This window comes from Mangifera indica, chromosome 18 (assembly GCF_011075055.1).
Source record: "Mangifera indica cultivar Alphonso chromosome 18, CATAS_Mindica_2.1, whole genome shotgun sequence".
Classification (NCBI taxonomy): Eukaryota; Viridiplantae; Streptophyta; class Magnoliopsida; order Sapindales; family Anacardiaceae; genus Mangifera; species Mangifera indica.
In genome coordinates, this window is record NC_058154.1 from 818465 (window position 1) to 952115 (window position 133651).

Sequence of the window (133651 nt, forward strand, 5' to 3'; positions counted from 1 at the left end):
ATGGTTTTAACTCGCTTTTAAAAATTAGATCGAAATCCATGGTCCGATAATTAAAATAATTTTAAATATTTAATTTAATATTTAAATGATATATTATTATATAATTGAACGTTAATTTATTTTTAATTTAAAATTATTTAATTATATAATAACACATTATCTAAATACTCAATTAGATATTTAAAATTAAATATACATAATTTTATTGTAGCAAAATATATATTACTTTTATGAATAATGTTATACTACTAGTTTTGAGTCTCAATTGGGTAATTTTATTATAATTCAAAAAATACATAATCATATAATAAAATATTATCTAAATATTTAATTAGATATTCAAAAGTTTGGCTAAACATTGTTCTATTATAACATTATAAAACATAATTGAAATTAACAGACAACACCGCCTCACATTATATTAAAAGAAAAGAGATCATACGTATTCAGATAAGAGTAGTACTATATGCAATAACTTTTGTATATAAACAACGATGTATCATCATATGATTGAATAGTTAAAAATTAAAGATAAAATAATATTCAATCATATAGTAAAATATTATTATTTGTACATAAAATTGTGCACATAATCTTTTTCATTAGATAAAGATAGCATGCACTCATACAACATGCTTATATTTAAAGAGAATAATAAAACTATACATATACATTTTTTATATATAATTTATGTACATAAATTATATGTCATTATGTGATTAAATGATTTTAAATTAAAGGTAAAGTAACACTCAATCATATGATAATACATTATCTAAATATTTAAATTATATAAAAAATATATATACGCATAATATTGTGTTAACGAGAAAATGTGTACACAACCTTTAACCCTTAATCCATTTGGTGGATTATATTTTACCTTGATTCGATTGGAATCCTAGTTATATATCATAATTCAATTCGAAAAATTTGTAAATTTTGCCCCAACTAAGCATTACTCTCGTCTGTCGACTGATTAGGGTATTTTTTTTTTCATTGGTGGAAAGCATCGTCTTAGAATCTTATTTGAATCGATTGGTTTGATCGAAAATCAATACCAAACCAGATTTGAATTATAAGTAAAATTTGTTTTATTTATTGGATTAGATTAATTTAATATTGTAACAAGTAAATAACACCAAATTACAATTCAACCGTTGGATAAGTCAAGTTCAACCGTTAAGTTGATATCATATAATTAAAATATATTTTAAAATTTTAATTATGTTATGTTATGGTAATACTGACATTATTGTTTTGATCAACCAATCGAATCAATCAATTTGTAAATTGACTTTGACCAAGTTAATTCCTAATTTAGGTTTAAAAGGGGGAAAGTTAGCTTAAGTTTAATTGCCTTCATAAAAACATTATGTGCATAAATCTTCATGACCCTTCTTTTTTGTTATACGTTCTAATTTTTTAAAAGCGAGGTCTTATTGTATATGGTAAAACTTCTCACTGACTCGATTCACAAAAATAATACTAAGAAGATAACTATTTATCGATAAGTTATTGAATCATTGATCCGATAAGTTTTTCACCCATAAATCAAACCAAAATGTTGATAGTTCAACACTCAAAAAACAAAAAAAACTCTATTAAACAGTTTATCTTCTTCACATCCACAAGATTATTATTGTTTTTGTAAGTACACATAAATAAAACAAAAAAGAACCTGACCGACAAACAAAGCCAAGACAAGGCCGTGTTACACTCCAAAAGGGCAACAAGCTAGCAAGAATTATACAATGCACAAAACCCACAAACAAGGCCTAAGCCAAACCAAAAATAAAGATCAAGAACAAAGAAAAATAAAACAACCAAATATAAAACGAAATAAATAAACAAATTCAGAAAAGGCTAAAACTGTCTTTCAAATGCAAAAGAGAAGACAAAACAGAGGATGCATCACCAAAACATAACAAGTAGAGAAAGCAACACCAATAATAGATAAAGATTATTCTTCTATATTATCTCATGTCTATAATGGAAAAAAATTATCTCTTGTCAAATTGGAATCACACAATCTATATAATTATTTTATTTTTGTACAATTAGAATAAAAAAATTCTTTAAATTCATTGTTTTATAATATAAAAGATTAAACAAAGGTAAGGGGATAAAAAATAATTATTAATATTTTGTCGGGTTTTTATATATAGATCCAAATAAAATGAGAGTAAACAAAGAATCTCGAACAACGGATCAAAACATGTTAAAAATTTCCTTATGTTCTTACATTAACCTGGTCATATTGCAGTATTGTATACTTCTCCTAGTATACATAGACTCTCATTAAAACTATATTATCTCTTGAACTGTTCTTCTCTTGGTGTTCCTCAGTGTTCATTTTTTAGTGTGGGTGGTTAACTGCAATGAACACCACGCGTAACAGATCAAATCCCAGACTGAAAGCTGATTGATTTAATGATTACTAAATTAAATGGCATATGCCAAATTGGGGTATCTTTGAACGGCAGCCTCATTTGCCACACTTCCATTGCCCTTCTCCCTCTGGCAGAGGGAGCTCTATCCACCGTAGCTAGCTCCTGCTAAACTTCTCACCACTTGAGGTTCATATTTCTGGTTTCGTCGCAGAAGAGACCCCACATTATCCTTGGATGAACTGCATGCTGTCAATTTGTCATGTAATATTATATATATTACATTACTGTCAAAACTAGCTAGCTTGTTTTAGCTGTCTTAATCGATTTTCAACAGTTGACCCCTAAGGGCAGGGAAATATTGAAAAGACTTGTTTGTTTAGCTAGAAAGCGAATGCATATAGGCCAAAATATATCAGTACAAAAAAATGTCCCTCCCAGCGGCTGAATATTCCAGGGATATTAAAATTTACCCGTTTGAGTTTAAAGAATGATGTTCCTGCAGGCAAATAATTGAACTTGTAAATGCGAGTAAAGAAGACTACTTCTAATTTTCTTCTTCTGGTTTGCATAAGTGGCCAGTGCACCAGTTGTAGAGAAAGTATGATGAAGAACTGATGCTACTCTCCTCTTCTTTATTCCGGTTCTCCATAGCACATCCTGAAAGTGCAAAATCTTAAAGGGTTCGGAGCACACACTTATTATTATTATTATTAGGGAAACTGAAATTTTTATCATTATTTTATTCCGTCTATACAAAATTGTCACTTATCCTAAAGCTTTCACAAATATATCACAACAATACTCAATTTCTCCAAAATACCCCTCTTCAATCTTTCATGCACAAATTCTCTCTCTTCTTCTCTGCAACTTTTTTCTCTCTTTTTTCTCTTCTTCAAAATGATAAAGGAATCACTCTCTCTTCTGGAAAAAAATGTTGAATTCTTCAGATTAAGAATTCTTCAAAGTAAAGATTTAAAAAAAAAAGAACAATTTACAAAAAAACTCAACTGGAAAAAAATGACCATCAAAAAAGTGTAAGAAGTGACCATCGAAGAAGATCACATTAAGTAGGATTTAACTGGAAAAAAAAATTAGCATTTAAAGATTAAAACTGAAAAAAAAAATTTACGTTTAACCCAAAAAAAAAAAAAAAAAAGCTTGGCATGAAATCTGGAATTAGGCCAAGTTGACGTTAACGCCAAGGTTGGCGTTAAACGCCAACCTGGGTTATACATATAAGGGTTGGCTTATATGTATATAATGTATTTATATTAATATATTAATATATTAATTTTATATATTATAATATTATTATATTATAATAATAAATATTATATTTTATAATAATATAAATAATATATTATTTTATAATTATATTAAAATATATTATATATTATATTATTATAATATTATAATAATATATTATATTATTAATAATTATATAATAAAATATATAAATATTATAATTTAATAAAAAGCCAGGGTTGGCGTTTCTGCCAACCCTGGCAGATATATATATATATATATATATATATTATATAATATATAATTATAATTATATAATATATATAATATATATTAATATTACTAAGGGTTGACGATGCCGCCAACTCTTGGTAATTATATAATATATATAATATATAATATTATATTATTAAGAGTAATACTATGTGTACCCACTTTGGGTACACAAATATATACACATATATGTGTCATCATATGATTGGTTATTGTTTTATTTTAATTCAAAATATATCACATACATATAAATATACATTTGTGTACTTAAAATGGGTATATATAATTTTATTGTATTATTAATATATATAATTATATATTATAATATATTATATTATAATATTATAATATATAATCTTATATCTTAATATTATATTATATTTTTAATTATAATATTTAGGGTTTATAATTAAATGTGAATAAATTCGGTCGATCGAATTTGATCGACCGAATTAGCTTCCGAAATTTTGTCCAGAACCCATGTATAATATTTTAATTAAAAATATAATATAAATAATATATAATATTATAATATAATATATATAATATATTATATATAATATTTTATATTAATATAATGTATATATTATATTAATAATGTAAATAATAATATTATATGTATATTGTCAAGGTTGACGGAAACGCCAACCCTTGGCGTTAACGCGACAACGCCAACCCTGGCAAATAATATATACATATATTATACTATATATATTAATATTAATAATAATATATATAATATAATTATAATATTCTAATTAAAATATAATATAATATATTATATATAATATAATTATAATTATATAATTATATAATATATTACATAATATATAATATTATAATATATAATTATATAATATATTAATACTGAAAATTCTAGGAATTATTAACGGTTGGCGTTAATGTCATCCTTTACACCACTTGCTTTGCTTTATAAAATATTACATTAATGTTAATTTCCCTTATATTACATATATTTATAAAATATAAAATTATATTATAATATAATATATATATTATATAATATATATTATTATAATAATATTATATAATATATTAATATATATTTATTTTATATAATATATAATTATATATTTTTTATTATATATAATATGTAATATATTATAATATATAATTAAATTATATAATTATAAAATATATAATATTATATATTATAAAGGTTGGCGGCACCGCCAACCTTGACGTAATAATTATATATATTTTATATAATATAATATATTTTTTATATATTATATTATATATGTAATATTATATTATAAAATATTATAATTTAATTATATATATTATAATATATTATAATATTATATATTATAATATATTATATATAATATAATAATATATAATATTATATATTATAATATATTAATATTATAATATTATATACATATACGCCAACCCTTATGTACATATATTAAGTGTTGGCATTACACAACAACTTTCACCTCAATCTTTTTTTTTTTTTCAGTTAAATGTCCAGTTTTTTTGTTTCACTTAAATACCAATTTTTTTTCTTTTTCCAGTTAAATACTGTTACATGCTCTCTCCGATTGTCATTTCCTCCAAAGTATATACAGTGGATGTGGTTGAGTTTTTTTGTGAATTGCTCTTTTCTTTTTTTAAATCCTTACTTTGAAAAAATTTTAATCTGAAGAATTCAATATTTCCTTCCTGCTTTTGTTTTTTAAGATGAGGAAGAAGAGAGAGTGATTCCTTTATTACTTTGGAAGAAGAGAAAAAGAGAGAGAATTTGTACATAAAAGATTGAAGAGAAGTATTTTGGGGAAGATAATTACTGTTGTGGTATATTTGTGAAAGCTTTAGGATAAATAATAATTTTGTATAGACGAAATAAAATAGTGGTAAAAATTTCATTATCCCTTATTATTATTGAAAACTCCTGTAATCCGCAAATCTATCACTAACTTCTACGGTTCCCCATTTATATAAACTCTGTTGTTGAGTTTCCATCTTTCAGTCTTCAATAATCTTCCCTTCAATAACCCCTTAGGCTAGCTTGAGTGGTGTTAGCTTGGGATTCAAAAAGGAGGTTTTGGGTACAAAAACTCAGCCGGCCCATATCAAAATTAAACATTTTTAGGATCGGTTATGGCAGCAGTGCGCCAGGCTGAATCGCTATGGCCGGTGCAGTTGGGTTCGGCGTTAAGGACGGCTCTAGCGTGCTCAATTGTGGGCTGCTTGACCCTTTACGGCCCGGAGCATCTCCGGCGAATACCAGCATTTCCAGCCTTTTCTTATGTGACAACAATATTGATTGTGTCAGATGCCACTCTTGGTGACACTCTTAAGGGGTGCTGGAACGCTGTGTTCGCCACCGTGCAAGTTATGATTCTTTCGATTTTATTCTTGCGGCTGATTGGACCTGGCGGGTTCAGCAGTGGACAGGCGGCCGTTGTGGTGGCGGTCACCGCCTTTGTGGTTGCGCTGCCGGAGTCGACTCATTTGATGGCGAAAAGGATTGCGTTCGGGCAGATTGTGATTGTGTGTGTAAGTGCAGTTATTCACGAGGGAGAAAGTGGAGTTGTGATGAACCCAGTTCATGTGGCGTCGAGTACGGCTCTTGGTGCCTTCGCTTCTGTTTTGGCAATGGTGGTTCCTTATCCGCTGCTAGCTTACTATGAGGTAAATCACCACGAATAAAAGCTTCGATGCACTTAACTTTAAAAACTTTAATTCTTAAGATTATCTTAGTTTATTGTATTCAAATAGACAAAATCAGACAAATAACACAACACAAATGATGACTGAGAAGAGAAGTGATAACTTACAGAAATTGAAGGGATTTAAACTAAACAATTGCTATTTTACGTGTAAAATTCTAATATGTATCTTCGTAAAATAATATAATTTTAAATTAAATATAAAATAATATTTTATTTTATAATTATACATAATTTAAATATTTAATTATATATCTAAAACCGTTTATACATACTATTTTTATCCTTTTTTTTGACGTAGGATAAACAAAAAGAAAAAAATTGTTGGTTGGCATCATAATAAAAGGTAATGCAATTTATTAAAAAAAATAATTGTAGTTTATTCGTTAGACTATCTTAAATTTTTAAACAATAAACTATAGAGCTGTGTATTATATATAATTTATATATTTAAATTATATATTATTATATGATTATATATTATTTTATTTTTAATTTAAAATCATATCAATCACATGATAACATATCATCTGTTTACATAAATTGTATATAAAAAATAGGTACTATGTGCACACAATATGATTTTGAGTATCTAATTAGATACTCAAATTTTGTGTTATCATATATTAAATAATTTCAAATTAAAGATAAAAGTTACAGTAATCACATGAGTATACATTAGTTGAATATTCAATTGTGTATTCAAAATTAAGTACACGTTGTATTGCTCATTCTTGAATTCGAATACTGAATCAATAAAACTATATGTAGCTATTTCAAATACACATTTGATGTATGTTATCATATAATTGAGTGATTTTGAATTAAAAATAAAGTAACATTCAATCACATCATGACACACATAAATGTGTATCTATTTATGTATTCAAAATTAGTACGTATAATATTGTTTATAGTGAATTGCATATGGATATTAACAAAGTATTACTTTGCAGGTAAAGAAAATGTGCAGATCATATGCTGAAAATGCTTCAGAGAGGTTGAATCTCTTGGTCAAGGCGTTGTGTGCAAAAGATAACACAACGGCACTCGAGTTCATTTTAGAAGCCAAATCTCTGTTGATACCAGGGGCCAAATTGCTTTCCAGTATCAAACAAAAACAGGTTACTGAAAGTGAACTCTCAATTTGAAGGCACATTCTCTTCAAATTTACATGGTAAAATTTATTAGCTAAAAGATTGTTTACCTTAATTTTCACAGGATGCCATGTTGTGGGAGAGACCTCAAATCAGATTCTCCAAACCCAACCACTTAAACCCAGGAAAGAAATTGCAAGAACTGGAGATACCAATTAGAGGAATGGAACTGGCCCTGAATTCTTGCCGTTGCTTCCCTGTTGGCATGATTGATGAAGAGCTAAGAGATGCTTCAGAGACTTTGAAAGCTCAGATTGGCCTTAAACTAGAACAAGTTAAATGTTATGAGCCCTTCGATGCAACAACAGCTCCGGAGATTAAGAATGAATCTGCAGACAAGTCCCTGTGGACACTTGGAAAAATTTCCTCAACTGAAGATCTTCTGGGGTCCTTCTTCTTTTACTGTATGGAACTCCTGCAAAATGGCTTTCCCAGTTCTGCTGGAAATTCTGAATCAAGTGGTTTGCAAAATCAAGGAAAAAGTATGAATTTACTGGAAAGGAGTCTGTTAATTTTACCAAGTTGTGAGAGCTTCATTTTTGCTGTCAAGTGCTCTGTTTCTCTTGGTCTTGCTGTGCTCTTCGGGTTGATTTACAACAGGGGGAATGGTTATTGGTCAGGATTGACGATTGCAATCAGTTTTGCGAGAAACCGTCAAGCAACATTTACAATTGCCAATGCTCGTGCACAAGGAACTGTGATGGGATCAGTGTATGGAATCTTGTGCTGCTTTATGTTCCAAAAAGTTGAGAATTTAAGGTTCTTGCTCTTGCTGCCATGGATCATTTTCACTAGTTTCCTGAGGCACAGCAGAATGTACGGTGAAGCTGGCAGTATTTCAGCTGTTATAGGAGCTTTACTGATCTTGGGTAGAAAAAATTATGGCAATCCGACTGAGTTTGCGATTACTCGAATCACAGAAGCTGTCATCGGATTGATTTGTTTCATCATGGTTGAGCTTTTGTGTCAGCCCACCAGGGCTGCAACTCTCGTGAGAACTCAACTTGCAGAGAGCTTGGCAGCTCTCGGAGAAGGCATTGAGGAGATCACTCTTTGTCCTGACCCAAAAAGCATTTCAGCTAATTCAAGAGCATTGACAGACAAACAAAGTAAACTGAAATCACATGTTAAGAAACTAGAGAACTTCATTGCAGAAGCAGAGTCAGAGCCTAACTTCTGGTTCTTGCCTTTTAATGCTACTTGCTACCATAAGCTCCTGGGATCTTTATCAACCATGGCAGATTTCTTACTCTTTGTAGCTTACAAAATTGATTCTCTCTTGCAAGCATCAGAGAAGTATGGAGTTGGTTGTGAAGAATTCCATGAACAAATAAATAAAGATCTGGAAATTTTCAAAGAAAAAGTTGGGTATTCAATGAAATGCTTTGAGGAGGTGATCTTGATCAAATCCCTTACGGTTCTTGCAAAGGAGCTGCAAAAGAGAAACATACCTTATGACATCGAACTGGGAAGATTCCCTGATGAAGATATGCATAGGAGTATGAGTCCTAATGAAGAAGATGTCCTGGAGATTTTAAGCTCTTTTATTCAACATTTGAATGAAGTAGCTAACAGAATCAACACTGTTGAAGGAAATGAAAAGCTTAAGAGCCAGATAGTTGTTTCTTTGAGTGGCCTTGGGTTCTGCCTCAGTAGTCTGATGAGGGAAACTACAGTACTGGAGAAAGAACTCAAAGAACTACTCAAATGGGAGAATCCGACTAGGAACATTAATTTGTATGAAATTTCCTGTAAGCTTAATGCTCTGTACAAAAAGTAATCCCAAAACATTGCACCCAAAGAGACAGAAGAGAGATTGTTGAAACCCAATATTTACCATATAAAACAGATGAGGTATAATTTACAATAAAAGCCTAAAGTTAAATATTACCAGAAAATTTCTCTACTCCAATTACAAAAAATTTCAACATTCTCTCTTGATGGGATGTGCAAAACCTGCTAAGTACTAGACTTTTTTAATTCGCATCCAGCAGAGATACTGCCTCAATAGAATTATCCATTTCAATATAAATATTGCAAATGCTAAAGAAAAGGCCATGAGAAAACAGTATACTTGGAGCAAATATAAAAGGTAAATATATATACTATGTCTACAAAATCCAAGCAATAAGATGCATTAAGCTCCAAGCTTGTTCATAATTACAGCAAGTTAAGTCTCTGTCAAACCACCTAGTCTATGAAACTAACATGGCATCTCTGCTGCGAATGGCATCAAAATACTAAATATCCTCAGTTGCCTTCATATTTCGGGTCAGCCATCACATAATGATACGCTATAACCAGTACAAAAATGAAGATGCCAAGAAAGTTTGCAATGAAGCCCAACGCCATATCATCAATCATCTACAAAACAAATTGCTAATAGATTAGTACCAAGGTTCAAAGTACCAAAATCAATCTCTCTAATAGAAACTCCAAGAGTATGTCACCAATAGTATTAAACTATCAGTTCCAGCAATAAAGTCATATTCAAGGTTTAATCAGACTTAAATCTAGATTTGGAAACAAAGCTCGGATGTTGATCAAAATGACAATCAGAGTTCATATTGAAAAATCTAAGGTATGACATAACTGAGAGAACATGGGTTGGGAAAGAAATCAAACTAACAAATGGGTAAATAAAATTTTTTTCCTCTTTATCTAATCAAAATGAAAATATGTACCAACCAATTCAATAAAATCAGCAATGTAAACAAATTAAAGATAACAAGGGAAGCCAAAATCAAACAACTACAAATGAAAAATCAAATTTACATAAAAAAACACAAAACACACACATCCACGGAAACTGCAATCCATTATCAAAATCTCCACAATCAAATAATAATATTATACATCTATTTAATTTCATGTTGCAGAATCATCAATCAATAATTAATAATCAAAAGAGTAAAAATCTCAATTCTCAACACAACAGAATCATCAATAAATTTATATAGACCAAATGTGACATAAAGTTTTAGGTCTCCAACAATTGAAACAGCAAATACCATTTTGGAGAATTTAAATAACAAATCAAAACAAACAGACGCGTAAAGCATTATAACATGAATTACCATTTCAAATTTAAGGGAAAATCGAGTTCATTTGACTATGTGATAGTTAAGTTTAAATCAAAATTCTAAGCTCCAAATTGTTTATCTCGTTCTTGTCTTTTTTAATAGTTCTAGTTTATTGGTTGGATATTGATACACTAATTAGAGTTATCCAAAGCGTAGACGGATTGGTTGATATAAGGAGCCTTTACTAACAAGAGAACAAACAAATTCTAATAATTTATGACAACAAAATGAAGCTCCATCTTCAGGATGAAATCCTCGTCTCAATAGCCAAGGAATTTTCGTAACTTACAAGACAATGAGGTCTATATTCTTCAGAACTAAATCAATTGAAATTGCATATGACTCCGTATCGAAAGGACGAAAGCATTGTGATGGAATAGATTAAATAATTGTAGATGATAGAGAATAAGAAAAGAAAATTAAGGATCTTACTCTGATAAACTATGAGGTCGAAGAAGATCACTAACTCTCTTCGTCAAAGAAAAGGCACTGTGTGATTTGAAAAAGATTTAGGGTTTTTTATATGAAGAAAACTGTTGTCAGGAATTTTTATTTTTAAGCTGACTGCAGTTGCAACTAGAACGCTGTCGTTTTGTTCAGAACAAAAAAAATAAAGATTCGATGTGGCTGCTGGGATTCGAGCCAAGGTCTCTACGGCCACAACGTAGAATTCTTACCACTAAACTACAGCCACCAACTTGTGGAAGTTGTTCTAATTCGGAATTATTTATGTCTCTTTTCTACGATCTTAAATCTGCCATTCACGCAATTGATTGAGGAACCGATAGCCATTGATAGACCGAGATACACAGAATCAAACTTGAAAGCAACTCAACTGCTTTGTATTGTTTAATGGGAGTAGTGCTGTGCTTACAGCCACCGTTACTGTAAGTAAACGTAACTTGAATGGTGGAAAAATCTCAGATTCCAAACAAAAACATATTAAACAAATCCCCAATTTCCTTTTTTACTGTTCTCTTCTTTATCTATTTCCCTAGGGTCAGTTTGTCTTCTCCATAACCAAGAACAAAACAGAAGAAATCTATAATTGTACCAGAAAGAAAAGGAGGGAATAACACGTTGAATAAAAGTAATTAAGCACTTTAGTTTTGATTTCTCTGAATCATTTTCTTCAGATCGAAGTGGGTTTTTCTTAAATTTTTTGAAGTGGTATTTTTTTGGGGTTGGGGAAGAAGAAAAAAAAACCCTAGGGCTTTAATTGGCGATGTCTGCAGGGGTCTGTGGGAAACGGGTGGGGTTCGAAGAAATCTTCGGAGCCTCGTCTCCTACGTCGGCCAAGAGATCCAGGTGTTCTAGTTACGGATCTCCCATCCGATCAGGATCCGAGGACCCAGTTTCGGTCTTGCTTCAAATGTTTCCTAACTTGGATCCTGAGGTTCGTTTTTAATGGTTAATGTTCCCTATTATTTACTGTTTATTAAATTGACTAATTATTTACACAATTCATTTTGACAGGAGAATTTAACGAAAATAATATGATTCATGTAATTTGTATAATTTAGGTAGTTGCATTATAGGCTGTTTGTGTGGATTAAGCATTAAATTAATTGTTAATTGTTCATTCCGTATTTTGCTTAGATGCTGTTGACATAAAATCTTGCTAGTTCTTGCTTTTTCTTGGACATTGTTCCTAACTAATGTAGCTAATTAATGAAATATAGTCCAGTTTTGCTGAATTTTTCCATGTTTTGTGGTTTACTATCTTTAGGTAGTCTATTAGAAAAACAACATAGAACAGAATTTAATGGTCTTGACTTTGGTTTGTGAAATGGGTGAACGTGAATTTAAATTTCGTTGCTTATTATGCTATACAGAGAGTGAGAGTATGGTATAGTAGTATAATACCGCATTGTTGGTCCTTTTAACTTCAAGGGTCTGATGAGTTTCCTTTTTTTTTCAATTTAGGTGGTAAAGTCTGCTCTCAGGGATCAAGACAATAAGATTGAAGATGCAATTGTGAGTTTACGTGCACTTTCTTTTGGTGACATGAGTGAAAGAACTAAAGCACTGGGACTTGATTCAACAACAATTGGGAATTGTTCTGCTCTTCTTTGTGAGAGTAGGGTTACAAGTAAGTTGCTTGTTAATACTCTTGTTTCCCTTGTTGGTGTTTTCTATTAAATGTCTGCTTTATCTTCCTTGGATTTTTTTCTTTTTTTGGCTTGAATCTGCATAATTAGGTAGTCAAATGTCAGAAGATAATGTTGGAAATATAAACACGGTTTGTGATGGTGAAAATATAATGGATGGGCCCAAGTGGGTGGATTTGTTTGTTCATGAGATGATGAATGCAACCGATCTTGATGATGCTAGAGGACGTGCTGCCAGGATTTTGGAGGCTTTTGAGACAAGTATTACTGCCAATTCAAAGATCTCAGAGGAGGTAATCAAGCATTTACGCTTTTTTGTAGTCATTGGCTAAGGTCATTGAAATTAGAATGTTGTATTTTCTGATGCTGATGATTTTGGATATAGCAGCATGAGCATGCATCTCTAAAGGAGCATCTGCAGAGCTTGTTGAACGACAACCAGATTCTAAAGAGAGCTGTTGCCATTCAGCATGAACGCCATTTAGAGCAGGAGGAGAAGGATAAGGAAGTGCAACATTTGAAGCTTGTGATAGGCCAGTACCAACAAGAAGTTCGGAAATTAGAGGTAACCTCACTGACATTTAAAGTTATCCCTTCCTTGCATGCTAAAAGTTATTAGAAGAGATGAGAGAATAGCGTTTCCATGATTTTCTTCTTTGCTTGACCCCAGATGCTTTTGGCAAGGGGATTGACTGGGAAATTTAGAAAATGTGTTAATTTTTATTAGACCATTGCTTTGTATCTTCTTTGTGTTGCATAAAACATGCATCTATGTTCTGCCTTGAATCATGCAATATTCTTTTAGTTGGTAACATATGTGGAGAGGCAGCCATGCATGTGAGCTGATGAATGTTTCAATTTATTGAAAATATTACGGCGAATTTGGTCAGAGGAATTCAGAACAAGACCATATTGATCTGTTTTACTAGTGGATCATGATCTTGTTTGATTGGCAACTTAGAACATGGCAACAATTGTTGCATCGGGAGCTGCATCTTACAATTTTTTTTTTATTTGACTTGAGATTGAGCAATATCCTCAGAAAAATTAGGATCCTGAATAACAAAATATGAATACTTAAACAGTAGTGTGAAGAAATTAGAATGGCTTAATTTCATTATGGATATTATATCAAAGATTCTTTTTTCTCTTGGTTGATTTCCAGAGATGACTTTGTGTCTCCATTGTGCAGATGAACAACTACGCATTAAAGGTCCACCTTCAGAGAGCACAAGAAAGTAGCTCAATTCCTGGGCGTTTTCACCCAGATATATATTAAGTTTATTATGTGAGTCTTCTTCAAGTTTAGTGTTTCCAAATACGTAATTTACTCTCTCTCTCTGTTTCTTACTTCTACATTTTCTTTAAACTAGCAATATTAAGATTTCTACACGGTTGTACTAAAATGATCAGCTATGTGTATGATTCAAGCCAATTACACTTTTGGCAGCTGTTTGTGTGAAATTCCAGCTTCATGTCACCAATAATATTTGATGCATGCCCTTCCTACATTGTGATCACAGAATGACCCAGCCCCCATTTTTGCAGTTTAACCAGAAACATTCTTACTGAAAGTTACTTTGTATCAGAAAGTTAGTAATAAGATCTCATTACTAATTTCAGCACTTTCACCTCTACCATTTGGCATAGCCCTATTCAATAAGTACTTGCAATCTAAAATCTACTCAGCCATGAATCAGTAAGGCGTCGTTTGGAGCCACGGTTTATCAAAAGCAACTTACAACTTAATCGCTTGTCTCTCTATTATAGGGTGCCTCAAAAGTTTGGATTCGAATTATGTTAAGTTCAAACAGTTCAAATTCAATTAGTATAAAAAATTGTTTGACTCGAGTTTGTTAAGTTAAAATCAGAGGCAACTCGGGTTTGATTTAAATGAAAAATTATTCAGTTTGAGTTTAATTTGAGTTCATGGTTCGAATAAATGGGTTAAATATATAGTAAAAATTTGTAATTCTCTGATAAAACGATATATTTTTACCCACCAATAAATAAATTAAACTATAGGTTAAGTGTAAATTGAATCTAACTATTTGTGAAACATAAGTCGAATCAAGTCAAATAATTTCAAATTTAAGTTTAATTTAATTTAAAAAATGAGTGAATTTAAATTAAACAAATTTGAATTGAGCCGAACCAATCCTACCAGCCCTAGACATAACAATATATAGTCTAAAGTTTTTCATTAGATTTTTGAATTTCAATTTTCATTGGCAAAATTAATTTATACATAAAATCAGTTCAAAATTTTTTTAAGCGACACCTCAATTAAACAAAATGAGACGCGTGACTGAATCAGATTTGCGTGTTAAGCGAAGACCATGACGTAATTTCCCGCTTATTTGAATGCATATATAAAAGCCCTAGAATTTCATTTTTCATTTCTTAATTCAAAGGAAAAATTAATAATTTGAACTGATGAGCTCTTCTATCCTTAACAAAATCTTATCGTCACCTACAGCTTCTACACCCGCCTGCAATCGAGCTCGTGACTATAGCAAGAATGACGATGATGATGACTCTTCATCGTATTTTCAAAGAACAGTTAAGTGTTTTCTCTGCTTCATGGCAACAAATTCCTCTCCATAATTTTCTTTCAATTGCTCTAATTTGTTTTTCTTTTGGTGTTTTCCAAAGGTATGCTTGTTTGATTGGTGGTTGATTAAAGCAGAGAAGGACTTTCATGGCAAGAGACTTGCTGTTGCTGGATTCACATCTAGAGAGTAAATTTTCGCGAACTATTTTTTCCCTATTTTACCCCTGCTGGTGTCATTTCTGTGTTTATTTTTTGGTGGACATCGTTTTAATTTTATTTTGTACACTTGGTATTTGAAAAGCAAAACCTGCTGGAGTAATTGAAATAGTAGTTTTATGCTATTATTGTATAATTTTATATTTTCATTTTCTCCGCACCAATTTTATTTTTATTTCTGCCATAGGCTGCAAGCAATGCGTGTATTTACCTCTGCACCCATTGTTAAGAGATTTGATGTTTTCACTCTTGAGACAGCTGACGGAATCTGCATTATCCTTAAAGGTTTCATAAACAAGTCACGCACAATTCAAAATGGATTTTCCTATGAGGTATGTAAATGACATTTTTTCTTTTTTGTGCTTGAGCTATTAGTCAAGATATTACGGTCAATTTAGAAATTTTTTAAATTGGTGTACGGATTTATGTTGCATACCTCATGTTTGTATACTCATTGATTAGAAACAACATATAGTTGCTCATGGTGTCTACTGTGGAAATATCAACATGCATCTGCTAATGAAGAATTCCGTTTTCTGAAATATATAAAATTGAAGCTCATGCTTTACTTGTATATCCAAACAGGTTTTTAGCCATTTTGTGTTTGGCTTTCCTACTAATTGGGAAGCATGTACAGAAAAGTTATTTGGAAAAGAGTTAATGACTGGAACTGGTTCAGCAACATTCTCCAATGTTAACAAATCAGCGGCAGTTTTGGAATGTATGTGTGTAACTTATGAAGTGCAATTTTATTCAGACCATGTCTAGATTCTTGAATGTGGATTTTCTTTTCCATACCTCATTATTCTGAATTTCAGTTATTTATGCTACAATTTTCTGATTTTACATTCTCCTCTGTTTGTTGCAAAGTTGCAGCTGTTGCTGGCTTGGAAAACTCTGTGTCAAATGCAACTCAAGGTAAATACAAGAAGGAAAATGACAGAAGAAATCATAATCTTGAAAATATACGTGATTATACTGAAAGTTCGTTTGAGAGGATCACTACCAATGGCTCAAAAGGTCTTGAGTCAACCAACCTTACCACTGAGTAAAATAACATTGATAATGCAAAGTACTATACCTCTGATAACCTTTCACCTTTGGTTATTTGTGTTACAGAGACTGTTAGTTCACTTGAGGATGATTTAGCGGTGCCAGGAGAACCATCAAACCATCATGTGACAGAATCTTCTGAGAGAGTAGCCAATTCAGAAAGCAATGTAAAATGTAACGAAGGGACAATTAGGGATTCAAGGGTGGAAGAGCCATCAAATTTAGAATGTACGTTTATGAATTCTGCCATGGGAAAGTCTCCAGTACCTAATGATTCTGACAATCTTAATTTGTCCCACTTGGACCCAGTTGTGTCCAGAGGAAATTCAGGTGTGGAGTGGGTGACGATCTCTAGTAGCCTAAAGATAACAGCAATGCAGAAAGAAAATGATCAAAATAAGGATGGGCTGAATTATGGAAAAAAAGATTGCTTTACAGCTTGCTTGTTCCAAGACTCTGAGACTATTTTAACATGTGCTGGTGAAAAATCAAGTGGAGTTGAAAATTTAAATTTGTTGAGTTCTGGTCTTAAAGTTATGCCTAAAAACCTTTTGTTTACATTTCCTATTGATGGAAACCCAAATGTTCCAGAAGTTTTGGGTAATTATATTAATGATGCCACAAGATTTCCTGTTGTAACTTCAGCTATGAATATTAATAGCACTCCATCTCGGGTGGATACAAATGCTATAAAATTTACCCCTAGTAATTTTGGAGGTGGAAAGGGTACAAGTAGCTTGAGAAATCTGGGCAATCAGAAAAGGCACTCTGAGTTTAGTGGTTCTGATAAGGTTAAAAGCAAAGAGTTGATGTCTGAGGTCTCTGAACTTTTAGGAGAAAACTTGAAGAGGTGTTCATCACAGGGAACCATTCATTCTGAAAGGATTATGGGTACACCTGAGGCAGTTAGAAGCCAATCTATTAGAAGAATGATCAGAAATTTGCTTAAAAATTCAAAAGGCAAAGAGAAGGAAGGACAAACAGTTGTCTGTGGGTTGAAAGCTAGAAGAAGGAAGATCAATTCTGTCTCAGTGATCTCTAATCAGAAGAGCAATACCATTCAAAATGACATTTTAGAATGTGATAATTTATTCAATTTGAGTGATGATGAGCTTGAAGATCCAACTGATAATACTTTGGTAAAAGATAACTCAAAGCAGAGACGAGACCGTAGAAAAATATCCCGAACTGGGACACCAAGGAAGAACGCGAAAAACTTTGCCCAGCGTCTCAGTGGGCCTAGTGATGGTGATTGTCAAAGTGACATACAAACTGCAGTTGGTGAGAAAGAAAAAAGTGCTCAACAACTTGGCTCCTCCAGGAAGAAAGCTCACAGGAAAATTAATTTTGATATACATGTAAGTTATTGATCAAGGATCAGAAAGACATTCTGTTTAGCATGTGCATTTAAAGGAATAGCTTGCTTCTCTCTCTATGTTCAATTGAAAATGGCCATCACGATAATTGAACATGAATTTTGGAATGATATAATGATTCTTTGCTTTAAAGATTTGGCCTGATGCTATTTCTTTCGGTGAAGGGCTGTGTAATGACTTATAATTAATTCCATTCAAACTTCTGTTATTGTTAATATTCACTTTACAATGTTGTCAAGGGAAAATAGTTAGTATGTGGATTATGACCATATTGGAAAATTTTGTTGTCTATATTTTCATCTGGATTTAATTTATTTCTTACTGTTCATTCTTTTGTTGGCTTGATCATCATTTGAATGTCATTAGAATCTTTTGATGATCCATGTCATTTACTTTTAATATACATTGGATCATATTAATGTATCTTGCATATAATACGTGTTTGTTGACTCTTACTCTTTTTCTTTTTCCTCTTTTTATTGAAAAAATATTCTATCTACATAGGCAAGTCCTCTTACCCGCGAAAGAAAAGAGAAAATATCTATTATTTCACCAGAATCTTTGAGTCTCAAACGATCCAGATCAGGTATGTTTTCTTTTTAAACTCTGGTATATTCTTAGTTTTGTTCAGTGTTTGACTCTTTATTCAGCTAATAGCTGATACATCCAATATATTATGAAAATTTATTGGCAAAAACAAAAATCTGAAGAGTATACTATGGAAACATTTTCCATAGGTCTCTAAGTTTAGCAGTTCACATAATTTCCTCAATATTTCATCTCTTATAATTGTTTTTGACACAGAACTGCTTTGCTTAGTTTTGTGTTGTACGAATTTATTAGAATGCATTTTTCCCTAATATTTACAGGAAACAATAATGTGGTTATCATTCTTTTGGCATATCTGAAAAATCCTGTTTATTAAATTTTATTGTAACTGAAATATTGTTTCTTTAACTGTTCAACTGTTTTGCAATTTTGCAGGGAGACTGCTTCTGCCTTCCCTAGATTTTTGGCGCAATCAAGTTGCAGTTTATGATGCGGTTTGTGGTTTTTTCTTGGCGTTTTACTGTTTTCAGTCTTAAATTTTAATTCTGTATAGCTCTGATACTCTTACCTTGCTAAAAAGATTTCCATCTTTGAAAATCTCAACATTTTAAGGAAACTTCAACTAATGCATTTACATTGTTGGTATATTCCTTACCTTCCAACATTCTTTTACTTGTTAAAGACTTTTGAAGAGTTATGGTTTTAGTTTGTGGAAGAAAAAATCATGACTAGGCTTCTTAAAATCAAGAGATTAAGAGATTGATCCAAATGAAAACAAGAAAATCTAGGTAGAAGTTTTGTACCGATGCATTTCTGTCAAACCAGAGCAACATTCAGAAGACTTTTACTTGCACATGCATGCACTTGATTTCATAAATCAAGTGCATACTTATATCCATTGTATGTTTAGATGTCAGTGTTTGATATGCTTAATACTGTCTGATCTTTCTAGTTTTCTTCTTTATGTTGGTCATTCCCCCTTATGAGGATATGAATGTACAAAATTTTTCTGTTTTCAGGATCGTAAAATCACTGGAATTCAGGAAGCTGTAGATGATGTTAAACCATCCAAAGGTTTGTCTTACTTTACCCTTTTTAATTGCTTCATTTTGGTAGTTATTTATTTTGAATTATTTGGATTGCATATACAATTGTTAACGTTTTGGTGCCCCGTCACACTAGGGTGGGTAGTAATTTAGTTCAAATTTGCAATTTTTCTTTTCGAAAACAAAGTTATCTAAGTGGCTCTCAGTGTCTGTAGGGAGTAAATCTGAGCCTCGGATCAAACGTAGGCAGTGAACAAAGCGGAGTATCAACGGGAGCTTTTGTGTTAGTAAGAACAACTGTAAGCTCATTTACAATGGCAATGACAGCATATAGTAGTTTGAAATTAGGGTTCTTGTTTGAAGTTAAAGCAGATCAGTGAAAAAGAGCATCACAAATTGGTTCTAGCAGTTGCAACCATGCAGGGGCCTCATAAGCCATCTCCACCACAAATACTTGTAGTCTTTTTTGAAAACTAACATTTCTTGCTCCACTAACAAAAGTAGTTTAAACTTAGAACTACTTTTTTAACAATAAAATTATGGATATACACTTTTAAGTACATAATTTGGTACATAAGTGATATGTCATTAAGTGATTGGTTGATTTTGAATTTATAACAATTATGTACTAAAAAGTGTATATACATAGCATTGTACCATTTTTAAATAGTTGGAAAACGAAAGCCATTCTCAATCTAGGTCTTAGTGATAATCAGCCACACAAGAACTCTTAGTAAAAGGTCAAGTTGGGGGTTCTTCCATTGTATTCCAGAGGCTCTATACAGGATGTAAACGGTGCTGATTACCTACAAGACCAATTTCAAATGGCATAAAATACAAATTGATGTACAATTGAATATGCTTCCATTAACAATGGCATATCTCCCACCTCAAAACTTAATAGCCCTCGTAAATTTCATCAGCACCAAAAATCTGGCTTCCAAGTAAGTAACAAAATCCACAAATAAATGCTCAATGTTTTAAAACGGGATCAAACTGGGCAAATTTGGGGTTAACTTGTTGGTTAAAGATGGGATCAATGTTAGTTAGGCTGACACATCGGGGTTGTGACTAACTATGTTGGTTTACACTTTGAAATACCAAGACTTTTCTTTAAACAGTGTGGGGACATAAAGGTGTTACCGATAGACGGCCTTGGCATCATGGTTTTGAAACCTGGATTGGACATAAACCTAGTGAAAGTGTCGTTTCAAGTTTTACAAGAAACCATAACTGAAATTAGAATTCGTTAGTTCTTAGAATTAAGAGTAATTGAGATCGGTTCTTATCTACAACCAAGCGTAGGTTTTGGTTTTTACATTGAACTTATTTTCTAAATCTTTAGAATTGAATTCTTATTTCTGATGTTCTTTAAAAATGAACAGTAAACACAATCAAGGATCAAGACTCATGCAACAACAAACAAACTCATTGCCTCTCTTCCTTCTCAAATGACTACACGTGCCCAAGGAATACAATGAATGGAAACCTTCATGGTTATTAATTCTTTTAAACTTGAATGTAGTAACAACTTACTGATCTCCCAATTTGATGGTCTAGGATTGGTAAGTAAAACATGTTGGACAGAGCAACGATTTCAAAGCCATTCTCGTAGCAAGATTGGGAATCTTTAATAGAAGACTTCCAACACAACGGTGCGTGCCTCACCGTATGGACCTCCGTCTACTCAATCATTGCCTTGGTAAACTTCTTTTTTTTTTTTTCGTAAGAAATGTGAAGTTGCATACAATAAAGTAAGTTCATGAAATGCATGGTAGATGGTATTGAGGGAAATAGAGGGGACAAAACCAATGATAACTGACCAAATCCTAATAGTTGAGATGGCAATGAAGTATAGATGATGGCAATGTAGTATAGATAATGGCAACAACACAATTGGGTGGAAGGAAATTTGACCAAATCCCAATTAGATGATAAAAATGAATTGATAAAAATAATTGTTCATAAAAACCCTTATAAACAACTAGAGTAGACAAAACCAACAACTAAAACCCAAGAGAACAGATGGAGGTGATTTAGTGATGAAGTAGACTAATTTAGGGGAAGATAACAACAATTAGGAGAAATGAGACAAAGAGAAAGGTTTAAAAGTAAAATGAAGAAGCATTTGCATAAAAAAAAAAATCTAGACTCAAGGAAATAAATGATATTGTTTTGGTTCCTCTAAGTTGAAAATTATAACTTGACCTAAAATCTGTTAATCGTTCTATTTTATTTCTTAGAACCTATCATATATTTTTGATTTGGATAGGAACAGGAACCAATGGCCAAGAACCCTACGGTTCCAATTTCAATTGGGATAAAATCATCCTTCTCAAATTATGATAAAATCATCCTTAAATTTGGTATTTATAATTGAAATGTAGATATACTCCTATTATTCTAAACTACCACAATTTCCATCATATCATTAACTACTGCATTATCTTAAAATTCTCTAAAACTTTACCTCTTACCACTATAAACACAAAATAGTGAGACAAGGGGGAGCATCTAGGAGACATAAACACTTAATAGTTCATTATATTTTTATAGTCTTTTCTGTTTATTTTTTATTGTCATATCATCAAAATAATATCATTACAATAGACATAGATTATTAATGTATCAATCAAATTTTTGATAATAAGAGATTTTGTCCGTATTTGTTAAACGGATAAATCTGTTATATTATGATCGAACTCATAATTATTATATTAAATAAATTAAAGTTTCATAACTGTGATAAAAACTCAAACTCAAACTTTTATCTTAAAAGTTTTAATATTTTATCAATTTTACTAACTCTTCGATCTAAATTTGTTTTCATTCTTACACCCGTATCTTCTTAATTCCATGTAATTTTGATTGGTGCACACTTATACAACAGTAGGATTCTAGTGTGGGTTGCTTCAGGTTCAATACTAGCGAAAAGCTAATGCGGAGCCAAGGTTTAATATTTGCAGTGGGAAACAGAGAGCCAATTAAAACATGCCACGTCACCATCTGATGCAACAAAAGAACCAACCGTATGCCTACTCCGTGATAAGTAAATAACGAGGATAGCTATTATCAGCCGTCAATAACACTCAATCCAACAGTCCACATGTCCTCTCTCATGTTTCAGTTTAAAAAACAGAGGATACGGATCGCCATTTTTAGCCGTAGATAGACACTGAATCTAACGGTCCACATATCCACTTCACCGCTCTCCGTATTTAAAATCCCAATCCCTACATCGTTAGTTCGCAGCTTCGCATACGTTTAGAAAAAAAATTTTATCTCTTTGAAACTTTCTCGAGAAAATGTCTGGTCGTGGAAAGGGAGGCAAGGGATTGGGAAAGGGAGGAGCCAAGAGGCACCGAAAGGTTTTGCGTGATAATATCCAGGCATCACCAAGCCGGCCATTCGCCGATTGGCCAGGAGAGGTGGTGTTAAGAGGATCAGTGGCCTGATCTACGAGGAGACTCGTGGCGTCCTTAAGATTTTCCTGGAAAACGTCATCCGTGACGCCGTTACTTATACTGAGCACGCTAGGCGCAAAACGGTTACAGCTATGGACGTTGTCTACGCTCTCAAGAGGCAGGGCAGGACCCTCTACGGTTTCGGTGGTTGAGCCGGCGGTGTTTGGATTGTTCTAGGGTTTTGTAAATCAGGTGGTGTAGTGGCTTTAATTACGGTTAATTTCGATTTTTGTACTAGGGTTTCCTTTCATCTATGGAAAATGTAACGATTTCTCTTTTCAGACTGAAAATTCTTGTGTTATCCGATAAATTTTCTGTAGTAATATATGAAATTTGTCGGTTGAGTCAAATATTCGAGTAAACCCGTTCCCATAATCTGAAGTCGGAGGGTTCAAATTTGCAGCCATTTCTAATGCTACTCATAACAATTTTGAAATGGGGATTACAATAATTTCATCCTGATGTTTGATTAAAGAATACTTTACCTGATTCCGGATGATCCTTTTGCTTATTCTATTGCCCTTTAACACCATTATCTTTTATTTGTGGCAAATCTTAGGAAGTAAAAACGGAAATTATTTATGCTTTTGTTTTATTTGTGATTTAAATTTGTTATTTTGAATTTAAAAGGTATTAAATAATATTTTCTATATTTTTTATATTAAATATGTTTTTTTTCTCTTTTATGTTTTCTGTTTTTAAGTTTTTAGTTAATTATAATAATTTTATAAATATATAAAATAAACTTTAAATTTTTTAATAATTTTGTGTGATGATTAAATTTTAATTATATATTATATTAAAAAAATAAAAGATAAATGTTAAAATTATTATTAATATTATCATATATTGAAAAATGTATTATTTAATAATGTTTTATATTAAATTTATATATACAAATTTCATATATTTCTTATAATTTATTATATTATATCTGTATAATTTACCTTTTTAGTTTTTTGTTTTGTTTGCATATTTATTAATTAGGCTCTCAATTCAATCATTTTACCGATATACCTGTATTTGTGCTTGATAAAATTGACAATTCTTCATTATCAGATTACATGTGTAATTTGTAATTGATGAATTTCTTTAGAAGGGTAGAATCATGATGAGTAAATCAACATATAGTTTGATTATGGGAACTCTAAACTAGTTGATACACAAGCCCAGGATTTGATGATTGCGCCGAAAAACCTCGGGGCAGACTACCATTACTGTGTTTCTATCTATTTAAGCTAGCTGAGAACTCAGTGAACATTGTGAGCTGTGCTTCTTCTAGTGCTTTCTAAATTCAGTATCAAGAACTCACTGAACCATTGCGTCTGATTGCTTTGCTGCATTATGGTACTTCTGCAAATCAGCATCAAGATCTTCCATAGAAAATGGTGTCTTTTCACTTCGACCTCTTCTCCAGCCACGACCCCTACTTATGCCATGTCTACCACGATGAGACCCTCCCATGGCACCACCTCTTCTTTGGCGGCTGTTACCATATATATATGATGATGAAATAATACATTAATGCCCAGCAAAAGGAAAGAGACATTATAAATTTTAATTTCTACAACAACATTTCAACAAGGGAAAAGAACGAAAGTTTGGAAAGGTAGTTTAAGTTTAAAGGATTAAGTTTACCAAAAGAATAAATCATAGTAAATTTACATTCTGAGTATAATGTAGTAGACCAATAACGCTGGTTAAACAAACAATCTTACACGAGCTTGACAGATCTGAGTACAGAAGTTGGAACCCATTGAAGTATTTATCATGAGTTAATCAAGTAAACATCGACAACTCAAACTATCCTAGATTCTTTATCTCATTACAAATAACAAAAACACCTTTCTTTTAAACCTAAAAAATTCATCTACCTTCCTATATGTTCATTGAATTATAATTGGGATTGTTTTTAGATCCTACAACCAAAAGAATTTGAACACTTTAACCTGTCAATAGCATTTAATTTTAGTGGGATAACCTCTTGGTTGAGTCAATGGCATTTAATTTCGGTGGGAATAACAAAAATTATGCTTAGTGCAATACTCATGGAAAAGTCAGTAACGCGAGCAACGTTATGTGATCAAGTGTGAAGCAACTTAGGAAATTATATACAAACAGAGCAATTTTATAACGTAAATCTCATAGATAGTCTATTCATATGCTTACCTTCTAAAACCACCATTTTGATTGCCATACATGCCATTGTTAGATGGAGGTGCGGCAGCAGAAGCAGCAATATTTCTTCTGACAATCTCAAGTTTCATTGGTTTTCCATCTAATTGGACATTGTTGTATCTCTTGACAGCTGCCAAGGCATCTGCTCGCTGTGAAAAGACAACTTCTGCAGTTCCCTGTGAGAGAATTATTTTTATGAGTACAATAGCAGCACATATGCAATTACGGGACAGAGATAATGCCAAACTTGATGAGCACCTTTGATCTTCCACTTCGGTCAAAATGAACAGTATATCGCTTAAGATCACCAACCTTGGAAAAGAGATCCTGCTCAGAAATAACTTTAAAATTCAGAAATCAGCTTCATACTTTACTGAAAATATGTTGTCGCCATATAAGTAATCATTCACTCCTCTTTATGTGAATAATGTTCATGAATGTAAAGTAATTAATATTAAGAAAACATTTAATAAATAAAAAGCCTTGGGCAGAAAGACAAACTAAACAATGGGAACAAACAATCAAAATAAGCTTGCTATGTTTCCCAACAGACAATATAAAATAATAAAACCTTTTCCATTATCCAATTTTACTTTTCAATTTAACAGAAAATATGAAATTTGCCTCCCTTATGAAGGAATGATATTTGCAAGAAAGTTAGGTAAATTAGAACTTTGAAATCAGGCATAGGAAATTGAGAAAGGAGACAAACTCTCTAACTGATATCATTCTGTGCCTGGAACAAAGGTAAGAAATAATTCCTCTTATTTCATCTAAAAAGTCAATTGTCTAATAATAACACAAATAGGTCACGCTTTCTCTTCTCTGTCTCCAAGACCTCCTTATTGACAAAATGTAATGCATAAATGCTATTCCCACACCAAATACAGAAACCTCAACACTTGAAATTTGGAAAAATCACGGTCAACTTGTCAACCACAAAACGAATCATATGGCAGTTCTATCCTGATTTTTCTTTCTTTATTTTCACATATTTAATATCTTTCACCTGCTTGACAAAGTCCTACTACTATTACTTAGTAAAAAACAGTAAGTGAACTTTAATTATGATCATATTTGTTGAGTGAGAGATTGAATAAGATTTAGTTAAAAGAAAACATCAAAGGGAAAACACATAACATACTAAGTTTCAAGAAAGAGAGATAAAGCAGGGTAAAGGAAAGTGAATAATTCTTAACTCAAAACAAAGTTCATCATCATCCTCCTATTGGAACTTTCAATAAACTTGTTTCTAACCCTAAACAGTTCATTAAAAAAAAAAAATCCTTTACAAAGAAATCAAGTTGAGATCATTTCCTTTTCTTTCTTCGTTCTCATTTTAAATTATACTCCCTATTTTCTTAAAGGACAATTCAATCACAGGTTATCAAATTAAATCAAAAGTTTAATCATATTGAATAAATTATATTATCCACAGGGCATTAATATTTGTAGGAGAACTAGCTATATAATCCAAAGGACTATCATCTAACCAATGGTATAAAAAATCCCCAATTATTGCCATATAGTGGACTCCGTTATACGAACAAAAAAGTAAACTTCATCTCTCCACAAAAAATCTTGTCCAACTGGGATAATGTGATGACAAGGAGTCCCACATTGATAACAAAAAGGGGATCTTGGTCTGTAGAAGCAGAAAATAACACTTTTGTTGTTGACATGTTGTAGCTCCATAACAAAATAATATTGTAATTAAATTATTAAATAACTCAAATAAATGATGTGTGGAATAAGAGAGACAAAGAAAACACATGAATCAGAATTTACAAGGCTTGGCAAACTCAGTCCTAATGTGACAAGATCAATACACTATTATCAACTGAAAGAACAGAAAAGTTTAGGATATCTCAGAAGTTTGCAAAAGTGTATTACCAACTACTGGTGCCAGTGAAATAAAGCATTACAGTTGCTTTATCAATCATACAAGACTACAAAAGTTGCTTCAAAACTTGGATATGTACAAAAGGACGATTATGTGTATTGCAACAGTAGTGTTATTCAACTTGAAGTTTGGTTTCATTTTATGGAGGACAATACAAATAAGATAGTTCTTCCAAAGATTGTGATGGCTGATAATCCAACAAATATGTTGACAAGGTAATCACTATGATACTGTTACACACGATCTAGACTTAATCAATATTCTACCAGTTGGACACCTTCAGATTCAGAGCACTTGTGGGCATTTTGCAGAACTTTTAGTTGGTGTCAAAGAATATTTGAATCTAGAAATAATATTTGGATGCTAATACAGAAAGTGGAGATATTTTTGGTATAGCTCAGTTAGTTTGATTAGTCTTATTACGCTTATCTAAAATGTGATATTAAATATTATGTTTAGGAAGACAATAAATAGTTAACTTTTTTCAAAATTCATTACTTAATAATGATTTAAGGCTTTTGTGGGTCTATAAAGGAAGATCTTCTAGATAGCTTTAGATAGACGTGTCAAGGGGATCCGGTGGCCTGCAACTCAACCCAGACCCTATTCTTTAGGCAAGACCAACAAAATGTCATGAGCCGACAGATGTGAGAGCGACAATGCACCATCACAACGCAACCCACACACACGCAGCAGTGCAGTCAAACATCCAGCCCAGTCTCCAGCAAGGGTGCAACATTAGTTTGGATGTGTCCAACCCACTTTTAGTAGCCAAGCAATGCAGCCAAATCCAAGTATTGCAACAGCCTAAAATTTCAACTCCCATCTAGAATGTGCCAACAACTTTTTTCCTAGAAGAGCTTAAGATAGTTGAGTGTTGGAAAATAATCATAAATAAAGCAACATTTAAGATAAATTTAGCTTTTAGGATCATTCTATAGTACTTTGTCCCTATATAAAGAACCGCTGTACAACTCAGATTATCAAGCAATACAAAAGTATTTTCCAACATATTTATACTCTTTTAGCCTTCTCATTGTTTAGCCTTTAGGTGTCCTTGTTTATGCATTCATCACTTTCATTTTGCCATTATTTTTCAGTTGGTATGGAGCAACATTCAGAACAAGAGGCTGGCTCAGCAAGAGTTCCAGTTAAGTGACACACAAGTGTCTTGTGAAGACAATTGGCTTGTGACAAGTGGTAGCAGTGTCACGTTCACAAAGAGCGAGGTTCTTGTCATCACCAGGTTTCCAAGTGTGATAAGAGCGGATCCAACGAAGCCAAGCTTGTGTTGTGCCACGTTTTCAAAGGGGAAACTGAGTGCGTATTTGTGCTTGTCCAACGGGGTTAGCACGTTCCAATAGAGTCGTATTCTGCCAACAGAGGTTAAATTTGAGGTTTAACTATTGTCTATAGGGGAATGTTAGGAACCAATGAAATCGCTGTGCACAAAGGTTGGGAGCAAGAGCGGAAGGCTTATGAAGGTGGAAAACTGTGCAGGAGAAGTCCAACAACACTATTGCTGACATGAACACAAAGCTCAAAAGGGTGGAGATTGCGATGACTGACAGGATGGACTAGCTCGGAAAGTTGGTTGACCACACGAGGAATCTCGAGAGCAACCAAAGGGAGCTACGGGAGGAGATGTAGGCCTAGCAGCTATTGCTAAACAAGTCCTAGCAGCATCAGTATCAATTGTCGCAATCGACCAAGCGTTTAGTCAAGGGAGCAATATATTGGATGAGAGACGATCAAGTTTGGCTCCCGAATCTATTAAAATTCAAGTATGGCTCCCGAATCTATTAAAATTCAAGTATGCGTGGACGATTGGACAAGAGTTAAATTATGCCAATAAGATATAAAAGTGGACTTCAATGAAGAATCGTTTGATTTAACTATAGATAGTTCGATGACGGGAACCAATAGTCAAAATAGCGAAGATGAATGATAAGGTAAGGGAGTATTATTGGCTATCAGATATGCAAAAATAAAAGAACTACGTAGGTTTTGATTATTCTAAACCCCAAGAAGATACGTAGAAAACTTAATTGAAAAATTAAGTGCAAGCTTTTTTTCTTAATTTTCAATTATTATAATTAATAATTTTAAAAAATAAATCAAGGTTGTGTAATAGAATTGACGATTCAATGTCGGTTTCAAACTGGTGTCATGAATCGGAACCATTGGTTCAATGTCGGTTCCGAACCAGTTACAAACCGTCCTATAACAATTTCGGTTTAAGGTTCTTATATTTTTGAACCGTGAACCGGCGGTTCCGAACCAAAACTGTCAGTTCACGAACCGTGGCCAGGACTATTTTGTGAAAACAATCAACCTATGACAAATTGCAAGTCGTGTCATGTCTACAGGCTATGCCGAGAGCCTTGAGGTAAGGCCAACCAAACATAGCCTGTTAAAAATAATAATAATTAATTAAAAAATATTTTAAATTTTAAAAAATATAATTTGGCAGACTGGCCCACAGATGCATAGCCCAAAGGGCCCATGCCCATGCCACAGGCCTTGACACAACACAATCTATGAGTATAGCAAGTCGCATCGGATTCGGCTTGGCACGGTCCACTGTCATGTTTAGCCTTAAATTCAAACAACACATTGCTTTCACAAATTTTTGGACATCGTAAACTTTACAATTCCCTTAATTAATATTAGAGGACAAATTGCTCAACAGAGGACAAGAACACTTTTGTTAAAACTCAAACATTTTGAACCTTTTTTTTCTTTCAACATCGTCTTGCCATACATACATACATACATACATAAATAAATAAATAAATAAATATATATATATATATATATATATATATATATATATATATATATATATATATATATATATATATATATATATATATATATATATATATATTCGGTATCTTTTGCTTGCCTGATTTATTACATTCAATTACAGTATCTATTATTTGTGGGGTTTTGCAAAACAATACAGAATTATATAGAGGTTCTAAAATTGCCCAGGTATAACTAAGTAGAATGAAGTGGAGAACTTGACTATATGAGTTTCTCATGAAGCCCACGTTCAGGATCTTTTAGAAGCAGAAAGACTTCAAGAGAATAAACTAAATAATAACTCTATCATCACAAATTTCCTTGATGCTAAAAATATATTCATTCGGAGAACTCCTAAATCAAAAATAGTTTGATGCCAAAAAGTTTTTTATTAAATTATAACCAGGAAATTGCTTGAAATAACATATGCCAAACATGATTCAAATATTATGAACAATATATAAATAAAAATCTAACCTTAATGTCTTCATTAGAAACTCCATAATCCAAATTAGAAACATAAATTTTGGTGCCAGTTTCTATCGATGGAGCTCGAGCAGCCCCGGGCAGTGCAGCGCCAGCGAACATGTCGTGTTGCCACGTGAAATCCGGAGCTTGAGCCGCCTATAACAAGAACACGTTTCTTTGGAGTAAATCGACACAGGCACATCCAGAATAAAATTAATTTCACAAACAAGAAACCTTGAATTAGTCCAAGAAAGTAGTTAATGGGGAACTAATTGATGAAGATAAAGAGCAAACAGAGAAAGAAAATCTAGAATCAAGGAGAAGAGGAAATAGAATAGATAGGGAGAGATTTGGGAGGGAAAAAAATTCAATCAATTGTGCTTCTCTGTTTCTCTCCCTATCTATTCTACTTCCTCTCCTTCTCCTTGATTCTAGACTTTCTTTCTCTGTTTGCTCTTTATCTTCATCTTCTTCTTTAATCAGTTCAGTCCACATCAGTAGTGACCTTGGAATACGGCGTCGTTCGATTGGTGCCACGCTTGAAGAAGCGACGTGCCGGGCCTAGGCCAGAGCCGCGGCCGCCTCTGCCCCGGGAATTGGGACCGCCGGACTTTTTGTTAGACTTGATAATATCGTCGAGAGACATATCCAAGGCACTCGTCATCTTCGAATATACGCAAACTGAGATTAACTTTGAACGGTTGAAGGCGTTTAGTTAGGGCTAAGAGCTGCAGGGTTTTGAGCAATTAAGCTAGGGTTTTGCTGAACAGGAATAGGAAGAAAAAGATGACGTGCACTATTTTTTTTTTTTAATGTTATAAAGGATAAATAATAATATTATCAATTAAAAATTTTGAAAAACAAATCATAAATAAATACAATAATTTAACCATTTTAAAATTTTAAAAACTTATAATTTAACCTATATGACAAATCTAGTCTAATCTATAGATTGAAATCTCATATCCATAATTAATTCAGTTGTTTTCATTATCTATTATAATTCAACGAAAAAATTGTAGTTACCAATATCGAATACGTTATTTATGTTTGTCATTTCTCATAGTTTATACTTGTCATAAATGCTAGGGTGATTTGCAAGGTTTTTACGAGAGCGGCTTCTGAGATTGGGAATGCTAGGTGACTTTGTTATATACATGATGATCTCGAAAAAATTTAAAGACGAGTGAATCAACAATATAGAAACAGATAACTTAATTTGCAGATTTTTTCGAACCCTAATTACATGAAAGTCATCCATTATCGAACCAAATCTAAATACAAAATAAAATAGTTGCATACAACATTGTAAACAATGAAGCCTAAACCCATTTTCCAACTATACGTAATAGAAAATTACTCCAAACCCTAATAGATATATTGAGTCACTTCAACCGAAATATCCTAAACATATTTTACAGATTACAATATTTTCATTCTTAAACTTTTAAAATCCTTATATTATTTTTGGTTTTATCAACATTTTAAGCAAAAACAAGTTATTTGGATTTTGAGTAGCATAGTCATAATATACCTTCATCCATCGGTCCAAAGATTTTCATAGTGGATCAACTTGTGCGACACCCTGATATTAATATAGAGCAAGACACCCTAGATGTCATCATTCATTGGCTAGAGGTTCACTATTTTCATCATGTCATGTATTCACAAAAGAAGCATTTCTAGCTCCTAATGAGTTTGTGAAAGAATAGTCTCGTCCTCTTTTCATTGCTGATTATGAACAACACCTTTAGCTGGGCTTTGCATTATTCCCTTTCTTTAAAGTGCCTCCCTCCTAAAGACCTTGTCTTGATGTTGTGGAATCAAATCTAACACTTCATTGACAAACACTATGAAATTATCAAATGTTTCATTGTCAACTTCAACTCAGTATGTGTAAAACATGACTTTGATAATTATTGGCATTTGAATTTCACATTCCTATTGTGGATTTCCAACCACGATTGGGCCCCCTGCCTTCCACCCAGAAACCCAATTCATCAAAAAGCCAATAAAAAAATCACATATAAATTTGTGCCATTGAATCCTTTATTCTGGGCCGGTTGAATAAAAAACATAACTCACGCCATCATCAATTGAAAAGCTGGGGAAGGTGATTAATGTGAGGCTTCCACAACTAGATTTAATATTTCTTCAGGAAAGTAGTAGTAGTAGTTGTTCATGTCTGACGATGACAGATGTCTCAATTTCATATTTGGGAAATTGAAAAATGGAAAACGAAAACACTCGGCCCTTCAGACTTCTTCTCCTGTGTCAAAAGTTTTGATTTAGTTGATCTTACTGTTGATTGTTTGTTGATGTTTGGACTCACGGGCTCCTTGCATTTTCGCTCTTTTTTTCAGTGGCAGATAAAAGATGGCATTGACTTCTTTCTTCTAATGGCTACCCGATTTCACTTCTCCATGATTCTGGCTTTCGCTGTAGTGAAACCCACAAAATTGACTGTATATTCAAATAAGACTTTAGGAAATTTGAACTACGAAAGTGGTATTATGCAGCACAGAAATAGCGATGGCTTTGCATATATTACTTTAGAGGAGCTTCAGTAAGGTTCTCGTGATATTTATTTATTGAATAAGAAATTGAGGGAGACATGCTGTTGAATTTGCATTCCAAAATGCTGTTGAATTTGTATCACACAATGATGACTTCTTGATCTCTCGAGCTCATGATTCGGTTTGAATTTTCAATATAATTTTAAATTTTTTACAAGCATCTTTATATGTACGTGTATGTGTGTGTGTGATTAATGTCTATGGGACATCGCTGGGCATTTTGGTTAATTTTTTGATGATTTTCATTTAAAAAACCCATTAAAACCGCCGAAGAAGAAAGTGGTGGGAAGGCCAACCGATAGCCTTCTTAGAATGGTATTTAGATTTAAAAAAATCAAACCTTAAAAAAAAATTACAAGTTTTCAAATTTTTGAATAAGAAAAATTGTTAGTTTTTTAAATTAAGAGAAAAAATGAAATATAATTTTATTTATTTTAATATTAATAGTAAAATGATAATTTTACTTTTATAACTAATTAAAAATTTTAACAGAAATTAAATAATGAATTATTATTTGGAAATTGACTAAAACTTGGGTAGGAGTAATTCCTTCCGCTTCCCTCTCTCTCTATAAAGTTATGAGATTAAATGTAACAAGTTAAATATAAGGAGGTTTTAATTAATTTTCTAAGTTGAATCAGAGATAGTTAAATTTATCTTGAGCTTGAGTTGCAGCTCACTAATTTAGCAAACTCAAGCTCAAACTCCTCTTGAAGTAATAGAGTGAAGCTTAAGCTAGACAACTAGTTAGGGCTAAATTCGAATCGGGCTAAGCTTGAACTCATTCGATCTCAATTTGTATATAATAGAATTCGAGTTTGAATTTGGGCTCATTCTCGAACTCGACTCAAGTTTGGCTCGACTCATTTCAAGCTTGAACTTTTAACTAACTCGTTATTAAAACAACGTCATTTTAATATATACTGACCAAAACGATATCATTTTGTATCAAAAATTTTAACTTGTAAACTTAATAAGCAAACTCGAGCTTGAGCTTTTTTAAGGTTGGCTCTTTTGAACCAAACTCAAGCTCAAACGAGTTTAGTTTGAATTCAACCGTACAACTAGCCAACATTTAACTTGGTTCATTTTAGCTCAATTACACTGTTATATGCATTTATTAAGTAATAATTTAAGTACTAATGATAACGTTCTTCCTTTCGGGAAGGGAGGATTAGGAAAATCTTATTGATTGCAGCTTTCTCCTAATATGTTCTTATGTAATTAAGTATTACTTTATAATTAAATTCAAAATCATATTGTACCATCTCGATACTCAAACAAGTATATATAATTTTATTAAAACGAATATTTTATACTCAACTTTAGATAGGAATTTAAAATTTTTTATTGTGTATTTTTTAATGTTAATATTGTTCAAAACTCTTAGGTTGTGTTTGGTTCAAGGAACAGATAGATTACTTTGGTAATTTATCTTTTTATTACTCACACAGGGCGTTTGGTTGAGGTTTTATGAAAATTGATATTATAATCTATCTTTTATTACTTATATTATATTATTTGGTTTATAAATAATAAAAATTTAAGTAATATTTTATTACCAATGGTGATGTGATAAGTAATATAAAGGTAATCTGATTATCACCTCGCCATCAAATATTAAAAGATTAAGTAATTTTGATTTTATGATAAGGCCAAAGGACTATTTCCCACTCAAGGTATACTGCAATCTCAAGTAAAATAATTTACTAGTATTCTTTTATTACATTTAACCAAACACAATAATTATTTATATCTACAAACTTTTATCAAACATAGTAATCATTTATATTATACACAGTAATCTTTAAGTAATATATCTTCAAGATAATTTTTCTATTTTGGTAATAAAATATTACCCAAACTAAACACACCCTAAAAGATTCACATGATAATATTTATTTTATTATAATTTTATCTTTACTTATTAACTTTTTATAAAAAAAAAAAAAACTTTATTTTCAATTAATATAATAAGTAACATAAAAAATATTTTAAAATAATTATATTCAAAATCATTTAAGTAAAATAATATTTTAATATTTTTTACTATATTTAATCAGACACAATAATTATTTATACATATCATTTTTTATCAAATATAGTAATAATTTATATTAAATAATCTTTTAACTAATATATTTTTTATAATAAAATATTATACAAGCTAAATGCACACTTCAAAATTTTTGTTATTAATTACCTAAAATGCTTGGAGTAATAATTTTGAATAAAATTTAAAATAGCCAGCCAACTATCATGCGCAAAGGTGTGTGTTGGCTCGGTCTGAAGCATGAAATATTAGCACATTCTAAGTAGACACTACCCGCTATTGTAGTGCATTGTGTCACGCTCGTGGGTTGACCCAATCCGACATAATACTATATATAATATTATTTAAAAAATAAATAAAATTATAATTATAATATAAAAATTTTATTAAAATTAATGGGCAAGCCTGAAGGCTTGCAACTATACAAGTCGTCAGTTCGACTTGGCCCTTAGGCTTGATAGGTCATATTGAAATCAATCCATCGACAACTACGAACCACCAACAAATATTACATATAAAACATCACTTTATATACAAAAAGTAAACATAAAATTTTAATTATTTTGGATCAATTAATAACTTTTAAAGATATACATTTTTTTCTTTTTAATGTATAAATAGTTGAATACCCATTTAAATCAGACTGTTTTTTTTAAGTTGAACCGATCATACTAAACAATTAAATCCTAAAATTTAATGATGAATTTTATAATTATTATATTATATAAATCAAAAATTTGATATTAATATATTATCAATAATTTTGAACTTATAATCTCTTAGTTGAACATCCTAATCTTTGCCGTTGTCATTCAAACTAGGGCTTATGAGATTTCGTTGACAAAGGGCATGGAGCAGCAGCCACATTCACGCCATGCTTCTTATTAATATTTCATTACTATTATTGACCCGTCAGTCGGCCACTTCGTTTCACTTTGGAAACTTTTTCCAATCTTACGTTAAGCTTTGCTGCCACCCACACACCGTCACATGGTGCTCATGAGTTCTTGCTTAAACGCCCAGCCTTTGTTCAATTTAAATGAATTTTTAAAATAATTACTTGTAATATTTCAAAATTTAAATATACAAGATAAGGCAAGATACAAATATTTCAACAAAATAATATTATACGTATTTATTTTGAATATATAAATTAGTATATATTTATATGTATCATCATTTAATTGAGTGTTATTTTATTATTAATTTAAAATCACTCAATTACATAATAACATATATTAAATATGTATTTATTTATATATTCAAAATAAGAGATATATAATTTTATTATTTTAGTGAGTGAATGACTATTTTTCACTTAAATTTCAATGAAAACATGATTTTTCACTATTTAAGTGTAAAATTTTCGTTTATTTATTTGTGATCCAGTTTTGACGATAAAAACCATTTGATCCCTCCATAAATTATTAAATTATCTTTTTAGTTAAATTATGAAAGTGTCCTTACTAATATATAACAATCCGAGCATGTTTCTGATATGTCATTTTTATATTTGTCTTATTGTAATCGATTTTATTATCAACGTTTTTCATCACTCTTTTGGTGATTTCCAACTAACCAACGACAATCGATCATCATAATCTACTCCTCTAGTTGAGGGCATTTCCCAATTAGTTGCATATACTATTGGATAACAAAAAGTTATATTGTTTTTTCAACAAGTACAAAATTAGATCGCGAAGAATGATGAAGATTAAGTCGTGACAATCCTTATAAGAAACTATATGAACTAGATTTATATTTTTAAACTTGAACCTTAATAGATTATTTTTATGCGTTAATCAATGATTTAAGATAAAAAAGAGAGGTTATCGACAATAAAAATGATGGCCAAAAGAAAAAAAAACTCTAAAGTTTAGATAAAAAAATACAACTTTTTAAAATTAAAAAGTTTTAAGGGAGGATAAAATAATTTTTAAAATTAAAAAATATGTATAAAATAAATTTTATATTTTTTAATATTATTAATAAAATAATAATTTCATCTATATTTTTAATAAAAAATTTTAATTTTATTTAACTTCTAAAAAAGATTTTTAATTTTTTAAACTTTACGTGTATTCTTTTAACACGGCATCAAAATTTGGGGGAGAAAATAATCCCAATGGCCTTACATAAATTATCGAACAATTACGTGTCCTGCTACGCTGTTGTTAAATTGCAACGGCCGACACAACTAGTCGCCAAATTTAATTTAATTTTTCATATAGTTTGACTGGTAAAGTCAAATCTATGACAGACCTCTGTGTTGATCATCGGTCTCATCGAAAGCATTCCAGCCTTCTGACGCAACACAAAGTAGAAATTTGCCGCCTTATTCCAAAACTGAATGGAAAATTAATTCATGTTTTTATTGCGCTGGGAGGGGTTGGTTGAATTTTGCCCTCAACGCGGCATGACTAAAAATCCTGTCCCCGCCGAGGAAAATTTATACCCCCTTTTCCTTCCTCGTCTTTACCAAAAAATTTGCCACCTCATCTTACTAAAATAATAATAAAATATTTTTTATAAGAGTAATATTATATAAATAATTTTATATTTAAATAATTATATATTATTATATAATTAAATAATTATAAATTTAAGATAAAATAATATTCAATCACATAATAATATATTATTATTTACTCATATATGATATAGAAAAATTATGTATATAATATTATTATTTTAATGATTATGAGTCTGATCATTATATCTTAAAATTACCAATTTAACAAATACGATTGAAATCAACTATTATTAAAAATAAAAAATAATAATATATTTTATGTGTTTAAAATATATTTATAATAATTTAAATTTTTTAAAGGTATTTTAATATTTAATAATTTCATAGATATATAGAAAATGAAACAAATCTAAAGCAGGGATAGGCTAAAGAGGAGAATAATCGGAGATATTCTATCTTCGTCTTCACCTTGTTCATAATTATGGGGAGATTAACCATTTATATCTTTATCTTTATCTCTATTTCTATTAGAAAATTTTCTTCTCATTTAAAGAGGAGTGTATCGAAAATTCGATTTAATTAACAAATCAAATCGGATAATGAAATTTATGTATTCAATTATGTATTTAGGAGAATATACACATTATTTTCTTGATAATTTATAGTTATAAAACATATTAATAATGCCAAATTCATAGAAACTTAATAAAATGCCCACATTTAGTGGGATGTCACACATTCTTATTAACCAAAACAATATCAAAAAGTAGACAAAACAACAAGCAATCAATGTCTCCAAGAGGTGATTTAGGACAGTGATAAAATATTTTCAATGAAAGTAATATTATATATAATTTTATATCTAAATAATAATATATTATTATATGATTAAATAATTAAAAAAATTTTAAAAAATAATATTTAATCATATAATAATATATGATTATTTGTATATAAAGTTACATATAAAAATATATATATATAGTATTATTGTTTTAGTAATTGTGAGTTTAATCATTATATCTCGAATTTAACTATCAAACAAATATAGATGAAATGTACAATTATTAAAAATAAATAATAATAATAATAAAGTAATATTTTTTATGTATTTAAAATATATTTATAATAATTTAAAATTTTTAAAGATATATTAATATTTAATAATTTAAGAGATATATAGAAAAAAGAGATCAATCTAAGAAATAGATAGGATAAAGAGGGGAATGGTCGAAGATATTCTATCTTTGTCTTTACTCTGTTCCTAATTATAAGGAGTTTAATCATCTATATTTTTATCTCTATCTCTATTCGTATTAGAAAATCTTCTCCCATTTAACGAAAAGTGTATTGAAAATTTTATTTGAGATATCAAATCGCGTAATGAAATTTATGTGTTTACAAGAATATACACATTATTTTCTTGATAATTTATAGTTACAAAACATATTAATAATACCAAATTCATAGAGACTTAATATTTGACTGAAGGTTTGACCTCTCTTCAATAATGAATTGCGCGTAACTTGTACTCACATGCCGCTTGTTTTTCCAGTCTCCTTCTTCAACACAATAAAAAGTCTTTGGCCTGAACACTTGACATTTTGCAGATGCAAATCAGAAGATGGTGTTTAATATAACCGCTATCAAAACTTCATCAAATGGGGCTTGGCAGGGAGATAATCCGCTAGACTTTGCCTTTCCACTGTTAATAGTTCAAACGACTCTGATTCTCCTGGTTAGCCGCTTCCTCGCTTTCCTCCTCAAGCCCCTTCGCCAGCCCAAAGTCATTGCCGAGATTATTGTATGTAATCAAATAGCTTTGAGTAATTTCCAATATGGCAGTTATTTTAATAGTATTTGTGATGAATTTTTTGGCTTTTCTTTCAGGGTGGAATTTTGCTGGGCCCATCGGCTTTTGGGCGAAACAAGAATTACTTGCATCGTATATTTCCGAAATGGAGCACTCCGATACTCGAATCAGTGGCGGATATCGGCCTTCTCTTCTTTCTTTTCCTGGTTGGCCTTGAACTTGATTTGAATTCGATTCGTCGGAGTGGCAAAAGAGCCATTGGGATTGCCTTTGCCGGCATCTCAGTCCCTTTCATTTGCGGAATCGGCGTCGCTTTTGTCCTCCGAAACAGAATCGACGGCCTTAAAGAAGTCGGCTATGGCCAGTTCCTTGTGTTCATGGGAGTGGCTCTCTCCATCACAGCGTTTCCTGTTCTCGCCCGCATTTTAGCCGAGCTCAAACTACTCACAACTCAAGTGGGCGAGACAGCCATGGCGGCTGCCGCATTCAACGACGTAGCTGCGTGGATCCTTTTGGCACTGGCCGTTGCCCTTGCCGGTGACGGAGACGGCGGAGAAAAGAAAAGCCCGTTAATAGCAATATGGGTACTCCTTTCCGGCCTAGCTTTTGTTATTTTCATGTTTGTAGCAATACGCCCGGTAATGAAATGGGTCGGCCGTCGGTGCTCACCGGAGCACGATGTCGTTGATGAAGCTTACATATGTTTAACCTTAGCCGGAGTAATGGTATCTGGATTCGTCACCGACCTTATCGGAATCCACTCAATATTTGGTGCTTTTGTTTTCGGATTAATCATTCCCAAAGGAGAGCATTTTGCGGAGAGATTGATAGAGAGGATTGAAGATTTCGTGTCGGGTTTGCTTCTGCCACTTTACTTTGCATCGAGTGGGCTAAAGACAGACGTGACCACGATTCACGGCGTGGCGGCGTGGGGGATGTTGGGGCTCGTTATAACAACCGCGTGTGCCGGCAAGATTATCGGAACTTTTGCAGTGGCCATGATGTTTATGATTCCAGCCAGGGAATCCATCACGCTTGGTGTGCTGATGAATACTAAAGGATTGGTTGAACTCATTGTCCTCAACATTGGCAAGGAGAAGAAGGTCAGTTTAATTTTTCCTTTGACTTTTTCCATGGCAATCCAAAGCAGGCCATAAGCCTGAGTTGGTTCTCAGCAGCTTGAATGGTGGGCTCAGGTGTGAAAGTCATCACATCAACGCGTGTGTTTTCGAAACGTTTTTGCTTCCAAAAGGTACCTAAATTGATAGGAAACATTTGGGGACGTTTCAAAAGTATAAAAAAAATTCGAAACTTGTTTGAAGAAAAAAAAAACCTACTTTTTTCCGTTGACTTTTTTCCATGGCAATCCAAAGCAGACCATAAGCCTGAGTTGGTTCTCAGCAGCTTCAATGGTGGGTCAGATGTAAAAGTCATCACCGTTCAGCTTGAAAGCACATCAACGTATGTGTTTTCGAAACGTTTTTGCTTCCAGAAGATCCCTAAATTGATAGGAAACATTAGGGGACGTTTCAAAGGTATAAAAAAAATTCGAAACTTGTTTTAAGAAAAACAAAACCTTTTTTTTCCTTTTTTTTTTTTTTAATTAAGTAAACATGGATTTCACTTTCTATCACATTTTTGAATCGTAACTCTGATTTCATCTCATTTCCTTTTTGATATATTAAAATTCTTCTGATTTTCATCTCCAACTTCTTTAACCATCAATGATTGCTCGAAAAATTGGTTTCCTCTTATTTGCTATACATTATTTATAGATCAAGTTGATGAATTTTATTTTTTACTTAATTTGTTGGTGTCAACAGGTGCTCAACGATGAGAGTTTTGCAATTCTAGTCCTAATGGCGCTCTTCACCACCTTCATTACAACGCCAACAGTAATGGCCATCTACAAGCCAGCTCGCCGCGCCTCTCCTCTAACTCATCGCAAGCTTCGTGATTTATCCAATACTAATGACTCGAACTCCAAGGACGAGCTTAGAATCCTCGCTTGCATTCACGGCCCTGGTAACATATCCTCGTTCATCAGCCTCATTGAGGCAGCCAGAAGCACGAAGAAACGGCTTAAACTCTTCATCATGCACCTCGTTGAACTCACTGAACGCTCTTCTTCAATCATCATGGTCCAACGTGCCAGGAAGAACGGCTTTCCGTTCATCAATCGGTTTCGTCGTGGCCAGAGGCATGACAACATCGCCGAGGCGTTTCAGGCCTACGGTCAACTCGGCCGAGTTTCCATTAGGACCACAACGGCAATCTCTCCTTTGTCCACAATGCATGAAGATATCTGTCACGTGGCGGAGGAAAAGCGAGTGACAATGATCATATTGCCTTTCCATAAACAATGGAGAGGTGATGAACCAATGGAGAATATTGGCCATGGTTGGCGAGGAGTTAATCAGAGGGTTCTAAAGCAAGCCCCGTGTTCTGTAGGATTACTTGTGGACCGTGGATTAAGTAATGGGTCCCAAACCCCAGGGCCTAATTCTACCGTAGGCCAAAAGATTTGCATGATATTTTTTGGTGGACCTGACGACCGTGAGGCTCTAGAGTTGGGTGGCATGATGGCAGAACATCCGGCAGTTAAAGTGACTGTTATTAGGTTCGTTGAGAAAGATGTTTTGGAAAGTGACGGCGTCGTTTTAAGGCCCGCGCCATCGAGGTGCAGAGAACAGAATTACAGCTTCTCCACCGCCAAAATGAACCGGGAAAAAGAGAAGGCAAGTTCTCAAATCTTAATTTTTTTTTTTTAATTATTTGCATTCTATTATACAATATACATATTTTATGATAAATATGATACAAAACAATTACTATATATTTAAAATTTATTATTAATACAATATGATATATATTATTAATATAAAATAATAAACTTTTTTAAAAAATTAATGACACAATATGGTGTCTTTAAAAAGTTTTAAATTGTTAAGGAGTATTTGTGTTATCGGGGCATTAGGATCATAAATAAAAAAATATTTTTTCAATAAAATGATCTACATTTAATTTGAAATATTTTATTAGATATTTAAATTATATGTCATAATATAATTGAGTGATTTTGAATTAATAAAAAATTAATATTTAATTATATAATAATATATTATATGAATAATTAATTAGATATTCAAAATTAGATCAACAGAACATTTATATTAGTTTATAAAAAGTTTTTTATAACAAATAAATTAAATCAAAATAATTAATTTTTTATGCATTTGTGATATCAATAAAACTATGTATACGTATTTTTATTATATAATTTAAGTATATAAATAATGTATCATCATGTAATTGAATAATTTTATTACCGCTGTAATTATAACCTGCCCTCACTTTTTTTTTTTTTGGGAAAAAATGCAGGAGCTAGACGACACTGCGTTGGGTGAATTTAAGAGCAAGTGGGATGGGGTGGCAGATTGCGTGGAGAAGGTGACTAGCAACATTGTTGAGGGAGTATTAACGATAGGACGGAGCAGTGCATATGATCTTGTAGTCGTCGGAAAAGGCAGATTTCCGTCAAGTATGGTGGCGAAACTTGCGGACCGCCAAGCTGAGCACGCAGAGTTGGGGCCAATAGGAGACATTTTGACGTCTTCAGGGCAAGGCATTTTGTCTTCTGTGCTTGTGGTTCAACAGCATGATACAGCGCACGCCGAAGAGACTCCGGTGACAAAGATCCGGCAGTCTGAGTATGTGAAATTCAAGGGCAATGAGTTGCCAGCCCAGGAGAGATTTCAAAGGCTGTGTAATAGGTGATTTCCGGTAAAAATTGTATATCTGTAATTGAGCGGTCTAAGCTTCCAAAATTTCGGATTTTTAGTTCTTTTAATGTCTGAGGTGGACGGTTCTATCTCTGTCCAGAAGAAAATATAATAAATGGAAAGAGATCATGGAAATTGAACCTTCAAGAGCCCATTTTATCATATACTGAATTTTAGAAAAGATTATGTCTCTCTCTCTCTTTTGGAAAATTTTATTTAGATATCTAATTAAATATTCAAAATAAATACACTCATACTCCAACCAGTAGCAAATATTGGTCTTCTCTTTTCTCTTTTTCTCGTTGGCCTTGACAGCCAATTCTTCTTATTCATAGGTGTGTCTCTTTCCATTATAGTTTTTTCCTGTGCTCGCTCTATTCACGCAGACCTTATACTCCTAACAGCCGAAGTTGATTAGACTGCCATGGCCGCTACAGCTTCAATGACGTCGCTGCATGGATCCGCACTCAAAGGTAACAAGCTGGGTCATGAGGCCCATCAAAGCTTATTAATATCTATATAGGTTCTCATTTCAGGCGTTGCCTTTGTTGCTTTCATGCTTATCGGCACCTGTCCCAGCATGAACTGGGTCGCCCACTAGCGCTCATCAGAAAACGTCGTCATTAACTAAGTTTATATATGCTTAACCTTAGCCAGAGTAATGTTATCAGGAAGCTCACTGATCGCTCTCATCAATTGTCATGGTTCAGAAAGCTCGAAAGAATAACGTTCCTGTCATTTTTAGAGTCCGTCGAGGCATGCCAAAAGAGGTTGCATATAGCCAACTGAGTTGAGCAGTTATTCGCCATGCGACAGCCACTTAATAGTTGTTGTCAATGCATGAGGACATAAACGATGTTGCTGAGGAAAAGAGGGTGATGATGATCATCTTGCCCTTCCACAAACAGTAGAGAGGAGAAGGCAACAAGGCGATAGATAGTGGTTTACCGGGCTGGAGAGGTCAACCAGAAGGTTTTACAGAAGGCACCTTGCTTGGTGGCAGTACTTATCAAACATGGATTTAGTTACAGGTGTAAGGGGAGAACTAGGGCATGCCATGCCAAAAAGGGCATGCATTGTATTCATGGGGGCAGATGATCGGGAATCGTTGGAACTAGGCGGAAGGATGTTTTTGGGCAAGATCATACAAGCAACGCTAGCTGAGGAATCATGGGTCCAGTACCAACAACGATAGCTGAGGAAGCATCAAGCATGAAAATGTAACAGCCTATGCTCTTAGGATCTTTGAAAACAGGACGATATGAATTGAAATGTAACTAGCATCACCATCCCTGGAATTGAAATCACTAGAACTTACAAGCAACAGCATACAACAGTTGAACATGAATCTGACTGAAAAACAACGAGATTATCGTGGCAAACTCGACGTTAAAGCACAGACCAAACATGGATGAAAAATAATTCACTAGTCACTACAGATCCAAAACAACTTCGAATTTTGAAAGTCACAAATAATGTTAAGCACACTCACAGACAGTGGTCCTCCTTTTGATGGGCTATCAACCCCACAATCATAATTGTACATATATGAACTACTTCCAACACACACCTTCTAAGAAGTTGAGTATCTCTTTGAAACATGAGAATAGAGAAAAGAAAGAGAGCAGCTATAAAAATATACTAAACTTACCGAAAGCATCCCAACATTCTCATCATCCTAGCTTGTGTGCCAGCAATTTTCATAACTAATTACCACTTCTACACAAAGGGCTTTGCCAAAATCATTTTACCTGGCCACACACAGACAAATCATAAAATTTATTAAATACTATGTTTGACAAATGAGAGCGTGAGGCAGCCAACTCATAATCATAATACAGCCAAAAGAAGAATCTAAAGATAATTGGAAAAAAAAAAAGTCACACCAACCCTAGAGAAAGCCTCCTCCCGTCCATGTGCCATCTGATTTGCTATCCGGTTTCCCATTGTGACCGACAGCTTTCTTGTTAGAAGTACTTTGATAAAAATTATCATATCCATCATCTTTTGCATCATCCCAGCCAGCCCAACCATCATTGTTACTGTTAGCCACATCTTCCTTCTTGCTGTCTTTATGGTCCCAGTGATCCCAAGAACTTGAACTATAAGAATTCTGGTGCCCATCATATGAGGACCGTCCTCCTCCAGAAGAAGAATTCCATCCTGTGTTCTCCCTGTTAAACTCCTGATAATATCCATTTTTATCACTTTCATTTTGTTGCCAGTTATCATTATTCCAATTCATGCCATCTTTAGTGTATTCCTCAACCTTCTGTGAAGCCATTGCCATGACGCCCTTCATAATACCCCATGTCCTCTGTCCAATCTCGCTTGTCTTTGCAGTGACAACAGTGACAGTTTCATTGACTTTGTGATCGTAGCCACCCTCCTTCACCTACAACATTAATGATGCAATTCTTATGAAAAAGTAGCACACAGTTAATATGTTTACACGATTGCTATAGATATAACACCACAACTATCTTGTTAATAAACTGCAGAAAATTAAGCAATGTAAACATGATTATACAATATGCTACAACTTAATGGTACCATTATGTCCAAAAGTGCAATCAATTGTAGGTATTAGTTCTCAAGAGGATGCAATTTTAGGCTTAAAAAATTGGTGCTGCAGGGTGTTGACCCTTGAAATACTTTGGTAGCCCTGAAGACACCCTGCAAATACCTGTTGGGATTGTATAAGAAAGTAAAGGTTTAGAGAGGATTGCTGAGGGTGGAAGCTTCACTCCTTTGGTGGATTTTCTGGCACATTTTCTTCAATTATGTTATTGATGATCTTTCTTGTCATCAATCCCTTCCAGCCTCCATGATTAGTAAAGCTCAACTCTCTAGTAAGGTTAAATTGTGCAAAAGAGGACTAACAGTTGTTTATCTCCACTGGTGTATATCATTTTAAAAAGATCCTAAAAGCATCGATTATCACTTAACTGGTATATATCGTATAAAAAAATTATGAAAGCAATAATCATTATTTTCTTCATTGTTGTAAAGCATTGAAGCTATGGTAGAAACTCTTTCTTCAAAGAAGCAGGTATTTCTTGGGTTGTTCTCATCTTATTGGCTGAAGTTTACCAAGCTTTTAGTGGGGAAAAAAGCCAAGCTTCTCTGAATGCATTGCATCTTGGCTATATTTTTTTATTTATTGTAGAGAGACACAAAGAGTTTTAGAAGAAGCTAATGAAGGAGATTGGAAAATTGTAACAGCTTAAGTTTATAGTCTTCCATGTGTTTTCTGTTAAGTTTTGTTCTAATGGAGGATACTTGGCTCCCTGTTTTTGTATATTTTCTTACCATTAATTTATGAAGTTCTTGTTTCCTATAAAAAAATAAATAAAGCAAGGAAAGAAACTCAAAGCTACAAATAAGAATAAAGATATAAGGCCTACTGCTAATATGGGGAGCTATCACAAACAAATGAAAAAATTAATCAAGACAGAACAAACTAGCGACTTAAAATTGTAGTATATTACAGAATTGTATAAGTCAAAAATTCAGAAAAGCAAACTACCCAAAAGTGAACTTCTACGACAGATACACTCCCTTGCCGCTGATGTATCATAAAATCTGACATAAAGTTCACAATGACTCTAAAAGTTCCCTACGTTAACAAAAGTGAAAACACTCAAAAATTCACACTGCCATTTCAAAGTCATATTCAGATTGAATTCCCCTTCCATTTCCATTAATGTCTTGATGTGTGCACACATGACCCTATAATGAATACTGATGACTCTCCAACGCTAAGACGAGATACACAATAAAATGGAGACTAGAGTTGATGTCTGACTTTAATTACACAAGACAAAATTTAGGAAACCCAAATAGATCTAGATCACAGGAAATAAACTATGAACATAAAACCAAAGCATGAACTTGAGACAACATAGAAGAAATGGAAGGGCATGCAGCCTAGCAATCCACACAGAACTAGATTCAAATCTGTAGAACAAGCTACCATGGTGTCATAGAACCAAGCTTCAGTGACAATAATGATAGCTTATTTTCTTAATACTATTAAGGTTCTCCAACGAAAAGCCCCTGCAAACCCCCAACTGGCTTTTTCTTTCAATAATGTAATTTCAAATCATGGAATCCTTATGAAAATAAACCAAAATAAAAAATCTCCTTCAGAACTTTTCCAATGACTAAATTTTGGAGAGTACCCAAGGGTTGCCAGCATATATCAAAATCATCACTAGGCTATCAACATAGGAAATTCAGAAAAACAGCAATACTGTCAGATCATCATATCACCGAAACCCAAACAACATAACAATCTTTTAAAATTTCCACCTAAAAATACAAATTTTAATCACTAAAAAGTTCATCAAGTGTCATTGCATTTGAGCACCAAAAGATATGCAATGCAGAGTTCGTCAACCTATTTATTTGCCCATATGCATCAAATAACAAGAAATGCAAATCATAAATTTTGACACAGCAGTCAGAAAAGGACAAAACAAAACAGATAATATCACGGGTTTCAGAAAATCAGTACTAGCTACGGCAAATTTTTTAACATTCAAAACAAAATCCAAATGACCTTAGCAGTGAGTTCCTTTGTTCCTGCCTGAACAACACCAGCAGCCGACTGAGCAGCAGAGGCTGCGACCAAAGATAACTTGCCGAACCCCTGAACAATCGCAAAATACAAACACAAAGAAACAACCAATCAATTTAAATCATACCAAAAAAATCAAAACATGTGATGCAAATCACTAATCCCAGTCAAAATACCTGAGAAAAGACAGAGAGAACATCCCCCTGGTAATTATTATTCCTTTGTGAAGGCGTCGGGCTGGATCCGAACCCAACATACTTCCCACCTTGCGCAGGAGGAATCCCCTCGGGTCGGGACTCATTCTCGGCAATTTTTCGCGAGAAAAAACTCTCCTTATTAGCTGCAGACGCCTCCAATTGCGCACGTGTGTAAATATCTTGAGTTGATTTGGACCTCACGGGCACGCCACCCGTTCCCCCATTTCCGCCTCTAAAATCCGAAACGGATTGGTTTCTCCTCATATCTGTCGAAGATTTAAAATCATCGTTGTCCCAATTATCCCACCCTCCATTATTGCCAAAACTACCATTACTGCCACCACCGGCGCTTTGCGACAGTGGAGGTTTCTTACTTCCACCTTTGAGAGTCTCCTTGACCACAGGTGGGTCTCGCCATGAGCGCCCCTCAGCTAGAGCTTGAATTTTATCACGATAAATGCTAGCAGCATTGGTGTTATACTTAATTACGATATCGGTTTCTTTAGGGATCCCGTACTGTGCGAGAAACGCGTTGAGCCGTTCGTTGCCTCCGGATTCCATCTTCTTGATCTGAATCTCGGACCAGGAGTCCATCGTAACGGATCGGACGAAGGAGATGTGGACACCTAAACCACGGTGCTTGCCGGAGCACTCTAAGCACATGAACACGCCGTAAGAAACCGAAGCCCATTGCGGATTCTTTTGGGAGCAATCCACGCAGACCTTGTTGCCTGGCTGCGATTGAAGGTCTCGCAATCGTCTCGATGCCGCCATTTTAGACTCCGATCCGGTCGATCTGAATCGGATAATGTGAAAATTGGATTGACGGACAAATTATGACGAGAGAGATCAGGGAAAAGAAATTAAAAGGAGAAAAAAAAATAAAAAAGGAAAAAATAGAGGGAAAATAAGGGAATTTTCTGTTTTTCTTTTTGTAAAGAATAAAGTGGATATGAAATTATACAATCGGGGCACCGACACCGTTTAGTAACGAATACAGGGGTGGAAATTCGATGAAGGGTGGTGGTGGTGGGTGGGTGGCGTGGTGTGGTTTAAAATACAAAAACGGTGTTTCTCTTTCCGTTTAACATGATTACTAGTAGAGGTGTGGCACGTGTTAGGGATGCTAATTCGGCTTTCCAAATCAAGTTTTCAACCGGAAAAAAATTTCCGATAAAAACGAAAATATGAATAAAGATGGTTAAAATCTTTGGGATGCTCATGTTCAAAAGATGAAAAATGAAATAAAATATATAGTATTTTTACTTTACATAAAATAAATATATTTAATACTACTTATTATTTATTTGAAATAAAATAATATAATTAAATTAAATAGTCTTTGGTATGCAATTATTTAGGTGCGTCAGCGTTAATCAAATAGCTTTCAATTAATGAAAATAAAATTAATTTTAAATTAAATTTGTACTTATTTTATATATATATATATATGAGTGATCTACCTGACAGAAGCACATGAAGACAAAGACATAACCTAAAGGTTTTGGATTGTGTCCTGGCGTTTGCCATATTGCAGATCAACAAGACTCATAAGCTCCATTTTTTTATAGGACTTGGCATTGAGGTTTGATCGAATTGATTCAAATTTAAAAATTAATTTAGTTTTATTTTATTTTATTTTATTTAAATTCATTTATTTAGAATATAAATTAAATTTGAGTTAAGAGGCTTGACTCATAACCTAGATAAATAATTTAATTGGATTTGAGTTTGACTTATAACTCGATTTGAATTATATTAAATAATATCGTTTTATCAATAAATCATGAATTAAACTACTAATTTGAATCACATATCTGAGCTATGAATTTGAGTTATAAATTTGAGTCAAATTTAAACTATAATATTTTCATTCAAATTAAATTTGAATCACTCTTAATGTTGGTTTGACAAATTTAAACTGATCTCTAATCGAACCATTTTTTATTCGAATCAAAATTAAACTAATGAGTGTTTGAGTTTAATTTGATTTATATCCATCCTTACTTAACACAATATAGTCTATAAGCACGATAGGCTACACTGAATTTGGACCGATATAATCAACGATTGTGTATTGATTTGGGCTATCAAATTCCAAAGACGAACATGGCGTTTAGAATGCGGGCTATAAGAAAGCCCATTTATCCAAAGTTAGCTTCTTTCTTGGCATCACTGACAAGCAAACAGTCGGGCTTCAGACACAGGGCCCGTCCTTCAGGTTTCAAAGTTCATTGTCTGGATCGAAATATTCCTTTAACCCTGAATATGGGATCCATGTCTACTCTAGACAAAAAGGGATTTTCGAAGTAAGCAGAAACCAAAATTGGGACAAAGACAAAAACAATCCTCGCAAGTATCTTATCATTTTACAAATTAATTTTGAAACCGAAAAATCCAGATGAATTGAATTTTTTTGATTATTAAAAAAGTCTTTATTTCAAAGAATTAAAGAAAAGTATGGAAAAATCTAAAAGCACCCAAAATTAGAAGAAGTGAATTTTCTTTCTACTACAACAATCAAGTCTTTAAAAAAAAAAAAAATTAATAATAATAATAAAGGGTTTAAGGTTTAGTTGGAGATGGGATTTGTCTCTACAACTATACCCTTATCTAACAACTGAAAGATCGATGACAATATAAAGTTGATTGTTTTTGCTAAAATCAATGATTGAAAAATTATACTAAATTAGTCAGTTAGACTATGAATCGATACTGTTCACGATTCTTATAGCCAACAGAACTATTTTATGCTTGATTTCGAATTGGACCGTGGGCGAAACTGTGGTTCACATCATACTCGCGGTCCAACCTGATTTGGGCATAAAATGGTTCTCTTTCTTATATAAAATCAATTTAGTTTTTATTCCTGAAAACCTTGGCCGCTAACGACTCTTTTCCAGTTATCCATTCAAAGAGTCGTTGTTGTTGTGATTTTTTGGCGACGACTACACAATGACGATTGTTTCTGCTACAATTGACCATGACAAGTGTTAATGGCTATATTTGTGGTGGTTGATGTTGAATTCATAGGTTCAGACAACAGTCGACAACAATAACTGTGTTTCGTTGCTACCATGACTAAGACTTCTTCTTCAAAGGCAACTCCGGCAGGATTCTATTTTGGTTTTTGTAAGGTTAATTAATAACTTTGGTTTTTGTTTCCTTAGGTTATTTAATTTATTTTTATTGTATCAGTCTCTCAAATGTGTAGCTTTGGCTTTTAATTATTTGTTACTCAATTTACTTGTTATTGTATTTGTAATTTTCAATTATAGTATGCAATTATAGGTTTATATTTATATATCAATTTTACATTTGTAATTTTTATGTATTTGTATTGGTCTTATTGGATGTACACCATTCGTAATGTGGCTGGTTTTCAAAATTTTGAATGTTGAAACTTCAATCTGTTCATGTGTTTTGTTTAATGTGGTTGGTTTGATTTTTATTACAATAGTTATGTTTCATACTTTATTTGTAATAGTATTTCAATACGTGTTTTATCTTGTTTAAATTGAAAAATATGGATAGCATAAAATTCAGTGTGTAAAGTATATGTAATTAGATATAATTTTTTTAAGTTTTTATACAAAACTAAAAATCCATTCGGATTGGTTGGTCAAAACAGTTGGACTGATTCAACCGAAACCAGTATTTAAAATAGTTTTTGTCTCGGTCCAGTTCTAAAAACCTTGGCTGAAACCTCTACCTTGCTTGATGTTTAAGCACAAGTTCAAACAACTTAAATTTATTTACAATACTAAACTACTTGAGTTTAGTTTGTTTTGAAATGAGTCGAACTCAAATTTAAATTAAATTTATTTATAGTATCAAACCAAATTCATATTCAGCACACCATATAAAACAAAATGTTGTAATATGATATTATGAAACAAATAGAAGCACACCATTCTCACATTTACTAATGAATAGGCTAGTGTTTATCGGTTTGAGTATCAAAATGATATATCATCATACGATTAAATATTATTTTATCTTTAATTTTAAATCATCTAATTATATAATGACACATCATATATGTACCCAATTGGATATTCAGAAGTGAGTGTATATAGTTTTATCTTAACCAATCATTCTCATTTTGATAATTTAAGCTTTTCAATTATTCAATTCAACTCAAATCTACCTCACCGTTTCAAATTGTCAATTGGGTTGGCCATGCCCAAGGCGCAATTATTCGGTCTGAAAATTTTAGTTTTGGATCAAAGTAAATCCAATCCGTGGATGAATTTAGACAAAAAAATTTACCCATTAAGTTATCAGAATCAAGCTTAAATAGAGATTATTCAAGCTCGATAATCAAAAGATGTAAAAATTCATTATGGATAGGGGTTCATTTGTCAGATTTTAAACATGTTGAAAAATTATATGACTGTTTTTGCAAGTTTTTAAAGTTGTAAAACATATTGAAATAGATGCGAGAGAAATTCGAAGTCCGAAATTTTTTAATGAACTGCACTGAACAAAAATGTTGGGCTCGGGGTTTGGGCCTAAGATTTTTTTCCGGATCCAAACTTGAATAAGACAAGGTCAACTCGGTAGGCTCTACGTCTATACCTACCTAAGACCAGAGCTCATTACATCACTTAAATAGTCTGATAAATCAATAATAATTATGTTTAACACTCATTAAATACAAACACTGTTGTATTATCTGAATTTAATCTAAATTAATATTTTTTGTCTAGAGAGATTTTATTAGAGTCTGGGTTATTATTTTTAGATTAATTTTATAATAATTAAATTAAATAAATTAAAATTAAAATTTTAATATATTATCAAAAAAATATTTAAATATATATTTTTTATATATAAATTTTTGTATTATTTAAATTATCTTTTAAAAATAAAAATGTCTATTCTTTTATCTTTTTTATCTAATAATTTTAAATTAATAACGATATAAACATTCATGCAGGGACATTAAATTCATATTAATTCAAGAATGGACACCTTGTAAGACAATCATTATATTCTGGTGTGCAATCATTCCTTTTTGTTTTTATATATTTAATGCAATGAAAAACCAACCTTTTAAATTTAAAAATTTTATTTCTCATTTATTTATCTGAGATATTAATTAAAAGCGATAAAATTTTTTCTGCGTAAATCTTTATAGACAAACATATAACGATTTTACTTTTATAATCAAATTTACTTTTAATTCTCAAAATACCCTTCCCGACTTATTACGTGACTTTTAGCAACTTATGTGTGCGTACAAGATGCGTAGGTGCGTATAGGATGCGTGCAGGGTGGATACGGTGAGTTACAAGATGCGTAGAGTGAGTACATGATGCGTACAGGGTGTGTACAAGGTGCGTAGGATGCGTGGTTGTGTGTAGAGTGCGTGAGTGCGTGAGTGCGTGTAGGGTGCGTGGGTGCGCACGGGTGCATACAAAGTGCGTGGGTGCATGTGGAGTGCATTCAAGGTACGTGAGTGCGTAAAAAATATAAATAAATATATTTATATATAATAATAAATATACTATTTAAAAAATATAATAAATATATATTTAAAAATTATTATTATTTATATATATTATATTAAATTTATAATATTATAATATAATATATATAAATAATAATAATTTTTATATATTTATATATAATATATTTATTTATTTATATTTTTTATGTACCTTGCACGCACCCACGTACCATGTACGCACTCTACATGCACCCACGCATCCTGTACGACCCTTCACATCCTACACACAAAATTATTGAAAGTGACGTAATAAGCTAGGAGGGTATTTTTAGAATTATAAATAAATTTACTTATAAAAATAAAACCGCTGTACGTTTGCCTAAAAAAATTTACATAGAAAAAATTTTATCGATTTTAATTAATATCCCTATTTATTTGTTAAAATTATATATTAATTTTAACCGTTAAATGATATTTATGTTATTTTGTATAATATATAATAAGGGTAATAATCATACACCCATGCAATACAAGTAATTTATTTTAGACCTAAATATTTTATATTTTACATTTTTCATCCTCATTTTTTTCTTTCACCGTACAACCCAAATGGCTCAATCAATTGGACCATCCACCATATCCTCCCCTCTATCATTGAACCACCACCATCATTTCCTCCTCTCCCTTATTGCTCTTTCTTATCCACCATACATCTCCCAAACCTAAATTAAAATTCCCATCTCCCATTCTTCGATCACTCTCTAATCCCTTTTTATTCACCCTACTTTCAAAACCACACAGCCGCAATTTACTATCCTAACATACTCAAGAATGATGGGGCTTTGATTTGTAATTATCCTTTGGGCTCTTTCAAGACAACTCTTTTTGTTTGAGACTAGTTGCTACCAGAGATCATGGATTTAACTACCCTTCATGAACCTTCTGTTATTTGTAAGCATCAACTTTGTAGTCTAATCCAACTTATGGAAATAGGTAATTGTTTTACTCTTCCCTAACTAATTTCCAATCATAACCCACTTCTAGATATTGCCAACAAAGCAATATTAGTAAGACTTGGGTCGTTACTTTTTCACTCCATGTAGTTACAACATGACTTTTTTCATGAGGTTGTTTTCTCGAGTTGGAACAATACAATGGTAACATGTCTTGTGTTTGTATTTTTTACCGAATTGCGTGCCCTAAAAGACTGTTTCAAACATTGTAACATAATGTTTTTGGTGATATTCATTCAAAAGTGGGGAACATTAGGTCGCTTCACTTTCCAATTCATAAATAGAGCGATTTATCTTATAATTTTTTTTTTATAATTATTAATTAAGAGTAAATAGCAATTTTATAAGTTTTTGGGACAAACAATTATTTAGCTTTATGGTATTGTTATTTTTTTACCAATTTTATAAAAAAATTAATATATTTATTTAACAAATTTAATAAAAATGCAAGAAAATAAATTTTTTTAACTTAATAAATGAAAAATTATTATTAAATCAAAATTTGGATTGGACATAGTAATAAATTATGACTTTGGACCCTGGGTCCATATTTTGGATGCTGGGTAGTCAAAGAAGTCGGTGAAGGAGTCCAGCTCCAACCACACTTTGAAGCATGATATAAATTAATTGATGGATAAATGTTGCCTATTTTAGACATCATAATGGTAAAATTTGGGACCATTTCTGACTCAGCAGTGTTCAGTCAATTTTAGGAAGCCCACCCTCTTTAAGTTAACTTTTATTATAATAGAGAGAGAGAGAGAGAGATTAAATTGTCACACCAAAACAAGAAAAATGGATTGGGCTAAAAACTATTTAAGAAGAAAATTAAAAAAAAAAAAAAGGCAAATATTATGGGGTTGAGGAAAATCCTATGAGTTCTAAAAATATAACTTGAAAAAATTTAATAAAACTATACATATTTATTTTGAATACATAAACGAATATATATTTGATATATATCATCAAATAATTAAATGATTTTAAATTAAAAATAAAATAATATATAATTAATCGATGACACACATAAATGTGTATCTATTTATGTTCTCAAAGTGAGCACGTATGATATTACCGGAAGAAATTATAAAATGAAATGATGTATTTAGATGGGCATCATAAGTCTTTCTCTTTTCTTTCTCAATCCCATTTCATCCTTTTCTCTATAAAGAAATTAGACATTATATGGTTACCTTCCAAAATTGAAGAAGTAAATAAAACAGTTCACTAATTAAGTTATCTAATAATTAATGATAATTTAATGATATAATTAATACAAGGGTATATTTGTAATTTGATGGAGTCAATTTCTTCCTATGCATATATAAATTACATCATTAATGCTTCCAAGTTGTGTGATTGGGAATTTATTAAAAACAAGGAATGTAATGACAGTTCCATGCCACATTAAGTGCTAATAAAAAAAAAAAATGATAAACTATCAAAGGCCGAAGGATCATTTCTCACCCAAGTTTTGATACGTTTTTAAAATCACATTTTCATGATTTAAAAAACTCAGAGTCTCAATCATGAGCCAATTGAGGATTAAATTTTTGTTAACAGAAAAGATAAAATCGTTATTTTACTAATAATATTAAACTGAGGTGGGAACAAGTTCTTTGGCCACTATCAAACAATGAAAATTTATTTGCAAGTTGGAATGAATGAGATGGGGTTGTCAAGGGGGAACAGGAAGTGGGAACAATAAATGTGGCCATGTTACATGTATAGTATTATATTCTGAATAATATTATGTATATTTATTTTAAATACATAAATAGATATATACTTATGTGTATTATCATGTAATTGAGTGTTATTATATCGTTAATTTAAAATCATCCAATTAAATGATGACACATATCAAATATGTATCTATTTATATACTCAAAATGAATACTCATAGTTTTTCAATTAAAAATTCTGATACAAAACGACCTCATTTTGATCAATATGTATTAAAACGACGTTATTTTAATAACGAAAAACAAGTTAAACTGAATTTGAATCGAATTCAAGCTTAACTTTCATGAGCTCAAATTCGAGCTTAACTATATGTAAAGTAAGCCGAGTTCAAACTTGAACTTAGCTATATATAAACTAAATTAAATTTAAACTCGATTTGAATCTAATCCTAGCTATTTCTGACATTTCCATAAACAAATTATTTTTCAACCAAGATTCTGAAAATTGGCTGGAGTCAGCATTTATTAACATGTCCAGATACAAACTATTTTCTCATCAACATCCTGAAAATGAGTCAGTTATTATTATTTTTATTTTAAAATGGGACCAAGACCATTTTCTAACGAGCAAGATTATGCATACATATATTTTTAGTATATAATTTAAATAAATAAAAAATATATTATAATATAATTAAATATTATTTTAACTTTAATTCAAAATTATTCAATCATATAATAATATATTATCTATATATTTAAATTATGTATAAAAAATATATACGTATAAATTCATTTTATCCTATAATTTATATTAATTTTAAGATTAATAATTATAAAATATAAATTTCAAAAATTTAAAACAATCACCTCTAGTCAATGTTATTGGTGATGGTTAAAATCACACTAATCTAGTGCGATTCCTTATATAGGTAAAGTGATTGTTTCAAGCTAGTTACCACTCCGAAATAAAGTTAGAGAATCTATTTCAGTAAAGATTTTAGAGTTGTTGCTCTTTTGTTACAAAATACATTTTTTGAAAGAATATATTATTTGCGATATTTTAAAACTTTCAATGGGTTTGAACCTCTACCATATTTGTAAAACCTTGTAAAAAATATTTACCCAAAAAAAATTCTACTTTTGAGAGAAGTAAATGGACAAAACCTTCTTGCCTTGCCTTAACTAACATTAGACTACTAGTCGTCTAAAACCTTTCCCATTTCCTTATCCTCAAATAAGGAAGTGACTGCACCGAAAGAGCACGCAAAGCAAAGGAAGTGACTGACCACGCAAGCGCAACTGGGGATTAAATCAAGCATAAAATACATACCAAACTGAGGTCTTTGTCCCCCAATTCACGATGGAATCACACATTTCTAAGACAATTCTAACCATCATTTCACTAACTGTTTTAATTTTTTGAATTTATTTTTGAAAGGTTTTGATTTTATTCAATTAAAGATAAAATTTACGTGACAAATATTTAAATTAGTAAAAAAAAAATGTAATATCGTTTTGTATACTAAAGTGTAAATGACATTAATTTTGTAATATTTATATATTAAAGAAAATATTTTTTAACTTTTAAAACTAACGATTGACTTAACAAAAGGTGAGAAAGTGTCATTTTTCAAATTCAATCAGTGAAAAAATATCGAATAGGGAAAAAAAAAAAACAGATGTGAAATAGTTGTTCTTCCATTTTAATGAACTCCATCCCAAAAATTGGAATATTTTCTTACTGAATATTGAGAAAATATTGAATTAAGGAAATGCATTCAAACGCAGGGTGATGAAGTTGTCGAAATTCCAGAAAAAACAAATAAAAAGATCAATAAATATGTAATAGAATGAGCAGTTGAAAGGTCGTTGAAGCTATTAACAGCTCTTCAGCGACATGCATTTAATATTTTGTCGTCTAAGTTCAAATGAATTCCCTTTGTTCTCACCTACAATCCTCCCAAAATTTACAAATCATCATGTATTTCTTTCCCTTTATAACTATCACTCTTTCCTCCAGCTCCATGTCTATTCTCTTAAGGTAAGAAAAGAATCAAGGTCCAAGTTTCTTAGTTGTTTTGGGAGATGGGTATTTTGTCATTGATAACAGGAAGGCCTGGCTCAAGTGGGTTTGGTTCTTCTTCCACAGCTGAACAAGTTACTCAGGGGATTGATGCATCCCATCTTACTGTTATAATCACTGGTTAGTTTATAATTGTCTGTTTCAGCATTCTGGTTCTTTATTTGTTTGTTAAATGGGCAATGGTAATGTTGTTGTTATTGAATTTTGAGTTTGGGTCCTTTTATTTTCTTTTTCTTGTTGACTGATTTATCTTTTTCCATGCACAGAATTCTACTGCTAGTTGGCCATTCTGAGCTCGTCAGTTTTTTTTTTTTTTTGGTTTTTTTTTGTCACCATTTTTAGGTTTAGCCTCATTTCAACTGTTTTCTTGAATTCATGTAAGTTTTACTGCTTTCCCCACAAATTTTTTGTTTGTTTGTTCCTTTCTGTAAGCTAAGAATAAGTGATATGAGTGCCTATTGATTTCCCTTGAGTGGCGGTTGCTTTCTGTTGCATTTTGTCTCTTATCTGGGATTTCTTTTTTCTCACTCAAAATATACAAAACTTTTGACTAAAATGAGGTTCCTTAAACACCATGGACCACTCTTTATTTTGGACTCACCTTTGCTTGTACTGGGGAAATTTGTAAGTTTTATCAGAGAAGCACCTTGAATAGGCCTAAAAGATTTTAAAAAAATGAATGTTGTTAATGCAGGAGGGGCAGCTGGAATTGGGTTGGAGACTGCAAGAGTTTTGGCTCTAAGAGGAGCTCATGTTATAATTGGTGCAAGGAATATGGAAGCTGCAAATGAAGCAAAACAGCTTATTCTCGATAAAGATAAAACAGCTAGAGTGGATGTCTTGAAACTTGATCTTTGTTCATTTTCCTCCATTAGAGAATTTGTTCAGAATTTCAATGCTCTTGATCTTCCCCTCAACATCTTAATGTATTGAATTTAATGCTCATTCTCCTTTTGTTTTTAATTTAATCATGTATCTATTTCCATTTTACTGAAAGAATGAAAGCATTGAATTGGTCGACAGAAACAATGCTGGAATCATGTTCTGCCCATACCAACTTTCCCAGGAAGGAATAGAGATGCAGTTTGCAACAAATCATCTTGGTAGGCTATGTGCAAATATTAAACCAAAAAATATAAAAATAAAAACCCAGTAAGACTACTAAATTACCTCCACTGATGACTTCTTTTCAGGTCATTTTCTCTTGACAAATCTCCTCCTGGACACAATGAAGAACACTGCAAAAGCCACTGGTATTGAAGGCAGGATTGTGAATTTGTCATCCATAGCTCATCAGTACACCTACAGAGGTGGAATTCGATTCAAAAAGATCAACAACAAATCTGGGTATGTTCCTTTTCACTCATTATTCATAGCTTCATATTGCATAAATCAGCTGATAATAAATCTTCTCATTGATTCAGCTATTCTGATAAAATGGCATATGGGCAATCCAAATTAGCAAACATATTACACGCCAATGAGCTCTCCCGTCAATTCCAAGTAATTATACAGAACTGATACAGATAACTCATACTCCATAACCAATTTTCTAACTATTTAAACTGACATGAATACAGGAAGAGGGCCTGAATATTACAGCAAATTCGGTTCACCCAGGGTTGATAATGACAAATCTTTTCAAATATTCTGCCTTTCTGATGAGTATGTTCTATGTCCCATAAAGAAAACCATCAAACTATGTGCACTTAGTTTTGAGTATTTAGTTGGTATCCAAATGATGACACATCATCTGGATACCTAATTGAGTACTCAAAACTTAGTGCATATAGTTTTATTTAAACTAAACTAAATTATACTATATATGCACAAATGTGTTTTTCATTTATTTTGCAGAATTTTTGAAGTTCTTCTCCTTTTTCCTCTGGAAAAATGTCCCTCAGGTAATTTCTGTGTATTTTGGCTATGGAAAAAATAATGTCATGCATTCAAGTTCAAGTTTCAAGCATTATTAATTGATTTCAGGGGGCAGCCACAACATGTTATGTTGCTCTGCATCCAAGTTTAAAAGGAGTAAGTGGAAAGTATTTCGTGGATTGCAATGCAGTGACACCAAGTTCACTGGCAACAGATCAGGTGCTGGCAAAGAAGCTCTGGGATTTCAGTAACAACTTGATTGCTTCAATTTCAAAAGCTTAACTTAAACACAGATGAAAACCAGAGACCAGCCCTTCTTATTTATTGCCACATTTAATATTAGGAGATTGATGAAATGATATTTAAACGCCTTTTCTTTTTCATATTTATTTGTATGCACCCTTTCTATATCATAGAATATTTATCAAATATTTCAATTCTTTCTCTCCATACCATACAACAATTAACTCATTACAATAATAAAAAAGTTAACATTATGGTTAATTCTAAGTGGGAGAACCATTATTTTCCATCTAAACAATGTCAAAATAACATGATTTCATCCTTAAAATCAGAAAACGAAAAATTTCTTCGTTCCATCTAACTTCTTATGTAGCTTTTACTGTCAAATAATATTCTAAGCAATTATATTTCTAAGTGCTTTAATGTTGTGTAAGGTATAAAAGTGGGACTGAGTTCCTAAGCCAATGAAATAAGCAGATGAGGGTTAACTGGTAAAGCAGAATAATGTCAAGGGTTGCTCAATTTTGTGAAATAAATTGTGAAAAAACAGTTATATTATTTAAATATTATTATAAAAATATTTTTGATTTTTCAATTGTTCTAACATATAATGGAATTTAGTAAGACAACTCTCGGAAAATACCCAAGAGTAGATTGAATGGTAATAAAAAAGGACTTCAAGTATTTTAACGATATTTCAATATTAAACATTTATATTTAAAGTTTTATCTAATTGGTATTATCAAATTTATCTCAAACAGAAAATCTGATTTAAATAAGATTTTTTTGTTATTAATAAAAAAATAAAAGCTTAAAAAAAAAAAAAGGTAAGAATTTCTCTATCTCGCATTAAAGAGTAATGAAAAATAATTGTACTCCTGTTCTAAATCTAAAATAAACATCTGAGTAGAGGGCAACTGCAAGTGGGCAACCGAGTTGATGAGGAAATTGATTGATACGAAGAGCAGAATAAGTTCCTTTTCTTAAGTCAAATCAATGCCATTTCATTATATGGGAGGAAGGTGTCCTTTTTGCCATGTTATATTTATGGTTCAATTAAAAAGCCTACCTACAAATGTAACTACCTAAATTATCACTTACTTATAAACTTAGATATAATTTTTTTTTTATATAAATTTGGAAATTAGTTCATTATAGAATTGTAATAATTTAATATTATACGAATATTAAAATAATCGGACGGTGGAGATTAATTCACAGTAAGAACGCACCTTGATCAAGACAGCTGGTCGTACTCAATTTTCAAAGCCTAAGGCGCGCAGAGCCAGGCGGAGCCGGCTACTACAACGAAAGCGAAAACCGAAGGAACGATAAAATCAAGTTTGGACTTGTTAAAAAGGTGAGGCGGCAAGCAGATGATCTCTCTCGGCACGTCTAAGGAAAGCGTCAGTATCACAGTCACGCAAGAAAGAGGAGGAGGGAGGTTCGGCCAAAGAGGGAGAGATGAAGGCAGAAGGATGCGGCGGTAACTGTGGCAGTGAGGACTGTGGTCCACGAGGCTGAGTGGAGAGAGAAGGGCCATGGAGAGGTGAGTTTATGAAACAGTGAGTCAACGAAAGAGTGAGAGTGAGAGTGACACTATGAACGAAGAAGGGACAGCAGTTTGTTGCAAGTTTCAATCAAATTGTTAAGATGAAAGATGTAAATTAGCAAAAGAAATATTGTTTTTTTTTTGAAAATTATTTAGAAAGGAAGAGAGATTAGGTGAACACAAATCCAAATAAACTTTAACGAGACATGATTTGATTTATTTGATATAATAATTATAAATTTAAAATTTTATTAATTTGGTATGATGAGATTCGAGACATTCATAAATCTCTCTTATATTTTGAGAGTTTATTTTAAAAAATCTTATAAAATACACAAAGTGTTATCAATATTAATATTTTATTCTAAAATATATTATAATATAATAATAAAATTATATATATAATTTTTATATATAATTTAAATACATAAATAATATATTATTATATAATTTTATAATTTTAAATTAAAAATAAAAAATATTCAATCACGTGATGAGGTAAAAATATTTATATATAATATTATTTTATAGTGTAATTCTTTGATATTTTTGTAGTGTAGTTTTTGTCTGTTATAGGGACTAAAATGTTACTAAAACATGTTTATTGGATTAAAGGTTAAGTAAACTTTTCATCCCTAAGTTTTGGATAAAACTTTGGTCCAGTAACTTCAGGAAAAATTATCATGTCCCCATGAACTTGCCATGATAACTGATAAGCTTTATAACTAAAGTGTGTTTTACAACAATTAATGATATATGAGTTGGATTATGTCATAAAGTGGAGGTATAAGGAGTTGAAGAATAAATAAATATAGTGTGGACCTAATCGATAGTTTAGAGTGGCTGTAGATTTATGGAGCTCATAATAACCAGGCTGTCTGGAGGCTAGCAGCTTTTTAGTCCTTGTGTGAAATATTTGTACAAGACTTGTTGCACAATTAACGGTTTTTTAAAGTACTTTTACGAAATATTAGGAGAAGACTTGTTGCCCAATTTACGAGGCACAAACGGTAGTTGAAGAGAGTTAAACAGCTCACCTAAATTCTCAATGTACACAGCTCGTGCACTTAGTGCATACCCGTACCGAGCTAATTCGGATTTAAAAGCCAACCGATTTAAATTTGTTTATTTTAAATATGAATAAAATTTAAATTAAAAAGTTTAATTCGTTTTAAAATTGAGTTATAATCAAATTAAAGAGAATTTAATTCGATTTGATTTGTACATTGAATAGAAAATTAAATTTGGTTCAAACTTTAATCGTAATTCAATTTAAATTATATTAACTATTATTAAACAACAATATTTTGTCAATAAGTCACAATTCAAATCACAAATCTCAATTACATATTTAAACCATAAATTCAAATTAAATTCGAATCGAATCATTTTTATTCAAATCAAACTCAAGTCACCCTTAATATTGGTTTAACAAATTTGAATCAAACTATTTTTCATTTAAGCTAAACTTAAGTTAAAAGGTATTTAAACTCGATTCAATTCGTCTCCACCCCAACATACACTTATAAGAAACAACTAAAGCTTCTTGATGAGGGTGATGTGAAAAGCCCCCCAATTTCTGTTTGAACAACTTATTTACATCTAATTTTAAGTATCCAATTTGATATCCCGATAACATGTTATTTTATGATATTCAATTATATAATAATATATTATTTAAATATCTAAACCGCGGAGGATATTAGGGGCCTTGAAACTTTTTGCTTACAAAAGTAAAATATTCATATTTGAGAAAGGTCCAATTAGAGTAATTTCACTGCAACAAATCCCACCATAATATATGATCAAGTCTTAAGTTCACATCCTCTTCTGAAAGTAAAATGGCAAATATCTTGAAAAGGGACTTTCAGATCGACTAATGTACATGGATAAACATTTTACAGAATGTAAATCTTACGATGGGATGATTTCAACGGCACCTAATACACAGCATGGCAACAATGTATGTGAGATGAATTCTCGAGGCAACATCCATTACAGTTCGACTTGCTAAATATCACGAACGGGAAGAGAAAAATGCTTTTTCCACCTTAATAGTAAGAAAAAGAACCCCAGCCAGTGACAAACCAATTGCAGCAAGCATAATAATCAGCATAGTCTGCAATGAGATGTATGGGTTTATAAAGAACACAACTGCAATGGAAGCACTCTGCCAGACCTTCAACTGTGCAAATGATCCTTCCTGTTTCCAAACACAGTTACCATTTCTAGTTAGAATGTCAAATCAAAACTGTAAAACTTTTTTAAAATAACAAAAAACTTGACGGTAAAAAAAGGTAGCAACGAGTAGAGGCTTCATTTATTTAAGAATTAAAGGCCAAGCACAAAAGTATCAATCAGTTGTTAAATGTCCATATCGGGAAAATTCATGCAACTTTTGCAGATAAATGCGTTCACAATAACACAAATGGGAGCCACTTTTCTCCATTTTGCATGAATTGTAAGACTATCTATGATAAAACAACCATCAAATCAAGTACTGTTCTTCTGTCTTTCATTCTTTTTGTTACTTGATAAGTAATTAGCGTGCAAAAATATGGGCATGATAACATATAAAATTAGTTATGTGCAACAAATTAGAAAGGGTAAGGTAAGTTTTTATTTCAGCATTGCTGGTTTTCCCTCAGGTGGAAGAATATGAAGGTAATTGACATTCTATACGCACTTAAAATGTCAAACTAAACAAATGCTTATCTTATAAAAATTGCTTTAATTGGTACCATATCATGCTTGAAGAGTATTCCAAGCAAAGCACTGAGCTGTGTATTAAGCACTCCATCACCAATTCCCAATATAGCAGCCATGAGAAGTGGGTATACAATGCCAAGTACTCCACCTGTTACACTGTCCAAAAAAGGATAAAACAAGGAGTTGAAAAGATAGTAATACTTCAATTTCATACTTAATAAATACTTCATGCTCCACAAAACTACAGTGCTAGGATTGCTTGACACAAACCTGTATTTTAACAGAAGCCACAGGAATACAACAGCCTGAACCAAAGCTCCACCAAAAACTATGTAAGTGATTGATGAAAGACCAGAGGTAAGTCGACCAGCAGCCAGTGAACACTGAAAGAAGTTGCCAAAAAAGGCTCCCAGTTATTAAACAAAAGCAAAATCTCATAATCCATGTGATCAGGAAAATAAAAGTGTACTTCCTAGTTCAGATCACTTACTAGCATGGTGCTTGTCAACTAGAATTTGCATAAATCACTAATAGAGCTACACTTGTGTTTCTAAAATATGTCCAAATGATAATTAAATAAGTTACATGTATAAAGTGGTTGAAGGTTAATGGTGAGAAAAGCAACATTACTTGGTAAGTTGGCACCATGCATGAACTCTTGGAAATAAGCACTATTGAATGCATAATAGAAGTAATGCTAAACTGATAAGCATCCAATGCTAAATTCATAATTTTAAAACATTAATTGTAAAAGAATGTTATGGCAGAGAGGTTCAACAGATATCAACTTCCTTGTATTTTCTTTATACTACTGACAAGAGAAAAGGTTAAGTTTTAAAATTAAAAAATTCAAGCATGCACACATCCCACACAGAAAAAAAATTAGAAAAAGATGCCCTTGATAATTTAACAAATGAAAATTGTCAAGCTGCTTCAATTGGATGACATTATGGGAGCGTTTGGTTTGGGTAATATTTTATTACCAAAATAGAAAAATTACCTTAAAGATAGATTACTTAGAAGATTACTGGGTATAAATGATTACTATGTTTGATAAAATTTGGTAGATATAAATAATTATTGTGTTTGATTAAAGGTATTAAAAGATTACTAGTAAATTATTTTAGTTAAATGCCCTTAAATATAATTATTTTTAAATATTTTTTATATTATTTGTTATATTAATTAAAAATAAATTTATTTTTGTCTCAAAAAATTAATAAATAATAATATAATTATAATAAATCAAGATCGTCTCAATAATCTTTAAATACCTAAGGTGAAGGTGGTAATCAGATTACCACTTATATTACCTGCCACGTTAGCATTGGTAATAGAAGATTACTGTAATATTTTATTACTGACAAATCAAACAAGAGAATAAAAAATAGATTATCAAGGTAATCTTAAAAAACCCAAACCAAACGCCCCTTATGAGTAATTACTTATTTATGCTTCTCTTACTTACCAATGCATCAAAAGCTCCATACATTGCCATTGCACCTCCCACACCAGGGGCACCAAGTGTTGGAGTTACAATCTCCTTGGTAAATTCAGCCCTTCATTTGAGGAGGTAAAAAAAAAAAACACATGACGCATCAAGAAATACAGGAATGACTACTAGAAAGTAGGATATGAAGCTCATTGAGAAATACCATACAAATGCTTGTTGTAATCCTGAATATGCAATAAGGGGAATGATGAGGATCATCCTTATGTCAAACAGAGGAGTGATGACTGACTTTGATAAAGATAAAACATAGGAATAAAAGTTAACAGGAGCATCTGCTGATCCCTTTTCTCCTTTACCATCATCTTTGTGTAAGAAGCACATAAGGATAGTGCCTAATGTCATACTGATAAGGAACACAATAAACAGTAAAGTTGTGCCACTAGTAGTTCCCCCCTGCAATGATGTGAAAGGAAATCAAGTGAGAAGGTTCTTCTTAATGTGCTTAACATGTCCATGTCACTACTGTTAGAAGACATGAAATCCAAGAAATCAAATTTTCTAGTCAAGAAAAAATCAGTCTTGATCGAAAAGGTCAGATGCGGTTAATAAATATCAACATTCTTAGCATGCAAACATTATAATGCTTTAATGATTTCTCAGTAAATCACTTGGGAACAACATCTCCTTGTCCCAAAACATTAAAAACTAATGAAAAATTGGAAACAGAAAAAAACATAGAGAAAGAAAAACAAAATTTTAACATGATGAAATAATATCTTCTGATGAAGCCCCATCCATGGCAAAAAAATCGAGATGTCTAAGATGCACCAAAGATTATTAGCCAATAGATCTTGTGTGCTATTTTGACAACCAAAACTAAAAATTTATTTCATCATTGCTTCAGACAAGAATAACAAGTGTTGTTTTAAACAAGAACATATATTAACCTAAAAATAAGCCAGCTAAAATGAATTTAATTTCATGGCATCATATTTTCCACTGAAATTACAAAACCCTTTAAACAAAGTCACCGCCATCATTTAATTAAGCACAGTCTATAATACCTATCTGAGGATATCTGGTAGGATGAGAATTATCTACAAAATTGTGCAACTGTTTCCACACGTGGATGCCAGTTGACTACCTTTCTCGGAAGAAAAAGCCAACTGATATACAATTACGACATACAAGTTCCTCCATTACAGTTCCAAATCAAATTGAAAAGTCCAATCCAACCAAAGCCATACAATAGGACATTATGCCCTCCAATGTAATTGTCTAGAAGACGTTAATTAATTGATGGCAAGATCAATTATTTAATGACACTAAACAAAACCTTTAACCATATATTAGGGTCATTGATAAAAATTCAGTTTTGGCCATTCCACCTAATCCAGAAGCACATGAGTAAATTGGCCTCCACTACTGTATTATGGATATGACTCTAGTGCATACATAGGAAAATAGATAGCAAAAGCGAGTAAGAAAATTCATCCCATAACCCCCTCCTAACTTGTATATTTATCTGACTAACATCTTAATGATACAAAAGTAAAATCATGTACTTGATTATCATATGAAAGACTTGTCGAAAAATATAATTCTTACTCAAAAGTTGATTATAATATTTACTTTGTTATCTTTAACTAATAGAATGCTATTTAATATCTAATTCAAACCCAGAAGAAGTACAGAAAATTACACATACAGACCGCACCATTAGCTACTTGCTGGAAGGGTAAACATCTAGAAATGATTTAAATAAAAGTAATGGGTTAATAGTAATATTTGAGTAGACATTCAACACAAAGTGCAGCTAGAAGGGCACCACATACCGATCCATTCCTCAGCAATGCAAGTGAGATAAGATTCCCAACTAGCTGCAAAATTTAGGGGGGCAATTGTATTAACATTGGGAATATACCGAAATAGCAAGCAAAAACTCATCTATAAGGGAGAAAAAGATTGTTCATTAAACCAGCATATAGTTTGACTTGTCACAAATAATTCAAAAAGTGCACCTGGTGGCTAGCAAAAAATCCCCAGAATTCTCCATTGAATTTGCCAATTACCGTTCCTTCCTGCAAGTTGCGATCTCTTGCATGTCTGTGTGCAGTGGAAGTGAGATATGTCCCCTATGTGCCATAATGAGTTTAAAAAGATGCTGTATACTTAATACTCCATCAATTATCATAAAGAAAACACAAAGGGCAAATTCAAAAGACACTTTTGCACCTGTCCAACCCATATTATTGAAGCAGCAAAGCCAAGATACACAGAAGCTGGCACCATTGTATACCTAGAGAAAATACAAGAAAAAATTAAAGCTAGTGTGAAATTCAATAAAAGCCAAAAATTTAAGAGCTTCAGCAACTTAAATCAGTCATTACCATGATGGCTTCAAATTTGCAGCCACGAACAACCAGTATCCAGTAGTCCCCAGTACGATAGCGTTCTTAGAACCCAATAATCGAACCACCAAGGACGCAAATAATGAGAAAATTGTGAAAGAGACGTACAATATCCCAAGCGAAATTGTCCCCAAATTCCCTTCCTAAAAGAATTAAATCTCAAAACCATAGAAAAAAAAAAAAAACGCAAAACATTTCTAAGAAACAGGCGGAATTTCATGACAGTTAAAATTAACAGCAACTGACAGTGTTAACAGTTGTCTGTAAATTCTGAGCAGCTCCATAAGCCAGAAATATCAACAGAAACGCACAACTCAAGATATGAATATCTCGCGTGTTGTTCTTCGGAGTTCGAATTAGCGAGCTATTATCAACAACCAATGGAGTCTCTTCAGCAAGAGAGTCCATTGCTACAAGAAACGAAATTCAAGTGATCGTGAAATCGCAACTTAAAGCATAAAATCGAGAGAAAGTCCAAACAAGTGAGGTCAAGAGAGCAAAAGCGCTTTTAATTTCTCCCAAAAAAAAAAGAGAGCAAAAGCGCCGGCTGGAACTTGTGAAGTAGACGACAAACGAAACAGTGTTGGTGAGGTTATAATAATTAGGTAGGACCGCAGAGAGACCTGTTTGGTTTCTGAGAAAATGAAGAAGAAAATAAGAAATTACAAGGTGGATTCTGAATTATCATATCGTTTTCCTACGGATTCTCTGGATCAAACAAGGGCTGCAACGGAAGAAAGGCCTTTCAAAATAATCTAAGCAACAGTCGGTTAAATGAGTAGAACGAAAACGACAATGAGGATGCCCGTTTTGTCTATACATAAATGAAAATTATTGTTGGCACAAGCGTTGCCTTTTCCGATTGATTTTTTCGGATATCGTTGATACCGCTTTATAGTTTATGCCATTTTATTACGTCACCTGTTTGACGACGTCCTATAATTAAATATTATTTTATTTTTAATTTTTAATATTTATTTATAAAATAATATATTATTATTTATATATAAAATTATATAAAAATTATATATATAATATTATTTATTTTAAAAAAATAAATATTTATAAATTCAATAGATATATAAATCAATTGACGGTATAGTAAAATAAACATAAATAAAAACAATATTATGTTTATATACGGATGATATGATTGAATGTTATTATATTTTTAATTTAAAATTATTCAATCACAAGATGACACATCATCTGTGTACTAAAAGTGTGTTTATATAATTTTATTACTTCTAATAATTTACTTAAATAATATTTTCTGATCAATTCACAATAAATCGATATCATTTTTGTCTATTTTATTCAACTATAATACCAAATCAAATTTTGACTTCACTTCAGTTTGACATTATAGTTAAACTCGAATTCAACTCTCCACAAGTGAATCAAACTCGGACAATTTTAGAAAACAGTTTGTACGCTTGGATTTGAACTCACACTCAATTTAAATCAAATCAAACTTAAATAATTTTGAGAAGCACTTTGCAAATTCACACTTGAAATTAAATTCGATTCGAATTTAACCCTTTCAAGCACCAGTTTCCACTGTATGCTCTTTAATTCTCAATGCAACATCCAAATTAACCTCCTCAATAAACCCCTGCATTAAGGTTGTAAACGATCACTCGTCCATCATCAACATTGGAGGCCGAATTTGATGAACTCTACACAAAGCCTTAGTCAACATACTCAGGCTAAAAGAGTATTTTCCACTCAAATTTTATCTCAATCTTAAAAATACCCTATGACATTTTAAAAATATAAAATCTCATCCATGAATCAATTTTTATTAAAAATTTTAGTTATAATTAAGGGTAAAATCATCAATTTATTTAATATTAAAACAATATATAATTAATTATATTTTTCCCCCTAAGTTTTAAAAACTAACAACTTATTACTATCTAAAATTTTTTAATTTTAAAAAATAATATTTTCCCTCCTCCTCAAACCTAATATTTTTTTCTTCACCTCTCGGCCACCAACGACTTTCCCTTTTTACCTTAAACTATCATTGTCAATTCAAACACCATCTCTACGTTTGAATTCATCAAATTTAGATAGCTTATCGGATAGATAGAAAGGGAAAATATGATCGGTTAACGATGATAGTTTAAAGTGAAAAGAGAAGATTATCAACACCAAAGATATTGGTCAAAGAGGCGAAGAAAAAAACTCTTGATTTAAGGGAAAAAATATGACTTTTTAAAGTTAGAAAACTTTAGATATATGTGAAATTATTAGTTTTTAAAATTTAGAGAAAAAAATATAATAAATTATATATTTTTTAATATTATTAACAAAATGATAATTTTACTCTTAAAAATTCTAATAACAATTTGTTCATAAGTAGATGTTTAAATTTTTAAAATGTTATAAATATATTTTTTAAATTACGCTAAAATTTAGGTGAAAAATAATCATTTTCAATATTAAATGTGGAAACATCTGGTTTATTTCCTCTACTAACCATATCAAAATGCGCAGCTTCAACTAACTTCAACTAATTCCCATCAACAAGAACACTCAATAAGAAATTATAGAAATGAGCGTTGGGCACCAATCCAAATTCTTGCTGCATCAACTGGGTTACACCTACAGTTTCATCGTATAAATCAAACATGGCATAACTCTCAATAAAAATCAAGAAAGTACTAGTATTACTTTGACAGCCAGATTCCTTGAACAAAGTGGGTGTGAAACTGGGCTGCTTTGAGGCCCAACTGAACAAGCCGAGTACAGAGCATTAATTTGCTTAGGCCGACGGTCTATTTCCCATCCAAGTTTTACTGTATTTCTAAAATCATATTCTCGAAACTTATAAAACTTAAAGTCTTATGTATAAATCAATTAAAATTATTTTTTTTTTAAAGATAAAAATAAAATTATAATTTTATTAATAATATTAAAAAAATAAAATTTATTATATTCTTTTATTAAATTTTAAAAATTAATAATTTTAATCATACTTATTAAAATTTTTTAACATTAAAAAGTCATATTTTTTTCTCTAAATCTATGTGTTTTTCTTGTCTTCTCTCCATCTAAAACATTGGCCGATATCTCCCTTTGTCCAAATATTTTCATCTACAAACAAATTTAGAGAGGAGAGATCTTCGTACTCTACCGCATGCTTGCCAATGTTTAAGATGAAAAAAAAAAAAGTTATCAACACAGAAAATGATGAACAAAGGAAAAAATAAAACCCTTAAATTTAGAAAAAAAAAATTGTAACATTTTGAAGTTTAAAAAAATAAAATTTTTAATTTTTAAAATTTAAGAAAAGGAGGGGAAAGGTGAATGTAATGAATTTTTTTTTTTAATATTATTAATAAAATTACAATTTTATCTTTATCTATAACAACAAATTTTAATAATAATTAACATATAAGTGAGATTTTGAGTTTTTTAAATTCTATAAATGTAAATTTAGAAACGCATCAAAACTTAGGATAAAAATAAAGTCCTCCAGCCATTAGCTTATAATAAACGCTTCAAGAACCAATATCAACTTAGTCCATATAGTAGTCTAAATAGTACAACACCAGCCAGTCAATCAACAAACAGAAGTTATAAAAGCTTGCCCCCTTGAATATTACAAAGTAAAATAACAAGGGTCAAATATTTAAATTTTCAAAACGAACTAAAGGTGAAACTAATAACCTCTCACAAACAGTTATATATGAGCTTGTAGAGAACATGCTACAAGATATTAAAACACATAGGTTCTATAAATAACAACTCACAAGATATACCAGAAACCAGAGATGCATATGCAAGATGAATAAAAGACTTTAATGGAAGAACTCGGAAACTGATAACATGGTAACCAAGTTCGCCATCCCACAAAATATAAACATTTCACTCGAGTAAAGAAGATTGAACAGAGGAACATTCTCATTGCAAGGCCATTCGAATTCAGTTGGCACGGCTTCTAAAGACATCAAGACCCATCTCAGTTGGATCAGTTGCTTGCAACTCTACCTGAATTCCATCAAGTTCTCTCTTAAATCTGTCTTTTGAGCTTGCATAGATCATCTTGCTTCTGACCCTTGATGTATCAGGGGACCTGCAAAGAAAAGAAACACAATATCAAGAAAACAGATAGATGAACTAAAAAGAATGCGTAAAAATAAAAACAGAAAAACTTGCATTACCATGCGATAAAGAAGATCCTGCTTTTCTGAACATTCTCTGGGGTCAGAAAATCAAAATCATAGACAGCATAACGGCATTCATCAGCTGGAAGGGCTGCGGTGAAATCCTCATAGCTCTGAGTTGGCTCACCAAGCTTCTCCACAATAACTTGCTTCTGTTTCTCCTCAATCTTGAAAACTATGAATCTATGAGTTCTTTTTGCCTTGAGCTCCAGAAACTTTAACTTGCAGTCATCATGCACAGCCATACCAGACGCTGCATTGGCCTGGAGTTGCCAAAATTCATATAATCAACTCAGGTCTCACTTTAAATAATGAATATCTCTAAATTGATGTTCAAAATCACTTATCACATGATAAATCACACCCAACTTGAAAATTATGAAACACTAACCAGATAGTCTGATAAACTCGAGATGTGTATATATTTTCGCAGAAAATTGAAACTTCAAAATCAAGTAAACAAAATTTACTTTAACATTCTTTTTCAGGTAAATTTTCCTCCATGTGAGGAAACGAGAAACACACATCAAACAGCCAAACAAATCAGATCCAAAAATTTAAAAAAAAATCATATTCCGTAATAGATATTAAAGAAGAAATTAAAAAATGAAATATATCAGATAAGTTCCAAAGCCGCCAGCAGAGTCAAGTAATTTAGTCGACAGATCGATAATATCTTTAATTAAATACAGTAAAATCGATTTAATCATACTATGTTCGATACAACTACTTATGATTCACATGTTGATTCAACATAATATCAAGATCAAACCAGATCTACGCCTTAAGAAACGAATAAGAACGAGCTGGGAGACCATATTTTCCCTCCAATTTTATGAAATCAGAAATATAGATAATACAAAATAGGTTCAAAATTCAGATCCAACAATAACCAACTCAAAGCAGACTAGCAATCCATTTGGATTTTACCAATACGGTAACCAAAAACATAGCAGAGAAACTGAAAGTGAATTAGTAAATTAAAAAAGAAAAAAGAAAAAAGAAAAAAGAGAGGTAAACAACTAACCATTTCTTCAGATTTTTTTTGAACGGAAAAGCAGAGGGAAAAACAATCGGCGAAGAAAGAGGAGAGAAAATGTAGAGAACCGAAGAGTCGCCTCCGATGACGATGGCCACGCAGCAATAATGAGGCGGCTTATATCGGATTGGTCTGGCAGGAGAGGAAAAATATCCTGAGAATATTGTACTCTAGATTTGCGTGTGAGTACACGTAGTCAAATCACGTGGTGCCACGTCGTGTACGTTTTAATAGAATCCACGTTCTAAATTTAGAGGCTGCTTAATGAGTTTTCTTAGCTCGGGATGATGCGGCTTCGCTCTTCTGGCTCTGAAGTTGTGGATCAAGTTTGACTTTGACTGTGAGAACGCACGGATGTTAAGAAATTCAATTGGTTTTTGAAATGTTGCTTGATTGATTTAAAATTTTGATATGATTTTTTATTTGAAAAATAAAAATACAAAAATTTTATTAAAAAATATATTCAAATCAACAAAACTATGGGTATAAAATTTGAATACAAAAAAAAATACATAGATAATATATCTCATATGATTAAAAGATTTTAAATTAAAGATAAAATAACATACCAATCACATAATAATACATCATCTATATACTGAGTTTGTATAATTAAAATGTATATATATAATATTATTTTATTCAAATAGATATTTTAAAAAATAAATAAAATAATGAGTAATACTACATACACTCATTTCGGATACACAAATATGTGCATACTTATATTTGTCAGCACATAATTCGGTAATACTTTATTTTTATTTAAAATCACTTAATCATATGATGACATATATAAATGTGTACGTATTTATATATTCAAAATAGGCACAGATAATTTTATTGTAAAATAATTTTAAATGTACTAACAAATACAAGTTTGAAATACTCCTAAGAGTAATGTTATGCGTACCTACTTTTAGATACATAAATAAATATACATATGATGTGTTATTATATAATTAAGTATTATTTTATCTTTAATTTAAAATTACACAATCACTTACTGACATATATTAAGTATATATTTAAAATAGATATATATAATTTTATTATAATCACAAACTGAGATAAAACTATTTGGTTAAATTTACCTAATAATTAAAAAATCATTTACCAAACAATAAAAAATTTTAATATAGATTTCGAAATACAATAAAACTATATACACTAATTTTGAATATTAAATTAGATAATATATTAATATATTATCATATAATTGATTTTTCTTTTATTAAATATAAAAAATAATTATATGATAATTTATTATCTTATTATTTAATTTGATACTAAAAAATTAGATATATATATATATTATTTCCCTTAGAAATACGTTATTTTACATCTTAAGGTAAAAAAAAAAAACCTTAAATCTATAAACTCTTTTCAAGGGCACTTAAAGGAGTTGAAATTAAAAGAAAATTGTTTTATACATTTGAAAAACAAATAAATATGAACAATAAAATTATGTATATATATTTGTTGTACATAGATAATATATCATCATTTGATTAGATAAATTTAAATTAAAGATAAAGTATATATGATAACCTTAAACAAAACTTACATCGACAAAATATATTAGAGATATTAGATTTATGCGTGCACATCCCACATTATGTTAGGATCCCAAGTGTAAGGTATGAGACTTGGATCCTACATTGGAAAGTATGGGCAACTAGTGTGAGGTTTATATGACCTTGGGCTCTCCCATCTCAATAGCTAACTTTTGAAGTGTGATTCTCCTACGGTTCGTATCATTTGGTATTAGAGCCATCACCACGTCTCCCAGTTGCAATTGTGCGGCGCGGGTGGTGACGTCGACATTGCAGTGTTCGCCTGGGGCTAGCAGGAAGCTAGCGCACAACCAGCCTGCGTGGGCGTCAGGGCTGCGGAGCATGGTGGTATGTTAGGATCCCAAGTACAAGGTATGAGACTTAGATCCCATATTGGAAAGTATGGACAACTAGTGTGGGGTTTATATGACCTTGGACTCTCCCATCTCAATAGCTAGCTTTTGAGGTGTGATTCTCCTAAGGTTCGTATCACATTATTATGGGATGCTGCATTATGAGTGGTTAGATAACACATGAACTTCTTAAACTATCAATACATGTTTTAGATAATAAAATTCAGAAACAAAACTATGATAAACTATATATCCAAAGAGTTTATCTATTAGACTAGAGATCTTACAGTAACATCTAATTATATCATAACATATCAGTTATATACTCAAATTATCTATAAAAATATATATACAATATTACTGAAAGCTAATACTTAAACTTGAATTCATTTTGTGTCAATTGTGGGCAAATATATACATATAATATTGTTCTGCTGGTACTTGGATTCTATCTTATGTCTATCCTGGTTGGGCTGTGCGGATGGCTGATAAGCTGGAGGGGAAAATAGGAAGATATTTGTTAGTGGTTGAGATAATGGCGTTGCATTAATAATGTAAAATTTGGAACTTTCAATGAGACCATTAAACTAGTTCATACCAAAAAAAAAAAAGTGTCGGAACACCTTGGATTGGGTCCATCTTCAAGATTCTCTCCATTTGTGCTTTAATCCAACGCTACCTTTTTCTTATTTTTGGATTTTAATAATTGCCTTCCAATCCACATTCATCCTCCCACTGTTTAAAATCACTTTATATATATAACCAATAAAATTAAAAATATTAATTAAAATAACCGTATTTTTTAATCTTATATATATATAATTGTTTTTTATTATACAAATATAATTATTTTTTAATTTAACTTTGTTTAAAAAAAAATTAAGATTTAGGGTTAGTTAGATAAATTGGTTGGTCGACCACGCATTGATTAATTAATTTTTAAAAATAAATTAATTAGTTAAGTGTTTAGCCAACTAGTCAACTATTTAACCAATCAATTTTTTAAAAATAAATTGGTTGATTAGGTGTTTGGTCAGTCGACCAACCACTAGGTCGATCTTCCCATCGTTAAAGTCACTAGAAATTTTCATATTTTCACTCTATGTCGCAGCTTTTGCTGGGTGAGTGGATGAGTTTTATGTCTTGATTTGATGAGTTTATGTTTAGTTGTGTGAGTCTTAGCTAGATAAATGTAAAACCCAAGGGTATTTTAAATATTTTATATTTTACACTATATATGTATAATAAAAAAAAGTTGGTATATATGCATACAAGAGAAAAAAATAGACTATTTTAATTAATATCTCATAAAACTATATATATTTATTTTAAGTACACAAATAGATATATATTTGATATGTGTCATCAAGTGATTTGATAAATTTGATTTAATGATAAAGTAACATGCAATCACATGATGACACATCATGTATGTATATATTTGTGTATTCAAAAATGAATATACATTGTATTGCTCTTTTTGAAATGATTAAGTAATTTTAAAATAAGAAAAAAATAATTTCTAAATATAATAATACATCATAGTTACAATATTCTACGATGTATACGATATAAATGTAAAACGATATGTATCGAATTAATACGTATTATATAATACAATACATATTATTAATACGAATCAATAAAACTTTTAGAGAAATTGATTATATAATTGAGATGTATATAAAAAATTTTAATTTTTTTAATGATGTTTGTGATATTTTTTAAAATAATAACGTATTAATTAAATTTTTTTATTTATTAAAAAATATATTATATAATACGATACAATATTTGATATATAATATAAAAAATTAAAATTTTAATAAATGATCGTATGATAAATCATTTATAAATATAATTATGGATTAAAAATATGAGTCCATAATATAAATCTTAAAATCTTTGGAAATAATTTCTTCCTAAAAAGTAGGTGAAAATGAAATACTTTAAGCCTGATTAAAGTTGAAAGGTCTTTTAAATCCGACCGTCCTATCTCACTTCACAATCTTGTTTCTTGCAATTATATCTAGATTTAATGTAAAAGCATTATAGCCGGTTTGATCTAAAAAGTTAAGGGTTCTTTTTTTTTGACATAGAATTTAAATATATATATACATATATATATATACATATATATATATATATATATAGAGATAAAACAAATTTATGAAAATAAAATATGTTTATAGTAGTTGAATCGTGTATTATATTATATTTTAAAATTTTAACTTTTTATTTCGTATATTGAATATTATATCGTATCGTATGATACAATTTTTAAAAATAATAATAAAAAATATAATTAACACGTTATTATTTAAAAAAATTCACAAACATCATTAAAAATTTAAGATTTTTTATATATATATCTCTATTTTATTATTTTCTTTAAAAAATATGTTAATCTATATCAGTAATATGAATCATATTACAAAATATATTTTGTATCATATAATATGTCTACTTTATCATACATTTTATAATACATATTATTTTTTATCTGTATCATATCGTATAATATAATATATATAGTATATTATAAAATTCTGATAATTATGTATGTGACATGCAACTAATATTTCACCTTGTTCAAACTAATGATACCGAATTGTAATGAGATGATAACTAGCATATGTGAAGAAATGTTTTATCCTAAGTTTGTTTCTACACTAAAGAATCTTCCTAAGGTATGATCGAAACCGTTTGTATACAAATGAGTGGATGTTTGCACTTCTGGCATATTTCCGAAATTTGAATATATGAGAACTATATTTGATTTGTGTTTCAAACTAATTGAAAATGCAAAAGAAATCATAAGAACGTGATAAGTAATGGTTTTTGGGTGGAGAAAAGAGTTTTAATTAACTGTTTGATAAAAATAGTAATGCATTCTCTTGAGTAGAGAGAAAGAGTACTAAGAGAATCAACATCTTAATCATCTACGATACTGATCGATATATTAATATTTATATTTTTTGATTCATACTTAAAAGAAAGTTAATGTACTCTTGATCGATATGAAGAAGTTTGTTGAACAATTGTATTAATCTCTTGAATGTTGTAATCGTGAGGATTTTAAGCATTTTATGTTAGTCTCATAACTAAATTTATCAAAAAAATTTCAAAACAAAAAATACAAATGAAATCTTACAATTTGTCAATTTACCCCTTGCATGCCCAATATACCAATATAAGGGCTTAGGTTATCCTTGTTTTAGGAGTTTTGGGTTTTAGACTTTTAGGATTTAAAAATTTAGGGTTTTATGGGTTTAGGGTTTTAGGTTTGATGGTTTACTATATTAATTTATACCTGATATGATAAAATATTATTTCATCTTATATTGTAAAATATCAATTTATTATACATAATAAAATATAAATTAATCCTTAAAACTCCATAATCGAACTACCCCCAAAAGTACAAAATGTATTCTTACAAAATCAACATGAAAATTGGAAAAAAACATCAATTTACAAATATTAATTTACCCTTTACATAGTTAAATAATAACCCATGATAAATATAATAAAGGCCAAACGACTATTTCCCACCCAAGGTTTGCCGTTTTCTCAAGTTTTCACTCTTTAACTATGGAAACACCAAACACCCACCCATGACCGGTTAGATTTAACAAAATCTTAACGGTGGTAAATTTAATCTCATTTTCCTCCCTAAAAGTTTAAAAACTAACAATTTTCCCTAAGCTAAGTTTGAAAAGATTATTTTTCCCCCATAGGGTTTATTTCCAAACCTTTTCACTTTCTCCGGTGCCATTGCCGACCGTTTTCCCCTCCCGACGGTTTCTCTTCCACCGACGGCCCCCCTCAACTCCACCCCAACCCATCCGACGCAAAGAGACGTCGTCTGGAAAGAGAAATTGTCTTCCCAGACGACGATGAGTCTTCTCGTCTTCGTCTAAGAAAACGAAGAACTTCGTCTTCCTCGACAAAGTTCTTCCTCTTCCACGACTTCTCCGACGTTGATCGGACGTCTAAATGGGAGGAAAGAGATCGTCAGAAGGAGAGGATGCTTCGGGAGGGAGAGGTCGTCGGCAATGGAGCCGGAGATGTCTCTGGAGATTTCAAAACAAAACCCTAGGGTGAAACTGTGATTTTTTAAAACTTAGGCTGAAGGAAAATTTTAGTTTTTAAAGTTTAGGGGGGCAAAAGAGGTTCTATTTTAGTTTATTTTTAATATTATAGAGAAAATTATGATTTTACCTTTACCACCGTTAGAGTTTTGTTAAATCTAACCGATCATGAGTGAGTGTTTGATGTTTCCATAGTTAAAGGGTGAAAACTTGAGAAAACGACAAACCTTGGGTGGGAAATAGTCGTTTGGCCTATAACAAAATATCAAATAACCCTATCCATGATAAACTATTAATTTAACCCCATATGTTAAAATATACCAAAAAACCCATATGTTTTTATTATTCTTCATTTTGAAACATAATTCAAATCTAATATTCAACTCACCATAAAATAATATACCATCAATAAATAAATGAAATTTTAAGTTAATATTCATGTATTTATCTCATTATAAGAATCTTCCTTCTTTAGAATCGAAATCGTGATATTGAAATTTGAGTGTGAGGGTAAAAATGCGAATTTTTAAGCTTGTAAAGTGCGGTTGCGATTTTGTTGATGTAGCCAGACTTTTTTTGTTGATAAAACCCTAGGAGACGAGGTGAAGGATAGCTTTGGTATTAAATAGAGGTTTTGGTCATATCTGTATTAAAAAAAGGTTAGTTTCTTTTAAATACCTCATGGTCGTGTTTGCACCGTATTATTCGTTTCTAGAGGTTTCAACTGGTTCCTTAAACCCTAAAGTCTTTTCACCGCCATTTTTGGGAATCGCAGAATCCAATAGTTGATTCAATGGCGTTCGCTTCCAGTTTTCGTCGCGTTCTCAGCTCTGGCTCTTCTATTCTCCAATCTCAACTTGCGACCACTCGTTTCAATTCAACTCTAACCAGCCCTAAACTCTTCGTCAGTGGTAATTGTTGCTTGCTTTACTCTGCATAGTTGTTTCTTCTTTTAATTTTTCTACGGTTCATTAGCGAGCCTCGATCTTTAAAATTTATTGATGTTATATTATTACTTAATAATGATGTCGTTACTAAGGAGTTGCTGCGCTGATTTCATTGCAAATACAATTAGGTTGTTCAATTAGCAGTAGTATGAGATTGGGAGTAGAAATTTATAGATATGTAACTAACTTTGAATTTACTAAAAGAATTGGAAGGATAATACTAAAGATGAGTAGCCCTAGATCTCTGAGCTTTAAATGTATCTGTAAGTTTTGTGAATTTTTTGTGTTCTGGTATGTTAATCGGCCTCTTATACCCATTAAGATATTGGAAGCAAGAGTGTCTACAATGAAGGAAAAAAATATACGCCGTTTTGGCAGGTTATTTACTGGTTTATCGAATGTTTCTTATACATGACCAACCTTTGGCTTAAGGGAGTCTTTTCAGGGAAGTCAGTGTAATACAAAGACCTAGAAATTATTTAATCAAGCCACAAAATCTGAAAGCAAGGTTGTTCTTGCTGTCTGTTATAGTTCCTCGAGCATTTTTGTGGTGCATACGGGGATTCAAACTCCCTTTGGTAGTTATCAAAGTGTTTGGGAAAACTCAGTTAGAATGAAAAGTAGATAGTATTGCTAGTCTGAGTTAAGTAGGTTCCTAATCATGCTTGGGATCGTGGTCTAATTTTAAAATTACATGATGCTGTTCTCTTGCATCTTTAATTTGTACGTTCTCTTTACTGAAATACCTCATCTTTTACTGTAGTGGATTTGCTTGAAACCCTGGTTTTCATTGACATACACTATACAAAAGCATCCCTTATCCTTGCACTAGTGATATGCCACCCCCCCAAAAAAAAATTTTTTGTCTTATTTTATTTTTAAAGGTGAAAGCTATTGATTTATGACTCTGCATTGTTTATGGTAAATATATTTCTTTAAGCATATCACTGAAAATCCCCTTTTGATAGGATCTAGACAGTTGTAGGTTTTCACTAAACTTCCATCTTGGTATTAAGCAGGTTTATCAAGACTTACAACTGATGAAAAACTTAAGGAGGCATTTTCTTCATTTGGCCAGCTTGTTGATGGTAAGTTAAAACTTGAAATTAAATTTTTGGTTATATTTACATCAATTATCATTGTTTCACTTACATCCTATACTCTATAATCTATTCGTTCCGCAGCAAAAGTTATAACAGACAGAGTGTCTGGAAGATCAAAGGGGTTTGGTTTTGTTACCTATACGACCATAGAGGAAGCTGAGCAGGCAAGAGAAGGAATGAACGCAAAGTTCTTGGATGGATGGGTTATTTTTGTTGACCCTGCCAAACCAAGGGAGGTGAGACCACCTCCTCCTCGTCAACCAGAATCGCAACCCTCTGAGACAGGTTTCAGAGTAAACAAGACTATTGGATGGTCTGGATGATTTTAGGTGGTTGATGGTACTCATCAAACTAGAGGACTTTTGACAGAATGCACTCAGCTACAATCTCTAAACATAAAATCTTGTATTCATGGACATGAGGGATATTTGGACAAAACTTTTGTTGGATTGGTGGTCATAATTTATTTATGGTTTATCAATTGATTCGTTTTGGATGATGAGAACCTAGCACTTTTATTCACTATCGGTCTGTGTTTGTCCACCTCCGCGTAATTGTAAGATTATATCCATCCTTTTGGTTCCTGTTTAAAAGCAAAATCCTGGAAAGTAGTCATAGCTCAGTTTCTTAGATAAATGTTTTATTATGCAGTTTTAGATAAACTCTATAATTATGTCTGTCAGATTCATTTTGCTCGAAAACGTTTGATGTGAATTAAAAGAAGAAAGTTTTTGTCATATTTGTGAAATTTAATTTACCTGATACAGTGATTATGAGTTTGTTTATTGTGTTTTGAGTTTATTTATCTAATCAATATGATTGGTCCTTAGTTTAAAGAAGAAAAATTAGTTAAAATGAGGGGGGTGGTTTGTTTTCAAAAACAACAAAATTTGCATTTAGGGATGACATAAATCCTTCAAAAGGAGCACATTGGAAATCAAGAAAAACAGTTATCGTCCAGAAGATCACTAGTTTGTCCACCGAATTCATCCATTTGATTCTTCTAATAGCTTGAGAGGCCGGATATTCTAATTCTCGTCTTTGACATGTAATGTAAATTTTTACTTGTTTTTGATACAAGAATGATGGATAAATATTTATAATAATTTAAAAATTTTTAAAATATTTTAATATATAAAAATTTTAAAAATATATAAGAGAGTGAACAAATTGAAAAAGGAATTAGTCAAAGAAAAAATGAGTTAGAGATATATTTTTCTTTGTTTTCATCAGAATTATGATTGTATAGATTTTAGTTATTTTTATCCCTGTATCCTCGGATCCCAGATTTGGTTTGCCGGACAGAATATTTCCCTCCACTTGTATTGCCACAAACAATTTGGTCAAATATGTCACTTGGTAACTATGCTTCGAATAAAGCTCTTCGCGTGTGTGCTATCGAGTAAAGAAGAAAAATAATGGATTTGAACACGACCCCGTTAAATTAGCCTGGAGTCTCCCTCTCCCGTATCGATAAAAATATTGGAAATAGAAATTTTCTAGTTAAATGTTTTTCAAAGTAACAAATAAAAAACGAAAAGCCCATGTATAAGCTAGTCTACCTGTGAAAGCTCTGCGTAAACCCTAAGCTGCCACTGTAACACTGCAACTAAGTTTTGCCTTGCTGAATTTCTAACATCTCAGACAAGAATGCATTCGTGTATTATCCAGTACGTTCCTGTAAAACTCCCGCATTTATTTGCTCCCAAGGTTTGTTATCAATCCTTCAATAATTTATGATTTCTTAAAACGCGAATTGATAATTAACTAATATTTTCAATAATGAAACAAACTCTTCTTGCAGATGACGACTTCATTTGGTTCGTCTCAACGAGATAATAGAGTTTGTGCCGTTTCATCGAGCTTGAAAGAGGCGTCAAAGTACATACCAGCTGCTCCTATTTTACTGCCTGAAGGACCATGGAAGCAAGTTAGTGCTCTACTATAATCATCAAACCATCTGTGTTTTCTTTTATTAATTAAAATTATTCAGATTACTTTTCATGTATGTAGAAGCAACAAAAATATTAATGTTAATGTGGATGTTGCAGAGAAAAGGTTTTTCTAGTTTTCAGTTAAGATGCTAATGACAGTGCTGCTACAGTTTATAATTTGTGGTGTAGAGCACGGGAATTGAGTGTTTTCAGAACCAGAACATTGTCTTTATGATGGTTGTACCGCGAATTTGACCTTGTAATTGCTACATTTATTTATATGATTATACCGACTCAATATTTTCCTTGAATAGTTTTACTGATTTTATCGCATGATCTGTGAAACATTTATATAGTAATACATTTTGAAGTAATATTTTGTTTAAACCAATATTCTAATCTTAAATTCAGCATTATATAAAAAGCAAGAAGCATTTAGAAGAAGCATTTAGATTAATCATGTATATATAAAGGTAGTATGTATAGAACTTGTCTGATGTAGTATTGTTTTGTCTTCATTTGTGTCACAAAAATTTCTTGTGAACGTGTTCTAATTTATGTGTGGTCATTAACATTATTTTGTTGTATGAGTTGCATGCAGTTTTATCAATTCAACAGCTGCCAATCTGTTGGAATATTCATGAAGTTCTTCCTGTCTAATTTTATAACATGTCAAAGGCATTTTACACTCCTACCAACAACAATGCAATTAGTACTATGTTTTATTATTTGATATTATTTATGATTGAAATCCTTGCTGATTAATTTTATGACCATGGAGAGTGTAGATTCCTGGTGGAGTTACTGCAGCAGAGGGGTTTAATGCTGCAGGTATTTTTGGAGGGCTGCGTGCCAAAGGAGAGAAACCAGATCTGGCACTTGTTACTTGTGATGTTGATGCGATATCTGCAGGTTAGCTTTCATTTTTGCAGATTGTACATGCATTTGTTTGTTCACTTGTCCTAGAGTTGCTTAGGAATATTGTTTTTCTTGCAGCCGCATAATTTAGGTTCTATTGTGAAAATAATTTTACTATTTTTGATCAAGATGTGTTTGGATGTTTAAGAATAAAGTCCACTTTCCATTATTCAATTAATTTGTATCATAACTCTACAGGGGCATTCACTACAAATGTGGTTGCTGCTGCACCAGTTATATACTGCAAAAAAGCATTGAACATTTCAAAAACGGTATGATAAGAGTATTGTATATGGGATGATGATAGCTAAAGAAAGAGATACAAACTTCATGTGCAAATTTCTTTTGTGATTAAGTAAAACAAATCATTAAAACAATTCAGGGATTTTATACCAGCTTCAAAATGATAACGATTGGATTGAAGAGCTGTTCTTTTATGTGCACGATGCCTTAACTTTATATCTACTAGGCATTGGCTTCCTCTTTCATCTATTGGCAGCATTGCATCTGCCGTTTTTAGTGTGTGTCTGTATATGTATCTTTCATTTGGCTTAATTATATGGGGGTTCTTTGCTCTGGACCTCCTGAGCTTCATTTATCTTCAGACTTGGAAGTGTCAGCTGTTGGATGCATACAAGGGTAATATTTGTATGCTTTTTAAAATTATTAATATGTAGAATAGCAACAGTTTTACTGACCCAAAGTATTCTGCAAAGAGCCATTAGCAAAGTTAACTGTACTTTCTCATGTGTGTATGATTTTTTCTCACTGTTCTCCATTCTCTCTCTTTCAAAACTGTCAGGCATTAGCACTTCTCGTCTTATACTGACCATATTTTCTTCATAATATTCCTAGTATTTTCAATTTCTCAATTGTGTTGTTTCTTGTATTTTTCATTTATCACACTGGAACTTAAGTTCTGCTCAACTTTTGATCTGTTACTCAATACCTATCCATTTAGAAAGGGTTTTCATATTGTGAGTGACATTTCAACTTAGTATAAACTATGTTCAGGATGCCCAGAGTAGGGAATCACCTTGTTATATTCATATTTTTACCCTTAAAATATGTACATACAAAAATCTTACACTGCGAAAAAGTATCAACCAGCAAATCTGATACTATATTGGGATTGCAAATGTTTATTCACTTTTTCATTAATATGGCCACAACTTAAGAATTTATAGCATTTGTTATTATGTTTACAAAATTATTTACTAGTGACTAAATTTTGTTTTTGTCCAGGCTCGTGCAGTGTTAATAAATGCTGGTCAAGCCAATGCAGCAACGGTAAGCTGTATCACAATTAGAAGATGTTTCATAAATACTTCTTGTCAATACATCATGTGCTTCTTTTCTTTACTAAATAAAAGAACATAGTGTTTTTCCTTATCTCATTTTGGATATGGTTCTGTTAGTCTACTCTTATGATGTGCTGTTGCTAGTGTCCATGGCTAACAGATCTTTTAATGCTTACAGGGTGATGCTGGCTACCAGGACGTTGTAGAATGTGCCAACACTGTTGCTATGGTGTGTCACTCCAGACTGACTGAACTCCATTTCCATGGTAGTCTTGAATATGCTGGGTTTTTGTTCACTTTTTATAGTCATTGCTATAATTGCAGCTACTAAAAATGAAGCCAGAGGAAGTTTTAATTGAATCCACTGGTGTAGTTGGTCAACGAATAAAGAAGGTTAACAATATAACTATATTTACATTCCACAAATTATTTTGATGATGTAGTATGCCTTACAATTTTATGGTATTGATACATTGGTTTGCAGGATGCACTTCTAAACTCGCTTCCAAGATTAGTTAATTCACTTTCATCTTCTGCTGAGGGGTAATTGCACTCCACAGCAACCCTTTTTTCTAAATTTAGGGATGAGATCTGGCTGCTTTGGTTTTATTGATCTCTTCAGTAAATATTTTACTATTATTTTTTCACCTTTTGTTTATTACTTTGTTTTTGTCTAAATCAAGTGGCTTTAAATGATCAGCTGTGTCCTTTGGCTTCTTGTTTCTTTAGGCATTATTGAATGTTTTCAGTGGATGTGCAGGGCAGATTCAGCAGCTGTGGCAATAACGACAACTGACCTCGTGAGGAAGAGTGTTGCAGTTGAATCTCAGGTACATGAAACTTTTTTGCAGATCACTCTGTGCATTCCATAATTTATATATCAGTTATGTACAATACCAAAATTGGTCAATAAATTAATGGTAGCAGGAAGTTGATATGTATTAGTATGCATGTTACACACTGTGTCTCCAGATTTTGGGAATATTAATATCAATACTGAAAAACAAAGTCATTATTGCAGGTTTTTACATATTGTTGTGTTTGAAAATAATATGCATGTTCAGGAATCAACATTAAACCCCCATGATCTCCTAAAAGTCCTGAATTTAGCAGACACGAAACTCTTGAAAATAGACACTTTGCAAGCTCTCATATTAAATGTCAATTGAACAGGTTGGAGGGAAAATTATACGAGTTGGGGGAATGGCAAAAGGTTCTGGGATGATTCACCCAAATATGGCTACCATGCTTGGTGTAAGTCTCTTCTGGTGCTTCTTGCTTGAAACTAACTATAAACATATTTTGGTTGTATTCTATAATGTGGTATTTGTTTCAGGTTGTAACCACTGATGCACTTGTTAATTCTGATGTATGGAGAAAAATGGTGCAAGTAGCTGTTAACCGGAGTTTTAACCAAATTACTGTGAGTAGCTTAATTGCTTCATGAGTTTTGTTACTGGAAGTAGGAGAGTTAACTGTCTACTTGCTTCTCACTGGATTGTTTATTTGTAAATTCCCAAGATCTGTAGAATTGTTTACATACAGTGAGTCAATAGCTATATATCTTTTCATATCTTAATTGCATGTTAAATAATCTAAGATTGTTTACATTTAAGCACTCACACACATAAAAATTAGTTCTATCTCCGATGACTTATTGCTTTGGCAAATATATATCCCTTTTCTTTCTTTTCTTATGGTATGGTTTTATAACATTCCCTCTTAGGTAGATTATTGCTATGTTTATATATTTAGGCTGGTTTGCTTATGATTTTGCTATAGGTGGATGGAGATACTAGTACCAATGATACTGTCATTGCTTTGGCCAGTGGATTATCTGGGGCAAGCAGAATATCTTCAGTTAACTGTAATGAGGCTATGCAACTTCAAGCGTGCCTTGATGCAGTAAGTTTGGGTCACTGAAGGTCCATACCTATTTTCCAATCTGGTGAATATGTCTATAATTCTAACCCTTCCTCGGCAGTCTAATCATTCTCAAGCATTATTATTATACCAACTGTTTGGGTGAACTTGTAGGAATTTTCCTACTTGTTGGGATTGGGGGTGGCATGTGATTTGTCTGTGATATTTGTGGAATGATTGATGTGTTGAATCTATCAGAACTTTGATACTTCTCCTTTCTCAGGTAATGCAAGGTCTTGCCAAATCTATAGCTTGGGATGGAGAAGGAGCGACTTGCTTAATTGAGGTTTATATCATATTTAAAGATTTTTTTATGCATGTCGGAATTTTAAATTGCATTCAATTTAATACTTGTACTGAATGTGGCAAATGCAAAATTCAGTTCCGAAAAAACCTGTGTATATGAGAACAAGAAAATAGGAATATTAATTATAAATTTCTTATGTTATATGATTTCAAACTTGTTTTTCCTTCTGGTCTTCCCCATAGATATGTTGGATTAATGTTTTAGTAATGTTGAGTTCTTGTCAGCTCATATTTTCATGTGTACTTTTTGTGTAGATATGTTGGATAATGTACTTTCATGGAATTTAAACCTTCCTCTTCTACATTTCTATAATAACTTGAACTGTTCATTGCATTTGGAAATTTGTTTTTCTTTTTTAAGAGGTTTTCTTGTGTATATACCAGAGTTGGAGATGACGTTGGAGATTTTCTGGCTTTGTTAATTTGAAGTTCATGCTGTAGGTCACAGTAATTGGTGCTGATAGTGAGGTTGAATCAGCAAAGATTGCACGGGCAGTTGCGTCGTCTTCTCTTGTAAAGGCATGATATCTGACGTAAAATTCTATTTGACACTTAAATTCTGTTAGTTGATTAATTCTCAATGATATTGTCAGGCTGCTGTATATGGTAGAGATCCAAATTGGGGACGCATTGCATGTGCTGCAGGATATGCTGGGATTTCTTTTGACCTGAATAAGCTGCGGATAATGCTTGGGGATATTTTACTCATGGATGGTGGGCAACCGCTTCCTTTTGACAGGTGAAGTTTAAGCCCCCTTTTTTTTTTTTTTTCAAAAATCAAAACCTTGTAAATTGTTTAGACCACACACCACACGCCCCCCCCAACCCCAATTTTTCTTCTTATTATTAAAATTTTTGATATGTGTGACAGATGCTTAACCTCCTTTTCTGTGTGAAAACCATCCATTTCATGCACCTTAGATTTCTGATCCACTTTGTGGAAGGAATTTTTTCCAATTCATCATCATCTGATAGGTTTTTGAAAATTTTACGAAATTTAGCTACGATTCTTTATCCAAATTTTGCCTGTTATTAAGTGTGAGACAAATTGACTCCATTATTTTCTAATTTTATTGAAAGAGTGCAATGATTCTTGATCTTTATGAGCAGACATAATTTCTATTGTTTGAAGGATATCTGTTTAGCCAAAGTTCCTGGAGTTGGCACATTTTATTTGCCATTGTCTTAAGTTGTATATTTTTTAATTATTGTAATGTCCAGCCATGAACTTTTATATATTCTACTTGCCAGACCTAGAGATCTAGGTGCATCTCTGTATGCACTTATAGATAAGGCTGGAGAGGAAGGGCCATACGTGTCTTTTTTTTTTTAATTTCTACTGAAATTTGCGTTTTTCCCATTCCTTTCAGAATATGAGTTTTATCTTTTAATCTATAGCGTCTTGAAGTAACACAAGACTTTTTCAGGGTCGCAGCTAGCAACTATCTCAAGAAGGCTGGTGAGATCCATGGTACTGTAACAATCCACATATCCGTCGGTAAGCTTCATAATATTTGCCCCACACATAGGGCTGGATCCGAGCCGAGCCAAGCTCGGTTCGAGCCCGAAACGAGATCGGCTAAGCTGAGCTCGAGCTGGCTCGAGTTGGCTCGGTATATTTTTTTTTAAATTTTTTATACAAAACGACGTCGTTTTGATAAGAAAAAACGAGACGAGCCGAACGCGAGCCCGAAACGAGCTGAGCTGAGCTCAAGTCGAGCTCGAGCCGAACTCGAGCTGGCTGCGAGTCGAGCTCGGCTCGGCTCGAATCCAGCCCTACCCACACACATACCTTTGTCATTCGTTCCATGATAAAAGTATAACACATCTTCATACTTTGCATCTACAACTTCAAATGCTACAGAGTACAGAGTTACATTGAACATTATTTGCAGTAGTATGGTAACTACGGTTAGATTTGAATCAAGCTTGCTTGAGTTTGGCTCAAGTGAATTCAAGCGTGAGCTCGAGTCCAAGAGTTAAATATTTTTAAGCTTGAACTTGAGGTTTAGGAGTATTTAGTTCACTAAGCTTATAAGCCTAAAAAATTTCGATACAAATCAACTAACACAATGTTGTTTTAGTAATTTTTTATTTGACTATAGTATTTAATCTAGTTTGAATTCGAGTTTGGTTTAGTTTGACTTCTTTCAAATGAGCCGAACTCAAATGACTTTTAGGTGAGCTCGAGCTCAAGCTTAATAATACACAAGTCAAGTCAAACTCGAGCTTAGCTGAACTTGAACTAGGTTCGGCTCGGCTTAAATGTAGCCCTAAGTTGGCAAGATATTTACTTGTGTATTATTATAAAGAGCTAATCGGCTTTCTGTATGAGCCTTGTCTTCCTGGTTTTGCTGCAGCTTGGCCTGCCACTACTACATTTTTTTATGTGCACAAAGTCTGCTTACAATTTTTGCGCCTTCTCATACATAAATGCTATGTGTGGAGTCCGTAATTTGCCATCTCAGTGTATAATTAAAGAAGTGCAAATGATGGCTATTAACAGTAAATAATTGTATGCTGTCACAATTACAGCTACCGTGAACGTCTATAATTTGTCTTTCTTTGTTCCAACAGGTGATGGACCTGGAAACGGGCGAGCGTGGGGCTGCGACTTAAGTTACGATTATGTGAAAATAAACGCAGAATACACAACATAGAAGATTTTTATTTTTATTTTTTTTGAGAAAAACTTTTCCCATTTTGGAAATAGCATGTGATGTAATCAAGGACTGTTACCAAAAACATTCGACAATGCTTAATTATGTTGTCATAATTGATTGAACACATCATGTTCAACATGCTTGAAGACTAAGCAACTTCCCTTAGAAAGACTTTGAAGGGATAGTTTGAGTTTAAAAGACAAAAAGAAATTATATATATAAAAAAGTATAGATATTATAGATATAAGGTTTTTTTTACGATATTTTATGATTAAACTTTTGAAACTAGTAAACTTAAAATTTGATTTATTTAGTATAATTAATTCAACTTAAAAAAGATGATGTGATTAAGGCAGATTCTTCTTGTTTTTATTTTTTTTATTAAAAGAAAAAAGACTTCCTTTGTAAGACTTGGTTGGTGAATAAGAAATCCGTAAATCTATATGTCGAACATTGATTGAGAATGGATCTCTATTATGGCGTTTATAAGTGACCATAAATAAGCTAGGATTCTATTGTAAATCAATCATTCGGTAACCTGCGAGTAAAAACCAACATCAACTAAAGACAAAGGATGAAATCCCCAAAAAAATCTAATTTCGATAAAATTATATTTATAATTGTTGTGATTAAATAATTTTAAATTATAAATAAAATAATATTTAATTATATAATAATATGTTATAATTTATGTTTATACATTTGTGTACTACTAGTGCAATTTTCAAAAGGCTACCAACATCCTGAAATCTAACCTGACTTGAAAAGAGTATCAACAGGCTGCTCTCCCAGGTCTGGAAGGACAAAACCAAATAGACAGATGCTGGACGGCCGAAAAAGCAACAGAATTAAGCAATTAGCAATACTTGTCTCCGCAGGGCAAATTCTAAATGCTGCTATTTACAGGAATTATCAAACAAACGAACAATTAAAATTTTTTTATAAGTTTCACACACCATCAGCACAAAAGCAAACAGTAGCAACTTATGGAAGCAGACAGTCAGAAATAAAAACCTTATTTATGTACACATGCGTGCAAGGAAATGAAAGTAGGAAGGGAATTTGTGGTCATAACGCCTCAGCAACTGAGTAATGCAGCTTGCTGAGTGATTGTTTGCGGAATATGCTGCCACAGTAGGACTCGGGGCTGCCAATGTCAAAGTCTTTGTGGTCACCAGAAAGCTCAAGTACTCTATCACGAATGTCCATTGATTTTAAAACCTTGTCTGAACTCCCAGCATTTTTCCGCAATTGCTTCTTATCTTTGCCACCGCCGTGCGAAGAGTTGCCTCTCTGCCCCTTCTTTCCACTTCTCTGTTTCTTTCTTTCGTCTTTCTTGAACCTCTGTTGCTTCCTGCTTCTATTAACGGTGTGGGATACTATTGTTGGTGGAGGATCATACACATCAGGAGCCCACTTCACGTTCAGTTTCCTCGGTGATCCGCCCTCTCTCTCTCGGCTGCCTTTCATAGCAGACACAAGCTTCAAAGGAGTCTGTAAAGAAGCATCCCAAGAAAAAGCCACATTTGAAAGCCAAACTAACAAATGAAACATAATAAATAACAATGACATGGTTTCGTGATAACCACCAATTGAATTTATTATAAAATGGCAAAAGTGAATAATTTTATGATAAATTTTAAACCATTTGAATTTTCACAGCTATGTTTCTGTAAGGATGGTTGAAGCACACAACAATCAAGGTAGTTGTCTTAGAACAACTGAATTTCCATGCTTCAGCAAGGATCATCAAATATGTCCACAGCCAATCAATATCACAGTCATCAGTTAAGATTGGCACAAGCCAAATATTACCTTGAATCCTTTAAAAACATGAAGGACAAGTCTTAGCACATAGTAATCATGAGCAAATAAATTAAATTGCAAAGTATCTGGTACACTATAGATGTAACAATTAATAGCCCAATTCTGAAAGTTAGCTCAACATAATGGAAGAAAAACAAGCACAAACATGGAACAGAATACCAAAAAACATATCACATCATTGAGAACTGGAAATTCAATCAAAGCTCTCATGAAACAGGTAATACACTCTTGTACCACTAGTAGACGAAGGCTATAAACTCAAGAATCTAATGTTGGGTGAGAAAAAGCACCAATTTATAGACAGAAATGCTAACACGAAAATATAATATAACAATACATGGCCCCTTGTCTAAAAAACAGCCATGCAAGCCATCAGAACTGAACGGACAACTCACAGGCAAAGATAGTGAGCGGCAATAGGGCACACGTGTAGACTCTTCAGAAAACAGTTGCCGCAAGGCTATGTTAAGTTCTTCATCCTCATCTTGTTCATCAGAAGTACCAGAATTTGAAATCTTAGCAGGTACGGGACAACTAGGGTACTTGAACAAGTTCTTCGAACTAGATTTAGCCTTGTCCAGTTTCAGGTCTCCAAGCGCCCCCTCAACATCACTGATACCATCTCCCTCAGATGTATTCTGTTCACAAGAATCCTGAGTTTGCGAAGATCCACCAAGGCCGTCATTTAGGCTATTTACCAAATTGCTCAAAGAATTTGATTTCTCCTCACCACACAAAAAGCCAATGTCCATCGATGACAAGAAACCAGTAGTTTAATACGGAACTGCAAATCAAATACAAAGCTCTCATGAAAAATCATTGACCAAAAAACCAAGGAAAGAAAAAGAAACCACACATTGTTCATTATACCAAAAAAGAAATCACACTTCTGAGGGCTAAAATTCAATCAAGAAAACGATAAACAACATGTATTTCAATAGCAACACATGAAAATAATAAACAGTCAAAATATTGACAGCTCATAGGCAAAATTAAAAAAAAGCTATAAGAATGCATCAAAACGCTTAATTGAATTTAAAACCCAAATCTAATAAATTTCATGTTGAAAAACGCGAAGTAATCACTCCATAACAATCTATTTTTATCAAGATTCAATCTTATCTACAGAAAATCCTATGCTAAAAAATACACAACATTCTATCAAATTTAACAATATCCACAAATTCAAATTAAACAACGGAATAGATACAATCCAGATAACAAGAAATGCATCACAACTAACACAAATAACGCAGTAAAATGAAATAGAAATGTACCTTAGATTACGTCAACGCCAACCAGATAAGTAATCCTTCTCAGTCAAACTGATCGCAGACGCCTCGAACGGACAAAGAAATGAAGAAGAAACAAAAGGAAATCCAATGGATAATTAAAAAAGAAAGAGAAAAGCTAATGTTAACTAAGGTTACCACGGCGATCACTTTTTTCAAGATGTTTCAGACGATGAGAACACAATCCACTATTAAAACGTGACATAGTAGGCACTAACGAAAGCTTATGCGTTTCTGTGAGCTCCGAAGGCATTATGAAGATGCTCTTCGAAACCCTAACATATACAGAACCCTATTTTGTGTAGCTTCCAGATCAAAGTCAACAACACTAACGGATCGAAAAAGTAATGGCGAGATATGTTTCAAGGAGAGAATCTCTTTATGAATTGAATCGGCGAGTTAACTCAGTGAAAGAGATAAGCCATTGACATACTGACAGACAGAAATGTAGGAGTTGGAAATGAGAGAAAGAGAGAGACGATCGAGGAGGTAAATAGATTAGATGGTGTTTATATATAAAAAGGCAGAATCTGGCGGGTCAATGGATCAAGTCAAGTGCGAGACACCGGGCGAATGGTGAGACGAAATCATAGACGTACACGTTGTAATCAAGGTTCTTGCTGATTTATAATCAGAATGAGATGAAATCAGGGACGTACACGGTTCAATTACGGTTTGCAGTATTTCTATTCTGAGACAGATATTTTTGCTCAGTTAGCGCTATCTTGGGCCCGGGTTTGCTATATGATTGTGATTTAATTTTAGAAAAAAAAAAGGTTAAATGTGAGTTTCAAGGTGTCAAATCCGACCCGACGGAGTGGGTATTGTTGAGTTGCGTTGCGTTGGAATTGAATAATTGGACTCTATATTTTGGAAATTAAATTGTATAAATTAATGCTCGCGAGAATTAAAAATTTAAAAGAATAATATTACGTATAGATATTTTTAATATATAATATATATAAATTATATATTATTATATAATTAAATAATATTTTATATGTAATTTAAAATAGTTTAATTATATAATAATATATTATCTGTATATTTAAATTGTATATTAAAATTATGTATATATAATTTTATAATATTCAAAAATGAATATTTGGTGACATGCTATAATGACAACAACGAACTACATTATCTAACTACAGTTCTTTTATCTCATAAAAATAAAAGAACCATTTTAACGATGTCTTTCTCTCTCTTATGCTTGACAAAGGATTCGTTAGTCGAGAGCATTAGAGGGAGAGAAAGTGCTAGAGAGGGGTAGACATTGTCGAAAAAGAGAGATAACAACTGTCGTTCGTTGTAAAATTATTAGAGAATTGACAGTAAAAATATAACTTTTTAAAACTTAATTTTAGAGAAAAATTTATTAGTTTTTTAAATAAAAAAATTTATTAATTCAATTGGTTGCCCTAAAGAATAATCTATTTCATGAATAAAATAACACAGAATTAAAAGTTTAGGTTTAAATTTCTGTTACATTTGCAAAATCTTGATTTGAATTACTTAGAAAAAAAGAAAGACACTGGATTGAGTTCTTTTACGAAACTTAAAGCCCATAAAGAATGAGAGCAGTACCCAGATGGGCAAGCCCACTCAGGAAGGGCTTGCTAGGATTAAAGTAAGCATCAGTATGATTGGGCTTCAAGTACTACTACCGGGCTGGTACTCTTGGAACTTTATTTTCACGTCTTAGCCTATTGAACTCGTCACTGATATCGTTAAAAAAAAAATAGCAAAAAGGATTTTCTATCTTTTTCTTTATTTTGCTCATTTTTTTGAAGGATTTTATATCATGATCGGCGGATATCACCAGCTAGAGGTGTCAAAGGGGCCACATTGGCTCGACACAAAAAAGAGCGGTTAGTGTCCCGAGCCAACCCGCTAAAAATATTTAAAAACATATTTTCAAAAAATTAATTATTTATTAATTTTATAATTTAGTGGGTCGGTCTACTAAGGGTCTTAGGCTGTGCCCCGAATATTATGTTTTTAACTTATTGTTCCAACACGAAGGCCCACCAAGTGGTAGGTCTCGGTTCGATCTGACCCACTGATTTCTCTATTACCACCTCATAATTTTACAGAATATAGTAAAAGAAATTTAAAATTAACATTTACTGACTCGATGGTGTTGGCCAATATAGTGTAAAGATTTATATTTCCCCACCAAGGTTTGGCCTTTTCACCTTATGAATTTATAAATCACACTTTTACATAGAAAACCTAGCTTCAGGTCAAAAAAAAAAAATCTAATGTTATAAAAGCAAAAAATAATTGCACCATCCAAAAATTTAGAAAAAAAATAAAAAAAAGAATGGCCTTTTTGTAGATCTCACCTTAATGTTGTGAGTATGAAAAATTGATTATTTTTACAAGTTTTGACACTTGCAATTCCGTTTTTGTAATTCAAGTTTGGAAAACCTTAACTGTCACAATCATTATTCATGAAAATTCGAACCCACTAGAATCACTATCCACTTAAGCCCAAATTCATCGGAACTACCACTAAACCTAAACTCAAACCCATAAAAACTGTCATACATATGATAGTTTGATTCTTTTATAATTTTGAAAACTTGTAATTCAATCGTTGAAATTCAAGTTCGGAAATCCTAGCCTCCATAATTGCCACCTATCGAAGGCCAAATCCAAGCCCACCATTATCATATAAGAAAGAAGAAGGTGAAAGTAAAAGAAGAAAAGGGTTTTGATGACAATTTTGATATGTAAAAGATTATATTAAAACAGGTTATAAAGTGCTATAAATCTTGTTGTTGCCTCTATTTATTATAGATTTAATTAATAACCATTATTTTTACTATATATTGCAAACCCATTACGCAGATGATTCAAAGGTTAAGTTGCCTGAGTGATCCATACAAACCAAATGCATCTCTCAGGGAAGGTGAGAAGGCAGTTGGGAGAGTGGAAGAAATGGCGGAAAGGGGGCCTGAGAGAATAGTGAAATATTAATATATATTTCCAATGCAAAAGAAAAAGGAGAGTGGGGAGGTGAGGGCTCAGGGGAACATCCCGGACTGGGAAAAGCTTACCTTCAATTCTACAACAATGCCCAAGAGCTAACTTGTTTTTTTTAAAATTAAATTCTAATATTCTTTACCTTAATTTATTTCTTTTAATTCAAACTTTGTGTTTGCCTATGTACACCAAAACTAATATATAAAGAGCTCAGCAGCTCACAACTATCTCTATTACTTGTTCCTCTTTCCATGCAAGAGAAGAGCCACAACACAACACTGATATCTTTTTCTTAACGAGGGAGCATTTCATTTCATTGGAAAGAAAGCTTATTAGTTAAGAAATTAGCCATCCTTCCTTCTCTCAACCCTAAAAAGCAATAAAACAAAAGGAGTCCAGTGAGATGTAATAGGAAATATTTTATTATAAATATTATGTATATAAAGCCACTACTCTCTAGCTATCCCTTTTATTTTTCCTTCTCATCCTCTTCTTTCTTTATCTTTCTCTTCACTCTCTCTCTCTCTCTGCAACTCTCCTTTGTATGTTGATGTGATTCTCCACTATATTATCTCACAAATATAAATATATACAAACCCCATCAACCTTTTACAAAAGAAAGCAAGAAAGATCAAGAACCAAATGGTTTTTTCCTCCATCCCAGCTGCTTATCTTGATCCAGCCAACTGGCAACAAGTAAGGGTTTTTCTTTCTTTTTCTCTCTTCAATTGTGTTCCACAAGTAATTTTTTTTTGCCAAAAAGAAAAAATTCAAAAGATAAATATTCTTGTTTACTTTTCTTATATCTTGTTGAATATACCAGATATGTGATTGATTTTTGTTTTTCCTTTTTTTGTTTGTCTTTTGTCAATTTTGCAGCAATCAAATCACCAAACGGGTGCAAATACTAATCAGTTTGGTCCTCCTCCTCCTCCACAACCTCATGGAAGTGGCGGTGTGGGTTCGATCAGGCCTGGATCGATGGCGGATCGAGCCCGGATGGCCAACATACCGATGCCGGAAGCAGCACTGCTATGTCCACGATGTGAATCAACCAACACAAAATTTTGCTACTTCAACAATTACAGCCTCTCTCAGCCTCGCCACTTCTGCAAAACTTGCAGACGTTACTGGACAAGGGGTGGAGCCCTAAGAAATGTGCCCGTTGGAGGCGGCTGTAGAAGGAATAAACGAAGCAAAGGAAGCGGCTCCAAAAGCCCAGTGAGCAATAATGATCGCCCAACTGGTTCTGGATCCACAAGCACAATGTCTTCTAATAGTGGAGCCACTGATATATTAGGCCTCGGACCTCAGGCTCCTCCTCTCAGGTTCATGAGTACTCCTCTTCATCATCTCACAACTGAATTTACAGGCGGTCAAAATATTGGCTTGAGTTATGGTTCAATTTCTGCTCCAGTTGTGGGAGCAACAAATGACTTGAATTTTCATATAGGTAATGCTTTAGCTAGTGGCGCCGGTGGCGGTAGTGCTGCTGGTGGTTCCCTTTTATCATCTTTAACTGGTTTTGATCAGTGGCGGTTTACACAAGCTCAGCAATTTCCCTTTTTGGGAGGGTTGGATTCTTCTTCTTCTTCATTGGGATTATACCCATTTGAAAGCGGCGTTGAGCCATCTGTTTATGCAAATGCTGAGGGTCAGCTCCGGCCTAGGCTTTCTTCTTCTGGGGTTAACGTTTCTCAGTTGGCTTCGGTGAAAATGGAGGACAACAATGAGATGAATTCGTCACGACCGTTCCTGGGGATTCAAGGAAACGAACAATACTGGAATAATGCTCCTGCATGGACGGATCTGTCTGGTTTTAACTCTTCTTCAACTAGCAATGCCTTATAGATTTGCAGTAGAGGAATTAACCAGACAGCCGGCGAGGTTTCCATTTTTTTCTCTTTTTCTTTTTTCAGTGTAGCTTCGACTAATCACTATGATCAAGACTAAATTATGACTTTCAAGTTTCACCTCCATAGATGGATGTTTATCGGGGGCTTAGTTTCTTCAATATCAACTTTACAGCCTAGAATTGATTAGTTCTTTCTTCTTCTTCTTCTTTTTCCTTTTGAAGTTAGCTTTAGGTCGCAATGTATGGCTGTGTTTGGAATGTTGAGTGAATGAAAAATGGAGTTTTATGTACTAATTATGTAAGCTAAATTTTTCAGTTTGAAATCATTGTTGAAGATTTTTTGATAAGTAATTCAAATCAAAATTTCACAAATATGAGCAGAAGCTCAAACTTAGGTTTTCTCTTGACTTTCAAATATTCACAATTTTAATCATATTTCGAGAAATAAATTAAACGATTTCACTAATTTAATCAATATTTGAAGTGTATAGATTGAATCGATATCAAGATTTAATCGGTTTTTTTTTTTAAACAAAAACCTTAATCTTATAAGGTTCAATTTAATAAAAAAGGATTGATCGATGCATATCCTTTAAGAAAATCTTATTAAAAGCTTTATTCCAAAGAAAAATATTCTTGCTATTAGCTAAATTTGGAATATAAGGTCATCTTTAAGTGCAGAATCCAAAGTTTCAAGGCTCTTTCTGTTGATTGGATACTATCTTGAAGTTAAAAATGTCGGCTTGAATGGCTTCATACTTGGCAGTTTATTTTGATAAAACTATAAACATTGACCTTAATTATTATTCTAAACTACATGAAAACTCTTTTCAATGCTTGAAAAGGTGGTAATTAAATTGGTTACATCTAATTTTCTATTTTTTTTTTATAAGCAATTTTTACAAGGTTTGAAACGAAGCAATAATCTAGAGATATAAGATGAACCCTGATGAGAAATAATAATTTTGTTAACAACTTTTTGATCCTATTGCAAGATGATAGTAATTATATATATAGAGTAATGTTATACGCATTCAATTTTGAATACTAAACTGGGTTATGAGTAGTCAGATGATGTATAATCATATGATTAAATATTATTTTATCTTCATTCAAAATTATCTAATTACACATTATCTGGGTATTCAATTTAGTATTCAAAACTGGGTAAATATAGTTTTATTGGTATTTATTGGGGTGAAGAATTAGAAGTTGTGCTTTCATTTCAACAACCAAAGACAATACCAAGCTCTACCTTCCAAAATTTGAAATTAAAGGCAACCATAGCTACCTTCAGTGAAATCATAAACAAGGCTAATGAGGAATAAATAAAGAGTAAAGGTATTTCATAGCCTATATATCTTCGTTTATCAAGTATAAAATAATGCAAGAGAAAAACCATGCAATGTTAGTATCCTATGATGAGTATTCAACTGCGTATTCAGATGATATATTATCATATGATCGGTTATTATTTTATCTTTAATTTAAAATTATTTAAACACATGATAATACATTATTTAAAAACTAAAAATTAAATATAAATAATTTTCTTATGAATGAGAATGATAAATAGTTTTAATGTACTTTACTCCTTGTTGTACTCAATTTAAGAGAGATCCACCTAGAGTTTAGTGGCTTCCAACTCTCCATGAGAAGCCAATTGTTTACGATGCATGTGTATTTGATTGCCATTATCATTGCATGTATGAGAGAGAACCCACTGATTTTCTCATCATATAGTAATGGATTTTCGGGATGATGATAATCTTCCAAAACCTTGATTGGTTAGGCAGAGAGAGACAGAAGAAGAATAAAGAGAATGATTTTGTAATAATATAAAAATTTTCAATTGACGTTTTCTGAAGGTGAGTGAGGTCATGTTCATGGTGCAAAGGACAAAAGTCTCAAAAGACTCCAAACTGCTCCTAAATTCCAAACCCGAAATCAAATTTAGTCTTCAAATATTGTCAAGACACAATTGTCTTCTCGAAGTTTGTTGCAGAAGAAGAATACATAAAAGACTGAAAAGGCCACAGGGTCCCTAACATTAAGGTTTTATAATTGAATCGAATTCGTTAAAGTTTGAGTTTGCTTCACTTTAAGTAAAATTCAGTTTGAATTCGAATTTATTTTAAATTTAATTTGCTTAAAATGAGTTAAACTTAAATTTACTTTAAATTCAAGTTTGAGTTAAACTCTCTGTTTAATAAAAAAATGATTAAAATAATAGTCTTTTCATGTATATTTATCAAATTAATATTATTTTAATTGATTTATATTAAAAAAATTTAAATTTATGAATTTAATAAATCAAATTCCTTTAAAATTCAAATTTAAAAATATTTAATTTTTGAAAATCAATTTAAAAATTGCTTATACCAAACTTATTTTAAAATTGTTTGAATGGAATTCGTGTGTGAAGTCAATGAAACGTCACCCTTTTTGACGCGCGTGGGCGCGTTTCACGACAAACTAGAAGACAAAGTAGAGTTTTGTTAGTGTGTGGTCCTGACAGAAGCGGCTCTCTGTCCAAGCAACTTCACTGGATTTAGAGCTCTCTTGGATTCTCGAACTTATTAAAACAGAACCTGCAACTCCTGCCTTTGAGTGAGTTAAACTTGGTTCCCATTTGGTCATACTACTGACACATTACATATCTGTGGTTGGTCCCAAGTAACAGAAATGACAGAGAATTAGGGCTCAACACCTCGAAATTTTCCCGCCTATTTTCACGGGATAAAAGAAAGTTTTCTCAGTCAAAGAAAACAGAAGAAAGAAAATCTGTTCTTCTGTTTCAGCTTTGATTTAACCGTTGTCTGGAAAATTTGTTGGAATATCTTGGTTGACCACAGTAAATTCAAAACTAATATATAAACACCAAATTTTTAATTTTTTTAAATTATAATATTTATAGAAATTCAAAACTTTCTTTATTAAGCATCATTAGTTAAACTTTTATATTATTTTCAACAAAAAAAAAAAAGAATTATGATTAAAACACACTTTTGATTTAGATGTCAAAGTTGAAGAAAATTCTTTCATATTATACTTGATGCTTACTACTTTTGTTTCATCCATGAACTAATTTTCCTCCTTTTTTTGTTTAGACAAAATTCTTTGGTTGATATATCGTAAAGGTTACATGCTAAGTAAAACATTAAAAACGAATAATTTTCCGTTATATTTTTTTGCCCAATAGTATTTTTAAAGGAGCTTTTATAAAGGGAAAATTTCATTTATTTTTGTTGTTAATACTTTTGACGATGAAAGTTATAACAACAATCAATGATGAGATTTTATCCGTCGTTAAAACTTTTTAGTGACGAAAAATAAATTTCTAACTTTTTTTTTATTGTTAAAGTCATAAATTTTTTGTAAAAAGATTACTTATAACAACTAGACGTTATTTATTCGTTATTGTTTCTCTTGTTAAAACTAGTAATTAGTAGAGAAATTTTGGTGAAGTGTTTGCTGAAATTTGGACAGATTATTCATCCGTATGGGCTCATGGTTTTCAAGAGATGCATGATTTTAAAGTAAGAATAAAATAGAAAAAATAATGGAAAAAATTCCTTCTGGGTAAGTAAGAAACTTCCGTATTATGCAGGTTCAAATAATTAGTAAGAGAAATAAATAATATAACGAAGTAATTGTTATTATATTCCAAAGGGGATTGGCCATCTAGAAAGAAAGGAATCTGGGGAGTGTTTGGATTTGCTTTTGCAAGAACCAAGGCTGCTTACCAAGAAGGAATAAAGCACATTCAAAACCGTCAAAAAATAAAGGAGCACACAATCTCATACTTTCTCTCTCTTGGAAATCAGTCATAGATGGATAGAATAGTAATATTTTTCTCTCACTGTCCCAAGGTGGTGGGTTGAGTGGTAAAGAGGTGTGTCATAGTATATCAAAATTATACTCTTAATTTTCAATAGATAATTAAAGTGATAAAAAAGTAAACTTTATATATAAGAAAACATAAGTTTAAGTTTTGTCTGATGACGTATCAATATCAAAATCAAAATCAAAATCAAACTCTTGATTTACCTGATTCAGTAGTTGTAGGGTTGATTAATAGACCCAAAGTTTATCTTTCTTAGTATGATTAGTTCTAATTCAATATGACAATTCAATTTAGGTGAGGTTCCTCATTACTTAAAAAAAATTATATTTTCAACTAACTTCGGCTAATGATTGTGTAGTAGGTAACTGAACTTGAGATTTTATTTGTTTAGTGTGTTTGGTTTGATCCCCAACAACTATTTATCTAGGTGAAATTCTTCTTTACCAAAAATATGTATTTTCTATTTTTAGTGATCCCCTAAACTTATATGGATGTGTAACTTAAAAAGACATAGGGAAAACTATAATATGAAGAAGAATTGGCTCGGAAATTCAAGCCAATGATCTAGATACCATATCTGTATGGTTTAATATTGAAACGTGTTCAATGACTTCTCATCTATTGATAGCCACATGGATTTGTGTGAAAATCCTCTCTCTAATTACGCATAGGTTTATAGCAGCTTTCACTTTTGTAACGTCCTTGTTTTATAGCCTGGTCTCTCTATTTCTCTCTCTCTCTCTCCCTGAGGTTCATCAATGAACAGGTGGAGAATGAAAGTAAGAGACTGAGATTCCAATGTCTTCTGAGTCCTCACGTTCTCCCACATGAAGTCAATCATACACATGCATGTCCCAGAATTTTGATTCCATTCATTTCTCTTACGAAATCCCTTGACCCCACTTCTGTTTGAGCTTTAAATTCCTTAATAAACTTACAAATTCAACTGTGATTTCCTCAACTTGGCTGATCTTCAATCATTCAACACCATCTCCACTGGGAATTTGCCAACCTAGGGTTTTATCTATCAACCGTAAGTTTGTGCAGAAAAAACTTGTAATTTCATTAGGATTAAAGCAAAGAGCTTGCATTTTGAGTCTCCTCATTAAATCCGAATCAAACTGAAGATAACTCTTTTTCTAGATGCAATATCTGTATATGTGTTTGCTGGGCCAAGTGAGTGGACCAATCAAAGTTGGAAGACAAATCACTTTTAAGGGTAGCGGCATCCTAAGATGTCACTTTTTCATGAGTCCAAAGAGCCATGAAGGTGTGTAACACTTTAATAAAAAGGAGGTGTGTAATTGATGGAGGACCAAGGGCTTCACCTCTTCATAACAGTATCCTAATTGTAAAAGAAGAAAGATGAAGCATTTTGCACTATGGTAGTGCCGAGTCATCTTCATGGAAAACAAATTAAATTCCCTTCATTGCGATTTGCCAATCAGTATTCATGTTTGACTGACAGATATATATGGGTTCTTGACGGATGTTTATTTTTGTTTTATGTCTGCATATGCTTGCGTAAGGAAGCACTCAGTTTGGCTTGGCTTTTGGTGCCCATTCAGGTTTTCATAAGTCCAGAAGGAAGAGAAGGACAGATTTCCTTGACCCATTTTGCAGATTCTGTAAAATTATGTAAAAATGAGGTTTTAAAAAAAATACTCACTGTTACAGACAGAGACGTCAATGGGCTGGGTTGGACTTTGGGTTTACAATAATAGAATTTCAGGCTGGGCTGACCCATTGATGTATGAGGGCCAAGACCTAACCCTATAAATAAGGCTGGGCCGGGTTTTAAGTGGGTTGACTAAACTCATTTAAATAATACATAAATTATTTTTTAATTATTAAAACTAAAGAGAGTATCTCGAACATTTTATTTATAATCATTTACTTGTGACAGAAAAATATTGTGGTTACATAATGAAAAATATTATAAGTTTATAACATAGTATAAATAAATTAATTTATATATTATATAAATTACAAAATATAAATAGAATATATATACTATATCATTTATCTAATCATTTTTATAAAATAAAAACGCAAAAAATTATTAGTTATGAATTTAGATAGTTTCCAAAAGAAAATTGATGAAAGAAAATGAGATTGAGAATATAATGAAAGAATTGAAATTGGGAGATTTAAAAATAAAATTGAAAATAAAGAAAAGTTAAATGGCTTATATAAAAAAATAAATTAATTAAAAAAAAAAAAAGTTGAAGATGGCTTTGGCTTTTACCAGTTGGCTTTTGCCTTATACTAGGTAGAAACTTATGGCAAAAGCAATAACAACCAATTTTTTTTTTCACAGTGTCGGGTCAGGCTGAGCAGACCCATAGGCTTAATACTAAAGCCTTAAACCCAGCTCGACAGACCCATGGGCCTAACCCTACATGTTATTGTGCCGAGCGGGTCTTCTCATACAGGGTCTCAGTTTTGTGTTTTGGACTAGACCTTCATTTGGCTTGACCCAATTGATGTGTCTACTTACAAACGATCGGGCCCCTACTTGTCCCAGGCTAGGACAAGGCACAGTCATATTGTCCACTGAAGTGACCATGAACACAAATTACCGTAATAGAAGTATTGTTAACTAAATAAATAAAGTAATCCAGGGGGTTCTTAATATCAAATTTAGGGTTTATAGAAAATGTTAGATCAATACTATACTTACGCACTTTTAAATATACAAATAGATACACAGATAATGTTACTTTATCTTTAATTCAAAATTACTCAACCACATAATAACATATTATCTATGTATCTATTTATGTATATAAAAGTATGTAGACATAGTTTTTATCTATAGTTCTTGACTTGATAATTCACATGACAATAAAATTATACGTACCCACTTTGAATATACAAATAAGTATATGCACTTTTAAATATACAAATAGATAAATATATGTATATTTTTATACTTAAAATAGGTATGTATAATATTATTATTTACATAGTGTGTAAGAAAGCCTAATTTTGATTCTTCATTGGGTTATTCACACAATAAAGTTGATGATTCTTACAAGAAGCTACATAGAACACAAATTTTTATGGGTTTGGATTTGTTTCATAATGAGAAAAATAATGTCTAGGGTTTACAGAAATATTTAGAGTGAAAAGTAAACAGGAAAATTAATGCAAAATTGGATTTGATAGTAATTTAGGTGTGAATTTCTGCAGCTGAGCTAGCGGCCGACCGCTGAGACATTAATGAAGGGTTGACATTTCAATGCAGACAAACCCTAGCTTTGTGTTTCATGAGTGACGAATGTCTTCATGAAACGTTATCGTTTTGGGCATCTTACGAAGTTGGAGGCAACAAAGCCGGACTATTTTAATAAATGGGCCTTGATTTTATTGGGTCATTAGAGAAGCCCAATAAAGAAGTAATGTTGGGCTTTGCTTGAATAGAGACACGGCATTTTCGAAAAGTCTGCCCTAGGGAACGTTCTTTGATATGAAATGAGTCATTTTTTATTTCAAAAGCTCTCCTACAATAAAAGGAATTATATTTCAAAATTGGATTAAATTGAATTTCAAAGAAATTTAAGGGCTAAATATAGTTTTTTTATGGTAAATTTATAACAAAAAGTTCATAATTAGATATGCCAAATGAGTCGAGTTGACTTGTCATTTTACACAATCCGTGGGGGCACTATATAAAGTTGTAGGTCGTGTTAAACTTACTAATCATACTAGGGACCTTAAGACATGATAAGTGAAAAAATAATTAAAAATAAAAGATATATTAATAAGGCAAACTAACACTCAGAAGTATACAAAAATACAGTTCTAAGCCCTGAGTTTTGTCATACTGTGGGCTATGATACGATAAGGTAGGCTGCACCGAATTCGACCCAATGTGGTGTATAAAGACTCACGGTGTATAGTCATGAGAAATTAATACACTTTACATTTTTAAAACTAAATCAACATTTAATCTTGAGATTCGTTTAACTTTAATGAATAGACTCAAAATATTTTCAATGGCATCTCTTTTATGTTTTTATGACAAAATTGTAAAGCTATAAATTGCTAAAATTCATGATTAAAAAAAATAATGTTTCACCAAAGGTTAAATATTTTTTCACTCTTTATTAATATAAATAATATTTTTTTACCCAAATTAAACTTTGTTAAAAAAATTAACGGCATAATAGTAAAATAGTAATTTTATCATTTATTAATTTTGAAAAAACCAATAATTTTGTAATAGACCTAAACATTTTAAATATGATAATTTAACCTTAAAAAGTTTAAAAACTCATAAATTAATTTTTGAAATTTTTTAAAACCCTTATATATTTTGAAACTATTATATAACCCCAATAATTATATCATAACATTTACACCTATAATTTGTTACATTATATTCAATTTTTTTTATGGTAAAAGTGTTATTTTTTAAATTATTTGACAGATTAATATTTTAATAAATTTCAAAAGACTCCTAAACTTTTTTCAAATTTATAATAGCCACCTAAAATTTAAAAAGAGTTCTAATATTTTTATAATTATAGGTTATCTTTTGATATATGATTATAAGACAAAAATATACATATTTATAGGAAAAGAGAAAGAAATAGTGACAGTAAAAAGAAAAAAATCAAGAGGTTTCTTATATAATTTGAAGATTTAAAATGTTATTTTAAATTTTTGTTAGTTTAGGATTATATGAGGGTGAGAAAGTGTTATTTATGCTAACTAGGGTTGAAGCAAAAATATATTAATATTATCCTTAAAGGGTAATTTGATTGGCAAAGGAAAGAGAAGTCGTAGCATAGGATCATGAGAACAAATCCATCGGCAACATATTAAGAACAAACTTTTTTATTTTACCAGTTTAATATAATTGATTCAATGAGATTTGAACTCATGCTCTCATGCTTCGCTTCTCACTCCTTTGTCACTCAAACTACCCTTTGTGGACAATATACTACCACCATATAAATTATTTACATTAAAATATGTTTGGTTAAAGTAATATTTTATTACCATAAATGAAAATTACCATAAATATTAACTTAAAGATTAGTAGACATAAATTATTATTATATTTAATAAAAATTGATAGGTATATATAATTATTATACTTGGTTGAATGTAATAGAAGAATATTAATATATTATTTTAGTTAAATGTTATAAAGATTATTAAGTATAATTATTTTAAAATATTTTTTCATAAAAATTAATAAGTCAAAATATAATTATAATAAAATCAAAATTCACTTTGTAGTATTTTAATACTAACATGGAATATTCAAATTATTTTATATATTAATTGTCTGTTATATCATTATCGGTAATAAAAGATTTTTGAATATTTAAAAAGTAGTGTTATATGTATAAATAATGTATACAAATAATGATATGTTATTATGCGATTAGATAGTTTTAAATTATTGATAAAATAATATTCAATTATATAAAAATATATTATTGTTTATATATAAAATTGTGTATATTATTTGTGCAAATAATTTTAGTGATTTTTTTGAAGATTGATTACCCAAGTCGTGAAGCAAAGTCCCCTAAATAATGTCAAAATGTTCCAGCGTCCATGCCTCTTTGTCGGGATGAGACCATAACATTCTCTTATCAAATATTGTGTTGATGTAAAGGCCTGAGTTAACTGCGTGCATTCAGACTCAGTGTTTTATGTGCTTTTTCACTGTAGAGCTGTGATTAATTGACCAAAGAAGAAAATGGGGACAAAAAGAGAATTTAGTTGATGGCTTGGAATGGTAACAAATAAGGTGAAAGTCTACGGAATCGAGCTGTTGTCCCACAAAGAGGGTGAAAAGGGTTTATTATTCTTTGTTCATTTTTGGAGTAAACGATGAAGAAAAAGTTGGTAATCAAGTCCCCAACACCGAAAGTTTACGTAAGGTGAAAAGATTTTCAAAATAATTGTAAAGGTTTGTAAAATATCTGAATTGGACTAAAGGAATTTGATTATTCTTACCTGAAGTCTCGGCCTTTAGCATTTAGCATGCAAAAGTATCAGTCTTTGACCCATTGCCACCCCTGCAAGCCGTAGCTGTAGTTGGTGGCGCGTGATAAGGTCTCAGGGGTTTTCATATTTACTGATTTCAGAGGGAGGTGATGGGTCAGAGAATTAGTTGCAGAAAAGGCCATAAGCATGCATTGTTCAGTGCTGTGGAGGATGGCGACCTGCAGTTGATTGAGGCTATGGTGGAGACAGACTCAACCGTTTTGCAGATCAGGGATGGTTACGGAAGACAATCTGCACTGCATTTGGCAGCTGCTTATGGGCAGATCGAGGTGGGTTTGGTTTATACTTGATGGTTTTTTATTTGGCTTCTTTCTTTTTTATATTGGGAAAACAGTGATGGGATTTTGTGGTTTTTGGTTTGATCAAAGATAGGTTCTTTCTATGCTTTTGGATCGGTTCTTTTTATATACCAAGCCAGATGTGTTGAATCGCTATAAACAGGTAATGTTTTGCGTAAATCTTCATTTGCTTTCGGTTTTCATTTGTAATGCTTTTAAGGATCTCTCATTGTATCATTTTAGACTCCATTAATGGTGGCTGCAATGCATGGGAAGGCATCTTGTGTGAAGAAGCTCATAGAAAGTGGAGCATTTGTAAGTTTTCCTATTAATGGGTTTTGTATACTTTTCTGACTTTATCCTTTTTTGAACTATTTTTCCAAGAAATTGATCATTGGTTATGTTTAAATTCTGTTAGATTCTGAAATTTGATTCTCTTCATGGAAGAACTTGCTTACACTATGCTGCATACTATGGCCATCCAGATTGCCTGCAAGCCATTTTAACTGCCGGCCGCACCAGTCCTATAGCAGATTCTTGGTTTTTCTCCCTTCTGTGTGAGTTTGCTTTTCAATATAATCATTTCATGACAGAATTGGATGGCATTGGCAGGGGATTTGCTAGATTTGTAAACATAAGAGATGAAAACGGAGCAACGCCACTGCACTTGGCAGCTCGCCATGGATGGTCAGAATGTGTTCATAGCCTCTTAGAAAATGGGGCTCTTGTTTGTGCTTCAACCGGTGGAAATGGGTAATCTTAGTTACCAATGTGGGCATCTCGTTTGTTTTGTTAGTGATTGCTTCACTGAAATGGATTAGATTTATGTAAATACAGCTACCCAGGAAGTACACCTCTTCATTTTGCTGCTCAGGCTAGCTCGTTGGAGTGTATACGGGAATTGCTTGCTTGGGGAGCAGATAGGCTTCAGCCAGATGCATCAGGGTGAGTCTCATAAGCATCAGCAAGAAATAGAAAGCCCTCTTGTGCTTTTGCAATCAGTTATTACCCTTTGAAATAATTTGCAGATCTTTGCTTTTGATTCTAAAAACCCCCTTGAAACTCTTCTGTTGATTTAAAAGAAAAAATTAACAATAATGGATGTTCCAGGAGAATACCATATGTAATTGCATTGAAGTACAAGCATCAAGCTTCTGCAGCCTTGTTGAATCCTTCATCTGCTGAGCCTCTTGTCTGGCCCTTGCAATTAAGGTTCATGACTGATCTAAATCCAGAGACAAAAGCACAACTAGAAAAGGCCTTGATGGAAAGAAATAAAGAGTGGGAGAAAGCCATTTTGAACAAGACAACCCCCTCACTTCCATCGCCTTCACCTTCTGAGGCCGGTGATGTTGAGCTTTGCTGCATCTGCTTTGAACGTGTGTACTCGATTGAGATCAGAGCATGTGGGCATCAAATGTGTGATCAGTGCACTCTAGCCTTATACTGCCACAAGAAACTTGACCTCACAACAGCCGTTCCCGAGGCCCCCAGTTGCCCCTTCTGCCGCTGCAGCATCGCAAACCTAGTTGCTGTTAAGGTTATCAACGATGTGACAGAGATGGAAGTTAGTCACTCCAATCCAAGGAGATCTAAGAAGTCCAGGAATTCTGGTGAAGGCAGCAGCAGCAGCTTCATGGGTTTATCAACCATGGGCTCATTTGTTAAAATCGGTGGTCGAAATTCAGGAAAACTTGCAGCTGAATGCAACGAAGCAGGTGATAAGTTTTTACAGATGGTAGCTGCGGATCCTCATTCTTGCCTTGTAAGTTGATAAAGTTGAAGTGCATCAACATTCAAATCGCTTTGAACTGGGCTTATTTTGGTGCAATTTTTCAAATTCATATGGAACTTGTAAGACATGAGCAAGAGAAAAAAGGTCCTGCAAGTGATTTTTGGTTAATGAAGCCTTATCAGTGTAATCGGCTTCTCTTTAAATTGGAGAAGCAGGAGAGTTTTCGACTTTTCCTATTGAAATCATTATAAAATTCTTCAACTTCGTCTCTGAAGAAAAAACTATAGGAAATCGTAGTCCTACTTATTCATCCTAATTTCCTTTTAAAAAACATGGGGCATCTAGGAATTATTTCGCTAAGAGATTTTCTTTTGTTGAAAAAAAATTATTTGAAAAATTTTCAAATTAAACCATTTTAGGTTTCAACTCAAGCTAATTTTTGGTTTGGTTAAATTTAAATTTGTTTAATTTAAATTCGAATTGAGTTTTAGTCAAAAGATTCAATTCGTTTTTTAAATTAAGCTCAACTCGAGTTAGACATAATTCAACTCAATCTAACATAAAAGTAAGGTAGATAACTCGATTCGATTCAAATTTTACCCTTGATTCAATTCAAATTATGTCAAAAAAATTGTTAAAACCACATCATATTGCTCATTGTTAGATAAAACTTAGTCATTTTGTCAATGAGTCATGAATTTGAACCATAAATACAAATCACAAATTCAAACCATAAACTCAAGTTGAAATCAAACTACACATGCAAATCATTTTCTTCCAAACTAAACTCAAACCACTTTTAATTTTGGCTGAACAAACTCGAGTCAAATTATTTTTCATTCGAGCCAACCTCAAGCCAAAAGGTATTCGAGCTTAACTCAGTTCATTTTCACCCCTGTAATGATCCTTCCTGCGCTGGAGTTTTGTTTCGCTAGCCCTGTTTACAGTAACTATCCCCACAATGAAAGGAAGCAGGCAACATTTACTTTAGCTACGCTAACATCGGAGAATTCAGATGAGAGAGTACAGATAACAACAGATTACTTCACAACAATAATGGTTGAAAAATACATGAATGGCTTTGATGGTTGAAAAATACAGAAGGCAGCTTCTCAATAAGGTGAAGAACTAAAATGAATTTTTGTGCTTCCGTGGTTATTAAGTTTATGTTAGCTCCACAAGTATGATAATTTCTCACCATGTAATTAACAGAAAATTTAGTCAACAGAATTGCCAATTTGAGGCTATTAATGAATATCTATTTCTGAACTTGGTTCACACCAGGACGGTACTCTCCAATTCCTAGCAGATCCTGAAAATTGGTAAATACAGATTTGTCATGTTTTTTTTTTCGGTGAGTAAATTTTTTTTTTTATTTGTCATGTTCAGTAAGAGAAAATAAAAAACTTCACTGTTATCAGAAAATGCTTGCCCTATGCAAACATTATTTTTTATGCTACCAAGGGCTATTCTAGGGGCAAGACATATTTGATACAAATTTATCAATATAAAGTAAGGAGGTAAAATAAAAGAAGTTGGAACCAAGATAAGCAAGACTGAGGGTAGGAAATGAGACAATGCAAGTGAAGGTCATAGGGCAAGCTGTACATTTTTTGCTGTCGACTACTACTGATAGAGCCACCACTGTAACATAATAAAGATCATTTTGAGAAGACAAAAACTAATTCTAGTTAACACTGGATTCACCTTGCTTTGTTTAGCTAATGTGTAATATGTGCATAGCTGAATTGAGTAAGAAGTTAAGCTCAAGACTAACTTGATCAAACATGTAGAAAGGTGACCATGGAATCAGTAAGTAATTGGCAGTATCATTAAGGCAATTGTAGCAAATTTCAGAACAAACATGGGGAAAACATATACCTGGCACGCTTTATTTTTAGCTCTGGTTTCTGCTGTACTCGGGATATCATGGTTTGGTTTTAAAAATCTCTTCTCACGCCGATCACATGAGCCCCATCCATCTGAGAACCTACCACCCCTGGTATCAACAAAAAACAATACAAAAGAATAATTTAGATAAAACAATTACAGATTATTGCTAAAATGTTATTGAAAGTTACGGATTTTTACTAAAACTGTCAAGAGAACATACTGCATGTATGCCCGAACCACAAATTCAGCACGAAGAACATTACGGTTTTCATCGAATTCTATAGTCTTGTCTTTGATTTCATAGGAAAGATTGAAGTAAAATGATATCTTCCTCCAACCTGTGGAACTTTCAAACAATATATTACTTCCATCATGGTATATCAGTTCAAACAGACATACCCTAATTATTTACCTGACTTTTTTATGAAAGGGTTCCCAGAGATCATAGTATAATCAGATTTCTCCAAAATCTGTTCATTGAATAAGAAAAAAACTACATCTGATTAAAACACCAATTAAACTGAAGGTAATTTCCCAGTATAGCAAAATATAATTCTGAACGTAAATTTCTCGAGCTTGCTACAACTACAATATAACAGTAATCCTCATAACAGCATCCAGGACGTTTGTCAGTAACTTTGATTTACTCAAAAAATCAGCATAAGAATCAAGTGGTCTTTACAATGACCTCCTCTAAGGTTTAGAGAAAGCGTCAATTACAATCAAATAATTAACATGAAATTTTCATCTTAAATCATTTTAAAGTCCCTCTAATTCGACTTTACTTTGTTAATTAATGGTATTTTCCTTGAGGATAATCTTCGCCTTGCAATTTAAAATTTTTGGCTGTCATTGACACTTTCCTTACACCTCAGGGAAGGTCATTATAGATTCCTCTAAAATCATGACAATTCACCCGCTTCTATCAAGCAACTTATCGTGACAAACTTCTAAATGCAGCAACAATTCTAAAAGCTGAATCAAAAGTGAAAAAAAAATACCGCCATAGCTGAGCTCTGGTACTCCTTGAATAGGGAAACAGAAGGAAACATCCCAGACAAGCTATGCTTCAAAACATCATGCTCCTGCACCTCATTCTCCGACCTAATTCCTGGAGATAAATATGCCTCGGGAGATTTATAAACAGGCGGACTCGGCGGGGTTCGATGCACCACAATCAAAGGACTGCTCTCGCTCAATTCCGACGCGCACGTTCTCGCCATCTTCTGCGGCCGAACATTTGCGTCAACGATCTCTCCATATCGGTGATGGTCAGAGTTAGGGGAGTATTGTTGTTGCCGGCGGTTGTGGTGGTGGTGGTTTTTAGGGTTTGGAGGCGGAGAAGGATGGGAGATTGGAGTGGGTGGGGATTGGTAGTTAGGGTATTTGATGGCTAGAGGTTTACGAGATTTGGAGGAAGAGGAGGAATGTGAGGCTGCAGCTGAGTCGATTACGGCCCATAATGCGGCGTCGTCAAGGTCTTTGTCGTCGATTAAGAGGGGAATCGGTGATGTCATTAGTGTGCGGTTGTGCAGGGGTTTTAGAGAGAGAGATTGTTGTGACGACAAGGCGGCAAGCGAACTAAGCGGAACTGTGTTTTGAATTCAAATTCGGAGCGGTAAAACGACGACGTCGACAAAATAATTGACATCCAAGATCATCCGCCTTCCTTCAACAGTGGGGGCTGATTTCCGTTTCCCACCCAAGGTTTTGTCTTATTAATTTTCCATCTATTGAATGGGTAATTTACTTTTCTCACCCTAAACCCAATTCCAATACAATGAAAAACTTACAAGAGCAAAATAATAATTTCATCATCTAAAAATTTTAAAAAGATTATAAAGAATGACATTTTTACGCATCCCAGTTTAAAGTTTTAATTATGACAGTTTAAACCTTTTAAAAGTTTATAAACTTGTATTTTGATCATTTTAATTCAAGTTTGGAAACCCTAATTAATATAATTATCACTTATTCAATCTCAAATTTGTTAGAGTGACCACCCACCTACCCAAATTCAAATCCATCAAAACCACTAAACATAAAAAGTTGACACTTTTGTAGGTGTGAGAACTTATAATTCAATTCTTACAATTTAAGTTTGAAAACTTTAGTTGTCACCCACCAAAAGCATTTGTAGTAAAGAAAAGAATAAAATGAATGGAAAAGAAAAGAGTGTTGATAACAATTTTGATATGTAAATGGTTATTTCAAAATTTTGTTAATTTAAAGTGATATAATAATTTAAAAAAGTGAAATAATTAATAGTAATATGAAATTTAGTTTTTATGACACTTTGTCAAAAGTCTTTTTCATTAATAAAGTTAGGTTTTAATGGGAAAATGCTATTTTTAGTGGGTGAAAAAGTATTTTAAACCCAAACTTTCGAGGAAAAATACAATCACTCAACAAATGATTAATGTTAGATACCCACCTACTCAAACTCAAATACATCAAATGCACTAAACATGAAAGTTGACACTTTTACAGGTTTGAAAGCTTATAATTCAATTTTTACCATTCAAGTTTAGAAATTTCAGTTGTCTTCATTGTCACCCATCAAAAGGATTTGTTGCAAAGGAAAAAAATGAAAATGAAAGGGAAAAAAGAGCGTGGAGATAACAATTTTGATATACGAATAGTTAATTTAAAATTTTGTTAATTTGAAGTGATATGTTAATTTTAAAAAGTAAAATAATTAGAAATAATATGATAATTTAACTTTTATAATACTGTATCAAAAGTCTTTTTCAATGATAGAGTGGTTTTAGTGGGAAAGTACGATTTTTAGTGGGGGGAAAAGTGCTAAGCCCAAACTTTTGGGGGAAAATGAAATCAGCCAACAAATGGGTAAAATGTTATATGCCTGTGGCGACTTTTTCTACCATGGCCCATTAGGGATGGCAATGGGGAGGAGCGGGGAGGGGATATCAATCCCCGTCCCCGTCCCCGTCCCCGTAGGGGATTTCAATCCCCGTCCCCGCCCCATTCCCGTTACGGGGATAAAAAATAATCTCCGTCCCCTCCCCGCGAAGGAAAATTCCCTCTCTATCCCCTGCCCGTCCCCGTGGGGAAAAATCCCCTCCCCATCCCCGCCCCGTCCCCGCGGGGAAAATTTCCCTCCCCATCCCTGCCCCGTCCCCGCAGGGAAAAATTCCCTCCCCATACCCGTAAATATAAATTTTAATTCCTTTATGCATTTCAATAAATAAAATAAATTATATTCTCAAAAAATATCACTTGCTATAAGAGCTACAAAATATTTATTGTTATTTTAGTTCAAATACAAAGTTTTCATAAAATCTAACAATATGCAATAATCAATCTCTTCATGTATGTGTTTAGGGTAATTTTATAATAACATTAAATTTAACACTTTTAATTCATTTTAATTGATTTTATCAAGTTTATAATTTTTTTTTTTTTGTGTAAAACTTGATGGATTGACTAACTGAAGTTGAAATAGAATTAATTTGTTACATTTGCATTTTATGATAATGAGATTCTGAGGTTTTTTTAATATATTAGATTAATAGTTTAGAAATTAGTAAAAGCTAATAATTAATAATTCAAAAATTAGTAAAATTAAAATTATAGTTTTAATAAATTATAATGTAAAAATTTTTAGAACTTAATAGTTTAAAATTTATTATATTAATATATTAGATTTAGGGGGCGAGGCGGGGAGGGGATGGGGCGGGGCGCGGCGGGGAGGGGAGGGGTGGGGAGGGGCGGGGCGGGGACATATGTATCCCCGTCCCCGATTACGGGGATTTTTTTCATCCCCATCCCCGCCCCCTTCCCCCTTTTTTTCAGAGAATCCCCGACCCTAGAGTAGGGGCTCCTAAAGTCGGGCCCAAATTGCCATCTCTATGGCCCATGGATAAAAGGCAAAATAACATTTCTCACTTAAGTTTGACACACTGCCATTGTCCTCCCCTTAAGTTTGAAAGTAACACTTTCTAATCCATCATCCAATGCTATTATTATTTGTAACATAGCGAGTTATGAAGACCTTCGCTAATTCGAAACTTCGGATTTTACTCAGGCCCTTGTCCCCAACCTGTTAAACCTCTTTGACGTCGAAACGGAGAACAAAACTCTCCGTCAGTCTCTTCGCCGTCCACCTTCAAATCCAAATCATTGTTAAGATTAACGGCTTCGTTTCTCTTCTTGACAGTCCTGGAATCCTCCGTGAACACCTGTAATTCATCAACAGGCCACTCAAAATTCTCAACCTCTCGCTTCGACTTTGTTCTAGTTTCTGAATTCTTCTTCACGCGATCGCTTATTTTCGAAGAGATTGCGGAGAGAAGAACCGGATCCAAGTAATCTTCAAGCTTCCTTTTCATCAGTTCTTGCTTTCGATCAATCGGAGAGGAATTTGCCTTCGGTTGAGAAGCACTTCGGCCTCCATGATCATCGTTCCTGTAACAATTCCTGAAATTAATCAAGTAAATATATCAACAGATTAAGACGAATTGGATGTTAATTAATTTAGCAAAAGTACGGTGACTTAAGAGAGGACGGACGAAGGAGGCGGAGGTGGATATCAACGACCGTTGCGAGAGGATTCGAATCTTCTGCTCGGCTCATATTTTCCCGCCAGAATATTTACTCAAAATGCAATTTGCATAGGGTTTGTCTCTTGTATCGTTGTAGGGTTTTTAAGGGTCAAATTTAAACTTATTTAATCAGGTAAAGATATATTATTTTGATGATTAATTAAATACTGAAAATCAGATATATATAATTTTATTATTCTGAAAAACATGTACTTTTGACTGAAAAAAAATTGATTTAAGGCATAGAATTTTTGCACCTGATAAACTATTGTAGCTCGGTAGAATAAAATTTCCATAACACCAATGTTTCAAAAATGCATAAAATTAACGTTGTGCAATTGAAGTAGCTATGTAATCTAGAAAACGTATGATAAGCAAATCTGACATTTACAAAATGAGCATGTGATTTTCACCTGCAGGGACTGGGACTCAACTCCTACTTTTTTTCTGTAACTGCTAAAAATTTCTTTGCTTGAACGAAGATGGCACAAATCATGTTCCCATCCTTGCCAATGTAAGATCTCAGAGGCGGCCTAACCTACGTGGTAACCCAAAATTTTGGTAAATCCTGATTTCACCTCCTAGCGTGGCCGTCACAATTACCAACCCCCATGCTGTTGCTTGGATTGTAAGGTTTGAGTGGTTAGCATCAAACCAAGACCGAGCGGCAGACCAAGATGAAAATGATGAATCGCCACGCCTCATCGAGGAAGAATTTGAACTAGCACTGGCAGTAAGAGAAGATGGATCATCTTGCCTAGCGGATATAGAAGGTGAATCACCATAACTTATTGAGGAAGAATTCGAATTGAATGACTCGCCAATGCCCACGTCTCGAGAAATTAAAGCAGGGTCTTCTTCTGAACCTTGGTCCATTTTGTTGTTTTTCTTGGGAAGAGGTGGCAGATGTTTCTTCATTTCTTCTCTGGTTGGTGATCCATTAGCAGAAGAAGAGTTGTCTTGGCCTAAACGTTTTGCAAGCCTTTTCGAAGTCGATGGCATTGGTGGAGGCTCACCCTTCACTTTACCAGGCCAGGTGATTGCTACTGAAACATCTTTGCACTGAAAGTGTTCATGAGACGTTGTTGAGGCCTTATTTCTTTTTCCGGTAACAATATTTCGATGTTCATCCCGCTTCCAAACATACACTTGAGAATCTTCACTTGCACATACCACATATTTTCCATCTAAACTGAAGGAAGCTGAAATTTGGCTGCTTGTATTTCGGAAGCCTGTCAAGTAACAGAGCATGCTTTAGTGTGTTGTCTGTTGTACAAAAAGAAAATGAATCTATTCATGAAAACATACCTCTAAATTTATGAACAAGGTCTAAACCATCCAAAATCCGAATCCGGGAATCAGCAGAAGTAACAAGGACTTCAGACGGATTGCTTGGAGAAAACTGTTCAAAAACAAAAACTCAAATCTTTAAGCATTTTAGGTGAATAATTGAGTATCCACCAATGACACAAATGGGTGGGAAAGAGTTAGATTACCACAAAACCAGTGATCTTTTTGGCATTAGACTTCTTCTTCTTCTTCTTGGATCGAAATTGGGTCTGGTTTAGTTGATGTAATTTGCTATCTGTTAACCCAATAAATTAGCATTTCTACAAGCACCTTTGCACTGCATTTTAACAGGAAAATTAACAGCAATTGATACCTTCGATGCTGTACATACGACAAGTCCCTTTATGTGAGCCAATCAGTGCACTCTTCAATAATTGAAACATAAAATATCAACATAAGTAAGATCAACATCATACAAAGAGAAGAATATTCATAACATTGTTGAGTTGCAAATAAGAATTCAATCAATAGCCATAAACCTGGCCATCCGGGGTGTAGCAAGCAGCTGTGACCATCTCATGAAGATCTGTCCAGTCAACGACGAGGCGTTCAGGAATGCTCCATATTCTAACCTTGGCATCAAGGGAGCCACTTAAAAAATAATTCTCATCTACAGGATTGAACTGTATGCAAGTTACTGCCAACCAAACAGAAATCACAAAGTTGAAAATCATACAGTACCGCATTATCAAATTTACAGATGCTTATCAGAAAATTTGATAGACATTTTACCATAATCATTGTGAGCAAACAGCTTTAAACAGCTCTTGGATTCCAAATCCCACAACCGAACAGTTTTGTCCATTGAAGATGAAAGCAGTAACTGCAAAAAAATCCATTATAACCATCCAAGTTTAACCTTATTTATTAGATTTTGTTATCATTAACTAGCAAGAATGGCCACAGGCTAACCTGAGACCTGGACCAGGAGAGGTCCAAAACATCTTCCAAATGACCTCTGAAAGTGCAAACTGGTTTCTCTGAAAGTGAAAACACAGTTTCTGGAACATGAACATAATAAGGGCTGCCTTTTGATCCCTTCTTTTTCTTCTCTGAACCCTCCAATCTATCAGGTGAAGCAACCATTGAGGGATGAATTGGGGTCAAATTCCCTTCATTCATCGACAAAACTTCACATTCTTGCGCTTCCCACACATGTATTACTGTATCTTCCCCTGCACTAGCCAGAAACCTCGCATCTAAACTGAACTTAATGCTCCAAATAGACCCCTCATGCGCTTGAATTTCTTGACATAAATGCAAAGCACTCAGTTCCTTATGAGATTTCCCTGTCTGCCTAACTTTAACCCAGTTATTAGCAGTGCTTTGTTTCGGTTGTTTCGCCACACCTTTTATATTCTTCAACAATGCAGCCCCCCTTCTCTTGCTCATTCTCAAACTCTTTGAAAAATACGAATTCGCCCCAAGTTTCTTAACATTATTAGATAAATTCTCATAAATCTTAGACACACTTTCTCTCCTCAATAGCTCCTTAACAACAGGTGAATACCCCGCCGATTTCTCGAATTCCTCCATTGTTACTTGCTTTCCCGTCTGCAAATCACTAAGCATAGTCCACATTCCCTTCTCATTATTCTCATTAACAACAAACTCTTTGCCTGTATCCAAATTCTTTATCACGAAAACACCTCCTAGTTTATTATTCGACAATACCGACGTCAACGCCGATGCGGCAAGTCGGATTGGCCGACGCCGAGCGGCCCCACCGTCATTATTCGCTTCTCTAAGAGATTCCTCGTACGGATTTATCCGCGCATTTTGCGCTAAAACCATAGATGACGTTCTCCTCAATCTCTGTTTCGAAATTTCCCCAATGAATTCCTCTTTTCTTCTTTTCTCGAAACTTAAGGCTTTAATGTCGCCGTCTGACCTTGACTTTTCCAGCACTAACGTTACCTGAGAACAACGCGAAGAAGCAGCTTCTCGTTTATTAGTTTCTTCAGTAGCGTTAATGGTAACGTTGCGGGTGGATTGTTGTGGAGTGCTGGAAGCTTTAGAATCTCCATGACTATTATTGTCGTTTTTATTATTCTTGTTATTCTTATTCACAGGATCTTTGAAACTAAGAAGCTTTTTGTCGTTGGACAATCCCATATCTTGAAAAAGTCGCTTTCTCCGTTCGTTTATGGAGCCCGGCTCCATCATCCACACGTTGTAATCACGTGACATCACCCCGTCGAGGCCGGGAGGAGCGGCGGCGGCGGCTGAGTTGGCGAATTTCTGATGGTGTTGAACAGCCGACACAACAGAAGCAAATGACATGCGCGAATCTTCAAATTCTTCATCATCGTCGTCGTCGGAACACGAAGACGCCAAGTCCAGCGGCACGGCGCTGGAGGTTCGGACAGAAGTTTCGAAAAATCGGTCGTCTTCGTCGTCATCGCCGAGTCCATCCCAAATCATCGTCAGCGTCCTTTCATGTCCCATATTACGGTCGCTGTAGATTGACGTGAAGGAGAAAGTATTTTTGAAAAGTGTAATGTTGTCTTTTGTGTGTTTTCGGTCCTTTGATTTTGGTTAGGACGACTGGGAGGAAAAGAAGGGGCGGTTACCGTTATTTGTTTGTTTTTGGTGTGAATGCTGGATGGTTGAGAGAAGAGAAACGGTCAACGTGGTCATTATTTTTTAATTAATTATTATTACTATTGATTACATCCCCTCACGTCTTATTGATCTATGGTTGGCTAGTTATTGCATCAGATGTCCGTCCTTATGAATTCGCCACTCTCTCATTGCCACGTGTATCTAATACTTCACGGCGCCCACCCATTACAAGTCTCGTCGCTAAATTCGGTAAGATTATCTCCGAAATAAATATAAATAATTATTATATCCTATTAAAGAGAACAATTATTTCACTTAAATATTTCTGATATAATTAATTAAAATATTTTTATATTATTTATTATATTAATTATAAATAATATTATTTTTGTTATAAAAATTTAATAAATAAAAATATAATTATAAAAAATTAAGATTATCAAGATAATATTTTATTACCTTTTTATATTATCTAATATATCATCACTGGTAATAGAAGATTACTGAAATTTTTTATTATTTATAAATCAAAACAAAATAATATAAATAATAAAAAATAGATTATTAGAATAATCTTTATTAACATTCAACCAAACAGTCCCCTAATGATACAGGAACATCTCTTATAATATATCATCATTTGTGAACACATTTATATTTATTATTTACACACGTAATATTGTTAGATTTGTAATGCAACTAGAATTAAGTCAATCTAAATTTCCTAACCAACGTCTATTTTAGTGTAACCAATGTGTTGTACGAGTTTCCTTACATTCCTTTACACTAACTTGTAGTTTCTTTCACCATATTATATGTCTAATTAGGTCTAGACCAAAACATAAAAGATTGTAACCCTATGTCTTAAATTTCTAATTCGATTAAAATCGAGTCAGTTTGAATTGTATAACTCAAGTTATGTCACAAATCTTATTTCTCGTGTTGACATCACTAATATTAATTCTGTTAGCATGTTAATATTCCACCATTGAAGCTAAGTATCTTGTCCTTGTTGACACTACTTCTAAGCTCATATGGGTATGTTGGCTCTTTCATTATATCGGTATCATTCATTTATCTATTACTCCACTTTACCATAACAATTATAATGTCATCCAAATTGCTTACAATGATATATTTCATGAACGCACTAAATATATCAAGATTGATTACCATTTTATTTGTCGTCATGTGCTCCATGGCATTGGTTATCTTGATTAAAAATTTTAAAGGTATTTGTGATTTTTTTTAAAATGATGATGTATCAATTATAATTATTTATTATTTTATTTTTTAAAAATTGTATAAAACGATATTATACAATATTTGATATATGATATGATACGCGATTCGATTACTATAAGCATACCTTGAATTGATTTTCCTTCCCTAGTTGTTTTACTCAATTCTACTACAAATAGGCTAGGTTATAAACACTTTTATTCAAACAATACAAAATTATTCTCTAAATTTTTTTAATTTCTGTAATATGTTGGTATCATATTTTTGTTAATATGCTCTTATACTAGGTATCGAGATATCGTTGTTGCTTCTTTGAGGTATCATATAGTATACTATACGTATGTATCCTTATGATAATAACATATTCTTCTCTTATATGTGGACGTAAGAGAAAGGGAAGCGATTTAAATTAGTCTCTTATTAAACCACTTGTTAGTAGGGGAAGCGATTTATGTATAAATAATGTGTATATTTATGCACATAATTTTATTACCTAAGTAATTCATTCGCATACGAGAAATCCCATAACTAGAGGAGCCTTAAAGGCTTAAAGGATTTGGGCACACCTATTTTTGCTAACAAAAACCAAATAATCATACCTCATGATTATCATAATTACTCTTTCTAATTTATTACATATACATCTTCAATAAAATTATCAGTACACAGTTATGTATTCCATAAATAATAAAAAAGTAATATTATATATATCCATTTTTTAATACATAAATACATATACATGTAATATATTATCACGTGATTGATATTACTTTATCTTGAATTCAAAATTACTTAATTACTTGATGACATATATCAAGTATGTATATATATGTATACATAAAATGAATACACATAGTTTTATTGATGATAAAATTATGTGCATATAGTTTTAAGATATAAAAATGTTATGCGTACAAATTGTTACCTAATCATATAATAACATATTTATGTGTATGCTAAAATTGTATACACATAATTTTATTATTTAAGATAATGTGTATTATGCACTCAAAATCGTATGCACGTAACATTGCTCCTACATCTTTATTCTTCCAAGGTTGGTGTAGTAATTTCGTAATCACAACTCTGACTATTATTTTCTCCTTCAATATCCGAGGAGAATATTTTTTTATTTTTAATTCATAATTATCTGCTCACATGATAAAATATTATTTATATACTTAAAAATATATATACATAATTTTATTTTTTTTTATTTCTCTAAATCACAAGCCTTTTAGTGTCTATCCATCATAATCTTCACCATTTATTTGTAGGGGTGATAGTGTGATAGGTTAGGTCCGTATTAGTGTAACTTACTAGACCTAAGAGTTGTATAGTAACAAGCCTTACGGGTTTGAGTTGACCCAATAAAAGTATGACGCTTATAGCCGACCCCTATATACATAGTGTCAACGTTGACATGTTAATTTTTTTTAAAAATTAATTAAATATTCTTTTAAATTATGCTTTTTTTTAAATGGTCAACAATAATATGTCGTATCAGGCGATCCACGAGCTTACTGTCTAAGCCCACGACTTGATCCAATAGTCCATGGGCTAAGCCTGGTCCATTACAGTAACGGGTGGATCTTCCATGCTAGACATTTTTCTGGGCTGTGGCCCGGCCCAATTAATATCTCTAGTACAATCTTCTATTAAAATTTTTCCAGGAGTTAATTATCCTGTGATAATTTTGATGTTGCCACGTATATTTGGACACTTGATATCTGTAAATAATCTTCTTTAATCATTAGTCTAACCGTTAAATGTACGGCGCGCCAAACCGAATAATTTCCACAACGTGCAAAGAGGACCGATGCGTAAATTCTCATATAGCATCGAGGACAAACCCGTCACATAATATTTTTACGATGGAGGCGGAAAGCTAAGGACAGCTGGATCCACTAGAGCCGCCAGATCAGAGTGAAGCGTATTCCCCACCGTAGATTCAGTACTTATACAACAGAACGTAACGGACTGAACCCGCATTCACTTCGCAATTAAGTTACATTTCATTTGATTTTCTTTCTGTTTTTCGCCCCATTTTGAAACCAACGTAAGGCTGTGAGAGCTGTGCGGATAGCTCAGACTACCTCTAACTACGCTTGCGAAATCTAGGGTTTCATTCTGGTAGTTTCTCGTATTATTCAGTTTACACCTCATTTTGTTCTTGTTGGCATTTGGATAGCTTTCTGTGAAACTGAAGTAGAAGGTTTTTTTCCCTGAATTACTCAAGGGCTATTGTTTATGAGCTTATTCAAATTATTGCCTAATTAGAGATGGAATTTCGTTGGATTTGAGCTCTAATTTTCGTTTTCTTCCTTTATTCATTGTGATCAATCTTGTTTTAGATATAACTGGATTAGCTTTGTGATTTAGTGACATTTTGGATTCAAATTCAGATTTTATCTATATATAATCAGTTTGAATCAACTAGCTGCGGAAGTAGAATCTTGATTTGAACTTTTATGTTATGTATGCTTCCAAGTTAAGCATTAGATCTTGCACAAACCGAAATATGGATTGTTATTACTGTCACTTTGGTTGGTGCTTTCTTTGATTATATATATTTTTACATTTGTGTTTAGGTTCATCATACGTTTTTAGCCTTTTGTTGTCACAAGATTACCGTTCAGTTTAAGGAAATAGGACATATTAGTGTTTTGACAACTAATTGAAGATGGCTGCTTTCATCATTGCCATGGATTTGAATGATCTATTATGTCTAACTCATGCATAAAAAGTCATCCCATAATTAGCTACGGGCTTTATGTTTCTCCATTCTAAAATATTCTAATGTAATGCTGTTAATTCTTTAGCACACAGTAGAAGATGGCAGATGGTGAAGATATTCAGCCTCTTGTCTGTGACAATGGAACCGGAATGGTCAAGGTACAAAATGGATTTTTTGTGTTTCTGAAATGGGATACTGAAATACCAATCTTTGGCTAAGCCAATATAAATCCTATCTCATGAGTATACCTCAAAATCATTGCTAGATATTCTTACAAAAATAGTATCTAATACGATTATAAATTTGTTGTTAGGCTGGGTTTGCAGGAGATGATGCTCCAAGGGCTGTGTTTCCTAGCATTGTTGGTCGCCCTCGTCATACTGGTGTGATGGTTGGCATGGGGCAGAAAGATGCATATGTTGGGGATGAGGCTCAGTCCAAGCGAGGTATTTTGACTCTGAAGTATCCAATTGAGCATGGCATTGTTAACAATTGGGATGATATGGAGAAAATTTGGCATCACACCTTCTACAATGAACTTCGTGTTGCTCCAGAAGAACATCCTGTTCTGCTCACTGAAGCACCTCTCAATCCAAAGGCCAATCGTGAAAAGATGACCCAGATCATGTTTGAAACTTTTAATGCTCCTGCTATGTATGTTGCTATCCAAGCTGTTCTTTCACTTTATGCCAGTGGTCGTACAACAGGTAAGATGTTTATTTAGTTTCTACCAGTGTTTTAGTTAGCTTGATTGGGTTTATGTATAGGTTAACTGACAAAAACACCTTATCAAAGATCAAGTAGTTCTTGTTCCTGAAGAAGATAGTTTTTCATTAGGACACTCTCCCCTTTTTTCTTCTTCAGGTGGTAGTCTTCATATGACAGCTTAACTGGGTATCTGAACTGGATTCTGTTCTCTTTTCCTTTTTTACTTTCTTTATTGTGTTTTTAAATGAATTCAATTTCAAGGTCTTAGTTTGGTTTGGCATTTCTTTTTGATATATTTTTAATTAGCAATAAGTGACTAAATGGTACGTTTACAATCGTATTTCGGATTTTTTTTTGAAGTTCTAAGCATAGATTTTGAATACTTAAAATTATTGTGTACTTAAGAAAAAGAAACTAGGATTATACTTGTGATTCATCTAATTATTGTAAAATTTGTAAATATTTTTTGGGGTCTTTTTTTGGTTAATGACAACAGTTGAGGACATTTTGCTTGTAGACACTGGCTAGTATTTCTTATTTATTAAAAAATCTTTGTAGTTTTCACAGTACTGGTGATGATCTGTGTATGATTCTATATTCTGCAGGTATTGTGCTTGATTCTGGGGATGGTGTCAGCCATACAGTCCCCATCTATGAGGGTTACGCTCTTCCTCATGCCATATTGCGTCTTGACCTTGCTGGTCGTGATCTCACTGATGCCCTGATGAAAATCTTGACTGAACGTGGCTACTCATTCACCACCACAGCTGAGCGGGAAATTGTGAGGGACATGAAGGAGAAGTTGGCATACATAGCTCTTGATTATGAACAGGAATTGGAAACTGCTAAGACCAGCTCTTCTGTGGAGAAGAGCTATGAATTACCTGACGGTCAGGTAATCACTATTGGGGATGAGCGTTTCCGATGCCCAGAAGTCCTTTTCCAACCATCCATGATTGGAATGGAAGCTGCTGGCATACATGAGACAACTTACAACTCCATAATGAAATGTGATGTTGATATTAGGAAGGATTTGTATGGAAATATTGTACTTAGTGGTGGAACCACAATGTTCCCAGGTATTGCTGATAGAATGAGCAAAGAAATCACTGCATTAGCTCCTAGCAGTATGAAGATTAAAGTGGTGGCTCCTCCCGAGAGGAAATATAGTGTCTGGATTGGAGGATCTATTTTGGCATCCCTCAGCACTTTCCAGCAGGTAATTTTCCTTTAACATTCAGATACTAATTGGTAATTTTACACAAGTTAAAGTTTCTGTTCCTGATGAGTGATTTTTTTAAATTCTAATTTCTTTTTTTCCCTTTGGAGTGCAGATGTGGATTGCCAAGGCTGAGTATGATGAGTCTGGCCCTTCAATAGTCCACAGGAAATGCTTCTAATCTGAGCAACTCCGGTGGACTGTGTTGTGCTATTTTGAAAAGAAAATGCCGCTTGCATTTTTATTCATTTTGTTATCTTCCTGGTTGGTTTTCTATTTAATTTCTGGACAATCACCTTCAAAGAAAAGAAGTAAAAAACAGTGATTGTTGCATTATATTCTTTTTTTTTTTTTTCCCTCTGTAATCAAGAACTTGTTGCCGATCAAACCCTTATGTAGGGTTAACTTTGAATTTTTTTTGTCCTGTAGTCCCTTTTACTCATTCCGTTAAGTTGACCGCAAAAGCTTAGGACCCAAACCACAAACAATAGAACAACCCCAAAAGAGTAGAACAAGCCCAAAATAACAAAGGACACATTCATATTTGATTTGGATTGGCCCAATTCAATTTGGGTCACATGATCTTAAAGGGACTGATATTTAAATAATCTATTTTTTATTATAATAAAATTATGTCTTTGGTTTTTTATACACAATTTGTGTAACAGGTAATGTGTCATTATATGATTAGTTAATTTTAAATTAAAAATAAAACAATATTTAATCTCATATATATATATATATATATATATATATATATATATATATATATATATATATATATGTATTAAAAATAAGTATACATAATATTATTTTCTTTCGGGCAATCTGTGATAGTTTTCAATTTTTTTATAATAGAACATTATTTAAACAGAATACACCTTAATAAGTGTTTCTTAGCAATACTTATCGTGGATAGTGCTCCTGCTTCGATGCCTTCTAAAGTGAAATAGACATGCACAAGAATGCTTTGTTTATCTCAACTAGAGGTAGAAAAGTATGCTTAGGCTAAACCTTGGGTGTGAAAACGTCATTTACTCTTTAATTTTATCAAGAGTGATGCTTTGTTTAGGTAGATTTTAAGTCTACATTGTTCTCACTTGTCCCTTTTACCTGACTGAGTGGGCAAACAATCAAACAGGTTCAAGCTTTAATTGGTGGCTACTTATTACCGCCATGCTTTCATAATTGGCTGCAAGGTGTGCGGCTATGTCACCATGGCAGCAGCCCATATTTCTATAAGTAAATTATCCCAATATAAATATTTAAAAATATTTACACAAGTAAATGACATTGAAAGATTAGAGTTGACTTTAAAACAAGTAAGCCAATTGCCAGAGATAACTTTAATTTCTTAAAATGGTGATACAAAACCAGAAAACAGCACAACAGAACCGACCCACTATCTGAATTCTGAAAAATCAAACCCATTTTTCAATTCTGATTTTGAACCCACCTAAACTTTTCAACTATAAGTTATCCCATTTAAAGTCAACCAAAAAATTTCCAGACTCCAAGGAAGTTTCCTAATCAAAAGGCCAACAACCCATACCCACCAGAATCTGCTTAAAAAGTCCTCAGGAAAACCTCCAGTCTGCACAATAACTGGACCATCCATCAACATAACCATCACCCTCCAATGTTTTCCAATAATAGTTTCTGATAATGACAAGCTTCAAATAAAATACCAATTGACATGTCAGAAATGTAAAGCCACTATTTTCTTTTAAAACGGGAAATTCACTTAAGTCAAACTGGATTTTAGAGAAAATCCATTATATCAAACAACTCAAATTTTGGATCCAATCACTAGTCTTACCTGCCAATGAAATTAGTTTGGATAAAATGTATTCAAAGTCTTGTATATCTTGATCTGTCATTTTGGCTCAACAGTTTCATTTACTATAAACCTACCCACCTTCACTAACATCATCTTGATGAGAAAAAATACTTTTAAATTGAAACAGTTGAGTGTGTTTTTAAGATGGTTTTTAATCACCTACTGTCTTGACCTTCAAATTTTTTAAACCATAGTAGTAATATCCTGTGGGTATACTCTATATATATATATATATATTTTATGATATAATATAATATATATAAAATATAATATATATAATAAAATATATTAAATTACTTTAATTTAGTAAATATATCGTATGATATAATATATATTATATGATATAATACATATTATTGATATGAATCGATATATCTTTTTTTAAAAAATAATAATATATTAAATGTGTATATGATAAAATTTAAAATTTCATATGTGTCTGTGATATTTTTTAAAATGATATTGTATCAATTAGAATTTTTCATTTTTTTTAAATACATATCATATGATATTATACGACACATAATATATAATATAAAAAATTAAATTCTAATATACAATATAATACACGAATCGACTACCTCGTGTAAAACCGCATTTCAGTATTGAAAATGTTTTCACTGATCCCAAAAGTACTTCTACAGATCATTCTTAGAAACCCTTATATCCAAAATAAATATTTCTTTCAGTCTTGGTCAAATGCTGCATTTGTTTGTTAATTTCAGGATGGTTGAAAATGAACCCAGATGAACAGTTTTTGACCTTTTCTGAAAGATTAAAAAAGTCTGAGCTGTTGAGACTTGGATTAAAAATTTAAAAGAAGAAAAGGGGTTTGGAATTTGGATGGAGTCATAAAAAATGTGTAATAGAATATTAACAACAAAATGATGCCACTAATTGACTATCACCATCATGGCCAACTGCATTCTTACCCTACTTTTTTTTTTAATCAAGTTTGAAGATTGAACTCCACATCTTTATTCTTGAATAATAATAATCGGAAATATTATTCGTATATATTTTTAGTATATAAATAAATATATATTTATATATATATTAATTTATTTTTAATTTAAAATTATTTAATTATATAGTGATATATATATATAAATATTTTTTTTTTATGTATTTAAAATAAATATACATAATTTTATTATATAAGTTCATACCAAATCATGAAACTGACATATTTGTTTGTTTGTTTAGTGGAGAACGCACTGGAAAGAACCCAGAAAATCTGCTGCTTATGAAATCATTTTATTTTATTTTTTTTAATATTATCTCTCTCAAGTTTCAATGAATTCAAGCTGCAACCAAACCTCAATACTTTACTTCATTTGGTGACCAAAAATTATGCAAGACATTACATCTTTGCTTGAGCCTTTGATTCAATATTGTCAACTCTGAATTTTGTCAACAAAACAGAAAGTTAGGAGTCTCCAGCAAGCCTAATTTGTATCTGGAATTAGCAAAATTGGTAAATCATTAGAATTTTTAGAGAGAACGGCTGAGTTCAAGTCTCTACCATATTTATGAAACTTTTATTTAAATTACTCCAAAAAAAAAAAAAAAGCCTAATTTGCACTATAAACATGATGGGAAGAAATGGAAGAATATATATATGATTATATGCCAAAGTAAAGAGGTGAAAAAACAGGCCAACATGTAAAAATTTGTGTATATGTATATATTTTTTTCTGCAAAAGCTATCTCTATTTACACAGATGATCGCCAGATTCTTCCCTCAAATGAGATTACAATGACAGTGACATCGTCATGGTATCTGCGACGATCTCCTTGTGGGATATCAAGCAACTCATGGAAGTCTATACCTGCATTGTTAATGAAACCAAGTTCAGTATATTGACTTTGGCTGATATTGTAAGATGATTAGCTTGTTTTATTGAGTAAGCTCAAGTTCTTACCGGCTTTCTTTGCTGCACGGAATAGTACTTCTTCGATAAGATGTTGTGCAGGATCTCCTTCGGGAAATGCTGCGATGAATAACTCAACTTCGGATACAGCTTCTTCGTTGGTGAAGTACTGATAGAGTCCATCAGAAGACAATATCAAGAACTTGTCCCTTGGGCTGAGTCGATGATGGTAGAGCGAAGGGAAACAAGTGATATACGGAGAATTTCCTATGTAACTGATTCTAAACATCTCCAGAAGTGCATCATTCCATTTTGGCTGCCATGAAAAACCAGAGAATCAGATTTCTATAATCTCAGTTGATCATGAGTATCATATCAATATTGGAACAGTTTGGCCATTTAAATCCTATTGATGCCATCAAACAATATCAATGTATACCTGTTTCAGAAATCCGGCCCCAAAAGCTCGAGTGACCTTCAAATAACCTTTCACCCGGTCATTCATTACTGCAGAATCATCATCCGGATGTTCTTTCATAATTCTCGCAACTTCCTGCAATATCGAAAACGCCATTTAGTTCATCTCAAACTATATAAATGAATCTCTCTTTGTTCTAAATATTAAGGCAAATCATCAAACACACAGAACAATTACAAAAAGGAAAATCACCTCTTCTGCATAAGTGCTGTGATCAATAGTCAGCTGAACGGATGTCAAGTTATATAATCTGTCAATGTCACCATTATCCATTGCTTCAAGATCATGCAGAGTTTCCTCCTTGATTCGTTCTAAATCCTTCCATGGCCTCCCTAATCCAATATTAGGCTCAAGTTTCTTCGCGAGAACTGCCCGACTATCACCAACATTCATCAAATACACATCCTCTCCCTTCATCAACATCACCAAAACACAAGAACCCATCAGAGCCAACTCAGGATTCTCCCTCACCATCAAATCTGCAACCTCCAAATATGAGTCCTCTGTCTTCTTCAGGGCAAGCGAAAGCGCCTTCAGCACATCCTGATGGTTGACCCCATTAGTCCCTTCACAGTTCAATTTTTCCTTTAACTTCCTATCAAGCTCTTGCCTTTCCCTATCCCATTCACACCTCCACCTCTTTTGATTCTCCTCCCGTTTCTTCGCTGCCCCTTTACCGTTCTTTCTCTTCAAATTATCATCTATAACACCATTTTCCACAAGATGATTATTCTCCTTATCAATCTGGAATTGGTTTAATTCATCAAACAATGAAGATGCCTCACTTGAACTCAACGAATTCCCTGTGGATTCAAATTTATCATTCCATAACAACCCCTTTAGTTCCTTATGAACAGCAGTGTATAAATTAGTAAGCAAATAATCAGGAGCATCAGGACCGTTAAATCCATCATAAATACCAACAAAAACCCATCCGTGTTTCTCTGATACCACAATATGAACTCGATCTTCACCGGCTTTGCCTTGCGCCCACTGTAGATTTTGACTCTTCATTGAAAATTCATCATCTTCATCTTCAACAATAACACCATTTTCATTGTTCAAGCTCCTGTTACTACTAACAGTAGTACTACTCCCGTTCACACTCTGGTTGTTTCTCTCTGAATCCATTTCTGTAAACCCTTTAAACGATTTATTGCTACGAGAAATTGACAACACTCTCTTGAAAACCTTCATTAATCTTTGTTTCTTGGAATTTCCGCGAGGACTATTTTGAGATAAGCTTCGCTGCAACTTATCATTATTATCGCAATTTTTTTCTTTATCAGTCATCGGACCGGAATATAACCCGCGATCGATGGGTCCCGATACAAATCCACGCTCGATGGGACCCGACAAGAAGCCTCTCTCGATCGGCCCGGATCCAGACAGGGAACCGCCCGACCCGGATTGGAACGAGCTACGGGGTACTGGCTGAAGAGGAAGAGAGGCGAAAGAATCTGAGCTCTCGAAAGTGGAGGCCCGATCAGTAGACGAGGTATTGTACGGACATGAATCGACGAGCGCCATTGATAGAGTTTGGGTTGAAACGTTGGCACTGACCGAGGCGCCGGAGATTGAGTGGAAAAACGTCGTCGTTTGGAGGAGGTTGTTTGTGGAGAAGTCGGAATGGATTTTGGAGGAGGAAGAGACGCGTTGCTGTTCGGGCCGTAAGTAGCAGAAAGAGTGGCCAAATCCGCCGTCAACTTGGTCCACGAAAATGACGGCGTTGTCGTGACGGCGTGACACCTCACCAGCGAAACAGTGCCCAAGTTTCCCGACGCCGTTACCCATTTAAAAAAAAAAAAAGCCTAAAAACCTTCAAGTATTACAAAAGAAAAAAGATTGGTTCTTTCATAGGATGTTTTTCTTATGTTTATGTTCTGTTTCTGACTGCTCTGTACTTTGTTGTGTTTTAAGTTTATTATGCTGAGAGAGAGAGAAGAAGTTGACTTTTTGAGTTGGGATTTGTTACTTTTTTTTATATATATAATTCGGAATTTATGCGGGGAGTTGACTTTAAGCTTCGGCGAAAGCGCGTGGGGGTTTGGAGGGAAAACAGTTATTAAATTGTAGAGACTTCAAAAGTCAAAGGTCTGATTTATTAATATTAAATTTAAAACAATAAAATTATGTGTATCTATTTTGAGTACATAAATATATATACATTTATATGTGTCATCATATGATTGGATGATTTTGAATTAAAAATAAAATAATAATTAATCATATGATGATATATATGAGTGTGTATATATTTGTGTACCTAAAATAGGTACACATAATATTGCTCAATTTAAAAATGGTTAATCCGCTCACAGTTTAAGTTTGATTACCGTACCAAATCCAACCGAACTTTTAAATTTACTTTAATATTATATTAACAACATTAAAATATTATTATTTTAATATATATTAATTAAAATAAAATTATTTTAATTTATTTATAATAAATTTTGTTAAATTTACGAGT

The 133651-nt window shown here is 32.5% G+C and overlaps 19 protein-coding genes, 2 long non-coding RNA genes and 1 pseudogene across 29 annotated transcripts; 11 read left to right on the forward strand and 11 right to left on the reverse strand.

Moving 5' to 3' along the window:
- Window positions 1–5847: 5847 nt before the first annotated feature.
- Window positions 5848–9639, forward strand: LOC123202039. Its single transcript, XM_044617761.1, has 3 exons — window positions 5848–6572; window positions 7567–7734; window positions 7832–9639. Exons 1-3 carry the CDS (start codon window positions 6039–6041, stop codon window positions 9545–9547), a joined length of 2418 nt encoding a protein of 805 aa, XP_044473696.1. The 5' UTR covers window positions 5848–6038; the 3' UTR covers window positions 9548–9639.
- Window positions 7469–7941, reverse strand: LOC123202043. Its single transcript, XR_006498902.1, has 2 exons — window positions 7818–7941; window positions 7469–7710 (listed from the first exon to the last, which is right to left on the reverse strand). It is a non-coding gene; the product is annotated as an uncharacterized LOC123202043 (long non-coding RNA).
- Window positions 9640–9841: 202 nt separating the features above from the next.
- LOC123202042 (dolichyl-diphosphooligosaccharide--protein glycosyltransferase subunit 4A) lies at window positions 9842–10131 on the reverse strand. The gene has a single exon (XM_044617766.1). The coding sequence runs from the start codon at window positions 10129–10131 to the stop codon at window positions 10018–10020; it is 114 nt and encodes a 37-aa protein (XP_044473701.1). The 3' UTR covers window positions 9842–10017.
- A 1532-nt stretch (window positions 10132–11663) lies between these two features.
- On the forward strand, window positions 11664–14425 carry LOC123202041. 2 transcript variants are annotated; one of them, XM_044617764.1, is made up of 5 exons: window positions 11664–12246; window positions 12777–12942; window positions 13052–13254; window positions 13347–13526; window positions 14154–14425. In XM_044617764.1, exons 1-5 carry the CDS (start codon window positions 12076–12078, stop codon window positions 14238–14240), a joined length of 807 nt encoding a protein of 268 aa, XP_044473699.1. In that variant the 5' UTR covers window positions 11664–12075; the 3' UTR covers window positions 14241–14425. The 2 variants fall into 2 exon arrangements, with proteins under 2 accessions (XP_044473699.1, XP_044473700.1); XM_044617765.1 differs by having other exon boundaries at window positions 11671–12246; window positions 13350–13526.
- A 932-nt stretch (window positions 14426–15357) lies between these two features.
- Window positions 15358–20449, forward strand: LOC123202381 (kinetochore-associated protein KNL-2 homolog). Of its 6 annotated transcripts, none has more exons than XM_044618291.1 (10): window positions 15358–15523; window positions 15617–15702; window positions 15919–16063; window positions 16317–16452; window positions 16602–16649; window positions 16851–18142; window positions 18665–18746; window positions 19145–19203; window positions 19729–19783; window positions 19962–20449. In XM_044618291.1, the coding sequence occupies exons 1-10, from the start codon at window positions 15398–15400 to the stop codon at window positions 20006–20008; spliced, it is 2076 nt and encodes a 691-aa protein (XP_044474226.1). In that variant the 5' UTR covers window positions 15358–15397; the 3' UTR covers window positions 20009–20449. The 6 variants fall into 6 exon arrangements, with proteins under 6 accessions (XP_044474226.1, XP_044474227.1, XP_044474223.1 ...); XM_044618292.1 differs by having other exon boundaries at window positions 16608–16649; XM_044618288.1 differs by having other exon boundaries at window positions 15359–15523; window positions 16602–16751.
- A 2536-nt stretch (window positions 20450–22985) lies between these two features.
- On the forward strand, window positions 22986–23569 carry LOC123201498 (annotated as a pseudogene).
- Window positions 23570–24271: 702 nt separating this feature from the next.
- LOC123201416 (THO complex subunit 4B-like) lies at window positions 24272–31362 on the reverse strand. The gene is made up of 5 exons (XM_044616912.1): window positions 31082–31362; window positions 30586–30732; window positions 25656–25724; window positions 25389–25573; window positions 24272–24705 (listed from the first exon to the last, which is right to left on the reverse strand). Exons 1-5 carry the CDS (start codon window positions 31238–31240, stop codon window positions 24528–24530), a joined length of 738 nt encoding a protein of 245 aa, XP_044472847.1. The 5' UTR covers window positions 31241–31362; the 3' UTR covers window positions 24272–24527.
- A 7874-nt stretch (window positions 31363–39236) lies between these two features.
- Window positions 39237–43420, forward strand: LOC123201542 (cation/H(+) antiporter 20). The gene is given in 5 exon segments (XM_044617101.1): window positions 39237–39482; window positions 39569–40594; window positions 41315–42229; window positions 42873–43224; window positions 43227–43420. Coding segments are annotated over 5 exon segments (2508 nt in total). The 5' UTR covers window positions 39237–39302; the 3' UTR covers window positions 43262–43420.
- A 1261-nt stretch (window positions 43421–44681) lies between these two features.
- Window positions 44682–49239, reverse strand: LOC123201543 (probable ADP-ribosylation factor GTPase-activating protein AGD6). Of its 2 annotated transcripts, none has more exons than XM_044617103.1 (4): window positions 48032–49239; window positions 47838–47927; window positions 45160–45668; window positions 44682–45024 (listed from the first exon to the last, which is right to left on the reverse strand). In XM_044617103.1, exons 1-3 carry the CDS (start codon window positions 48824–48826, stop codon window positions 45165–45167), a joined length of 1389 nt encoding a protein of 462 aa, XP_044473038.1. In that variant the 5' UTR covers window positions 48827–49239; the 3' UTR covers window positions 44682–45024; window positions 45160–45164. The 2 variants fall into 2 exon arrangements, with proteins under 2 accessions (XP_044473038.1, XP_044473037.1); XM_044617102.1 differs by having other exon boundaries at window positions 45164–45668; window positions 48032–49231.
- Window positions 49240–58124: 8885 nt separating this feature from the next.
- Window positions 58125–60598, forward strand: LOC123201558 (short-chain dehydrogenase TIC 32 B, chloroplastic-like). Its single transcript, XM_044617120.1, has 8 exons — window positions 58125–58411; window positions 58986–59217; window positions 59315–59394; window positions 59485–59638; window positions 59716–59794; window positions 59872–59956; window positions 60149–60195; window positions 60278–60598. Exons 1-8 carry the CDS (start codon window positions 58294–58296, stop codon window positions 60449–60451), a joined length of 969 nt encoding a protein of 322 aa, XP_044473055.1. The 5' UTR covers window positions 58125–58293; the 3' UTR covers window positions 60452–60598.
- Window positions 59243–62133, reverse strand: LOC123201559. The gene is made up of 2 exons (XR_006498844.1): window positions 61645–62133; window positions 59243–59593 (listed from the first exon to the last, which is right to left on the reverse strand). It is a non-coding gene; the product is annotated as an uncharacterized LOC123201559 (long non-coding RNA).
- Window positions 62134–63736: 1603 nt separating this feature from the next.
- On the reverse strand, window positions 63737–69328 carry LOC123202497 (UNC93-like protein 3). Its single transcript, XM_044618459.1, has 10 exons — window positions 68784–69328; window positions 68517–68680; window positions 68362–68425; window positions 68148–68261; window positions 67962–68006; window positions 66329–66579; window positions 66142–66232; window positions 64944–65056; window positions 64706–64829; window positions 63737–64167 (listed from the first exon to the last, which is right to left on the reverse strand). Exons 1-10 carry the CDS (start codon window positions 68943–68945, stop codon window positions 63982–63984), a joined length of 1314 nt encoding a protein of 437 aa, XP_044474394.1. The 5' UTR covers window positions 68946–69328; the 3' UTR covers window positions 63737–63981.
- A 2794-nt stretch (window positions 69329–72122) lies between these two features.
- On the reverse strand, window positions 72123–73897 carry LOC123202342 (actin-depolymerizing factor 2). Its single transcript, XM_044618223.1, has 3 exons — window positions 73740–73897; window positions 72710–72975; window positions 72123–72621 (listed from the first exon to the last, which is right to left on the reverse strand). Exons 1-3 carry the CDS (start codon window positions 73740–73742, stop codon window positions 72471–72473), a joined length of 420 nt encoding a protein of 139 aa, XP_044474158.1. The 5' UTR covers window positions 73743–73897; the 3' UTR covers window positions 72123–72470.
- A 6544-nt stretch (window positions 73898–80441) lies between these two features.
- Window positions 80442–82303, forward strand: LOC123202012 (organelle RRM domain-containing protein 2, mitochondrial). The gene is made up of 3 exons (XM_044617712.1): window positions 80442–80665; window positions 81721–81789; window positions 81886–82303. Exons 1-3 carry the CDS (start codon window positions 80548–80550, stop codon window positions 82125–82127), a joined length of 429 nt encoding a protein of 142 aa, XP_044473647.1. The 5' UTR covers window positions 80442–80547; the 3' UTR covers window positions 82128–82303.
- Window positions 82304–83140: 837 nt separating this feature from the next.
- Window positions 83141–91001, forward strand: LOC123202011 (arginine biosynthesis bifunctional protein ArgJ, chloroplastic). The gene is made up of 17 exons (XM_044617711.1): window positions 83141–83514; window positions 83609–83734; window positions 84527–84650; window positions 84855–84928; window positions 85902–85946; window positions 86136–86186; window positions 86282–86350; window positions 86442–86500; window positions 86718–86787; window positions 87131–87211; window positions 87294–87380; window positions 87740–87862; window positions 88104–88166; window positions 88628–88705; window positions 88780–88925; window positions 89614–89684; window positions 90764–91001. The coding sequence occupies exons 1-17, from the start codon at window positions 83455–83457 to the stop codon at window positions 90844–90846; spliced, it is 1410 nt and encodes a 469-aa protein (XP_044473646.1). The 5' UTR covers window positions 83141–83454; the 3' UTR covers window positions 90847–91001.
- A 757-nt stretch (window positions 91002–91758) lies between these two features.
- Window positions 91759–94462, reverse strand: LOC123202320. Its single transcript, XM_044618190.1, has 3 exons — window positions 93954–94462; window positions 93072–93460; window positions 91759–92343 (listed from the first exon to the last, which is right to left on the reverse strand). Exons 2-3 carry the CDS (start codon window positions 93426–93428, stop codon window positions 91918–91920), a joined length of 783 nt encoding a protein of 260 aa, XP_044474125.1. The 5' UTR covers window positions 93429–93460; window positions 93954–94462; the 3' UTR covers window positions 91759–91917.
- Window positions 94463–97441: 2979 nt separating this feature from the next.
- Window positions 97442–99104, forward strand: LOC123201785 (dof zinc finger protein DOF5.1-like). The gene is made up of 2 exons (XM_044617338.1): window positions 97442–97655; window positions 97839–99104. Exons 1-2 carry the CDS (start codon window positions 97602–97604, stop codon window positions 98808–98810), a joined length of 1026 nt encoding a protein of 341 aa, XP_044473273.1. The 5' UTR covers window positions 97442–97601; the 3' UTR covers window positions 98811–99104.
- Window positions 99105–108658: 9554 nt separating this feature from the next.
- On the forward strand, window positions 108659–110880 carry LOC123202390 (putative E3 ubiquitin-protein ligase XBAT31). Its single transcript, XM_044618310.1, has 6 exons — window positions 108659–108963; window positions 109067–109135; window positions 109216–109287; window positions 109391–109725; window positions 109810–109917; window positions 110083–110880. Exons 1-6 carry the CDS (start codon window positions 108784–108786, stop codon window positions 110744–110746), a joined length of 1428 nt encoding a protein of 475 aa, XP_044474245.1. The 5' UTR covers window positions 108659–108783; the 3' UTR covers window positions 110747–110880.
- Window positions 110881–111731: 851 nt separating this feature from the next.
- LOC123201814 lies at window positions 111732–114245 on the reverse strand. The gene is made up of 5 exons (XM_044617378.1): window positions 113602–114245; window positions 113013–113070; window positions 112821–112938; window positions 112589–112706; window positions 111732–112019 (listed from the first exon to the last, which is right to left on the reverse strand). Exons 1-5 carry the CDS (start codon window positions 114115–114117, stop codon window positions 111966–111968), a joined length of 864 nt encoding a protein of 287 aa, XP_044473313.1. The 5' UTR covers window positions 114118–114245; the 3' UTR covers window positions 111732–111965.
- A 3342-nt stretch (window positions 114246–117587) lies between these two features.
- On the reverse strand, window positions 117588–120963 carry LOC123201272. The gene is made up of 8 exons (XM_044616699.1): window positions 120496–120963; window positions 119428–120432; window positions 119248–119338; window positions 118995–119152; window positions 118829–118880; window positions 118662–118750; window positions 118474–118567; window positions 117588–118397 (listed from the first exon to the last, which is right to left on the reverse strand). The coding sequence occupies exons 1-8, from the start codon at window positions 120961–120963 to the stop codon at window positions 117688–117690; spliced, it is 2667 nt and encodes an 888-aa protein (XP_044472634.1). The 3' UTR covers window positions 117588–117687.
- A 3336-nt stretch (window positions 120964–124299) lies between these two features.
- LOC123202246 (actin-like) lies at window positions 124300–127398 on the forward strand. Of its 2 annotated transcripts, none has more exons than XM_044618071.1 (5): window positions 124300–124455; window positions 125145–125217; window positions 125373–125766; window positions 126373–126986; window positions 127102–127398. In XM_044618071.1, the coding sequence occupies exons 2-5, from the start codon at window positions 125158–125160 to the stop codon at window positions 127165–127167; spliced, it is 1134 nt and encodes a 377-aa protein (XP_044474006.1). In that variant the 5' UTR covers window positions 124300–124455; window positions 125145–125157; the 3' UTR covers window positions 127168–127398. The 2 variants fall into 2 exon arrangements, with proteins under 2 accessions (XP_044474006.1, XP_044474007.1); XM_044618072.1 differs by having other exon boundaries at window positions 124310–124537.
- A 3021-nt stretch (window positions 127399–130419) lies between these two features.
- Window positions 130420–133145, reverse strand: LOC123201573 (probable protein phosphatase 2C 4). The gene is made up of 4 exons (XM_044617148.1): window positions 131371–133145; window positions 131140–131253; window positions 130752–131016; window positions 130420–130658 (listed from the first exon to the last, which is right to left on the reverse strand). Exons 1-4 carry the CDS (start codon window positions 132970–132972, stop codon window positions 130543–130545), a joined length of 2097 nt encoding a protein of 698 aa, XP_044473083.1. The 5' UTR covers window positions 132973–133145; the 3' UTR covers window positions 130420–130542.
- Between the last annotated feature and the right edge of the window lie 506 nt (window positions 133146–133651).

Bases quoted from the DNA above. Each gene is read 5' to 3' on its own strand.
- LOC123202039 (XM_044617761.1), top strand. From the start codon at position 6,039: ATGGCAGCAGTGCGCCAGGCTGAATCGCTATGGCCGGTGCAGTTGGGT. The intron at 6,573-7,566 runs GTAAATCACCAC...ATTACTTTGCAG, and splicing joins CGCTGCTAGCTTACTATGAG to GTAAAGAAAATGTGCAGATC. The intron at 7,735-7,831 runs GTTACTGAAAGT...TAATTTTCACAG, and splicing joins CCAGTATCAAACAAAAACAG to GATGCCATGTTGTGGGAGAG.
- LOC123202042 (XM_044617766.1), bottom strand. From the start codon at position 10,131: ATGATTGATGATATGGCGTTGGGCTTCATTGCAAACTTTCTTGGCATC.
- LOC123202041 (XM_044617764.1), top strand. From the start codon at position 12,076: ATGTCTGCAGGGGTCTGTGGGAAACGGGTGGGGTTCGAAGAAATCTTC. The intron at 12,943-13,051 runs GTAAGTTGCTTG...CTGCATAATTAG, and splicing joins TTGTGAGAGTAGGGTTACAA to GTAGTCAAATGTCAGAAGAT. The intron at 13,255-13,346 runs GTAATCAAGCAT...TTTTGGATATAG, and splicing joins ATTCAAAGATCTCAGAGGAG to CAGCATGAGCATGCATCTCT.
- LOC123202381 (XM_044618288.1), top strand. From the start codon at position 15,398: ATGAGCTCTTCTATCCTTAACAAAATCTTATCGTCACCTACAGCTTCT. The intron at 15,703-15,918 runs GTAAATTTTCGC...TTTCTGCCATAG, and splicing joins GCTGGATTCACATCTAGAGA to GCTGCAAGCAATGCGTGTAT. The intron at 18,143-18,664 runs GTAAGTTATTGA...CTATCTACATAG, and splicing joins AAATTAATTTTGATATACAT to GCAAGTCCTCTTACCCGCGA.
- LOC123201416 (XM_044616912.1), bottom strand. From the start codon at position 31,240: ATGACGAGTGCCTTGGATATGTCTCTCGACGATATTATCAAGTCTAAC. The intron at 30,733-31,081 runs GTCACTACTGAT...TTCTTGTTATAG, and splicing joins GAACGACGCCGTATTCCAAG to GCGGCTCAAGCTCCGGATTT. The intron at 25,725-30,585 runs GTTAGATTTTTA...ATTTCTGAGCAG, and splicing joins TTTCTAATGAAGACATTAAG to GATCTCTTTTCCAAGGTTGG.
- LOC123201543 (XM_044617103.1), bottom strand. From the start codon at position 48,826: ATGGCGGCATCGAGACGATTGCGAGACCTTCAATCGCAGCCAGGCAAC. The intron at 47,928-48,031 runs GTATTTTGACTG...GCGATTGTTCAG, and splicing joins TTCTCTCTGTCTTTTCTCAG to GGGTTCGGCAAGTTATCTTT. The intron at 45,669-47,837 runs GTCATTTGGATT...TTAATGTTGTAG, and splicing joins CAAAGGAACTCACTGCTAAG to GTGAAGGAGGGTGGCTACGA.
- LOC123201558 (XM_044617120.1), top strand. From the start codon at position 58,294: ATGGGTATTTTGTCATTGATAACAGGAAGGCCTGGCTCAAGTGGGTTT. The intron at 58,412-58,985 runs GTTAGTTTATAA...TTGTTAATGCAG, and splicing joins TCTTACTGTTATAATCACTG to GAGGGGCAGCTGGAATTGGG. The intron at 59,218-59,314 runs GTATTGAATTTA...ATTGGTCGACAG, and splicing joins CTTCCCCTCAACATCTTAAT to AAACAATGCTGGAATCATGT.
- LOC123202497 (XM_044618459.1), bottom strand. From the start codon at position 68,945: ATGGACTCTCTTGCTGAAGAGACTCCATTGGTTGTTGATAATAGCTCG. The intron at 68,007-68,147 runs GTGCACTTTTTG...TAAATTTTGCAG, and splicing joins GATTTTTTGCTAGCCACCAG to CTAGTTGGGAATCTTATCTC. The intron at 64,168-64,705 runs GTACCAATTAAA...GTTTGGAAACAG, and splicing joins TACTCTTCAAGCATGATATG to GAAGGATCATTTGCACAGTT.
- LOC123202342 (XM_044618223.1), bottom strand. The intron at 72,622-72,709 runs GTAATGCAAGTT...TTTTCTTTGCAG, and splicing joins AGGATCTTCTTTATCGCATG to GTCCCCTGATACATCAAGGG.
- LOC123202012 (XM_044617712.1), top strand. From the start codon at position 80,548: ATGGCGTTCGCTTCCAGTTTTCGTCGCGTTCTCAGCTCTGGCTCTTCT. The intron at 80,666-81,720 runs GTAATTGTTGCT...GGTATTAAGCAG, and splicing joins CCCTAAACTCTTCGTCAGTG to GTTTATCAAGACTTACAACT. The intron at 81,790-81,885 runs GTAAGTTAAAAC...TTCGTTCCGCAG, and splicing joins ATTTGGCCAGCTTGTTGATG to CAAAAGTTATAACAGACAGA.
- LOC123202011 (XM_044617711.1), top strand. From the start codon at position 83,455: ATGCATTCGTGTATTATCCAGTACGTTCCTGTAAAACTCCCGCATTTA. The intron at 83,515-83,608 runs GTTTGTTATCAA...CTCTTCTTGCAG, and splicing joins CGCATTTATTTGCTCCCAAG to ATGACGACTTCATTTGGTTC. The intron at 84,651-84,854 runs GTTAGCTTTCAT...ATAACTCTACAG, and splicing joins TGTTGATGCGATATCTGCAG to GGGCATTCACTACAAATGTG.
- LOC123202320 (XM_044618190.1), bottom strand. From the start codon at position 93,428: ATGGACATTGGCTTTTTGTGTGGTGAGGAGAAATCAAATTCTTTGAGC. The intron at 92,344-93,071 runs GTGAGTTGTCCG...GCTTCTTTACAG, and splicing joins GCCGCTCACTATCTTTGCCT to ACTCCTTTGAAGCTTGTGTC.
- LOC123201785 (XM_044617338.1), top strand. From the start codon at position 97,602: ATGGTTTTTTCCTCCATCCCAGCTGCTTATCTTGATCCAGCCAACTGG. The intron at 97,656-97,838 runs GTAAGGGTTTTT...TCAATTTTGCAG, and splicing joins ATCCAGCCAACTGGCAACAA to CAATCAAATCACCAAACGGG.
- LOC123202390 (XM_044618310.1), top strand. From the start codon at position 108,784: ATGGGTCAGAGAATTAGTTGCAGAAAAGGCCATAAGCATGCATTGTTC. The intron at 109,136-109,215 runs GTAATGTTTTGC...GTATCATTTTAG, and splicing joins TGTTGAATCGCTATAAACAG to ACTCCATTAATGGTGGCTGC. The intron at 109,288-109,390 runs GTAAGTTTTCCT...AAATTCTGTTAG, and splicing joins TCATAGAAAGTGGAGCATTT to ATTCTGAAATTTGATTCTCT.
- LOC123201814 (XM_044617378.1), bottom strand. From the start codon at position 114,117: ATGACATCACCGATTCCCCTCTTAATCGACGACAAAGACCTTGACGAC. The intron at 112,707-112,820 runs GTATGTTCTCTT...TGTTGATACCAG, and splicing joins GTGGTTCGGGCATACATGCA to GGGTGGTAGGTTCTCAGATG. The intron at 112,020-112,588 runs GTATATGTTTTC...ACCAATTTTCAG, and splicing joins CTAAAAATAAAGCGTGCCAG to GATCTGCTAGGAATTGGAGA.
- LOC123201272 (XM_044616699.1), bottom strand. From the start codon at position 120,963: ATGGGACATGAAAGGACGCTGACGATGATTTGGGATGGACTCGGCGAT. The intron at 119,339-119,427 runs GTTAGCCTGTGG...ATTTTTTTGCAG, and splicing joins TCTCCTGGTCCAGGTCTCAG to TTACTGCTTTCATCTTCAAT. The intron at 118,881-118,994 runs GTTTATGGCTAT...CAATTATTGAAG, and splicing joins GCTACACCCCGGATGGCCAG to AGTGCACTGATTGGCTCACA.
- LOC123202246 (XM_044618071.1), top strand. From the start codon at position 125,158: ATGGCAGATGGTGAAGATATTCAGCCTCTTGTCTGTGACAATGGAACC. The intron at 125,218-125,372 runs GTACAAAATGGA...ATTTGTTGTTAG, and splicing joins ATGGAACCGGAATGGTCAAG to GCTGGGTTTGCAGGAGATGA. The intron at 125,767-126,372 runs GTAAGATGTTTA...TATATTCTGCAG, and splicing joins TGCCAGTGGTCGTACAACAG to GTATTGTGCTTGATTCTGGG.
- LOC123201573 (XM_044617148.1), bottom strand. From the start codon at position 132,972: ATGGGTAACGGCGTCGGGAAACTTGGGCACTGTTTCGCTGGTGAGGTG. The intron at 131,017-131,139 runs GTATACATTGAT...TTTTCATGGCAG, and splicing joins GGGCCGGATTTCTGAAACAG to CCAAAATGGAATGATGCACT. The intron at 130,659-130,751 runs GTAAGAACTTGA...TTAACAATGCAG, and splicing joins CCGTGCAGCAAAGAAAGCCG to GTATAGACTTCCATGAGTTG.